At 39.9% G+C, this 144,179-nt stretch overlaps 2 protein-coding genes across 3 annotated transcripts; one reads left to right on the top strand and one right to left on the bottom strand.

Annotated features, from left to right (window-relative positions):
- Nucleotides 1-40,160: 40,160 nt before the first annotated feature.
- Nucleotides 40,161-79,147, top strand: LOC126334571 (mitochondrial chaperone BCS1). Its single transcript, XM_049996954.1, has 6 exons — nt 40,161-40,623; nt 40,981-41,120; nt 49,403-49,597; nt 63,256-63,489; nt 78,535-78,652; nt 78,798-79,147. The coding sequence occupies exons 1-6, from the start codon at nt 40,301-40,303 to the stop codon at nt 79,057-79,059; spliced, it is 1,272 nt and encodes a 423-aa protein (XP_049852911.1). The 5' UTR covers nt 40,161-40,300; the 3' UTR covers nt 79,060-79,147.
- A 3,549-nt stretch (nt 79,148-82,696) lies between these two features.
- Nucleotides 82,697-108,765, bottom strand: LOC126334569 (dynein regulatory complex protein 9). 2 transcript variants are annotated; one of them, XM_049996952.1, is made up of 6 exons: nt 108,329-108,765; nt 103,656-103,760; nt 94,895-95,135; nt 94,593-94,799; nt 93,289-93,420; nt 82,697-84,990 (listed from the first exon to the last, which is right to left on the bottom strand). In XM_049996952.1, exons 1-6 carry the CDS (start codon nt 108,637-108,639, stop codon nt 84,778-84,780), a joined length of 1,209 nt encoding a protein of 402 aa, XP_049852909.1. In that variant the 5' UTR covers nt 108,640-108,765; the 3' UTR covers nt 82,697-84,777. The 2 variants fall into 2 exon arrangements, with proteins under 2 accessions (XP_049852909.1, XP_049852910.1); XM_049996953.1 differs by lacking the exon at nt 108,329-108,765 and adding an exon at nt 107,146-107,535.
- Nucleotides 108,766-144,179: the final 35,414 nt, after the last annotated feature.

The raw sequence follows: 144,179 nt of genomic DNA, 5'->3' as shown, positions 1-144,179 counted from the left end.
AAGCTGGGCTACGGTCCCGCACACCGTTAGGCCGTCTTCCGCTCACGCCCCAACATCGTGCAGCCCGCCTCCAGTGGTGTCGCGACAGGCGTGAATAGAGGGACGAATGGAGACGTGTCGTCTTCAGCGATGAGAGTCGCTTCTGCCTTGGTGCCAATGATGGTCGTATGCGTGTTTGGCGCCGTGCAGGTGAGCGCCACAATTAGGACTGCATACGACCGAGGCTCACAGGGCCAACACCCGGCATCATGGTGTGGGGAGCGATCTCCTACACTGGCCGTACTCCTCTGGTGATCGTCGAGAGGACACTGAATAGTGCACGGTACATCCAAACCGTCATCGAACCCATCGTTCTACCATTCCTAGACCGGTAAGGGAACTTGCTGTTCCAACAGGACAATGCACGTCCGCATGTATCCCGTGCCACCCAACGTGCTCTAGAAGGTGTAAGTCAACTACCCTGGCCAGCAAGATCTCCGGATCTGTCCCCCATTCAGCATGTTTGGGACTGGATGAAGCGTCGTCTCACGCGGTCTGCACGTCCAGTACGAACGCTGGTCCAACTGAGGCGCCAGGTGGAAATGGCATGGCAAGCCGTTCCACAGGACTACATCCAGCATCTCTACGATCGTCTCCATGGGAGAATAGCAGCCTGCATTGCTGCGAAAGGTGGATATACACTGTACTAGTGCCGACATTGTGCATGCTCTGTTGCCTGTGTCTACGTGCCTGTGGTTCTGTCAGTGTGATCATGTGATGTATCTGACCCCAGGAATGTGTCAATAAAGTTTCCCCTTCCTGGGACAATGAATTCACGGTGTTCTTATTTCAATTACCAGTAGTGTAGATGCTCAAATCGTTATAGGTACTGAAAGCTGGCTATAGCGGGAGATCACGTTAAGCCGAAATTTTTGCGAAGAATCTAACGGTGTTCCGAAAGGATAGGCTAAACACGGTTGGCGGTGCCGTGTTTGTTACTGTTAGAAGTAGTTCATCTTCTCGCGAAATTGAAGTAGACAGTTCCCTGAGAGTTAGTATGAACAGAGGTCGTTCTTGGCAACCGGAATAAAATAATAATTAGATCCTTTTACTGAACTCCCAATTCAGATGATTCAGTTGCTGGAAGGTTCAAAGAAAACTTGAGTTTCATTTCAAACAAGTACCCGACAAACACACTTATAGTTGGTGGTGACTTTAATTTACCCTCGATATGTTGGCGAAAATACCTGTTTCATTCCGGAGGTTCGCATAAAACATTATCTGAAATTATCCTTAACGCATTCTCTGAAAATTATTTCGAGCAGTTAGTTCATGAGCCCACGCGAATAGTAAACGTTGGAGAAAACACACTTAACCTCTTAGCAACAAACAATCCTGAGTTAATAACGAGCATCAAAACGGATACAGGGATTAGTGAACAAAGGGTTGTTGTTGCGAGATTGAATATTGTAACCCCCAAATCATCCAGAAATAAACGAAAAATATATCTATTCAAAACAGCGGATAAAAATTCACTTGACGCCTTCCTGAGAGACAATCTCCACTCCTTCCAAATTAATAAGTGTAGACCGGATGTGCTTGAATTCAAAGAAATAGTATCGGCAGCAACTGAGAGATTTATACCACATAAATTAACAAACGATGAAGCTCGTCCCCCATGTGACGCAAAACGAGTCAGAACACGGTTATAGAAACAACGAAAACAACATACCAAATTTAAACCGCCGCAAAATTCCCAAGATTAGACATCTTTTACAGAAGCTCGAAATTTAGTGCGAACTTCAATGCGAGATGCTTATAATAGTTTCCACAACGAAACTTTGTCTCGAAATCTGTCAGCAAATGCAGAGAGATTCTGGTCGTATGTGAAGTATGCTTTCGGAAAGACACAATCAATGCCTTTTCTGCGCGATAGCAGTGGAGATACCATCGAAGACTGTGCTGCCAAAGCAGCGTTACTAAACACAGCCTTCCGAAATTTCCACACCAATGAAGACGAAGTAAATTTTCCAGAATTTGAATCAAGAACAGCTGCCAACATGAGTGACATAGAAGCAGATAACCTCGGAGTAGTGAAGCAACTTAAATCACTTAATAAAAGCAAGTCTTCTGGTCCAGACTGTATACCAGTTGGGTTCCTTTCAGAGTATGCTGATGGAATAGCTCCATACTTAACAATCATGTACAACCGTTCGCTCGACGAAAGATCCGTACGCAAAGACTGGGAAGTTGCTCGGATCACACCAATATTCAAGAAAGGTAGTAGGTGTAAGCCACTATGTTACAGGCCCATATCATTAACGTCTATAGGTTTCCAACTAGCTGCAGGATATTCAGCCAGCTATATTCCAGCGATCTTCACATTCTTTTCATGAATGATAGTATTACTTTTATCTAACACCAACTTTCACTGTAGGTATGTCTTGGTGTGATGGAAATGCGATATCGATGGTAGACAAAAGACTAAACGCCAGCCATCCTTCCTATAACTCCAACCATTTTTCCTATAAACAGAATGTGATCTAGTGTCTGATCTAATGTCTGGGCTACATTTTCAAGTGATTCTTCACAAAAATTTTAAGTGTTTCACGTTGTATGTAGGGTGTCTAACATTTCCAGCAGATTCCTATCCGCCTCTCATCCGTAGCGTTCAGGTCTACTAGCCATCAAGAATGTATTGGTCAACTCCACTGCTCTGGTGGAGTTCATAGGATTCCTACTAGCACTGTGCAGTTTGGATGCGGTAGTGAGAGCGCTGAGGGTACTGATGATGGTGACGATGATGGAAGTCGTAGTTAGGGAATTATTTTGATACAGTTGTCATGTATTTAGTTGGACATTCTGATGCGGTCTGGAAACATTTTGGTATAATGTTTTCTGCGGAAGTATCTACGCCGCCCGGTGTGGCCGAGCGGTTCTAGGCGCTTAAGTCTGGAACCGCACGACCACTACGGTCGCAGGTTCGAATCCTGCCTCGGGCATGGATGTGGTGATGTCCTTAGGTTGGTTAGGTTTAAGTAGTTCTAAGTTCTAGGGGACTGATGACCTCACATGTTAAGTCTCATAGTGCTCAGAGCCATTTGAACCGTCTACCAGTTGAAGCGTTATGTAGTCTCCCAGATCAGTTTCCTGTTTCTTATAAATTTCTCAAAATTCAAACTTCATCTGAAATATTTCATATTTTCAGAACACTGCAGAATAAGAAATCTCTGCCAGCAACCTCTAGTATGTTGCTCACATGTGACATTCCAATACAGTAAACCACTGAGCAGGATAACGGAACGAGGTCTGTCCAAAAAATTCCGAAACTTTGTCCACGAAACTTTTATACACTTACCTTTTAATTATCGTGCATGGTCTCCTTCGAAATACTCTCCTCCACAACTGATACACAGCTCCCAACGCCATTTCCACTCCCGGAAGCTGTCTTGGTACGCCTCTTGCTGGATCGCGCGAAGCACTGACTGCGAATTTTCCTTTGTCTCGTCTATTGCTGCAAATCCTCATCCTTACAACAGTGTTTTCAAGCATGGAAATAAAGAAAGTCCACAGGGATCGGGTCTGGAGAGTACGGAGGATGAGCCAACACCGTGATTTCGTTTTCTTGCAACAGTCACGCGCCAACAGGGATGAACCGTGCAGGTATGTGATCGCGATGCAAGAGCCACGAACTGTCTCACCACATATCAGGCCGTTTCCTTCTCACATTTTCTCTCGTGTTTCGTAACACTGCCGACAGTACGATCGATTAACAGTTTTTCCCTGTGGCACGAATTCATGATGAACTAATCCCTCAAATCCAAAGAACACTATCAGCGTCACTTTGACATTTCACCTGACATGACCAGTTGATCTTTCAAGAGCCATTGTGAAGACTGAACCTTGGTCTCAACGTCACAATCGTAGACCCACGTCTCATCACGAGTTATGGTTCTCTTAAGGAACATCTCGTTTTCATTTGCGCATATTGTGAGGCGCAGATTTCCAAGATGCTGTGTCAGGGTTTCATAACACGATCCACCTGACGTGTCACATTCTTCTGCTCTCTCGGACAGTCAGTTTTCGATTGGCATGTGCAATTTCGTTCACGTTCCTGACAAGAGCATCGCTGTTAGAGGTCTAAGGGCGTCCTGAACGAGGGTCATCTTTAACTTCCGTCCGGCCATTTTTAAACTGTATCACCCATTTAAAACACCGAGTGGGGCTGAAGCACGTATCGTCGTAGGCTCCCTGCATCATTTGGTGTGTCTCTGTATAGGTTTACTTGAGTTTCACACAAAATTCAATGCAGACGTGTTGCTCCTCTGTCTCTGCCATCGCGAAATTTGCAGACTGTGCAACACCTTACACTCAGTAGGCCACTGAACAATAACTAACAGACATACAACAAGGATCTTCCGGCATTTACACGTTAAACACAAGCATGTGCAGGGATGCCAACTGCATTTCGGTCCAAGACACCATTGACGCGAAATTACGAATGTTCTACATCTACATTCACACTCCGCAAGCCACCCAACGGTGTGTGGCGGAGGGCACTTTATGTGCCACTGTCATTACCTCCCTTTTCTGTTCCAGTCGCGTATGGTTCGCGGGAAGAACGACTGTCTGAAAGCCTCCGTACGCGCTCGAATCTCTCTAATTTTACATTCGTGATCTCCTCGAGAGGTATAAGTAGGGGGAGGCAATATATTCGATACCTCATCCAGAAACGCACCCTCTCGAAACCTGGCGAGCAAGCTACACCGCGATGCAGAGCGCCTCTCTTGCACAGTCTGCCACTTGAGTTTGCTAAACATCTCCGTAACGCTATCACGGTTACCAAATAACCCTGTGACGAAACGCGCCGCTCTTCTTTGGATCTTCTCTATCTCCTCCGCCAACCCGATCTGGTACGGATCCCACACTGATAGCAGTACTCAAGTATAGGTCGAACGAGTGTTTTGTAAGCCACCTCCTTTGTTGTTGGACTACATTTTCTAAGGACTCTCCCAATGAATCTCAACGTGATACCCGCCTTACCAACAATTAATTTTATATGATCATTCCACTTCAAATCGTTCCGCACGCATACTCCCAGATATTTTACAGAAGTAACTGCTACCAGTGTTTGGTCCGCTATCATATAATCATACAACAAAGGATCCTTCTTTCTATGTATTCGCAATACATCACATTTGTGTATGTTAAGGGTCAGTTGCCACTCCCTGCACCAAGTGCTTATCCGCTGCAGATCTTCCTGCATTTCGCTACAATTTTCTAATGCTGCAACTTCTCTATATACTACAGCATCATCCGCTAAAAGCCGCATGGAACTTCCGACACTGTCTACTAGGTCATTTATATATATTGTGGAAAGCAATGGTCCCATAACAGTCCCCTGTGGCACGCCAGAGGTTACTTTAACGTCTGTAGACTTCTCTCCATTGAAAACAACATGCTGTGTTCTGTTTGCTAAAAACTCTTCAATCCAGCCACACAGCTGGTCTGCTATTCCGTAGGCTCTTACTTTGTTTATCAGGCGACAGTGCGGAACTGTATCGAACGCCTTCCGGAAGTCAAGGAAAATGGCATCTACCTGGGAGCCTGTATCTAATATTTTCTGGGTCTCATGAACAAATAAAGCGTGTTGGGTCTCACACATGTTGATTCCTACAGAGTAGATTCTGGGTTTCCAAAAACGACATGATACTCGAGCAAAAAACATGTTCTAAAATTCTACAACAGATCGACGTCAGAGATATAGGTTCCGGAGTTTTTTGAACAGAACTCGTATTTCTGTGAGATCGCTCTACAGGTACTAATCTACATTGTTCTAAGTTAAGAATTCATGACATCTTTGATGTCTTCAGAATCCAAGATGGCTGACCTGGGAACGAGTTGGTTGAACTACATAAGCAGCTGGAAATCGCCCCGAGTACTGTCAAACGATTGGCAACTGCTCCAAATTGGTGCATTGGAAGAACTCCCGAGAGTCGTCTACCTGTGATACTGGTACCAGAGGTACTTCAAGCACCATCCTCTCCTGTGGATTCTGTCTCCTCTGCAGGGAGTACAGGATCTGTCATTACTCATCCACTTGAAACTTGAATGCGACTGGCATGTCAAAGGTAGTTCTATGTGTCCTGTAGTACAGGGTGTATGCTGACCAAGGAGGACATAGGGTTTTGTACCAATCCCCCTATGTTTGACTAGAACTGAAACTGAGCCAGTAGGACTCACTTCACCAGTTTTGGGGAAACCTGTTTTGTTTGATGTCAAGAAGAGGCAGGCGCAAAAGCGTAGGGGTCTGTTAATAATCTGAAGTTCAAATGCGTGGCAAATGATGGTAACCGTTAGGGAAATGGCAGCAAGGGGCAGGAAAGGACACCAGGTGCACTCACTGTGTATGCCTGGGGGCCTCATTCAACATGTTGAAGAAGCTATTCCAGCCACCACTGTGTGGACAGGGTGCAAGCTACTGCAGATAGTGGGGCACATTGGAACAAAGATGCGTTTTATCTGGGTTCTGAGATCATACTTGGGTCATTCCAGCGACTGACAGAGAAGGTTTAGAAGACCACCCTTGTGCATGGAGTTTCAACGAAGATCGGAATTTGCCCCATAAGTGATCTTAGCCCTTTGGTTCTGAGTCGAGTGAAGGAGTGGACCAGAGACTTCAAATGTCCTGTGACAAGCTTCGCTGCAACTTCCTGGACTTGCACCATAGGTATGAGACAGGTGTGCACTACAAATCAGCGGCTGCTAATGGGGTAGCTGGCTGTGCGTGGGGTGTACACAACGGTTCTTTAGATTAGGTAACTCTCCATCCAATCCACATAACGATAGCTGTAGGAAACCAGGAAGTATCAGTGTACGATCGAAAGAAATACCTCCCAAGGTAAGATTATTTAAATCCAAACCCAAAAAACTGCCGCAGCATTTGCGACAAAGTTCCAGAATCTGAAGCGCTCATGAAAATCAAGGAAGCTCACATAATACTAGGACAGAAAGTTGGTCGCAATCTCAAATTGATAGCAGTGAGATTTTTGTGGAAAATTTGACTGTATGTCGAAAGGATAGGCAAATTCGAAATGGAGGTGGTGTATTTGTCGCAGTAGACTGTTTGGGCAAGACTCAGTATCAAGAGTGGGCATAAAATGATAATTGGATCGTTCTATAGCCCACCAGACTCATCTCCTGATGTAACCAAAAACTTCAGAGAAGATCTCATTTCAGTTGTATGTAAGGTCCTCAGTCAAAATTAAATCATAGGTGTAGACTTTAATTATCAAATAATTAACTGGGAAAATTACAGTTTTGTTAGCGGTGGATTTGATAAGACGTCCTGTGAAGCTATACTAAATGCCTTCTCTGAAAACTGCCTAGAACAGATAGTTAGGAACCCCACTCATGGTGGAAATATGTTGGATCTAATGACAACAAATGGACCTGACCTCTTTGAGGATGTCCCCATAGAAACTGCTATCAGTGACCATGACACGGTTGTAGCAACAATGATTACCAAAGTACAAAGGACAAATAAAGGAAGCGGAACGATATATATGTTCAGTGAACTAGATAAAAGATCACAAGTGTCATTCTCAATGAGGAACTCGAAACTTTCAGCACAGGACAGGAGCACGTAGAGGAACTATGGCTCAAGTTTAAAAAAAATAGTTGACCATGCACTGGATAGATATGTATCAAATAGAACAGTTCATAATGGGCTGAAACCTCTACAGTCACTGTAGAGAAATTTCTGAAGAAACAGAGATTGCTGCATAATAGGTGTGCGGCTATGCATAGAGAGATGCTGAATGAATCGCGTTTGGTTGTCAAGAGAACAATGCTTGATGCCTTCAATGACTACCCTAGCAGAATAATCTCAAATGACCTACCACAAAACCCAAAGAAATTCTGATCATATGTAAAAGTTGATAGTGGCACCAAAGTTAGTATCCAGTCCGTAGCGAATGACAGTAACAAAGCATAAGCTGAAATGCTTAACTCCGTTTTCAAATGTTCCATTACACAAAGAAATTCAGGACAATGCCCCAATTTAATCGTTGTACCATTGAAAAGATGAGTGATATAAGTATTAGCGTTAGTGGTTTTGAGAAACAGTTGACACTGTTAAAAGTGAACGAAGATCCAAGGCCTGTTGAATTTCTGGTCAGATTCTATACCGATTTACAGCTGTACACACGGTGTCCTCCTCCCGTGGTGGTGTGTGTGCATAGTACGAGATGACTCACTGTCCTCCCCTTATTTCCACTCACAATAATTCGACGAAACAAATTATATGGTACAAGCTTTTATTAAAATAAACTTTGCAATGTGCACAGGCAGTGCACCAACTGCGGCTCCTGGCTTAGGTGGGAGACCTACACGCTCGTTCGTTATAGGGTTTCGAAGCTACTCGTCCGTTACAATGGCGGGTAATCTTACGTGTGCGCTCAAAGTACCTGGGAGATCCACTTCCTTACATAGGTTTCAAGGTCTCCCTGCAGGGAGCATACTATACTGGAATACTGGACAGTATGACCTGCCCAGTTTGGAAGCTGCCACTAGATGACACTTGGAGTGTGTTGCAGAGTTCAAACGTACCTCCCTCTCTAAAATGAGTTTTCTTATTTTACAAATAACCATAATTTTAACAAACAACAAAACCAAAACAAGGAAAACAATAAAAATATAACTAGACACAACATCAATGCACATAAAACATGAATACACTAACATTTGGGATGCCCACACCACCAAACACCACTGTCACACTGCACATGAAACACAATCATGAAGGACACAAAGCAATAAAGTATTGATATCATACTGCATAAAAACATGAAAATCAGTACTAAGAGCAGTTAGTCCACAAGAAACATCCACAGCTTCCCAAGCTGATCTTATTGATTAAGAGGTTGTTCCAGTAAATGGTAATTTGGCAGTGGCCCTGTATCGTATACCACTACACAGATCTGAAGGAACACTTGACTAATTCACTGCATAAGCAGAGGACACAGTTTTGCAATAGGCCTCTTAATCTGCCCAATAGCAGTTTTTACCATCACCACACGCACACACTTATCAGGAGCGTGAAACAGCTAGTTAATGACACCCAGCCTCCACACCATGGGAGGCAAGTTATCCTCCTTGACCAGCACATGATCGCCGATCTGGAGTTGCCACGATACTTCCGATGTCCATTTTCTGCGTTGCTGCAGATCATGTAAGTATTCTGTGGACCACCTCTTCCAAAAGAACTGATGCAACCGCTGCACAAGTTGACATCTGTGCAACCTGTTGGCGGGAACCTCAAGGACAGAGGGTTCAGGATGAGGACAAAGGGCCTGTCAGATTAGGATATGGCCAGGAGTGAGAGTGGCAGGAGAATATAGGTCATCAGAGAGAAGACACAACAGCCTTGAATTCAAGCATGTTTCTATCTGAATTAACACAGTAGTCAGTCCTTCAAATGTCAGTACCGCATTGCCGATGACGCGTTTGAGATGCGACTTCATACATTTGATTCCTGCCTCCCAGAGTCCACTAAAGTAAGGGTCACGAGGTGGAGTGAACCTCCAACGAATTCCCTCTGAGGTCGAAAAATTCACCACACCTTCAACGGTAGCATGATTAGAGAAAAAACGTTTAAGCTCATTGTTTGGGCCTACAAACCTTGTGTCATTGTAACTGTACGTGTTAGAAGGTTTATCTCTTCTTGCAATGAATCTCCTGAGGGCGGCCAAAAATGAATTTGTTAGCAGGTCACTAACTAGTTCTAAGTGGATGGCCTTGGTTGCCATGCAAATGAGTAAAGCAATATAAACCTTGGTGTTAACCTTACTCTGTCTTCCACCATGCTTTACAGCAACAGGGGCTGCATAATCTACTCCACAGTGCTGGAATGGACGAGACTGGTTTACTCTAGCTGCAGGTAGCTGACCCATGAGTTGAACTGCTAAAAAAATGTGTGTGAAATCTTATGGGACTTAACTGCTAAGGTCATCAGTCCATAAGCTTACACACTACTTAACCTAAATTAGCCTAAGGACAAACACACACACCCATGCCCGAGGGAGGAGTCGAACCTCCGCTGGGACCAGCCGGACAGTCCATGACTGCAGCGCCCTAGAGCGCTCGGCTAATCTCAGTTGAACTGCTGTCTTGGACTTAAACATTTCCTGAGAACTCCTTTGACTGTGTTACGCCCATTGGGGATCCAAAACCTCCTACACGACATAGCCCACAAAAGTTGTGACCCAGCGTGCAACAGATTTTCATGTTCATCAAGTACGAGAATTTTTGTCAAATGATGCTTAGGCGGTACGATAATAGGATGGCACTCGTCATATGGTACATCAGCATTCATTAATCTCCCTCCCACTCGTAAAAAACCTTTGGCATCAACAAACAGGTGCAAATCCCTTAATTTGCTATTATGTGAAATAGGGGAACTAGCCTTCAACAAAGCCATCTCATTACCATTTCACTATGGTGAGCTGCGCCAAATGCGCTTTTGATAGCGTTTTGGCATTGCTGTGGAGTGAGTGGCCCTGTTATCCTGTCTGATTGCTGAAGCCTAGTATTATTAGCAAACCCCAGTGGATAGGCCAAAACTATGTAAGTTTTCTAGAATGATGAATATTTACACAGCAGTTCATCATCAACTTTAATGACTGACACCAAGGATACTTGGTTCAGATGGTTCAAATGGCTCTGAGCACTATGGGACTTAACTGCTGTGGTCATCAGTCCCCTAGAACTTAGAACTACTTAAACCTAACTAACCTAAGAACATCACACACATCCATGCCCGAGGCAGGATTCGAACCTGCGACCGTAGCAGTCGCACGGTTCCGGACTGCGCGCTTAGAACCGCGAGACCACCGCGGGCGGCAAGGATACTTGTGTACACTTTCTGTCGGGAGCATCTTCTGCACTATGTGGAGTGCATGTGTTGCAGTCGAGGTCGCAAGTGGATTTCCATGACGGGCCAGACCACCACTAAACAAGTGAACTCAAAGCAGCTGGATTAGTACCAAGTGATAAGTGGTCCGCAGGATTATCCTCTGATTTTACATGTCTCCAGTTGGCAACTGAACTCAGTTCCTGGATTTCAGAGACTCTGTTGGCCACAAAAGTTTTCCGGTGATCAGGACTATACTGCTGCCAACAGAGAACTATTGTGGAGTCCGTCTGCAAATGAATGTCACTGCTATCTATGATGTCTAAGACATTGGCCACCTCGTGAATGAGTCGAGCAAGAAGCACAGCACCACATAATTCTAGTCGGGGAAGAGACAGTTGTTTTACAGGGGCAACCCGAGATTTGGCTGCAGCCAATGAGACCAACACACTATTATTGGGAAGAACACATCTGACGTATACACCAATACCAACTGTGAAGCACCATAAAAACCATGAATTTCTAATTTAACATACTGGGGGCAAGGAATGATCTTCCTGTTAATCAAAATACCATTTAGGGAAGAACAGCATTCATCAGTGAGGTTGGATGAAAGAACTTCATCCAAATCAAGGCTTAGTTGTCACAAGCACTGCAAGAACAATTTACATCTTATGACTGCTCGACCTAGAAGTACCAGTGTGTCATAGATTGATGCTATTGCAGACAGTACATTGCGCTTGGTAACCTTTGAGAGCCGATGATTCTTCAGCTGTGCATGGCACTGTAATGTGTCAGAGCCAGGTTGCCATAATATCCATAACGTTTTTATGGCTTGTTCACCAGTAAGATGACAAAGCAAAGATGTTTCTCTGTCCTGCACAGGATTTCTTGTGACTAGTTGAGTCAGCTGGGTTTGAAGTTCCCGAACTTCAGCTACTGTAGCTGATCCACCTAAGAAGTCGCCCATATAACAGCTGACCATCAACGCTTGCGACACCACTGGAAACCTGTTTTGATTTTCCAAAGCCAACTGTTGAAGACGTCTGGTAAGAAGAAAAGGCAGCAAGAGCTGCTTCATAAGTGAGTGTACACAGTCTATATTCTTGCATCGGTTCAGACGGTGATTCCCGCCACAGAATTCTCTGGAGGTTCCAATCATCAGGATGGAGACACACTTGGCGAAACATTTTTGCTATGTCAGCTGACAAAGCACATTAAAGGAGCGAAAATTTATAATAATGAAAAATAAATATGGCTGGACAGTGGGATCAACCATCAAGATATCACTGAGAGATACTCCATTAGAAGCGGCAGCAGAGCCATCAAATACTACCCTCAACTTAGTAGTGGAGCTGCATTCTTTGAAGACAGCATGATGTGGAAGGTAGCAGCTTGGACCAATAATACATTGAGAATTAGAAACCTCCATGTGTCCCAGTTCAACATATTCATGCGTAAATGCAGCGTATTCCTTGTGCAGATTCAGTTGCCTTTTAAATCTCCTCTCAAGATGCGCCAGTCTGCGAGAGGCTTGTTGTCGTGATTCACCTAAGGGCTTACAGTCACGTTTCACTGGCAGCCGAACCAAAAATTCTGCCGTCTTCATCTCGTGCCGTTTGGTGCTGAAAGTGAGCCTCATATATTTTATCCTGCTTACTCGTCGTTTTTATAGACAGTTCCAAAACCTTTGCAGTTTGGCATCTAAATTATCACCTCTAACAAAGCATGAGGTCACTGTAGAACGAGGCATGTTGCATGCAGCTGAAGGCATCCTACCAGACAAAATCTAGCCAAATTTTGTTTCGATCGGTGAAGCATAACTTGGTTTCACCAGCCTTTCCTTACAAACAACATCAAAGAAAACCTCAGCACCAAGAATTAAATCTACTGTGACAGGTTTGTTGAATTCTGGATCAGAGAGCGGAAGATTACATGGTACACTCCAGGACCTTGTGTCTGTCTTGCTCATTGGTAGGTCACCGGTGACATGGTCTACGACAGCACAAATGGTTCTAACTAGACGACAGTTCAGCATTACAAGTGTAAGGCACTGGCGCTGCAAAGGCATTGTTTATGCCTTTCACAGGAAATGAATGTTTACTTCGTTTCAGTTTTAATTTCTCTGCCATGTCCTTAGATATAAAGGATAGCTGACTCGCACTAACTAGAAGAACTCTGCAAACCTGCTGTTTACCAATGCTGTCCTTAATGTTGACAACAGCTGTTGCCAACAAAACATTACAATGGATGTTTTTGTATTCCCGTTCGTAGCTTGATGGCCCAAGGAATGGTCACCAGATTCACTATTCTGCATTCCTTGGATCATCAGGCGTGTGGAGCAGTATGTTGTTCCTTCCCTTACAGGTCTTAAGAGGAGAAATGTTGAATTTAATCGAGAAATGACCAGAGCAGATGCACAAAAAACAAAGCTTATTTCTTGTCACATATGCCCGCCGCTCATCGACATTTAGTGATTGAAACCCCTTGCATTTAGTGATAGTCTCAAGTTCAGTACAAAAATTACATGACTTCTCAGTATCAGCATTACCCAGATGAGTGCTCCTCACATGTCTCGTTTGATTTGAATTATCGGCATTTCCTTGCGGGCCCCTTGAGGTGTAAATCCATGAATCTGAGCAACTCAAGGGTCTGACATTTTGTTTGCAAATAATCTATCAGTTGATTTAATGTGGTGAATGTCGACCCAGACATCTTTACCTCTCACTCATGACGATATGTGGGTCGCATACTAGACAGAATCTCTTCCGAAATAATAACTTCATGAAGTGGGACATCGGGTTTGATAGCCTCTGAGGCCTTCAAATGGCTCCATACGTGATTAATTAGTTCCCTATAATCGCTCGCTGCACCATGGTCAACTGTAGGTAAGGCCAACAAAGCCTTATGCAATTATTTTTGGGTTATTATACCTCAGCGTAATAAGTCCCCAGGCTACCGATAGGTTTCCTGCTGTAGCAGGTATATGTTTCAATAGGTCTTTAGCTTCACCTCACAAAGACGAATTAAGGTAATGAAGTTTTTGAACGTCATCAACTGAATTGTTATTCGTAATGAGACTCAAAAATGTGTTCCCGTATGATGACCACTTAAGGTAGTCGCCTTCAGAATGTGGCAGGTTAATAGCGGGTACTTTCAAAGAACTGACGCTGCCTGGCGGATTCGAGCCCAAAGGCTGCAAAAGCTGGCTGTATCTCTTCATTGATCCCTTGATAGTGGATTCAACGAAGTCCCACGAATCCTGGAATTCTGCCCTGTCCTTACTATGATCTGGTGATTCGTCTTCAGTTTCCAGCCGTGTTTGAGACGACTCAAAATCAGCCTGAATCCAGCCAATCGACTTAATTTTGATTCCAGTATTTCGATGCTGGCACTGTCCGCAGACTGCACAAAGCTCACTAAGCGCGCGAGAGCGGCCGTTGCTCTCTGTTTGGCTAATTTTCTTTTCTCTGAGGACTCCATTTTAGGACTGGGAAGATGACAGCTGCACTCACCAGCTTGCAGCGGCAGCACGAGGCAATACGGACTGGAACAGCAGCGGCGCCACGGGCACGAGCAGCTGGCGTGGCAGGCGCTGCAGTCTCCGACGGCGCCAAGTTTCGGCGGGAGCAGGACGTGAAGTCGCAGATGATGCTGGCACCGACACGCTTCCGTGCTCCTCACGTTTGAGTTCGACACACATTAAACGGCCACAAATAAGTCCCTGATCACCGGTGTTACGACTGTTATTGTCAAACTCCTGAACAGGCCTTGGGACACTCGATAGCGGTCACCAACGAAACTGATAACGTGCGCAGGTCACACGTGGCTTTTTAAAAGTTCACAAATACCGGAAAATAAATCCGCGCGAACGTAAATTCCCCGTAGTCACTGCATCCGGCCTGGAGAACCAAAAACTGTACGCACGGGCTCTTCCTCCCACGGTGGTACATTGGAGTGTGAGTGTATAGTGCTAGAGGACTCACTGACCTCCCCTTATTTCCACTCATAATAATTGGACGAAACAAATTATATGGTTTAAGTGTTTATTAGAATAAACTTTACAGCGTGCACAGGCAGCGCGCCAACTGCGGCTCCTGGCTAAGTTGGGAGACATACACACGTCCGTCCGCTACAGAGTCTTGAAGCTACCTATTCGGCCGTTACAATGGCGGCTAATCTTACCTGCTGGCACGAATGTCCAGGGAGATTCACATCAGCAAGCTCTCCCGACGGGGAACAGATTAAACTGGACAGTCTGACCTTCCCAGTTTAGTAGCTACCACTAGATGGCCCTTGGAGTGAGTTGCAGAGTCCAAACAGCACCTGAGTTAGCCCTACTTCTAATTATAATCTATTTCAGATTCCTCAAACAAAAAACCACGCCCAGTATTTGGAAGAAAGCACAATTCATGCCCGTCTACAAGAAGGGTGGTAGAAATGATGCACAAAACTACGGTCCAATATCCTTGACATCGATTTGTTATAGGATCATTGAACATATTCTGGGTTCAATCGTCATGAGGTACCTTGAACGGAGTGAGCTCCTCAACGCCTACTAGCATCGATTCCGAAAACATCGATCGAGTGAAACACAAGTCGCTCTTTTCTCACAGGATATACTGAAAGCAGTATTTATCAGCATTTGTCTCCATACGACATCTACAGTTATTATCAAAAGTTCAGTCGAATGGGGTGTCAATAGAAATTTGTCACTGGACTGAGGATTTTTTGGTGGGGAAGACACAGCAAGGTATCTTGGGTGGAGACTCAACAACATATGTTGATTTAACTACAGGTCTGACCCAGGGAAGTGTGTTGCGGTCCCTGCTGTTCATGTTGTATATTAACGACCTTGCGGACAAATTTAATAACAACCTCAGATTTTCCACAGTTGATGAAATTAACTATAATGCAGTACTGGCTGAAAAAACTGCATAAATATTCAGTCAGTTCTTAGAAAGATTTCAAAGTGGAGTAAAGACTGCCAACTCGCTTTAAATGTTCACAGATGTAAAATCCTTCAATTCACAAAACAAAAATACTTAAGTTTTGTGTAATAACACTGAGGCACTCCTGGAATCGGTCAACTCACTGAAATACCTGGGTGTAACCTTTTGTAGGGATATGAAATGGAATAATCACTTAAACACAATCGTGGGTAAAGCAGCTGACGGACATCAGTTTATTGGCAGAATACTGGGGAAATTCAATCAGTTTGCTAAGGGGATTGCTTACAAATCACTCTTGCAACACATTCCAGAATATTGCTCAAGTGTGTGACATCCATGTCAAATAGGGCCAACAGGAAATTCCGAACGTCTATAGAGAAGTACAGCGTGAATGGATACACATTTGTTTGACCCAAGCGAGAGTGTTATAGAGCTGCTGAAGAAACTAAACTGTAAGACTCTTGAAGATAGACGTAAACTGACTCATGAAAGCCTGCTGACAAAGTTTCAAATATCAGCTTTAAATGATGACAGTATGAACCTACTACAGTCCTCTACCGATCACTCTCATAACGACCATGAGGACAAGATTAGCAATTACAACGTGCACAAAGACATTTGAACAACCATTCCTCCCATGCTCCACATTTGAATGGATCTGGAAGAAGCTCTAATAACTGGTACAATGAGCCATACCCGCTGCCATGCACTTCATAGTAGTTTCCAGAGTATATATGTAAATTTAAATGCGTGCTAAGTTTGTAAATGTCTCGCTAAAGTGCACTAATACGTGTTAACGCTTGACAAAGTGCGTTGTTTAACATAAATTTTAATGCTACTATTTTTCCATTTTGAATAGAACTGTGGCAACAACGATCCGCGACTGTGTGTGAGCAGTATTAGAAGTACGCACTTTATTAATTTATCAAATCAACATATGAAACATACAGTGGAAGATACACTTACGCAAAACAAACACGAATGCAGCAGCCAGAAACAATCGAAAGAATTCGTCAGTTGGAAACAAAACAAAGATACTTCGCACTGCCTGTCTTGGTCTTAATGTTCCACTACTTGCGTTACAACGAACCGCCCGCCCCCCCCCCCCCCCCCCCGTCTCTCCCACCCCACCCCACCACCAAATAGAGCGGAGCTTAAGGTATAAAGGTATATTTTTACCAAAGAGATCTGTCAGTCCTCTTGCATATTGGAGAAATAGAATGAGAGTCCTGTGAGCTTCGGTCCGAGGACGACATAGCCTCATTGGTAACTGCATTTACTGACATAGGTGGTGACTGATTGGACTCATATAGTGAGGGTGTAAGCAGGTTGCTCACAGTCTGCTATAACGAAGGCATGAGGCAACAATACTGGAACTGACCCACAGAGTCAACTGTTTGGAGCAGATAGGTCGGCTTCGCGTGTTTAATGGAAACCTTGGTATGTACTGAATGGCATGTGCAATGAGGTCCAAAGCTGGATGTGGATCCATATAAGGGAGTTGCAAAGGGATCTTGCTGGAGTCTAAGCACAGCATAACATGAGAGCATGTAGTGAGGTCTTTCTGAATTAAAGTGGATGGGTCTGCATGGTGGTAAGCTATGGTCGGACGAAACCTGGAAATGCGGTTTTTGACTTTCTGTGTTATGAAGAGAGGCTCTTGAGGTTGGTAGTCCTGTTGCTTACTGAACAATTTCGATGGAATCCTGACGGTTTCACCATACATGAACACTGTGGTTGATGCCTCTGGGACAGGGACGATGATGAATCATAACACATTAGGGCCGACTTAAAGGCCCAGTGCCAACATGCCATCATACTGTTATGGATGGGTGGTAACAGGTGGTATGATGTATAAAACCACATAAATCCTCCAGTTCACGAAACAAGATGGACTCAGACTGGCGGCTCTGGTTCTTCGTTACACTAACAGGGCAGCCAGACTTCAAGATCCACGTAGCTAGAAATGTTATATGACCTACCAAATGTTGAAAAAATATACATGAAGCCTTCCACAGCGGCGAGAGATTCTACCAGGTCGATATGGACATTAGAAAAACGTTGTGTACGCTCCTTAAATGAACCAAATTAGTTAGTGGACATGGCGTCCTACTTTGGCTGATTGACAAGCAAACAAGTTTTCACCTACAGCCTGCAATCACGCCTTACACATGGCAACACAAATCTGTCCGATTTCTATAGTACCGCTGGCTCCAGACAGAGCGAGTTCATGGACTGCATTAAAAACCTGTTTCCTAAAGCACAATGGAACGAAAGGTCATGGACGGCTTTGAGAAATACCATATCAACTAGGAAACTGGCCAATGGCAACCTCTGCAGACATAGTCCTATGTTTATTTTCATGGTAAACTCCTTTAACTCTGCGTCAGTGTCTTGCGCCATAGCCAGTTGCGTGATCCTAATGCCTGCAGAAACCTCATTTATGCTAGAGAAATAGTCAGCCACAACACTATCAGTACCTCGTAATGACGAATATCAGTAGCAAACTGGTCGCTGAATTCCAGATGGCGGAATTGTTGTATTGATGAACAGTCACGAGGAGTGCTGAGAGCCAAGCAGACTGGTTTATGACCGGTATAAAAAGTAAAATGGCGTTCTTCTACTTTCAGTCTAAAATGCTTAATGGATTTGTAGATGACCAAAAGTTCCTCTGTTGCAGGCACTCCATTTTGATTGTGGCTCCAATGATGTGCGCAAAAAGAACCCAAGCAGCTGCCACGTACCACTTACTTGCTGTTGTAGGGCCACTCCTCCACAGTCTGGCTAGCATCAACAACGATAGCCAGGGGAGCAGAAGAAATAGGACGCGCTGGAAGCACTGCATCCCTTTAGCTGGATTTGATCTTGCTAAATGCTTATAACATTAATAGGACAGGGTGATGTCCTTATGAAGTTGGGCCAGAGAGTGAAACAGTGAGGGGTGCTTGTATGGTTGTGCATGTGGTAGGTGACACCTGTAGAAATTCACCACACCGAAAAAGCGGCATAACTGTTGAAAGTTCTCTGGGAGAGGCACAGAGCGAGTCAAGGCAACCTTAGTTTGCTAAGGTTGATAACTAGAGGAGGTCACACAATGTCTCAAGAGACCGCCTTGTCAATCTTAAATCTGTAATGGGAAGGTCTGTCAAAAATAGTCTGTAGATCTGTGTCGTGTGTTATGCGACACAGAAGGGAAGGCCCAAAAGCACTTTGTGCACGAAGCGTGGCCATGTTTGATCTAGATTCTGTAAGCCAAACAGCATTCTGACATATTCGAAAAGGCCTAGAGATTAAGCACTGCTGTCTTCTGAATATCTTAATTTTAATCGACATGGTATGGAGGTAACAGTGATCTGTTCTTCATGATCAGTTACTAAAAACAGCCAAGATCGAAGAATATTTTATTTTTTAAAATGACTTGTTTTACATGTTTAATCAGCCATCTTCAAATTCTGTGCATCATTTGTCTGGAGCTGGTGGCATGGTGAACAGCTGTATGTGGTCACAGCGCTAACAGTACCCTCCACCACACAAAGATGGCTGATGTTGGTGTAGATATCTTTGTCTGGAATAATACTTGGTTTCTTTTCCTCCAATGTTATCACTTTCCCAAGTAGTTCACTAACAGCATTCATTGTGGTAAGAAGTTATTTTAATAACGACCATTTGATGTTGGCAGCTGAAATGCGGCTGTCCCTGCTGGTGCCGCTGAGAGCAAAACCACCATGTATTTCAGTTCATGGCCGTGCGGGGTAGCCGATTGGCTTGAGGCGTCTTGTCACCATCCGCGCGGCTTCCCCTGTCAGAGGTTCGAATCCTCCCTCGGGCATGGGTGTGGGTGTCGTTCTTAGCTTAAGTTAGTTTCAGTTAGATTAAGTAGTGTGTAAGCTTAGGGTCCGATGACCTCAGCAGTTTGGTCACATAAGACCTTACCACAGATTTCCAATTTTTCCAATTTCAGTTCATGAGTATTGTGTAAACAGTTAGTATGTCCTAAACTGCTCATAATCTGTAGATGGCCAACTAAACGCGCCGAAGCTGGTCATTTTAATAAATGAGATATTCTGTGATCTTGGCTGTTTTTATTAATTGTTCTGTACATCTGTCGATTCCATTGGAAACTGATGAGATTCGGAGCTGCTGAGCCCCTGCCAACGTGGCTGTAACGTCCTGGAGATAACAGTCAATAGTCACCCATGCTTTTAAAGCGTGATAGTCCCCACAAGGACGCCAGGAACCATCTTTCTTCTTTACTAAATGGAGGAGAGATGGGCACGGTCTATCTGAACAGCAAATAATTCCTTCATCGATTAAAACTTTTATTTTTTTCCCGGGCCATACTTCTCATGTGCCACCCAGTTGTCTTTTGAAACAACTGGATGTCCCCAGGTATGTGATGGCTACTATTGTGCATTATTCTAGAGAGTGCCACACGCAGCTGATTCATGTCATCCAAGGTCACTTGGGGAGTGATGTCATCATGTAAAATACATAATTTAACCTGAGCCACCTAGAGGGCTGTGGTCCGTCGGTAATTCGAACAAATAATATACCACTAGAAAATTCAAGAAATTAAAGCTAATGCAGAGACTTACTGACAATCACTCCTCCCATGCATTATTCATGAGTAGAACAGGGAAGGGATGATAAGTTGGTGGGACCAAAACTGCCACTTGCCACACACTGTTAGGCGACTGATGCAGATGTAGATATCTTTGGCTGGCATAATCCTTATTGTCTCTGTCTCCAAGATCGTCACTTTTCCAAATAGTTCACTGACAGTCTTTGTTATGATAAAAAAATCTTTTAATTACCCCTCTTTGACATTGGCAAATGAACACGGCTATGCATTATGGTGCTGCCGAGAGCAGAACCACTATGTTTTTCAGTTTGAGAGTATTGCGTGAACAGTTAGTATATCCTTAAAGCGTTTCATCATTCATTCAGAGTTGAGTCCCCCATGAGGATACGTCAATATGAAAAGAACGGGTTCAGCAACATCAGCAGTCATAAGGCCCACTGCAAGTTCTTCATAAAACCCAAACTCACCACCTTGCCCGCTTTGCTGTGTTGTCTGAAAGTAGTTACCTATGAGTTAGTTCACAGCAGTGATCCAAGCGACAACAGTAGACTGATCTTCAAGTTTCACCTGTAGAGTACTGATGTCCGATTCCTAGTCAATCAAATAAATTCGTGCACCACATGTGTCTTGAACAGACAATTGGGGTGGTGTAGCAAAACAGTGAAGAATGGAATGTCAGTGAGACATGGCTGATAATACAAGGGAGAAACTCACCATCTTAGACTCAGGTGTTCAAAGCTGATGTCAGCCCATGTAAAGCAGAAATTCTTGTATGGGTGTTGTGTAGGCACTTTACATCAGAGCAATCACCTATACCTATTCCCAGCCACTGTTCTTGTTTGGTAGTTACACAGAGGGTGCATTTTCTAGCCATTTGTCCAAATCACGCTTGACACCAAGACTGTCTAAGGCACTTGCTGACGTCACGGAGAGTGCTGCGTCGTTTGGCAGACCAAAGACTGCTGGGAGCCGCTGGAGCTTGGCACAATTGCCATTGGACAGCACTAAAGTATAGCATGCTATTTCTGCTGGCAGAGTGCTGTTCTACAACAGTGTCGCCTGTAATTGTACTCATGACACCATGTCCAGTTTGTAGGATCCCGCTTCTGTTATTGTATTACAAAAATTATATAGGTGATTAGCAACGAGTAACTTTGAGTATAAATTTGAGGTGTTTGCTGGCAACCACAATGCTCTTGGCCGCAAAAGGCGACCGATTACTTCACACATTTCCAAGTATTGCCTCTGGAAACTAGTGGTCAGAGATGACGCCAGAATGCAGAATACGATTTGCTACCAATAAATTTATTTTGAAAGACTTGTTAGATGCGATGATCTGTTGTTTTGTGCATTCGATGAAGCACATTGTCCTTAAGGTGTGTGTATCTGCACACCTGTGCCATGTTATGCACTATGTTGGGCAATAACAATAAGGTTTGAGAGTCTAATGTTCCTAGTGTCAGAACGAATTGCAGGGTGTCATCAATGATACCGTAGCTGCTAAATGAAAGTTGTAGAAGCCGGAACCATAGACCTGGTTGTTACAATATGTACATCGGAACAATGAATTTTCCACATGGCATGGCAGACACGATGCACTTTGTTGGCGAAATGTTTGCGAACTGCATGTCATGCGAAGTGTCCAGCACTTGTACGAACGGTAATCATTCTCTCAGAGGCACATAACTATCCTGTGAGAGAGAGCATCCAGAGTGGCTGGGAGAATATCCTCACTTTTGATGTGAGTGTCATCTGTTATGGTGCTCGTCGGACACACCACTTGCAACGTCGATCCACAGTTAAGTGTGATCAGTATGAGCAGTACACACTTTCTTAACTTACCAAAAACACATATGTGACACACAATGGAGGATAAACGTTATGCAACATGAACACAAAGAGAAAGGTGGCAGAAGAAAGCAACTCAAAGAGCTGGTCAGTCAATAACTAAACAAAGATATTCCTCGCTTTCTGTCTTGATCTTAATGTTTGATCATTTGAGTCAACACAGTTATCAAAAACACGTATTTTGTGAGTTAACTGAAAGGGACAAAAAATTCTCGTGACTCTTGGGCAGTCGAGAATTTGATCACATCGGTAAGAGATTTACAGGTGTTCCTAGTATGGAAACCACATATCGTGCTTGTTTCTGGACATGTGAAAAATATCGGGTGGCACTGTATTTCAGATCCCACGTTATGGATCACTCTAATAACTTAACTGAACATTTAGCATTTGTATAGCACGGTTTTAATGTTTAACTGCACGTTTATTTAAGGAATTGTTGTTGCATGAAAAAGGAGGATTCTAGTCAGTACATGCTGTCATCATTGAATCATGATTAGGTGATTAACAGACGGTGTATGATACCTGTTACCTCTTGTGCCCAAGCATTTAAAAGGAATTTTCTTTTCAATGCTGTATAGTAGAGACAGTAAGAGCAAAGAGGTACAAGTATGGTATCTCAAGATATTTATGGAAACCAAAGAAACAAGTATTACAACTTCACTGAAATCTACTAAACTGTCCAGAACACTAGATGAAATCACATTTGAATCAGATGAAGCTTCCAACAAAGTGGATTTAAACAAGTCTGATCATGAAAGTGCTTTGACTGAAATTGCCAGCAATATTCTGGACAACATCTCTGAAGACAAATACGTACTATCCCAAGAATACTCAGCAGCTGAAATAACTGGAGAAATGAGTGACAAGAACCTTGGAAAAGCTCAATGTATCGTTCCAGATGGAATTCCACAACATGATACAGAACTCTCGACAGTCGTCAGATAGATTGGAGGAGTAGTTTTGCCTCGAAAATCAAGAACTTAAGCAATTTCAAAACCATGAAATCCCACTTCATTCAACAAATAATGACCAATGAGCAAACATTGGTTCAAAGGGACAAGGCAATGGTTTTGGTGATGAAGTGATGCACTGTAGGTTGGTGCACTTGACACCATAACATCAAAATTTTGTATGTTGCCTTTTCCTCTTCAAGATGGGTGCCTTGTCTTCTTTGAAAAAGGAGGACAGATATAGGCAACAGAAGACATCTGATATAATGGCCATTATGAAAATGCGAGAAGTCATTGTCAATGCTTTATACAGTGGAAGCCGTTTGATAGAAATTTCGTTGAAAATGAAGGACTGATTGGCAAAGAACTAAGTAAACAGATCAAAGACGCCAAGGAGAATGACACAACATCTTAAAAAGAGTTGTTCACTGCACACTATACTTGACAACACAAAATTTGGTGTGTGTGTACATAACGGAGTAGCTTCCCAGAGACAATAATCCCTCTAGTGCAAGGAACCTTCATGGTCTACTGAAGCTACTTACCAACTTTGACCATGTCATGGAAGAACAGTTCATCCATTTGGAAAATCAACCAGATAACGCATTTTACCTGTCTTCCACGTCATCCAAGTGGAAAAGCCAATCCGATAGCACAATTTTACCTATCTCCACTTACACAAAACTAGATCTTTCAGCTAATGGCGTCCGCTATTCGCCAGAGTGTATTTAGCCAACGATGAGTGCTGTCTTTTGGTCATGTACATTGTAAGTAGACGGCATAAGTTGTCAAGTATATGGACATACGTTATGAAGATAAATCACTTCAGAAGCCTTTCTTTAGCCTCACTGAGATAGCCAGAAGGACAGCAGTAGCCTTACAAATGACATGTTAGACCAAATGGAAGAGGATTTTAGGTCATAATGTTGTGACAATCCTGAAATAATGGCTGATCGCAAAAGCAGAGTTAGCTGATGGATTGAGAACAGAAATAATCTTACTGTCTTTGTGATATGTAATAGCCACTTTCTGAATTTAGCATGCGTGCTTTTGACCAACAAAGGCACAACGATGGTACTATTCTTTGAAAGTATTCCAGTGCTCTTCGTTTTCTTTTCTCAATGGACGCTGTACCAGGAAGAATTTAAAAAGCCATATCTATGGTCCAAATCTGGATCCCAGATCAGATGTTGTGCGAGAAAATAAGCTGTATACCCCATCAGGCCATATAGTAACAGTTTCCCAGCACATAATAAACAGTCAAGATTTGAAGCAAGCCAGTTGTATAACCACATGTTGTGTTAAAGATTTCCCAACTCTGATTCTGATTCTGGAGCGAAATTCTCGCCGCATACATAGAGATTAGAAAAGGCTCCACTTACCTTCTATGAAATTCCATGACTCTGCACTTCATCTGAAGGCTCTTCACTATTAGATCTGTGAATGAAGAGATGCGTTGCTGACCAAGCCACACATCTGGAGGGATCTAACCTATGCAAGGAGTGAAGTGTCAGTAATGTACTGAGGGATGGATAAAGAAAGCCAATGATTGACAAGAAGTTAAGAGATGCAGGACTGTTGGCTGAGAAAGAAATAGAAAGAGTGAAGATAGTAACATTGAACTGTCTTAATGTTGAAATGAGATAGACGAAAAGTTCTGATTTCCTTTTCACAGATGAGATCTGACAGGGAGGAGCTGAAGACTAAATGCGAAAGTTTTGCATAATTTACAGACATTAACAGCTATGTCCCGAAATTTTGGACAGACGGATTCTGTTTTTTCTGTATTTGCTTGTTTGGTTCCTGTGCACCTACATGTACAGTTTTTATTAATTCACAATTATAGAACCATAGAACGAAGTTCAGGTTCGTAAAATCTGAATGAGCTGAGTCAGCATCAGTGAACAGACTCGATGATGGAAGAATAATACCAGAAAGTTCATAATTCCTCCCACAGTAACTATCAGCACAGAAATCAATTTTCCATGTCGCAATCTGTACTCAAATCCAATAAACAGCAGCCAGATTCCAGCAGCACATCACAGGGATGATCTCAACAGTGAATGATTCTGTGCCTGTATTTCCTGTCTACTGCTAAGGCAATCTGGCTTCAAGGTGGTGAGACCAGGTGGGCTGCTGGGAGTGCTGCCTATCCTGTGCTGCCATACCCCGCAATCTGTTTGGCTCGGTAACGCTGATATCTTCCGTAGCGGAATCGATGTCGTTATCCAGCTAAGCTGCAAGCTGTCAGGCTGTGCTTCCATCAAAATAGAAGAAATTTTACAGGTCATTGTTAAATACAGTGACGAAAGTAGCTGTCTACATCATACTGATTGCCCCTGCCTCCATCGTTGTGAGAGATTCTATACTGAACTTAAGAGTACCAATGAAACAAAGTATGTTTAATCATTTCACTTAGTACTGCAAGGGAAGAGATAGATTAGGATAATTTTGATGGAGTGATTAAGCAGTTTGTAGCTACAAAAGCACAATAGTTGCTAGGTTAAGTCAATCATACAAGAGAATTTTAATAATTTTTATTTAGTTTTTGTTGAAACAAACATAATTCAGCCACTTGTTGCAGCAAAAGTGCAATCAGAGTTTCTTATGTCATTTTATGGTTTTTGTGAAAAGAGTGAAACGAAAGACTTTCAGATACAAAAATATGACTAATACTAGCTATTGGCTTCAAGTGCCATAAAACGAGAAACTACTTTTCTGTTGATTATAGTTTCAACTTTTTTCCTATACAGAGCAGAAACGTAGCTAAGAAATGAGATCCCATAATTAAGACACAGTTAAAATTTTTTTTTGAAAGAGTTGAGTTTTTACTGAATGTTCTTTGTGTTAAAACATAGTACATACAGATTATACAAACTAGATCCTACTATGTTCTCTTTTAATATCAACATAACTTCAAAGTTACCTGTTATCAAGAACACAATAACTAATAAAAGTTTGTAACATCCAAATTATGTAATTATTGCTCACATTTTACTATAACCCAATTCATTTAGAAGTTTAAACGATTTAGTTGGTCTGCAGTTTCAAATTGGAAATTTTTTGACAGTCTGCAAAATGGGTGATACAACAAAGAATTCTAGGTTTAAAATTTCTCTGGTCTAAAATACTCAATAATTAATGAGAAACATGTCATTTTCAATTTTACTTTATTTGTACACTCAAATGTAGAACATTAACAAGGATGTACATGATGAGAAGTGAGACAGGGCTTAAACAAAAATGGGTAGAGGTTGGCACCGAATAGGACTGGAAAGTTAAAAGTTCATCCAGTATGACTCCACCCTTTAGGGCAGGTTGGAGAATCCACATCCATGTTCATTATAGAACCAACAAAGTCTTTGAACCAGATCCTCTACTTGACTCCAGACCAGAGGATCATGGTCAACTGCAAATAGACAGCTATGCTTTTGAGTGAGGCTCCCACAAGTTTTTGGAAAAATTTAAGATTGGTCTCAGATCCCTGGTGCAGGTGTAGTTGGCGCTGACATGAGCAGTGGATGATATCTTCTACCCAGTATGATACTATTTTTGTAAGAGGAACCATCACTCACTTAACATTCGAGTGACCTCCAACTAACAGGCCCTTCTTTTACCTCTGTAGTTTCCCAGGTGTTGACAAAGGAGAGACTGCAGCTTGAGCAAGAGAGACAAGACTAACAGGACCATTTCCATTATTATTGAGAAACAATACCTTAAGTCTATTCATTAGCAGTATCAGGCTAGCTTTTTAGCCATTTGCCACATATAGCCTTCCCTGTGAAACAGCTACAAATCTGAACATGCGCCACACACCGCTTGATGGTTATTTCTTAGTGATGGATTCAAGTCCTCTGCAGACCATGTTTGCAATAGAAATAACTGCTAAGTTTTGCGGTGGATTCACAGGAACAGGAAACTACCCTGTTAAAGCCAATTTACACTTGTCTGATGACAAATCAGGTCACGTTGTGTCCAAACATTTCAAAATTTATTTCAAGTGGCGACATTCACACAGACCATCAACGGACTAATATGTCACTTCATGTCATGTTATGTCCCCATCAAGTTTTGCGGGAAGAATGTAGACGAGATATGGCTCAAATTCAAAGATATAGTAGCAACAGCAATTGAGAGATTCATACCTCATAAATTGGTAAGAGATGGAACTGATCAACCATGGTACACAAAACAGGTCCAAACGCTGTTGCAGAGGCAATGGAAGAAGAATGCGAAGTTCAGAAGAAAGCGAAATCCCGAAGATTGGCTAAAATTTACAGACGCTCGAAATTTGGAGCGGACTTCAATGCGACATGCCTTTAATAGGTTCCACACCGAAACATTGTCTCGAAATTTGGTAGAAAATCTGAAGAAATTCTAGTCGTATGAAAAGTACACAAGCGGCAAGACGCACTCAATACCTTCGCTGCACAGTGCTGATGGTACTGTTACTGACGACTGTGCCGCTAAAGTGGAGTTATTGAACGGAGTTTTCCGACATTCCTTCACCAGTGAAGACGAATAGAATATTCCAGAATTTGAAACACAAACAGCTGCTAGCATGAGTTTCTTAAAAGTAGATACCTTAGGGGTTGCGAAGCAACTCAAATCGATTGATACAAGCAAGTCTTCAGGTCTAGATTGTATACCGATTAGGTTCCTTTCAGATTACGCTGATACAATAGCTCCCTACTTAGCAATAATATACAACCGCTCGCTCACCGATAGATCTGTACCTACAGATTGGAAAATTGCGCAGGTCGCACCAGTGTTTAAGAAGAGTAGTAGGAGTAATCCATCGAACTACAGACCTATATCATTGAGATCGGTTTGCAGTAGGATTTTGGAGCATATGCTGTATTGAAACATTATGAATCACCTCGAAGGGAACGATCTATTGATACATAATCAGCATGGTTTCAGAAAAAATCGTTCTTTTGCAATGCAGCTAGCTCTTTATTTGCACGAAGTAATGGCCACTATCGACAGGGGATCTCAAGTTGATTCCATATTTCTGGATTTCCGATAAGCTTTCGACACCGTTCCTCACAAGCGACTTCTAATCAAGCTGCAGGCCTATGGGGTATCGTCTCAGTTGTGCGACTGTATTAGTGATTTCCTGTCAGGAAGGTCACAGTTCGTAGTAATAGACAGCAAATCAGCGAGTAAAATTGAAGTGATATCAGGTGTTCCCCAAGGAAGCGTCCTGGCGCCTCTACTGTTCCTGAACTACATAAATGACCTGGGTGACAATCTGAGCAGTTCTCTTACGTTGTTTGCAGATGATCCTGTAATTTACCGTCTAGTAAGGTCATCTGAAGACCAGTATCAGTTGCAAAGCAATTTAGATAAGATTGCTGTATGGTGTGGCAGGTGGCATTTGACACTAAATAACGAAAACTGTGAGGTGATCCACATGAGTTCCAAAAGAAATCCATTGGAATTCGACAACTCGATAAATAGTACAATACTCAAGGCTGTCAATTCAACTAAGTGCCTGGGTGCAAAAGGTACAAACAACTGCAGTTGGAAAGACCACATAGATAATATTGTGGGGAAGGCGAGCCAAAGATTGCGTTTCGTTGGCAGGACATTTAGAAGATGCAACAAGTCCACTAAAGAAACAGCTTACACTATACTCGTTCGTCCTTTGTTAGAATATTACTGTGTGGTGTGGGATCCTTACCAGGTGGGACTGACAGAGGACATTGAAAGGGTGCAAAAAAGGGCAGCTCGTTTTGTATTATCATGTAATAGGGGAGAGAGTGTGGCAGATATGATACGCGAGTCATTAAAGCAAATACGTTTTTCGTCTCGGCGAGATCTATTACGAAATCTCAGTCACCAACTCTCTCTTCCGAATGCGAAAAATATTTTGTTGGCCCCAACTTACATAGGTAGGAATGATCATCAAAATAAAACAAGAGAAATCAGAGCTAGACTAGAAAGGTTTAGCTGTTCGTTTTTCCCGCGCGCTGTTCATGAGTGGAATGATAGGGAGATAGTATGATTGTGGTTCGATGAACCCTCTTACAAGCACTTAAATGTTAATTGCAGAGTAATCATGTAGATGTAGATAAACATGTAGAAGAAAGTTTTGATGGGGGTGTCGTCTGCTAACATATAAAGTTAATTTATTTTCGCCACACACATTCAACTTATAGTACCATTTGTCTTGTTTTCGTGGCCAATTTCAAATGTTCCACGACGACTTCGATATTTTTTTCCATTGGGAGTTCTTCCATAAGCAAGATCAGATATCTACAAGAGAAAATTGATTTAGCTGTTAAAGTAACAGAACAGAGCTGATGCCGACTCTGCGTCTAAACAATAACTAAGTTGATGAAGCAGTTACCATAAAATACAGGGAGCGAAAGGCTATTTACAATTTGTACAGAAACCAGATGGCAGTTATATATGAGTTGAGGGACATGAAAGGGAAGCAGTGGTTGAGAAGGGAGTGAGAGAGGATGGTAGCCTCTCCCCAATGTTATTCAATCTGTATATTGAGCAAGCAGTAAAGGAAACAAAAGAAAAATTTGGAGTAGGCATTAAAATCTAGGGAGAAGAAATAAAAACTTTGAGGTTCGCCGATGACATTGTAATTCTGTCAGAGACAGTAAAGGACTTGCAAGACAGTGGCCTGAAAGGAGGATATAAGATGAACATCAACAAAAGTAAAACGAGGATAAAGGAATGTAGTCGAATTAAGTCGGGTGATGCTGAGGGAATTAGATTAGGAAATGAAACACTTAAAGTAGTAAAGGAGTTTTGCTATTTGGGGAGCAAAATAACTGATAATGGTCGAAGTAGAGAGGATATAAAATGTAGACTGGCAATGGCAAAGAAAGCGTTTCTGAAGAAGAGAAATCTGTTAACATCGAGTATAGAGTTAAGTGTCTGGAAGTTGTTTCAGAAAGTATTTGTATAGAGTGTGCCATGAATGGAAGTGAAACATCGTCAATAAATAGTTTAGACAAGAAGAGAATAGAAGCTTTTGAAATGTGGTGCTACAGAAGAATGTTGAAGATAAGGTGGGTAGATCATGTAACTAATGAGGTGGTGTTGAATAGGATTGGGGAGAGAGAAGTTTGTGGCACAACTTGACTAGAAGAAGGAATCGGTTGGTAGGACATGTCCTGAAACATCAAGGGATCACAAATTTAGCATTGGAGGGCAGTCTGGAGGGTAAAAATCGTAGAGGGAGACCAAGAGATGAATACACCAAGCAGATTCAGAAGGATGTAGGTTGCAGTAGGTACTGGGAGATGAAGGAGCTTGCACTGGATAGGTTAGCATGGAGAGCTGCATCAAACCAGTCTCAGGACTGAAGACAACAACAACAACAACATTTTTAATGAAGGAGAAAATTACATTTGTTCAATTTGGTATTAGTTACACAAGGAAAAAACGCAATACATAAGGTAAACAAGTTCTATTTATTCTATTATAAATATTGTTTGGTGTGTTTGTATGTATATATTTCCGCTATCTGATACATTTCGAAGTTTTCAAATGTTATTTCAGTTTTTAACACTTTACCACTCAAAATTGATCAAGAACATATGTTACTAAATTTGCTTTTAGCATTAATAAATTTTATCATTTCTAGTTCCTCAATTCTGACAGTATAATCCGATTTATTTTGCAATAGATTATATCTTGTAACTTCTCTTTGACCATTCAGTACTGGATATAAGCAAATTGATGTGAAATGATGTGACATCAAGTGTGAATACACCCTGACATGATGCTCACATGATGGCAAGATGACATGACATGACGTGGTGGTACATTGATGTCTAACGTGAATCAATCTTTACTCCACCACTGGCTCAATTCTCAATGGCCATATGAAGTTGGTCGATGGTTACCAACATACCTTTTAGTCATCTGTGAACAGCATGAAACACTTCAATCAAGTCCCTGAAATCAACCCAATCTTGAGCCATAACTACTCATGAAAGCTACATATGAACATATTGCTAGCAAAGATAATAACAAACAAAATAATTAAAAGCATTAAATTATAATAACAAACAAAATAATTAAAAGCATTAAATTCAAGTAAAAACAAGTTGTTGCTTCGTTCCAAACAAAAGTATATAAAAACTAAGGTGTTTGAAATGCACAGAGCTTGTGCTGCAACTGAAGCCGCTGGTAAATAATCACGATTCCCTGGGATGTGTAGAACTCAAAAGTATGTTAATTTAATCTCTTCTACAAGAGATCTTTGCAATATAGACAAAGGATTGAAACACATCAAAGAATGTGTGAGCAATAACGTGAGATGAGAAGCAAGTTCTAGCATTGATGGTTTCTGGGGAAACTCAACCATTCTCCTCCAATTAGCATGAAAATCAGTCTTTAAGACTCATTACAAACTAAGAGAGAGCCAAACCGAAAAGAAAAGGAGCTGAAATACTGTGAAGAAGGTGTATATTTCTTATTATTCTTATTTTTCGTCATCTTACCATTTTATCTCTGCTGTTGTTACTCATGGTGTTATTACTCCATTTCTGCTATCTGACTGGTATTGTTAGTCTCCCAAATCATGAGCAGATGTCTTCATTAAACGCAATACGACTTAGCTTCAGATGTCTGCAATCATTTATCTACGAAGTTTGCAGATTCGCAGTACTTACAATTTCCTTCAGCTCTCATAGATGTCACAGAAAAAGCGATGAGTGATGTGTGTCAACATCAGAGCATCATCACTTGTTATCTTTCAGGTAACACATTCATGATAAAGCAGTAAGATCTCTACCTGAGACATAGACGACTTAAGTGAATGAGATCGATCAACTATTTACAAATGCATCCGAACAAAGGACATATGTGTATATGTTGAATCTCATATTTCTAGACCAAACCCTACTTTTATTTTACGATTTTCGAAACTTGACTTACTTAGATTTATATACATTTGAGTAAATGAATTTCATATAATACTTCGCTTTGCAATAAATAGGAAGCTCAAATTCAATTTGGCTTTAATTTCAGATACTTTCATACATTGAAATGTTCTGTTATTCATCAGTTTAAGTTATTGATCACCATTACAATATTAATCCTGTTAAAAGCATGTGACAGAACAAATTGTTAAGAATTCAAAGAATTATTAAGTGGTTCTTTCAGAATGGACTCTCTCTTAATTAAAAAAACACCATATTCAGCTCTGTGCAACAAATATTATACACCAACAGTTAATGTAGCACATGAACAGGTGTCAGTAAGTGAGGTAGAATGTTACAAATTTTTGCATGTACATACTGATGATGAAACCTTCAGCTGGAAGAAACATATCACTAAGATGCTCAATCAACTACTAGGTTCAGAAAGTTTCGCTCTCCATTAAGTCACTACTTTTAGAAACAAGCAAACTAATATCCCCTTATTAATGCATTATGGTATACTTTTATGCATATCCTATCATTTCAAAAGATTGAACACAAGTGATAAGTAAGAATACTATGTTATGTTCGTTTACAATTAACATGGAGATGCTTTTTCAGAGAGATAGACATTTTAATTGCTCATACATAATATGTACATTTCTTGATGAAATTGATTGTACATAATTTGTAAGTACTTGATGAGAGTAGTGGTGTACACAGCTACCTGGCGAGAATGAAAAATTACCATTATTACAGTATTCATTATTAAATCTGACAGTAACTCGGGAAAGGATCCAATATGTGGACACAAAAATCATTTGTCAGTTTATAAAAAAAGGAATTTCAAATCTAGACTAAAATAATATATTTCTAGTAATTGCTATTCCATATTATAATTTCATGTGCAGGGTGATCAGAAACAGCCTGCAAAATTTGTGAGGATGTTGTTGGGGGGTTGTGCTGAGGAATAATTGTTAAGAACAAAAGTCGATATGTTGCACCATTTCAGTGTTGTTTAGCACTGAAGGTAGCCAATCAGGGCACCCTCAAATTCAGACACTTGAATGCTTTAAAATTCAATGATGTACAGGCATCTGTGGATCTGTGAGTTACCACTTGGTCAAATGCTCATTACCAGTTAAAATGTGCACTTTTAGTGGTAAATTTAAGTTAGATGAGCAAAGCTGCATTTGTTCAGTTTGAAAAAACCAAATGAAGAACAAATTTGGCAACACTTTCTCTGGAGGTCCACTTGAATTTGTCTGCACTACAACCTGATTGGCTAATTTCGATGCTAAATAACTCAGAAATGGCGAAACATACCTAATTTTTTCCTCAACATTTATTTCTCAATACAATCTCCCCTACAACAATCTTACAAGCTTTTCAGACTGTTTCTAACCACCCTGTAGTTAGAGAGTGGACCATTTTAATCATTAATAGAGAATAATTTGGGATATAGATGAGATACAGGAAAATGTTTTAGATAAAAGTTGTGGGTGGCAAAGAGGGTCACATATTGCTAGTTCTAACATTATTTTCAAGGTGTTGTGGAGGTTAAAGTGATTTTCTTGAATAGGAACCCTAATATTTGATTTAAGATTTGAAACTAGCAATAAATTTTATGTAAAACATCATACATTATTCAAGGCCATTGCAAGATTGAATGAAGGTCAAATAAGCAAATATGTTTTTAGTTCTAGTAGGGATTAACTTTGCATAGAGGAGATATACAGCAAGATACAGTGTTAGATACAAACTGGAAAGGGCATAAGGGGTCACATATCATTACCAATAACTATGATCTCAGAGACAATTAGTGAAGATCATACAAAAGTTTTGTTTCATGGGAACCCCTATTTGTCATGTCAGACTGGGAAAGAGCAAAGACAGATCTGAATTTTAAGTTTTAATTAAAATGTCTGTTGGCAAAAACGACTACACAACAATGTATAAATATGATTTTGACACTTGTGAGACAGAACAAACATTAATATATTGCAGAATATTGACTTAAAAGTCGTAAAGTGGATCCACTTGGCTCTCATTCCTCGAGATGCCCCCTTCGAATTTGTATGTAACACAGTATTTTGCTGTACCCCTCCTCTATTCCGAGTTAATTTCTACTAGGACTAAAAACATATCTTCTTATTTGACCTTCACTGAACCTTGCCATGGTCTTGATTAATGTATCATTTTATATGTCAAATTTATTGCTCTTTTCAAATCAGAAATCAAATGTTAAAGGTACAATTTAAAAAATCACTTAAACCTCCACATCATCTGGAAACTTACGTTCAAGGTCACTGCCATTAGTAACTGTGCATGATCCTCTATGCCACCCACAAATTTTATCTAAACCAATTTGCTGTATATATATATATATATATATATATATATATATATATATATATATATATGCAGTATTGTAATTATATGAGAAAGGAGCAAGTGTCATACTGGATGTGTCAGCGAAGTTTTTAATGGTGATTTAGTCTATATGTGTCCAGATTAAAAGCTGTAAAGGTTAATAAATAAATCAATGATTACTTAGCTGGACTCCAGGGTACAGGGTGACTCACTTATTAAGTATTCTACAGATAATTTGAGTGATATATATATATATATATATATATATATATATATATATATAATTATGATTAATATCAAACAAATGATTTATGGAATGTTTAACTAAGTGATTAACAGGGTAATGCCTGGTATCCAAATAAATAGTTATTGATTTATTTGTTAACCTTTACTGCTTTTAATCAAGACATATACAAGTTAAATCACCATTAAAACCTTCACTCACTCATCCAATGTGACACTTTATAGTATAATTACAATACTGCATAAAATGAATAGTAATGGTCCCATCACACTTCACTGGGGCATGTGAGCTACTGCCATGTAGTTGTAGTTGGCTTCATTATACATTCTGCATTCTGCCATCAAGAAATTTTCAACTCAATCACAATCCTGGTTAGATGTTCCTTAGGCCGGTATTACACTATCAAATTTCTTTGTCCAATATCTTTGTCAAAGATATTTGATGGTGTAATAGGGGCTTTGTCAAATGTCATACAATATTTGATCAAATCTAGGGCCTCGCTGTAGATTTGATCAAAGAAATTGCTTGTCTTCTGTTCACTGCAATGTGACATGTTTCCACATGGAGCGCTAGCATCGCTGCAGCGTTCTGTCATCTGTAGTGGTTTTATAAACATTGACGGTAAATACAATTGGTGTACGCCGACAACTATAAAATTAATAGAGATGTATGGAGCTGATGAGGAGTTTTACAATGGGAAGAACCCTGAATACAAAAATAGATTAAGACCTGACCTGACCTGACTTATGGAGCTGATGAGGAGTTTTACAATGGGAAGCACCCCGAATACAAAAATAGATTAAGACCTGACCTGACCTGACCTGACCTGACTTGACCTGACCTAACCTAACCTAAACCAAACCTCCTGTAGCAAGGAATCGAAGTGTTACACTGAGCATGTCTTCTGAAGATGTAGCAGCTCTTAAGTGAATATTGTGCTTTGTGATATGAGGATACACTTCACTGAGCACATACAGAAAGGTATGCTTATCCATACTCAAGTAACTGATGTACGACTTGATGTCTTCCACTGTAAGCTCACATAGCAAGTTTTGTTGAATGCTTTTATCGTGTCGTCGTAAAACCATGGCTTCACCCAGATTGGATTAGTTTTTCATTTCATAGATCCGTGCTGAGGAGATCCTCGTGGATGTGTAACATGTCAATTTTTTTAAACCTGAAATAACAATACTAATAGTATGAATAAATGCATCATTTGTTTCTATTAGAAATTTCGTCAATGGAGTAGAAGGAGTTGACCATTGGTAAGTTTTTCAGGCTCCTTCTAAAATGATCTTTATTTGTAACTAAATTTTTTATGTTTGCCAAATTATTGAAGTTGAGTGTTCCGCAGTATTGGACCCCTTTTTCAACTAAAGAAGTCCTTTTATGTCCTAGTGCAGATCATTTTTGTTCTGGTATTGTATGTATGAACTGAGTTGTTTGTTGGAAAAAGAGATATATTATTTAGGACAAATTTCATTCAGGAGTAAATATACTGAGAGGCAGTAGTTAGTATTCCCAGTTCTTTGAAGAGGTTTCTGCAGGACGTCCATGAATTTATTCCACAAATAGTACGTATTACACGCTTTTGGACTCTGAAAACTTTTGTTTGACTTGAGGATTTACTCGAAAATAGTATCCCATATGATGTTATGGAATGAAAGTAGGCAAAGTATGCAAGCTTTTTCATTTTTACATTGCCTATGTCTGCTAACACTTGAATTGCAAATACAGATTTGTTGAGGCGATTCTGCAGTTCTGTGGTGTGCTCCTCCCAACTGAATTTACTATCAAGTTGTAATCCCAGGAATTTTAAGACTGTCAACCTCGTATGTATGGTTCCTTTTTTTCCCCCACACTTCTTTTCCGTATGTGCACACAATGCAATTGCGGTACGTGCAACTGTTGTGGTTAATAACAAGTTGTTGTCAGCCATCTTGAACTTTGTCGAAAAATTTTATGACAGTGTAATACCCCTTCTAGCGCTATGTCAAAGATCTTTGTCAAATATATTTGATGGGATATTTGGTCACATCTTTGATCAAATCTCTGACAAAGAAATTTGACAGTGTAATACTGGGCACTTGTGATGTATTAAATTAAAAGCTTACCAAAGCCTAGGGAAACTACATTTACCTAGTTACCTATATCAATGTTGCTGAAGATATCATCTGCAAGAATCGTGACTTGGGTTCACATAATTAATTCTTGTTGTTGTTGCGGTCTTCAGTCCTGAGACTGGTTTGATGCAGCTCTCCATGCTACTCTATCCTGTGCAAGCTTCTTCATCTCCCAGTACCTACTGCAACCTACATCCTTCTGAATCTGCTTTGTGTATTCATCTCTTGGTCTCCCTCTACGATTTTTACCCTCCACACTGCCCTCCAATGCTAAATTTGTTATCCCTTGATGCCTCAGAACATGTCCTACCAACCGATCCCTTCTTCTAGTCAAGTTGTGCCACAAACTTCTCTTCTCCCCAATCCTATTCAACACCACCTCATTAGTTACGTGATCTACCCACCTTATCTTCAACATTCTTCTGTAGCACCACATCTCAAAAGTTTCTATTCTCTTCTTGTTCAAACTATTTATTGTCCATGTTTCACTTCGATACATGGCTACACTCCATACAAATACTTTCATAAATGACTTCCTGACACTTAAATCTATACTCGATGTTAACAACTTTCTCTTCTTCAGAAACGCTTTCTTTGCCATTGCTAGTCTACATTTTATATCCTCTCTACTTCGACCATCATCAGTTATTTTGCCCCCAAATAGCAAAACTCCTTTACTACTTTAAGTGTTTCATTTCCTAATCTAATTCCCTCAGCATCACCCGACTTAATTCGACTACATTCCATTATCCTCGTTTTGCTTTTGTTGGAGTTCTTCTTATACCCTCGTTTCAAGACATTGTCCATTCCATTCAACTGCTCTTCCAAGTCCTTTGCTGTCTCTGACTGAATTACAATGTCATCAGCGAACCTCAAAGTTTTTATTTCTTCTCCATGTATTTTAATACCTACTCCGAATTTTTCTTTTGTTTCCTTTACTGCTTGCCCAATATACAGATTGAATAACATCAGGGAGAGGCTACAACCATATCTTATTCCATTCCCAACCGTTGCTTCCCTTTCATGTCCCTCGACTCTCATAACTGCCATCTGGTTTCTGTACAAATTGTAAATAGCCTTTCGCTCCCTGTATTTTACCCCTGCCACTTTTAGAATTTGAAAGAGAATATTCCAGTCAGCATTGTCAAAAGCTTTCTCTAAGTCTACAAATGCTAGAAACGTAGGTTCGCCTTTCCTTAACCTTTCTTCTAAGATAAGTCGTAGGGTCAGTATTGCCTCACGTGTTCCAGTGTTTCTACAGAATCCAAACTGATCTTCCTCGAGGTCGGCTTCTACTAGTTTTTCCATTCGTCTGTAAAGAATGAACACTGTAAATAATTCTTACATAGTCCATTTTTGGTTGCCATGTAATAAGTTAGTTTCTTCCAGATGAAACTTAGAATATGTGCTAGAACTCTGCTTTAAACAGAGATGAGCAATATGGGGTAGTAAGTCGATAGATCTGCCACATTTTCTTTCCAGTCAGAAGAAATAAATTTCTCCTCAAGAGACATTTGATAAACTACACTCAAGAAAGGATTTTAATGACTAACAAATTACGTATAGAACCTGACAAGGATTATGAAGGGCACTGGGGACGAGTTGAACTTTCATAATTTCAGCTGTTTTTCAACACCATTAGTACTGAAATGAAATGATTTTATGGCATTTCTGGCCGGGAGGTCCGAAGTGGAGGATTTCGGCCGCCGTATTCCAAATCCTCTTTAGTTGACGCCACTTCGGAGACTTGCGGGTCAATGATGATGGAGGACACACAACACTCAGTCTAGTGCTGAGAATCTAACCCAGGCCCCTTGCGTGGTAGGCGGAAACGCTATGGCTACGCTACAGAGGCGGACACCTTTAGTACTGAATACTATGCTATTCATCTCAGCAATGTTTAAGAATTTAATAATGGAGCACTTCTTGATTTCAAAAAAGGAATTCAGTATTTCGTGTTATTTTCTGCAAGTATTTATATCGATCAGTGATTCCTCAACAAAAGTCCGGGCATTAATTTTTGTACCAGGTTAGGCGATGAAACTGTTACAGCACTGCACTTGCAAAAGGCAATCCAAATACCCATTGCACCAACCAGATTAAGGTTTTTTTGGTTTTCCTAAATCTGTAAAGGTGATTGCAAAGCTGTATGTTTTTCTAGGGTGAATTTCACGTATACACGTGATTGCTTTCCTTCTCTGTCCTTGTCCAGTTCGGGGCAATTTTGTGCCTCTGATGACCTAGTCGACGTTAAACCGTCATTTGCTTTACTTCAATTTCTAGGCTATCTATTTTTTCTCCACTGGCAGCTCTCACGTACAACCAATACCTCTTACGTGTTTTGAAAAGACCCCGCGACGTTTACTGCTTTATTATTTATTGAAGACTTCACACATGGTCCTTCCGGCAATGAAGAGTGTTTCAAATAACGTCCGTGGATGAGTGCTTTGTTGTGTACCAATTGTGCAGTGAGCGTTGTTCATTAAGAAACTCCTGATACTGTTTTTGTACTAACAGCTTCTCTACGGTCTTTAATTATTGTATTAGAATATATTTTGCGAGAGCATCATCAACTGTTGCCTTCAATATGACACATAGTTTCTCTATACGTTCTATGACCAAATTAAATGACTTCTCCATTTAACTGAGAGTATGTTTTAGTTTTTTGGTTGTTTTGTAGCTCTTTAATTATTGGTGACACCAAGTGAGCCAGCCTGCCACTTGAGAAGACGACGTTACAAATACAAGTATACCCAGCCAGGCTTACGTTTTCCGTGGGTTTCCTAAATTGCTTGAGGCAAAGGCGGGATGGTTCCACTGAAAAGGGCACGCATAGTTGACTCACTTCCCCGCTTCGAGTTCCACCCAAATGATCTCATCGTCGGCAGAACGTCAAATTTTCCTTTTATCTTGGCGATCATTGTTGCTGCAGCTACATTATGGCCACTGACTTAAATTTCTAAGAGAACATCCACAATATAATCCGTTCTTTTTCTGTCTGTTTCCACGACGGGTAGCTCTCGGAAGCATCAGTTGTAGATAATTTTTAGAGAAATGTTTTATTACACTTTGTATCGTCCGTGACTTATGAATTTGTATTTTCCCGTTCTGTGATGTTTAAAATCTGACGCTCAGTTTCTACTTGCATATAATAGTCTAAATGTCGAGCATATAGTACAAGCAATATATTAAGCCATGATTTATGGTACCAATAGTGAACAGAAATAAATTTTGATACTTTTTAACAAAGGGAGTTGTAAGAAATATCAGGAACTCCAGTGGACCGGTAAGGTTTCTAGTTGTCGACAATCGACATCGATAGCCGAAGCTTGTTTCTAGTGATGAGTGAGCCAGTGAGGTATAGGTTAAGATTTTGATGCGTGGTGTTTTACTTGTTGGGAACGTGTTTTTGTGAAATATTTGAATCTGAAGAAGTTCTGAACATGACTTTCACAGAGTTGTTGTCAGGGTTATCCGATAACCCATATTTTGGGGCTGGTTTCGGTTTGTTTGGGGTGGGAGCAGGTGCAGCGGTACTAAGAAAGGTGCTTCAGGGAGGTATGATTTTATTTCGGCGTCATTATATGATAACATTGGAAGTTCCGTGTCGCGATAAAAGTTACCAGTGGCTGCTCCAGTGGATAACAGAAAAAGGCGCTAGACAAACCCAACATTTAAGTGTGGAAACTAGTTTCGAACAAAAAGATACAGGTCAGGTTAGAACCAAGTACGATTTTATACCCAGCGTTGGAACACATTTATTCAGGTGAGTTCAGAAGCTTGCACCCTAAAGTGACACGTTTAACATCATTAGATGATCGATGGCACATGTAAGTGACTAAATATATCGTCCAAGATCTGCCAGTGGACAGGCAAGTTCAGTAAAGAAACAGGTTAACTTCAGATTCTTACTTTGTAGATACCTAATAAATCACCAACAACAGAGGCATTTCCTATGCAGAAATCAGAGCACTGAGATTTTTTTTTCATTTGTTGGCAATACCATTACTTATTATTCACATAATGCGAGTTTATTAGGCGTACTTTTGATTTTTGTTTTGTTTCGCTGATCTGATGGATACACACAATTCATTGCTTTATTTCCTTGCCTTGTTTCTGTTAGATACCAAGGAAACTGGATCAGAGTAGAAAGAACAAGAGAGCAACAAACTCTTGACCTGCATATGGGCGTACCTTGGGAAACAGTTACACTCACAGCATTTGGAAAAAATAAAGGAATGTTCTTCAGTATTCTGGAAGACGGTGAGTCTTAAGGATCCAGTAACATTTTTTATGTTCAAATTAGTCATATGGTTCAGGTAATACGTAGAATCTTTATGTACAAATATATACCTGCTCATGCCTTCATACACTAAGTTCATGTATCAAAGTTGTAAGTAAAATTAGAAAACAGATAATTTTTACAATTGTATTAAAGTGAATATTAACTTTTAAATAATAGATTGCAGCTATCAGTCATTGGAATATTTATTGGCAGATCTAGATTTCGGCTAGCAACTAGCCATTCTCAAGGCACTATCCTTCCCCCCCCCCCCCCCCCCCCCCCCAAATGCATGTAATGCCTGTTGGTTGGCTTTGTACACAGTTCATGGAATCGCAGTTGAGTATTCCATGAACTGTGTACAAAGCCAGACAGGCATTACATGCATTGAAAAAAAGATAGTGGATTGAGAATGGCTAGTTGCTAGTCGAAATTTAGATCTGCCAATAAAGATTCCAAAGGACGACTGATCGCTGAAATCTATATTTACTAATCAAAATAACGGTCACTGCATGCAACAACCTCTGAGTGGAGGGTAACCTGATGAATATTAACTGCATAAGTTTCATTATATAGACATAGGCCTATGCAATACATTTTCCAACATGTTAGTAAAAATGCATGTTTTCTTTCTTGGTCAATTTCTGTGTTAAAATTAGAAAAAACCTTGTCATTGTTATATTGTTTATAGCTCTGGTGATATTCTTTCTGTGGTTCCCTAATCCTAGTATTAGAGCAAAAGCATTCACTGATGTATCACCTAATGTAGGAACCCATATTAGTTTAACCTATCATATTGCGTAGCCTATATAAAGTTAGGTTCTTAATTTTTAAAAATATGTAGTTTGTTTTGCAGTAGTGAATTGTGATAATTACGGTACTAAAATCCTCCATGATTAGTTTATGCTTGCTAGTAAATCTCTCTCCAGCCCCACTATAGATTCACAGCGCATTGCCTGTAGCATTTGTCCTTAGTTGTTGTTCATGTCTTATTTCAAGCAATGGAAAATTCAGGATCGAGTGTAACAATATTGTGAAAATGAAAATGGATCGACAGAAGTGTCTGATACCCGTGACGTAAGGGTGTTGTGGTGTGTGATGTCATGACGGCACGGAGTTTGGTTTGTGAGTGTGCCGTGTTTGTAGATGTCGTCGTGTTGTGGTTTGTTGTTCCCTCTGGTGGTATGTTCAGGGTTTTCGTTTGTGTGGTGTAATGGGTTCAGTTTGCTGTTGCTCATTATCCAGTATTGTTAGAGTGTGTTTGTAGTGGAATTCGTTTCAGTGAGTTAACGATTTTGTGGTTTTGTGTGTTCACCGTACATTGTGTGGTATTTTTATTAAATTTAATCGGTTTGCGGCTTTTCGGTTTAATTGCCGAGGTTGTCAACTGCTATATTTGTGGCGAAGAAATGAAGTTGGCTAAAGTTCCGGCATCTCGGACCAGGGACAGTTATATGTGGCGCGGTACCTGGTTCGAGAAGTCTAGGTAGGGGCATGCGCGAGAGTGTACTGGTGACTTATTACTTTTGTTATAGATCCCCACACAGTTTTTGTGCGCATCAGACTGGTGTGAGTGAGAGGAGTGTGCTTGATTGGTTTTCTTTTTGCCATGAAGTGTGTTCAGAGTTCATTAAGTACAGGGGTAAGCTGGGGGGGGGGGGGGGGCATGGGGTTGTTGTGCAGGTGGATGAGTCACAGTTTGGAAAAAGGAAGTATGGGAGGAGTAAGTCTGTGGTTAGTCTCGGGGGGGGGGGGGGGCTGTTGTTCCAGGGGTGGGTGTTCTGAATGTTTTTTTAGGGTTGTGGAAGGGAGGTCTGAGGCCGAATTAGTAGGGTTGATTGAGGAGTACATAGAACTGGGGTCCACAGTAGTTTCAGGGGATGTGGGGGGCTGTTAAGTCAGTTCTTGGGAGGGGGAAGAGGCGCTCTTCCAGCCTTCAGTCTCATTTAGATGAGTACTGTTGGCGGAAGAGTGTCCCTGAGGGCTATTGTGTTTTTTGGGTTTTCTTAACAGCTGTCAGTAAAATGTATAGGCTGAAAGTGGTTGGTTAGGGTGGTCTGAGTAGGTGGGTGGCTGGCTTCGACTCGGGGTGGGGTGGGTGGTTTATTTCGTGTTTGTGAAGGGGGGGCTGTTGGTTTGTGTTTTAGTTGTGGACATATATTTTTTTGAAGTTTTTGTTGAGTTGTAGAGTGTGATTGCGATTTTTTAAATGTTGCATTTGGTTTTTGTTTGTGGGTTTTCTATTTTGGGGTGAGGGGGGAGGTTGGGTTGATTTGGGGGGGGTTGAGGTATGGGTGGGTCGGGTCGGGTCTTTCTTTTGGTTGAATATTTTGTGTCTAAATTTGTTTATATTTATATAATAGAGGGAAATATTCCACATGGGAAAAATATGTCTAAAAACGAAGATGATGTAACTTACCAAATGAAAGCATTGGTATGTTGATAGACACACAAACACACACACAAAATTCAAGCTTTCGCAACCCACAGTTGCTTCAACAGGAAAGAGGGACGGAGAGTGCCCGAGTGTATACCTGTCCTTTTGTTCCCCCTAAGGTTAGTCATTCCGCTCCCGGGATTAAAATGACTCCTTACCCTCCCCCTTAAAACTCACATCCTGTCGTCTTTCCCTCTCCTTCCCTCTTTCCTGATGAAGCAACTGTGGCTTGCGAAAGCCTGAGTTTTGTGTGTCTATCAACATGCCAAAGCTTTCGTTTGGTAAGTTACATCGTCTTTGTTTTTAGATATATTTGTTTATATTTAGTTTGTCTCCACCCAAACACCCCCCCCCCCCCCCCCCCCCCATTTCCCACACTTGTCCCGTTAGTGTCATTAGGCTTTTTGTGGAAAGTTGTGTGTGTGTGTGTGTGTGTGTGTGTGAGAGAGAGAGAGAGAGAGAGAGAGAGAGAGAGAGAGAGAGAGAGAGTGAGTTGTGTATACATGAGTGTGTATGTGTGTTTGTCATCTATGTTTGGCGAAGACATTACTGGCCGAAAGCTATATCTGTGACAATCTTTTTGTTGTGCCTTCTGTGACTCAGCATCTTCGCTATATGGTAAGTAACAAATTTCCTTTTCACAATAGTGTTACATGCCATGTTTCACTTCACTTATTCATTTTAGGTGTGTATAGCAAAATGTATTCCCAGTAGTCATCAGCCACAAAAACAATAATATCCTAAACATGAAAGCCTATTATGACATATGACTGGTATCATTATTTGCACTTGGTCTATATGTAGAAGAATAATTTCACAATGGCAACCAAACATGAATCAGCAACATTCAAAACACAGCAAGTGAATTGAGACATAAGACTGGTATCATTATATTTGCTTAACTCTATGTGTTTGAAATACATGCCACAGTACCCGCCAGCTATTGGAAGGGAAACTAGGGTCATTGGAAGCATTCCATTCCACTCCACCTGTCTGCTTTGACCTGTGATGTAATGGTGTTGTAGTGTGAGATGTCACTGTTGCACTTCTTGAATTTGTTCATGTTTATGAATCTCATGTTGTATTTGATGGCGCCCTCTGGTGGTAGATGTTGATGTGGTCTTGGGTTCATTTGCATCTTGGTTATCACTATGGTAACATGGGTTTATTGCATTTGTTGGCCAACCTAGGTGATTTTGTTGCAGGCTTTTGTTGGTAAGTAATTTTGGTTTTTATTTTATTCTATAGTAATTGTGATGCTTTGTCTGTTTTGTGTTTATGGTATTTGTTTTTGTTTTGATTAATCTAAAGAATATGGGGGTTTTGGATTTTTGAGTTGTTGGGGTTGTGGTTTTGGAGCTGTTTTGTGAGCTACATAGGTTTGCGACGTTTGTACTTTTTTTTTTTATAGTAGATTCTACTTTCTGGAATTACAAATGAAATGTTGGTTTTTTTGGTACCCTGGGCTGTAGTATCAATATTTGTTTTGGGATGGTGCAGTGTTTTGTATAGTTTAGTTTGTCCCTGCCATAAACACCGTTTCCTGTGGTTGTCCTGTTCGTTTCATTTTTATTCTTAGGGTGAGGCATTCTTTTGTCATTTTTATTTTTGTTGAGGTTTGGTGACATGTGTATGTAGTGACTACATCATTGCCATTTTGAATATGTTGAAAGTAGGCACTTCCGCCATGTGGATGACATTGTGGGTCAAAGCAGGTGGGTGGAAGCAGACACTTCCATAATGCCAGAAACAAACAATATTCTCAAAGAAACCAAATAACATGCCAATATGATTATATCTTTAATGTCAGTTTACCTATTTAATTGAAGTTAAATCCATTACATTCACTAAACATACATCAATATAGTTATAATAAAAATCCAAAACACATCCTTACAGGATACTTTTCTGTAAAAAAATGTGCCATAAATCTAGACTATTGGGAAAGACGGTTAATAAAAACACTATTCAGTATACAAAGTAAACAATAGCAAAAATGAATACAACCAAAAAATATATCTAACCATAACTTTCTTCCAAACAGCAACCCATACTAACACTGTTGTTGCCCCCCTCCCCCCCCCACACCACCACCACCACCACCACCACCACGACCATTCAGACCTGCATCCCGCCATCCTGATTTAGATTTTCCACAATTTCCCTAAATTGTTTCCGACAAATGCCGGTATGGTTCCTTTGAAAGATCATGCCCAACTTCCTTCCCCATCCTTCCCTAATCTGATGGGACCGATAACCTCGCTGTTTGATCTCCTCTCCTGAACCAACCAACCCACCACCACTAGAACCACCATTACCACTGCCGCCGCAGCCAAATAATAGCCCTTCCAACAGCCATACCTACCTTCCTACAACAAAAGAAATTAAAATTATGTTAAGAGATAAAAAATATTTATTTCTAAATAAACAGTTAAAAAAGGAAACAGGTAAAAATATAGCACTTCCCTTTCTCACCATCCCAATCGGTCGATAACTGGATCATCACTGACACCTGTTTTGTGGGTACAAAACCACATGAATGAGCAATACCAAAAATAACAAGCTAAATAAACATTATTGCCGATAGTCAGCCTACACGTTTTGGCCAGGTTCACAAATTTTCTTTGTAGTAGCACTACATAAAAACATTGCTGCTATGGGAAGGAGCCATTTTAATACTTTTGATAGGTTTTCCTCATCATTTGCTTCCAATATGTCCCACCAACACAGTCTAACACTGAAGTGAAGTTATGGTACTCAGCATGTCATCTCCTCCATCGACATATGACTGTTAACTGCAATGCCAGATACATCAAACAAACAACATACACAACCACCTTTTACAGATAACGCCACATCCAACAACTTTTCCTGATATAAAAATTTACAAGAGTGTGCTCCAAAATATCCTCTTCTCACATGTCAACTTTCAGGTACTTGTCACACACCAATATGTCTTTGTTAGTGGTATAAACCACTATATAACAAACACATAAGTTCACCCAAATACACACAAATGCTACAATTTCCAGTGGACTCTATGAGAACAGATAGTCTGGCAAGGAGATACCATAACTCCAAAGCTTTTATCAGAGAAAATTTTCAGGTTCTGAAACTGTGCAACCTAAAGGATATATCTTAATGCAACATTGCTGAACAACGTGCAATATGCTCATGGCAGTGTATTTGCTTGTAGTGCAGATAAATTTTACAGGAACTTAATAGAACAAATTTGAAAGTAGGGGCTTGAAAGTCAGTTAGGAAAAGACAAAAATAGTGTACTATGATCAAACAAAAAATAGTACAAATTAATAAAAAAATGTTTAACCAGTTACTGAGTTATTTCATTGAGACCAATAATTTGGATGTCAAAAGAAATAAAGCCTAGAGTTGTTGTGGTAAATTTAACAGGGGATTTAAAACTATGCTTCTGAGCTGAAATTAAATCGTGTAATCAGTGCATATTACCAGTTTTGACCTACTGCAGTGAGGTGTTGGGTATTAATGCACAAATCATTTTAAAGTGAGGATTTCTCAGTGAGCTTTATAAAGATTTCTGTTATGTCAAGGGAGACAGGAAAACAGTCAAATTTATCAGGGAGCAGACTGGATTGGAAGATACAGTTAAGACTAACGGAATTAATATTTGTTTCAGTGGAACACTTATCCAGGTGAATAAGTTGAAGATGTACCATGGAAATTAGTTGACAGATTCTTAGAATTTAGAAAAGGTGAAAATGATGTTCTTATGGAAGCTGGATTGACAGCATGCATGGGCAGCGCAGCATGTATGTAATGGCATGCAGAAATGAAGAGGGGCACATCATTCAGCAGTTTATTTCAATATCATGTTGATGATTGTCATATTTTTGTTACTAACCCTCCTCAAAATTTGATTGTTAAGATATTTTCACTTACAACAGAATACATACCATCCTTTTTTACATAAGGATGTACATCAAGAGTAAAGACACGTATACATTAATGCCACTTTTGGTACAGTATATTGTCACCGTATAGTAGAGCCAATGAGAAAAGACCTTTGACAGTTGCATTGCAGTGGGTTTGATGTGGCCACTTCCCTTGATTTTGATAGACAATCATGTAAAGTGGTTTTGTAGGTCTCTCTACTACCATGTCTCAGTGTCATCACAGTTCTGTAGATGACAACTGTTTTCCCCAGCAGCAGTTATGGTTCACAATTGAAAGCTGATACCCAGTATTGCTAGCTGGCCAGGTATCTACTCTCACCCAATGTAACTTAGCCATATTGCTCATGTTAAATTTTTACTTTATACCAAAAACATGCTTTCCATCAAACTTCAGAACATAAACTTTCTGTTTGTGAGTTAGATGGCATGTTATTCTTAGACTGCAAAACTTTGTAAAATGAAGAAATGGTTCTCAATCGTGTCCCCAAAGGTCACTAAATATGGAGAGCAGGTGCACCAGGACATTCTTTTTCTGTAAACAAGTGTTTTATCTGCTAGTGGCTTTTGCTAGATGTATAGACACTCCTATCTTCAAAATAATTTCTTTCATGTTTGGATGGCTTTTCCTTAGGAGTGAAAAACCTGTTGCATTGGTTCAAAAGTAGTTCCCAGAAAATTATTGAATAAGAATGGTGTCATTTAAATTATGTGGCTGACAGTGATAGATTTCCATGGTTTTTTGAATTATTGATTTGGGGTGGGGGGGGGGGGGGGGGGGGAGAGGAGGGGGCAGTGACATACATGCACAGGCAGAAAGCGAACACTGACAATATTTTTTTAATGTCTATATTAGATTTTGGAACAGACCAGGTTGTGGTGACTGACTAATCTGTAACGTAGCCTGAGGTCCAAGTTAGGTTGGAAGGTTGCAGTTTGATTGTGAGTTGTTGAAGAGTAATGAAATTCTGTAGTGATTCTCAGATGATACCCTGCCATTACTCCCAATAGTCATACATTTTTAAAATTACAAGTATTGATTAGATTATGTGCTGAACACACATGTCTTTATCAGAAATGTTGCTATGTGGCAGTTGTTGAAAATATTGTACAACCAATCAGCTTTGCCCTGTAATTGTATCAAGTCACCTAATCAATTATAAAACTTATACAGTTACTGGGACATGGTACAGTCATCCTTATTTTAGCAGAGTATCATGACTTCCGTGGAAATATGGAATAAGAGGTTTTTGGGCGGAGACGTTCTTGTCATCACTTTCAAAAATATTAATACTGTGAAATTATTGAGACCCACATCACACAGAGGGGAGGTGTGGCATTATTAGTGGGTGCATAGCCTGTGTTTTGTACATTACGTAGTTGTGCTTATGTACCCAATAATCACTCCCCCCCCCCCCCCCCCCCCCCCCACACACACACACACACACACACACACACACACACACACACACACTTTTTCTTTCTTTTCCCGTAGTGTGTCTAACAATTTCATATGTATGTGCCATAAATCACCCTGTCACCACAAGTTTAATTTCAAAAAGTTAACCAAAGGAGAATGACAGTATTTAAGACTTAAGTTTGACGGCTTCAGTGTAACCAAATTCAGTACACTAGATCGCGTGTTTTGAGTGGCTATTATAAATATACACCCTTTATTAAAAAAGCAAAAGGCAGGAGGAGGGCTGATATTAATAAGCTTATTGATAGCTGATAAATTATATATTACAGTAAATATACTGTACAGCCAGCATTATGTCTCTGAAAAAGTTTGTATACTATAGTCTGTTGTGTAGTCCACATCATGGAGTACGTATTTCTTGGTGAGATAACAAATGTTTCATTAATGTGCAATTTCCTTAATCCAGTTTTTGTCCAGCTAGGCAGATGGCTCTCAGACAGCATGAAGGGAAAACTATTATGTACACTGCTATGGGAGCTGAGTGGCGGCAGTTTGGGCATCCACGGAAAAAGAGACCGCTGAGTTCTGTAGTTCTAGATACTGGAATAGCAGAAAGAATACTCAACGATGTGAAAGATTTCATTGGAAATCCATCATGGTATGGAAGCCGAGGTGAGAAGTTGACTGGCATAATCTGTGTATGTGGTTAATTGTTCATAACTTACAGACTTTGCACATGTTCTTTTTGTTGGTGACTGAGATTTTTGTTCTTAATTATATTTACCACACCAGCAATACCAGAAAAGCAGCATTCTGCAGCCCTCCCTCCAAATATCTATGTCTCTCCCCCCTCTTTCTCCCGCCACCCCGTCTCTCCCCCCCCCCCCCCCCCCCCCCCCCCCCCCCCCCCTCCGGCATACAGAATTTAGTTGTGCCCGTATATACTTAAGTGATTAGTATGTAATTTTACTTTCTCGTATTTTTCTTCTTTACGCTATCCTATTTTCAATGTTCCACATGTGATGATTAGAAATCAAGCAATTTTTTCTTCTAACAGATGCCCTTCATGTTCTCCTGTTTCTATACTATCACTGTAACCATTTACAGAGAACTTATGACAATTAGCAGTGTAGACACTTCTTTACAGTACAGTGATCGGCCACGTGCATTCCAGCTGTTCAGGCTGTGTGCTAAAGACTGTTTCATGCATCAGTCCTCAGCATAAGCAGCCAAGGATGGTAAAAGCTGCTGCCTTGTTGCGTTCAGAGGCCCAAAGAGCTGATGTTTTTTAAGCTTGAAAAATTGCAAATATTGAAATCAAGATAACGTTTTCAAAAGTTTCTCTTTTGTTTTAAGAATTTACTAAGATTTTATGGTCACATAATATGAGTAGGTCGAAGCAGGGGAATGCAATCAGCCGTTCAGCAGTTATTCCTGATACGGTTTTAACAGTTCACCTTCAGAAATAGTTAGCAAATTATGATCCAGAAATATACAGAGTCCAGAAGGCACTGGAGTAGGAATGAAATCATCACAGCAGAAAGTTTCTAATCTGCTTTGACTCAGTGCCGTACAACAAATCTGCCCAGTAGAGAGAATGTTATTCAAACCATCCATACCATCCTACATGAGATGCAAAATGAAGGCTCGGTGGGGTTACTGGGTACTGGGACACCTGGGGATACAGGGAAATGATGCAACAAATGAAGTGGCCAAATAAAGATGTAGAAGTGGTGTAAATCAGTGTGCAGGCCCCCAGCACACTATCACCTCATTGTCTGATAGAAGAGACACACATTAGTGGGAGAAAAAATAGTTCAAAGTGGTAAACAAACAGTGGTCAATCAGATTAAAACTGTGTGCCGGACCGAGACTTGAACTCTGGACCTTTGCCTTTCACAGGCAAGTGCTCTACCAACTGAGCTACCCAAGCACGACTCGCACCCCGTCCTCACAGCCCTACTTCTGCCAGTAACTCGTCTCCTACCTTCCAAACTTTACAGAAGCTCTCATGCTAACCTTGCAGAAGTAGCACTCCTGGAAGAAAGGATATTGCGGAGACATGGCTTAGTCACAGCCTCGGGGGATGTTTCCAGAATGAGATTTTCACCCTGCAGCGGAGTGTGCGCTGATACGAAACTTCCTGGCAGATTAAAACTGTATGCTGGACCGTTGTGCTTGGGTAGCTCAAATGGTAGAGCACTTGCCTGCGAAAGGCAAAGGTCCCAAGTTCGAGTCTCGGTCCAGGACACAGTTTTAATCTGCCAGGAAGTTTCATATCAGTGCACACTCTGCTGCAGAGTGAAAATCTCATTCAGTGGTCAATCAAATTGATCACCCAGGCATGGCAGACCTAATGCCAACCAGACTGATGGAAGTGATGCTCACCATGCAAATAATGGGACACTTGTCCATTGATATAGTTCCCTCCTTCAGCAGGAAGATCTGTCATTATGTGGTGCTTGTAGTATACCACTTTTGATGCAGTATGTTTTAACTAAATGTGTATATGTGGACATAAGAGGGACCTCGGTTTGGCTGGAGCTCTGTCCCCCATCCACACTGATGAAGACCATGTAAAAAATTTTAGGATACTATTAAATGTCAGACCTTGTCCCTAAAGTTTTGGGAAGAGTAAATCAATGAGCTCTGAGTGGAAAGCTTCACTAGCAGTTTAGCATTTTTATTCATTGATTTTAAGTGTTGTAAGTTCGTGCATCATAAATTCAGTTCTTACTACTGATAGGTGGATTTTGATATACTTGTATTACAAGCCCCAGAGCTTTGTTCAGTTTTAACTGTTTCAGCTGTCTCTCAGCACCACTGATTCTAACACTCATCATTTTAGTGGTACAGCAATTCTAAGGCAGATTTGAAAACAGAGTTAAGCATTTCAGCTTTTGCTTTGCTACCATATATTTCAATTCCTGTCTCACTTGCTAGCGACTGGTCACTAACTTTGGTGCCACTAACAGTCTTTATGTACAACCAGAATTTCTTTGGGTTTTATGAAAGATCATTTGACAGTATTGTGCTATGTAGTCATTCAAGGTTTCACTCACTGCTTCCTTGACACCCAAATGTGTTTCATTCTGTCTAGAGTTATATGGTTTATTTTTCATCTATTATGTAGTAGGCTATCTTTCTTTAGAAGTTTGTTTACAGTGACTGTCTACCTTATAAGGTCCCTTCCATTATGAACTGTTCTTTTAAACTTGAGCCACAGTTCCTGTACATGCCTCTGTCTTCTGCTGAAAGTTTTAAGTTCCTCGTTGAGATATGACACTAATGACTTTTTATCTAGTTTACTGAACATATATATCTTTTTGCTTGTTTTATTTACCTAAGCACTTCAGTAATCATTGCTTCCACAGTCACATCAGGGTCGCTGATACCAGTTTCTATGTGAACATCCTCAAAGAGGTCAGGTCTATTTGTTGCCATTAGATCAAATATATTTACATCATGAGTGGGGTTCCAAACTGCATGTTCTAGGTAGTTTTCATTGAAGTCACTTAGTTATGTTTCACAGGATACCTTATCACATCCACCACTAATGAAACAATAATTTTCCCAGTTCATTGATGGATGATTAAAATCTCCACACTGATAACTTTGAATTTAATCTCCAAAGTCTCCACCTATGATAACAGTATGATTAGGAACTTCCATACAAGTAAACTGAGGTTATCTCTAAAGTTTCCAGTAACATCAGGAGATGAGTCTGGTGAGTGATAGGAGGAGCCAGTTACCATTTTATGCCCGTCCCTGACACTGAGTCTTGCCCAGTCAAACTCGCATGCAGCTTCAGTTTCTATCTCGTGTGTAATTGAGTGACAGATTAAGGTTCTGTTCTTAAGTCGAGGCCTGATGCTCAACTTAAGTGGAATCTTTCTAAAGTTTTACCCAACTACTGCACCACAGGCGACGTGCATGCTTATAACATCCCCAGTCATACATGAAGGCAGTGCTCAGTAACAGTGACAGTTTCTCTTTCAGATTCCTCAGAACAAAGTGACCCTTTGTATTAACACATTTTCTGGTGACAGCCCTTTCCAGTTGTCTGTTTGTATGACTACTACTTGTAACTCCAATACTGCCTGCCAGCAGTTCCTGTTGGTGTGGCTGCTCTAATAATTATTGATTTCTTACCTGAAGAGCTTCCACGGGTGGTGCTGGACAGTTGCGTATGGTGACTTCCCCTGTCTCGGTCGCTTTGTATAGTCCCATCATTCTACCAATGTAAACTCAGTTTATTAGGCAGCATATGCTATCATTGTAGGACAGTTATTTTACTTTCAATTCCCTTTCAATAATGAAATGATAATCTGTCATCACATAAGATAATGTCGTTTGTTTTATATGTAAGAGTGACTACTACTTTTTGCAACTGGATTAAAATGAACCCTGTTTCACCTAAATATTCATTACATACAGTATTCACTGTACAGATAGGTTTACAAATTGTGTGTGTGTGGTTTTTTTATGAGACAGAGTTGAAATGGGTGTTGGAAACTGCCTTAAAACTGCTCCCAGACTGGCCAGTGTATTAAGTTAAAGATGTTAATCTGACATTTGAATTGGTTTAATATGGGAATAGTCACACTTCTGTCAAAACCTACTGTGTGTGTGTGTGTGTGTGTGTGTGTGTGTGTGTGTGTGTGTGTGTGTGTGTGTGTGTGTGTCCATCCCATTCCTAGCTAGTTAACATCAGTTGAAACCCATATGTTAAATTTCAGCCACCAACATGAACTATTGAAACTGCTTGATGTACAACCCTGAATTGTACCACTGTGCGAAGTGGCCCTCTTTTGGCACAGTCTCCATCTGCTTGTCGGCAAACACTGAATCACTGATAGAAAGAAATCGTAGAATAATTAAATATTCATAGAGTAATACAACCTACATTTTCTCCATAATGTTTCTTCCACAGTTGTATGGAAAATACGCAGATAAGTGCAAGGTTTCCAAAATGTCACTCTTAATTTTGTTTCTTGTAACTATTGCAAAAAAACTGGAATATTGATGTAATGATCCAAACATATATTTTTGCGTGCCATGAACATACAATTAAGATCATTTGACAGGCCTATGAATTGCAAGCGGACTTAAATGTTTCCATAAAAAATTGGGCCAGAGTTAGGAATGAATCAGGTCTGATATTGATATGTTGTGAGGAATTCCATACACATTTAGTCAGATCTGAAAACAAAGGATAGGTAAACTAATTGTGCATGTGATTGCTACTTGAGAATTGTCTTACAGTGGTAGACTGGGAACCTCAGTAATTTTCCGATTGTAATGTTTTCCCTGTTGATATTATGTATAATACCTTCCACTGATGGAACAATTCTCTAACAGTTGAAGTTCACTCATCATTACCTGTGGACTCTGCAGTCTCTCTTCTATAAATGTAAGCTCAAAATTCTACTGATACTAATTCAGAATTTTAATGACCACACCAAGAACTCAGAGAGACTAGATTTGTTTACACAAAATGGAAGAAGATTGGAACACACAAAAAATATCTACCTTTCCCATTTTTCCAATTTACCACAGGTGTGGATCATGGTTTCCACACTGTAGAAGCCAGTGACATTTACCAGTAAAAGTCATGGTGCACAGCTCTCTTAAAATTTTATTGACAGTATCTCCTTTCCTTTTCAATATCAGCTAGTCATCATCTTCATCATCATAAGTCATTGTGCTCATTGCTAAGTGTCGTGACCCCATGAACCAAGTATCTCCATCCCGGACGGTTGCCAGCTTCTCTTAGTGCCTGCTGAAGAGGTAGACTGGAGATCATCTTGATTTGATCTGTCCATCTGCTCACTGCTCTTCCTCTTGGTCTCATGCCCTTGATCTTTCCTTGCAAGACTATTTTCTCTAGATTTTCTCCATCTCTTCTCACAATATGGCTAAAGAACTGGAGAATTTTTTTGGTGACTTGAAAAGAAAGGCATCTGGGGATATTGAGTTGTTCAATAATGGACACATTTGTTATTCTTTCGGTCCATTTTGTGCGTAGCATCCTGTGCCAGGACAAAAGCTCAAACGCATCAATGGGCTGTTTGTATCTGGCCTTGAGTGTCCATGTTTTGCAACCATAAAAGAAGCAGAAAACACAAGTGTTGCAACTAGCCGGACCTTTGTGCTATTTGTTATTGCTCTGCTCTGCCAGATCTTGATGAACTGCTTCATAACCACTCGCCCTAGTGTGATCCGTCTTCTTATATCGTCTTCACAGCTTCCGGTGCTGCAGGTGGTTGACCCAAGACAGATGAAGGAATGCACGACTTCCAATTCCTTTCATCGACCTGTGAGCTGGATCTGTTCTTCTCAATCAGTTATCATGAGTTTGGACTTGCTGAGTTTGATGTCTGATCTATATGCTAGACTAAATAGCATACTTGTTAGTAGCTCAGCAAGTTCATCTTCGCTTTTACCTAAAAGCTAATATGTAGCATGAAATGCCAACCCCAAGTATGATCTAATAAGATAGCATATATAGTTCCCAATGTCATGTTTTCTGACACTTTATTGCATCAAACCTTACTAAAAATGACACCTGTGGAAATATATTTAACACAGTGTATATTCGCGCAGGCTTAATGTTTTTATGTTTTTGCATCCGAACTTGAGACTTTCAGTGTTTTATTTATGTGTTCAGTTTGCAGCTTTAATGAGTTTCCACCACTGAACACTGATGTTTAGTGATGTCACAGATCATATGCTGTGATCATTTGACACAAGTGAACCAAGCAGCCCCCATGCTAATCCAAGAATTTGCAAAGCTAACATGCAATATATGTTGTTTTTACATTTATGCATGTATTATGAAAACATGCATTTTAAGCAATACACTACATTAAAGTTCTCTCCAAAGACGTCATTCTTAGTATGGTGTGTTGTGCTAAACTCTCAAGAAATCTGATATCGTTTGCTAAATATTGCTACACAGAAATTATGTATATAACCTTGTCTGGATTTGCACTGTTTTTGTTCGTGATTAATGTTTAGACTGGGTCTGGGCACACACAGTTCCTCACTTTCACCGTAATCTCATATTCCATGTGCTACAGTTGTTCATATGAAGATAAAACTCACTAGAAATTGGACACAATACACTCATAATAAGGACACAATACACTCACAATAACGAACTTCCTAATAACAAACATTTATTATGCAAATGTTGCATCAAGCAAGTAAATTCTTTGCAACTAATTAAATTAAGTGGACATGTTTTCCACACTTATGTCCTCCAATCATCCGTGAAACTCTCACCAGGCGGTATGCACTTCCTACAATGGATAGACTTGCCAATGCCTTAAACAGTTTTCTTAGACTATCAAAACATTAATAGTAAATATCAATTAATGATGCACAACTGCTGAATAGAGATATACAGACTGGGTTCTGCTAGGGAAGATTTAGACACTCTGTTCATTCCATTTCATTGTAAGCAGTGGAATGAGAAAATCATGAGGCTGTTGGTAGGACATCTTTAGGCTGAATGAACACAGTTTTCAGGAGGCCCAAAACAGCTGTACTCCACAGACACAATTCCCCCAAACCTCTGCTACACAAGAGCTACGAGGCATTTGAAGGCACTGTGTTAAGCCTAGCTTCTGCCTGTTCAAAAAACATCACTCAGTGTGAGCACTTCCAAAAATACTGGCCATCAGTGTAAAAATTCTTGTGGGAAGTTTTTGAAATGTGTTCTGATAAATATCAATTTCTATTTGATTAGTAATAAGTACATTGCAATATAGGACCATTCGGTGCCAAGTGGTGTAATTTTGGAAAAAGTTCCTGCATGAACATCATGGATTTTGCTGAAATTTTGTGTGAATGTTCACTTTTGCATATTTAATACTTGCATAGATATAGTCATTTGTTTGACTCCATAGTGCAGCTATTAACAGTGTTCCTGTGTGTTTTCGGTAGCTTAGAGATATAAGACATCCAGCAATATTTTCTGGAAAGAAACGAAAGTAGGTCATCTTATAAACTTTTTATGCTCTCTTTAACAAAATAATGAAGACTTTCTGAACAATTTTCCTATGAATAATTTGAAACATCAGACAAAAAAATAGATGCCAGGAATAAATGTGACATTTAACTTTTTATATCTTCGGAAGTAATCCTGGGATAAACCTGAAACATTGCATGTTGTAACTTAACAATACAAGGTCTTGGAATACAAAATTTGGTTCCCCTACTGCTTTTTTCCAGTAGTTTACAAACTAAGGGCAAAATTGACAGTTTTTCTCAAAGTGCCAAAAATAGCTATTTTTGTCCACTTTTACAGAAAAGAGTCTTCTGCAAACTCTTTTAACACTTTGAGGACTGAGAGTGAGTGTGGATGCTCAACCGGCTGGTACTGAGCGATTTCACAGTTTTTCTGAATTTTCTACAGCAGATTCTATACCACAGAAAATAGATTGCCCTTTTGCATGTGAAAACTATGTCCATTCCCTTCAGAGTACTGCAAAGAAATAAACATTTATGTTAGTGACAAGGGTTGTATATTAATTTGAGAGTATGCTGTTTTCACAGTGAAAAAGTTTTCACAGTGAAAAAAAATTTTTTTCTTTTAGGTCCTCCAAGGGGCATAGGATTAAAGTTGTTAGTTTTAAATGAATAACTGTTGAAATATGAACTTTTATTTTATTAATAATCACACACTTACATTGGCTTTTGTATGAAATATTTCAAAACATTTTGGAAAACAAAACCCCACGTCACAGGTTTCACAATAATATCACGTGTCTTTCCCTGAAACTTTACCATATCTGGCCTTGTTTGTTTCTGCGCATAATTTGCACCTTCTCTGAGGCCACTTAGACAATTTTGTGGGTGGAATTAATTTTGGAAAATGTCTTCTGCTTAGTCTGTTGATGGGTGAACTAATCCGAGAAGTGCATGAGTCTAAGAGGCCACCTTTGTGAACCAAGTTCTCTGCTAACTCTGTAATGTATTCAACCAGATGTTTGCTTGTATTTCACGACATTTTGTACAAAATGTATGAATTTACAGTCATGAGCATGAAAATGTGAAATAAAACTTTTTTCCACTACTTTATTTGTTTTCATTCAAAAAGATAGTACGCCATTAGCTGGTTGCTGTGATACACACCAGCTTTTTTACTATTGTAGTCCAAAACACAGGCTGGCTTCATTTTTCCACCATTCCAGATTTAGTTTTTACACAGACATTTGTTGCCGTCATTTTATGCTTTATTGTCAAAAGAAAAACGTCTCTGTTGTCCTTCCATTTTACAAACAGTAAGTGATCTCGCCTTCGAAACGAAAGTTCATTTTTTTCCATTTCTGGCCAACAAGATCCCTTGGTAGTCCTTTTCTATTTTTCTGCACAGTACCAACTGCCTTAATTCTTTTCCCCCACAAATAATCCAGTAAATCAAGGCTAGTGTAAAATCGGTCCATGTATAATGTGTGACCTTTATTATAAAACGAATGACACAATCTGTCTACAATGTGTAAAATGCTGTTATCAGCATTAGACTGTTTCCCAGAATAAATTTCACAGTTCAGAACATACCCACTTTCACATAGCATAAAAAATTTTACGCCGTATTTATTAGGCTTATTTTTCATATATACTCTAAAACTCAGTCTACCACAAAAAGCGCAAATTCCTTCATCTATAGTAATATTTTCGCCTGGCTTATAAGCCTTTCCACTTTGGGTCACGCATCTGTTGAATATAGGTCTTACCCTATGAATAGGATCGTAACCTGCCTGGTTTTTAGGAATATATGTTGCATTATCTAGGAGATGTAACATTTGTAGAATTGACAAAAATCTATCTCTTGGCAGACACTTTGCCACAAATTAGGACTGCAACACGGGATTTGTTGATCAGTAGTCAGACAGTTTTGGTCTCTTGACTAGGCACATATGCAAAATAATACCAAAAATGTATACAGTTCACCGAGTTTCACTGTTGTCCACTTACGCCACACTGACTGAGGCTTCAGTTTTCCTGTAGCACTTAGTGTCTCTATTGTCATTCTAGCATAGCGGTTTGTCTCTCATTTGATCAGTGTCCCCAGTTCTTCATCGAAAAAGTACGTGAAACTATCAAACACTGAAGAATGTTGGTCAATCCCATCTTGAATTCCACAGGATTCAGAAAAAAAACTGAAAGCTGGGGAGTGATTGTATCGTCATCTGCCCACTGGCCAGAAGAATATGGCAAATTGCAATGACCAGTTGTGTTTGTTGTGACAGCGATGTCAACAGCCTCATCTTCAGGTCTTGCTGACGGTTCACCGTCCGAGCGATCGTGTTCATCTATAAGCAAATTCATAAAAATTATCTTTTTTCCGACCAGGAATCAAACCACAGAGTTACGGAAAATTTGGACAAAAAATAGCTTACCATCACTAATGTCATAATCTGCAATTTATTCATCTAATTCTGAAGCACTATTTTTCAATAAAAACTCTATTTCTTCATCTCGCAAGGACATGACGAAAATAAAGCACAAAGCTATCAGCCGACAACAATCTAAAGTTTCGAACTGCCGCGTGCCTGTTGTAAGTCGAAAGCAAATTACTTAAAATATACTTCTGTTTCACCTTCAACAGTGACATATGCTGCCATCTATAATTTTTTCTTGGTACTAGGATAACCAGAGAGTACTTTTAAACCTACAGAATATGAAAGTCGTGCGCTGGGAGTCGTTAACATCGCTGATAATTGGCTGACGTAGTAGCTATGTCAATCGTCTTTTTGGGGTACTGTTGGACCGATGTAGGAGCTACGTCGCTCGTCTCGAAAGTGTTAAACTGTTTTCACTACAAATATGTTCTAAACCACCTAAAGAATATATTTTATTTTGCAATGGGAGCGTATAAGTCCCCTCTCCCCCCCCTCCCCCCCTCCCCCCCTCCCCCCCTCTCCCCCCTCTCCCCCCTCTCCCCCCCTCTCCCCCTCTCCACCCTCTCCCCCCCTCTCCCCCCTCTCCGCCCTCTCCCCCCCTCTCCCCCCCAATAGATTGAGGCCATTATATTTGTAAATTGTAATTTTTTTGGTTCTGTCTCATCAAAATTTAATCCTAGATGATCCCATCAGTGACGTCATCTGGCTGGTAGTATAGTTTATCTCATGTCATTCTACAGCAAATTAATGAAACCTGTAGCTTGAAGTAAACATAAGCTTAGGATACTATAAGAGACCTCTTGTAGCTTGGCTTCTGATGCATATAGAACTGCATCATTAAGCTTGGGATTCTATGTACTGAAAGACTTATCAGGCTTGGGAACTAGGGGTTAAGAATCTCACCCATGGCTGCTCTTCCATAGCTATCAGGCATGGCCCCTATGGCAGTGGGGATGCTGGTTATCTCACCCAGTCATCAAAACTTTTGATATTGCCTCCCCAGAGAGTACTTAACAATTGTAGAACACAATAAAAGATCTCAGATTTGAATACCAGTGGAATATGGATGCATTTTCAATGCACCTACACCATGTCATTTTTAGGGCTTTATATGCTCACATTGCAAAACCACGTGGTTTTTAGGTGGTTTAGAACAAGTCCTTTCTAATGAAAATGATTGAAAAGAATTTGCAGGACCTTTTTTCTGCTGCCAAAAATAACCATTTTTGACATTTCCAGAAAAATTGCCAGCTTTACCCTCAATTTCTAAACTATTTGAAAGCAGTAGGAGAATGAAAATTTATATTCTAAGACCTTAGGTGCCAAGTTCCAGGCTTATCCTGTTATTTACTTCGAGATATAAAAAAAGTTGTTTTTTTAGGATGACGTTACTTCTTATTATCTATAAGAAAATGGCTCAGAAAATCTTTTTTGTCATTGTTTTGCTTAAGAGAGCCTAATACATTGTACCAGATGGTCTAGTTTTGTTTCTTCCAAGAAAATATTACCGGAGATATTCTGTCTCAAAGTTGCCGAAAATTCACAGGTTGCACTATGGGGTCAAACAAATTACTATATCTCTGGAAGTATTCAATTTGTGGTCATGAAGCTGTACCAATGTCTATTGGGAATGTGAGTGAATGTTCAAAATCCATGATGGCCAAGCAAGAACTTCTAGACCACTTGGCATGGAATTGATCCTCTGCCTTCAGGTGGCCCTACCTCATACAAAAAAATAGATGTGTGGAATAACTACAACCTGTTCATTGTGCACCATAAGAGTGTCTGTGTAAGGCATTGATCTTTTCATACTTGCTCCAGAGTTCCCAGTTGATTCCTGAAAACACACATATAGCATAGGTAACAATTGACTATCCATACTGATTATGGGTCCTGTTGTGTGTCAATGTGTGGGTGCAGGCACAAATTAAAGTGGTTGCCTCTGTTTTCCCCCCTTTGAGTGAAAGTATCCTTTCAATACACAGTTCTTTTTTAAAATTGGACTGCTCTGCATTGTAAGTGCAAGCTTCACTAAAATTAACAAACTTATGCTTTGTGTCCACAGTATAATTTTAGCTCCTGGCATTTATTTCAGGATAATTAATAACTGAATATGGCAATGTCACTTAAAGATTCTTCATACGTATAGTTTTTGTCAGTGAACAGTGTATCCAACATTCCATACATCACATAATCTTTGCCCATATTTTTCGAATGATTGCTTCAGTTGGCGTCATCTGTTTAATCTCCGTAGCAATCGGTAAAACATTCACACAGAGTTCCGTGTTACCTATGAGGTGAGACTAAATGTACAGAATATTCTTGAAACTCGAACTAGTGTTGGAAAGATCTGTCACTTTGCAGGAAAAAAAAGAGAGAGTGAGCTCCGAAAAATGAATATTAGCTTCCTATTTCAACAAAACCGTGATGTGGTATTCTTCAGTGAACACCGTGGCAATAACACTTATCTCAATCATGTGCAAATAATCGCTGTAACTCCAGCTATTGATATCCAGGGGTAGTTGCAAGTACCAAGCAAGAAACTATCCTTTTAGTGATAGTGCAGCCATTTGACAAGAAACAACTGAAAATTGATAGTGTGAATTCACCGATGCAGAATACACTGACAAAAATTATACATATGAGGAATCTTTGAGTGACATTGCCACACTCAGTTATTAATTATCCTGAGATACATGCCGGGAACTAAAATTATATTATAAAGACAAAGTATAAAGTCGTTAATTTTAGACAAGTATTAGAGAAGACTGAGCACAAGTTGTGATTGGAACTGCAACACTCTTTTTGATGGAGCCTCTGCAATGCTCAGCACATCTTACATTCTCTCCCATCTTTACATATATTCAATTTGTGCCTTTTTCTTTTCTGTGGAAAACAGTCTATAAATATATGCCATTGGTTGATGAAATGTACATCATATGAATTATTCAGTTGGTGCCATTGTTTTATTATTACTACATTCAGAACAAAAGCACTTGCAGATTACCATTCAGCACCTATTGCAGTGTATGTTATGAGAGAAAGTGGGTACATTTGTCAATTTCGGATGTAGTTGCATTAGGTTACACAACCTGGAGGGTCTCAAAGTATACTGATCTAGTATTGACCCATATACACACAGTACTCATGAAAATATATGCTGACACAATTTTTTGAAATATCACATTGTAAAGCAACTGACATTGAGTGACAATAGAAAGTCTCCCTTACACACCTATCTAAGCAGGTGTACTCACACATTTCTTATTATTGTTGAAGGCTGATGTCAGCAACTTACTGGTAGACCGATAACACAATACCAAAACAATTATTATTAAGTACATATAAGTGAGAGTATAGTTACTTGCATTGGCCACAAATGGGGCAATTAAAACAAAGCAGGCACAAATTGGGGAAAACATTGAGTTTCTTTAGCAAAATAAGAGAAAACTAGAATTGGTTCAAGAAAAAGTAGCTATATCTGAGAGGAACTATGAGTTCCTGAAGTTTGGTAATTCATTTCAACTGTTTCAGCTGTTCCACTCGTGGCAGTGCTCAAGTAGGTGCTTTGCTTTTGTTAAAGTTCCCTTTAAGTAAATTACTACTTCCGGTTTTCCTACATTCTAGGATTTTCAAACTTTCTAGCTTTATAAATAAATAAATTACGAAACAAAACTACCGCCAAGTTATAACTTTCAGGTGACAGAATGTGTAGTACTGCCAATCGATCTATACAACAGTAAAAGTGGCACACTACCTATTTTAGGAAATAATAGTTCTTCTGTTGGGGATGGAGAGATGGATAGATTGGAAAGTTTAAAAAGGAAAGAGGAGAGAGACCCACCTGCTATATAAACAGTAAGTTTGTCAAACCTTATAATTTGTGATAAAGATTGTGATTCAAATTGTATTTTTTAGGAATTCCTTACCGTAGAGGATACCTTCTTTATGGCCCACCCGGCTGTGGGAAATCCTCATTCATTACGGCACTTGCTGGTGAGTTGGAGCACAGCATCTGTGTACTTAACCTAAGTGATAGAGGACTCACTGATGACCGACTCAACCATTTATTGAGCCTTGCTCCTCAACAGAGTATAATATTACTGGAGGATGTGGATGCAGCATTTATCAGCCGTGAAGAATCTTCACAAGGTTAGTTATTTTGTGACGTAACTTTTGTGTTCATTCTTTATCACCTGTATAATTCAGTATTTAACCAATTGTGTTATCTGTTGTAGTAATAATACAGCTTTAACCCTTTTGCACTAGACACGTTCTCATACAATAAATTTTGGATAACCAACATAGTAGAATAGTCTGCTACAACCTGACATTAACTAGTTTATTACAAAGTCCAGCACAAAAGAAACAAGACTTACATTAAAAATTCATATATTTACCAAATGTGTTCAATTAGTGATGGTCACCTTCGGCGTAAGATCCACATAATACAGGCCTTATGGTACAATACCTAAAAGTGTGAGTAGCAAATTGCTCATACACTGCCCACTAAGTTAAATGATCCTGATGAAACTCATCATATCATAATGAAATATTTCAAGACCAAAATACAGTTTCTTTTTTATTCAAGTGGTGTGCAATTAAGAAGTGATTTACTCCAGAGAGAGAGGGAGAGGGAGAGAGAGAGAGAGATAGAGAGAGAGAGAGAGAGAGAGAGAGAGAGAGAGACTGACTGACTTTGAAGTGTCGATAATGTTCTTTGTATATGTGTTCCAAACAATTTGTGCTTCATGCTCAGTTCCTTGGCCCAATGTGCCTTCCCATGCACACACCACTTTGGACATCTTCTAGAAGGTTACTGGTGCTCTTGTCCTGCCAACATGACAGTGGGTAGATTTACTTCCGAGGATGGTGGCAGGCACATCTGTGGAAAGCTTGAGAATTTCATTTGAAATTACACTCCTTTGAATGCCAAGAAAAATTTTCTTCGGGAAAGCTGCCATGAAAGGTTCAAATAAACACAGGATTCTCAACATTATTGGAATCCATATTGTGATTTTTGATAATGTTACTAGTAATCGTATGGTTCAGAAGCCACCTATGTAGTTTTTTGTTGTGGTCTTCTGTCTAAAGACTGGTTTGATGCAGCTCTCAATGCTACTCTACCCTGTGTAAACCACCACCTCTCCCACTAATTAGTGCCACCTATTCCCTCTGAATCTTTTTAGTTTATTCATCTTTTTCCCACCCTCTACAATTTTTACCCTCCACTCTTCCCTCCAATACTAAACTGGTGATCCCTTGATGCCTTAGAATATGTCCTACCAACTGATTCCTTCTTCTAGTCCAGGTGTGCCACAAACTCCTCTTCTCCCCAATTCTGTTCAGTATCTCCTCATTAGTTATGTGATCTACCCATCTATTTTTCAGCATTATTCTGTAGCACCACATTTCAAAAGCTTCTATTCTCTTCTTGTCTAAATTGTTTATCGTCCTCATTTCACCTCCATACATGACTACACTCAATACAAATACTTTCAGAAAAAGACTTCCTGACACTTTAATCTATACTAGAAATTAACAAATTTCTCTTCTTCAGAAACACTTTCCTTGCCATTGCCAGTCTCTATTTTATATCCTCCCTACTTCGACCATCATCGGTTATTTTGCTGCACAAATAGCAAAACTCATCTACTACTTTCTCATTTCCTATCTAACTCCCTCAGCATCACCAGATTTAATTCGACTACATTCCATTGATCTTGTTTTGCTTTTGTTCATGTTAATCTTCTATCCTCCCTTCAAGTTACCGCCCATTCTGTTAAACTGTTCCTAAGTCCTTTCCTGTCTCTAATAGAATTACAGTGTCATCGGCAAACCTCAGTGCTTTTATTTCTTCTCCCTGGATTTTAATTCTTATTCCAAATTTTTCTTTGGTTTCCGTTACTGCTAGCTCAGTATCCAGAATGAATAACATCAGGGATAGGCTACAGGCCTCTCTTACTCCTTTCGCAACCACTGCTTCTCTTTCGTGCCCCTGGAATCTTATAACTGCCATCTGGTTACTGTACAAATTGTAAATAGCCTTTCGCTCCCTGTATTTTATCCCTGCCACCTTCAGACTTTGAAAGAGAATATTCCAGTCAACATTGTCAAAAGCTTTCTTAAGTCTACAAATGCTATAAACGTATGTTTGTCTTTCTTTAACTTATTGTGTTCCTGCGTTTCTACAGAATCCAAACTTATCTTCCCCAAGGTTGGCTTCTACCAGTTTCTCCATTCTACCATAAAGGATTTGTGTTAGTATTTGCAGCCGTAACTTGCTAACCTGTAGATCAGTAATTTTCACACCTGTCAGTGCCTGCTTTCTTTGGAATTGAAGTTATATTCTCCTTGAAGTCTGAGAGTATTTCGCCTGTCTCACACATCTTCTCACTAGATGGAAGAGTTTTGTCAGGACTGGCTCTCCCAAGGCTATCAATAATTCTAACAGAACATTGTCTGCTCCGGAGGCCTTGTTTTGACTTAGGTCTTTCAGTGCTCTGTCGAATTCTTCTTGCAGTATCTTATCTCCCATCTCATCTTCATCTATGTCCTCTTCCATTTCCATAATTTGCCCTCAAGTACATCGCCCTTGTATAGACCCTCTATATACTCCATCCACCTTTCTGCTCTTTTCCTTCTTTGCTTAGAACTAGTTTTCCACCTGCTCTTGATATTGATACAAGTGGTTCTCTTGTTTCCAAAGGTCTCTCTAATTTTCCTGTAGGCAAAAAGGTCTCTCCAATTTTGCTGTAGGCAGTATCTATCTCACCCCTAGTGATATGTCTGTACATCCTTACATTTGCCCTCTATTCATTCCCGCTTAGCAATTTTGCACTTCTTGTTGATCTCGTTTTTGAGACGTTCGTATTTCTTTTCACCTGCGTCATTTACTGCATTTATAATTTCTCCTTTCATCAGTTAAATTTAATATCTCTTGCGTTACCCAAGGATTTCCACCAGCTCTCTTATTTTTACCTATTTGATCCTCTGCTGCCTTCACTATTTCATCTCTCACAGTTACCCACTTTTCTTCTACTGTATTCCTTTCCACTGTTCTTGTCAAATGTACACTAATGCTCTCTGAAACTCTCTACAACTTCTCATTATTTCAGTTTATCCAGGTCCCATCTCCCTGAATTCCTACCTTTTTGCAGTTTCTTCAGTTTTAATCTACAGTTCATAACCAATAAATTGTGACCTGAGTCCACATCTGCCCCTGGAAATGTCTTATAATTTAAAACCTGATTCCTAAATCTCTGTCTTGCCAGTATATAATCTATCTGAAATATATAATCTGTTTTCCAGTGTCTCCAGGCCACTTCCATGTATTACAACCTTCTTTAATGATTCTGGAACCAAGTGTTAGTGACAAGTGAGTTGTGCGCTGTGCAAAATTCTATGAGGCAGCTTCCTCTTGCATTCCTTACTCCCAGTCCATATTCACCTACTAATTTTCCTTCTCTCCCTTTCCCTACTACTGAATGCCAATCCCCCATGACTATTAAATTTTCGGATCCCTTAACTGTTTGAATAGTTTCTTTTATCTCATCATATGTTTCTTCAGTCTCTTTAGCATTTGCAGAGCTAGTTGACACATAAACTGGGGCCATTTTGGTAGGCGTGGGCTTAGTGTATATCTTGGCTATAATAATACGTTCATTATACTGTTTGTAGGCAACAGCCTTGCCACAGTGGATACACCGGTTCCTGTGAGATCACGGAAGTTAAGCGCTGTCGGGTGTGGTCGGCACTTGGATGGGTGACAATCCAGACCGCAGTTGCCATTTTTGTGGTGCACTCAGCCTCTTGATGCCAATAGAGGAGCTACTTGACCAAATAGTGGCGGCTTCGGTCAAGAATACCATCATAATGACCGGCAGAGCGGTATGCTGACCCCCACGCCCCTCCTATCCGCGTCCTCCAGTGAGGATGACATCGCTCGGAAGGTCCCGGTAGGCCATTCGTGGCATGACGACAGAGTGCTATACTGTTTGAAGGAGCTTATCTGCATTGGTATTTTTATTCATTATTAGACCTACACTTGCATTACCCCAATCTGATTTTGTGTTTATAGTCCTGTATTCACCTGACCAGAAGTCCTGCTCTTCTTCCACCAAACTTCACTAATTCCCTATATATCTAGCTTTAACCTATCCATTTCTATTTTTATATTTTCTAACATACCTGCCCGATTAAGGGATCTAACATTCCATGCTCCAGTTCGTAGAATGCCAGTTTTGTTTCTGCTGCTAACAACGTCGTCCTGAGTGGTCCCCACCCGGAGATCCGATTGGGGGACTATTTTACCTCCGGAATATTTTACGCCATCTTCATTTAACCATACAGTGAAGCTCCATGTCCTTGGGAAAAATTGTGGATGTAGTTTTCCGTTGCTTTTGGCCATTCGTGGTACCAGCGCAGTGATGTTGTTTTGGTTGATGTTACAAGGCCAGTTCAGTCGAATCATCCAGACTGTTGCCCCTACAACTACTGAAGAGGCTGCTGCACCTCTTCAGCAACCGCATGTTTGTCTGGCCTCTCAATAGATACCCCTCTGTTCTTGTTGCACCTATGGTTTGGCTATTGGTATCACTGAGGCAGGCAAATCTCCCCACCAATGGCAAGGTCCATGGGTCACGGTTAATTTAGTTAAAGTTTGAAGGAAGTCAGTAAAAGAGAGTTGAATGGTACTTTTTATGGCATATCTAGTTGGACTAGAAAGTATGTGCATACTGGTGTCAAAGGAGCAATGGTAAATATTCAGCGATACAAAGGAACAATAATTCACACAAAAAAGTCTAGCCAACATGGACTCTAAACTGCGTACCTTGAGCTGTGGGCACAATTTCAGTAGAAGAGATGTTTCACAGTAGCAAAGATGCAATGCTCATAGCTCTTAAGTAAGCATTTTAGAGCCCAAGTTTACTAGACTTTTTTGCTTCAAATGATCATACCTGTCATATCCCTGAATACTGACCGTTTCGTCTGGGACACTCTCTAGGAAGAAGTGTAAGGCTTGAATATAGTGCAATTGTTATTGCACAATGTCAGAAGCACTTAATAGCACTAAGATTGTCTTCTGCCAAATGTGAGCTTCATGCAAGCATCATATTTCTGTATGTTCAGAAGCAGAGTGAAACAGAATGAGATTTTCACTCTGCAGCGGAGTGTGCGCTGATATGAAACTTCCTGGCAGATTAAAACTGTGTGACTGACAGAGACTCGAACTCGGGACCTTTGCCTTTCGCGGGCAAGTGCTCTACCAACTGAGCTACCGAAGCACGACTCACGTTCGGTACTCACAGCTTTACTTCTGCCAGTATCCGTCTCCTACCTTCCAAACTTTACAGAAGCTCTTCTGTGAACCTTGCAGAACTAGCCCTCCTGAAAGAAAGGATATTGCGGAGACATGGCTTAGCCACAGCCTGGGGGATGTTTCCAGAATGAGATTTTCACTCTGCAGCGGAGTGTGCGCTGAAATGAAACTTCCTGGCAGATTAAAACTGTGTGACCGACCGAGACTCGAACTCGGGACCTTTGCCTTTCGCGGGCAAGTGCTCTACCATTTGAGCTACCCAAGCACAACGGTCCGGCATACAGTTTTAATCTGCCAGGAAGTTTCGTATCAGCGCACACATAAACCATGGACCTTGCCGTTGGTGGGGAGGTGCAAAATGGCTAAGCAGGGATGGCTAGAGGACAAATGTAAGGATGTAGAGGCTTATCTCACTAGGGGTAAGGTAGATATTGCCTACAGGAAAATTAGAGACCTTTGGAGAGAAGAGAACCACGTGTATGAATATCAAGAGCTCAAATGGAAACCCAGTTCTAAGCAAAGAAGGGAAAGCAGAAAGGTGGAAGGAGTATATAGATGGTCTACACAAGGGCGATGTACTTGAGGACAATATTATGGAAATGGAAGAGGATGTAGATGAAGATGAAATGGGAGATACGATACTGCGTGAAGACTTTGACAGAGCACTGAAAGACCTGAGTCCATTGGAACTAATGACGGCCTTGGGAGAGCCAGTCCTGACAAAACTCTACCATCTGGCGAGCAAGATGTATGTGACAGGCGAAATACCCTCAGACTTCAAGAAGAATATAATAATTCCAATCCCAAAAAAACAGGTGTTGAGAGATGTGAAAATTACCGAACTATCAGTTTAATAAGTCACAGCTGCAAAATACTAACGTGAACTCTTTACAGACGAATAGAAAAACTTGTAGAAGCCGACCTTGGGGAAGATCAGTTTGGATTCCGTAGAAATGTTGGAACACGTGAGGCAATAATGTCCCTACGACTTATCTTAGAAGCTAGATTAAGGAAGGGCAAACCTACGTTTCTAGCATTTGTAGACTTAGAGAGAGCTTTTGACAATGTTGATTGGAATACTCTCTTTCAAATTCTGAAGGTAGCAGGGGTAAAATACAGGGAGCGAAAGGCTATTTACAATTTGTACAGAAACCAGATGGCAGTTATAAAAGTCGAGGGGGCATGAAAGGGAAGCAACGGTTGGGAAGGGAGTGAGACAGGGTTGTAGCCTCTCCCCGATGTTATTCAATCTGTATATTGAGCAAGCAGTGAAGGAAACAAAAGAAAAATTCGGAGTAGGTATAAAAATCCATGGAGAAGAAATAAAAATGTTGAGGTTCGGCGATGACATCGTAATTCTGTCAGAGACAGCAAAGGACTTGGAAAAGCAGTTGAACGGAATGGATAGTGTCTTGAAAGGAGGATATAAGATGATCATCAGCAAAAGCAAAATGAGGATAATGGAATGTAGTCGAATTAAGTCGGGTGATGCTGAGGGAATCAGATTAGGAAATGAGACACTTAAAGTGGTAAAGGAGTTTTGCTATTTGGGGAGCAAAGTAACTGATGATGGTCGAAGTAGAGAGGATATAAAATGGAGACTGGCAATGGCAAGGAAAGCGTTTCTGAAGAAGATAAATTTGTTAACATTGAGTATAGATTTAAGTGTCAGGAAGCCATTTCTGAAAGTATTTGTATGGAGTGTAGCCATGTATGGAAGTGAAACATGGACGATAACTAGTGTGGACAAGAAGAGAATAGAAGCTTTTGAAATGTGGTGCTTCAGATGAATGCTGAAAATTAGATGGGTAGATCACATAACTAATGAGGAAGTATTGAATAGGATTGGGGAGAAGAGAAGTTTGTGGCACAGCTTGACCAGAAGAAGGGATTGGTTGGTAGGACATGTTCTGAGACATCAAGGGATCACCAATTTAGTACTGGAGGGCAGCGTGGAGGGTAAAAATCATAGAGGGAGACCAAGAGATGACTACACTAAGCAGATTCAGAAGGATGTAGGTTGCAGTAGGTACTGGGAGATGAAGAAGCTGGCACAGGATAGAGTAGCATGGAGAGCTGCATCAAACCAGTCTCAGGACTGAAGACCACAACAACAACAACAACAACAACAAGGTGCATTGAGATTTTTAGCCCCCCTTTCTCATCATTGCAGTCCTGCCCATTCTCCATCTCTTGGGCAAGAACACTTTCCTAGGTGCGTTTTCCACCATGCACTATGCAGTGTCGATTTCTGCGTCAGCGATAACCATGGACTTCTTTGTGCCTGATATCGAGCATGGTAGCCAGTCTGTTGTGGTGGGGTCACCATGTACCCTGTTGGCTGTAGCCCCTTGACCACATAGGGATCGTTCTGCTGATGCCTGCACTGTTAACTCGCCACGTATCTCAAGGGATACATGCCCATCGCCCAGGGGCACTGGGACTCCCGGCAATGGCCATCCTGCCAGGTGACCTTTGCTGCGACTGGGTGGCACCCGTGGGGAGGACCCCTGGTTGGAGTGGGTGGCATCAGGGCAGATTAAGCATAGTCCATCATCTCATGCTGGTGATGAAACACCAGCAGTCTCTAAATGATCATGAGCTCAATTCAACGCACAGAAGTACAACCCCAAATCATTCCCCTCCCTGGCCACACCATGGGAGGAACATCAGGCTAAGGATGGCAGCGGATCTTATTCGCCCTGGTACCTTGTATGCTTAAGAAGTGATGGGGAATCTTTCATGACAATGAAGCCTCATTTTTTTGTTGAGCATTTAGAGGACACATTTGGGGAGGTGGAGGGCTTGTCCAAAATCAGATCTGGGTCAGTCTTGACCAAACCAGCATCCTTTGCCCAGGCACGGGAGTTACTCGATTGTGACAGGCTGGGGGATGTTTCTGTAACCATCACGCCCCATAAGAGCTTAAGTAAGGTCCAGGGTATCATATTTCACAGAGACCTGCTTCTGCAGTCTGACAATGAACTGTGCGCCAATTTTGAGCGATGAGGTGTACATTTCATTTGGCATGTCCACCGGGGTCTGAAGGATAATCACGTTGCCACGGGTTCCTTCATCTTGGCCTTTGAGGGTGATAAATTGCCCGAGAAGGTCAAGGTGATAGTCTACTGGTGTGATGTAAAGCCCTATATCCATCCCCCCATTCCGGTGCTTTAAGTACTGGAAGTTCAGCCATATGTCTTCTCGGTGTACTTCCGTCGTCACATGCCGAGATTGCGGACGCTTATCTCATCCCAATACTCCATGTGCCCTGCCTCCCATCTGTGTAAACTGCAGAGAGCACCATTCGTCTTGCTCACCTGACTGCAGGGTTCTCCAGAAAGAAAGGAAAAACATGAAGTACAAGATCCTGGACCGACTGACCTACACTGAGGCTAAGAGAAAATTTGAATGCCTGCATCCTGGGCGTATGACATCATCTTACACCACTGCTACAACAGTTCTGGCACCATCAGCTCTGCCAATCCAGTTCACCCCTTGATGGGAGGGGGGGTCGCATTTCCCTCCCTGTTGCTCCTGCACACCCACCCCCTCCCAACCATTAGGGACGTCCATCCCCACTTCTAAGCCGGACAAGCATAAGTCTTCTTCGGCTTCTCTTGCTAGGAAGGGGTCCCTTGCATCACTCCCTTCCCAGGTTTCTTCTAGTGGGAAAGATGACACCATCCAATTGCTGAAGAGCCCAAAAGCAGCTGGTCGTACGGCTTCACGCTCATCCCCAGTCCCAGAGACTGAGCCAGTGAAGTCCTCCCAGCCAGGGAAACCCAAGGAGCAGTGAGAGAAATCCGAAAAGAAAACCACTAAGACCAAGTAATTGTGGTGGCACCCACACCATCGCTACCTAAAAGCTCTGCGGCTGGGGATGGGGTGGAAATTTTGGTGTCCGCTGAGGACCTAGATCTCGCCAGACCCTCAGACACAATGGATATAGATGCTCAGGCAATAAATCGGTGGCAGCAGGTGAGTCTGAGGTGTAAACTGCCTCATTGAATGTTCCATGCCTTCCCAGTCTCACGATGTCATCCTCCAATGGACTTGCGGCAGTTTTTTCCACCACCTGGTTGAGCTATGGCAACTGTTTACCTTTACATCTGCTATCTGCATTGCCCTCCAGGAAACCTGGTACCCAGCAATGGAGATCTCTACCCTCCGTGGCTATAAGGGATATTGCAGGAACCATGGCACCTATAATCGAGTGTCAGGTGAAGTTTGCGTTTATGTCCTAAGCTCGATCTGTAGTGAACATGTGCCCCTTCAAACCCCTCTTGAAGCTGTGGATGTCAGAATAAGGATGACACAGCTAAATAACTGTCTGCAATGTATATCTTCCTCCAGATGGTGCAGTACCCCTGTATCTATTAGCTGCACTGCTTGATCAACTCCCTAAACCTTTCCTACTTCTGGGAGATTTTAATGCCCATAACCCCTTGTGGGGTGGTACCATGCTTACTGGGTGAGGCAGAGATGTCGAAACTTTACTGTCGCAATTCAACCTATGCCTCTTAAATACTGAGGCAGCCACACATTTCAGTGTGGCTCATAGTAGTTACTCGGCCATTGATTTATCAATTTGCAGCCCAGTACTTCTCCCATCTATCCACTGGAGAGTACATGACGACCTGTGTGGTAGTGACCATTTCCCCATCTTTGTGTCACTGCCCCAGCGTCAGGCACACGGAAGCCTGCCCAGATGGGCTTTGAACCAAGGCAGACTGGGGAACTTTCACCTCTGCTGTCACCGCTGAATCTCCACTACTCGGTAACATCAATGTGATGGTTGAGCAGGTTGCCAGAGACATAAGGCAGACCCTTGGTCGTCGCCGGAAGTCGCTGAAGCAATTAAGGAGCGTCTGTGAGCTCTACAGTGGCTCCCTTCCCTGGAGCACCTCATAGCCTTTGAACGGCTCTGTGTCTGTGTTCGCTACCTTATCAAACAACAGAAGGAGGAGTTTTGGGGGAGATATGTCTCCACCATTGGGTGCCACACGTCACCTTCCCAAGTGTGGGCAAAGATCAAACATCTTTTCAGGTACCAGACCCCAACAGCTGTCCCCCGTGTTACCATAAATAGTGAGTTATGTACTGACGCAAACGTGATTGCCGAGCACTTTGCTCGAGCCTCTGCATCGGACAATTACCCCCCAGCCTTTCGCACACTCAAATGGCAGCTGGAAGGGAACATCCTCTCATTCACTACACACTAGTGAATCCTATAATGCCCCATTTACAGAGTGGGAGCTCCTCAATGCCCTCGCACATTGCCCCGACAAAGCTCCTGGGCCTGATTGCATCCACAGCCAGATGATTAAACATCTCTCATCTGACTACAAGCGATATCTTCACGTCATCTTCAACCTTCTGGTGGGATGACATCTTCCCATCGCAATGGCGGGAGAGCACCATCATTCTGGTGCTCAAACCCGGCAAAAACCTGCTTGATGTGGATAGCTATTGGCCCATCAGCCTCACCAACGTTCTTTGTAAGCTGCTTGAACGCATGGTATGTTGGCGGTTGGGTTGGGTCCTGGGGTCACTTGCCTTGCTGGCTCCATGTCAAGGCAGCTTCCGCCAGGGTCGCTCTACCACTGATAATCTTGTGTCCAAGTCTGCCATCCGAACAGCCTTTTCCAGATGGCAACACCTGATTGCCGTCTTTTTTTACTTTAGTAAAGCATACAACACGACTTGGCGACATTATATCCTTGCCACATTGTATGAGTGGTGTCTCCGGGGACCAGTCTAGATTTTTATCCAAAACTTCCTGTCACTCCGTACTTTCAATGTTCAAGTTGGTGACTCCCATAGTTCCATCCATATCCAGGAGAATGGAGTCCTGCAGGGCACTGTATTGAGTGCCTCTATTTTTAGTGACCATTAACGGTCTAGCAGCTTCTATTTGGCCCTCCGTCTCACCTTCTCTGTATGCAGACAACTTCTGCATTTCGTAGTGCTGCTCCAGTACTGTTGTTGCTGAACGGCACCTCCACGGAGCCATCCACAAGGCACAGTCATGGACTCTAGACCATGGCTTCCAGTTTTCAGCCGCTGAGTCGTGTGTCATGCACTTATGTCGGTGTCGTATCGTTCATCTGGAACCCGCGCTTTACCTTAATGATGATCCACTTGCTGTAGTGGAGACGTGTCAATTCCTAGGACTGGTTTTTGATGCTTGGTTGACTTGGCTCCCTTATCTTCATCAGCTTAAGCAGAAGTGCTGGCATCATCTCAATGTCCTCCGTTGCCTGAGCAACACTAATTGGGGTGCAGATCACTGTACGCTGCAGCAGCTCTTCAGAGCCCTTGTCTAATCCCGAATTGACTATGAGAATGTGGTTTATGGTTCGGCAGCGCCTTCAGCATTGCATTTACTTGACCCTGTGTACCACTGTGGGGTTCGATTAGTGACAGGAGCTTTTAGGACGAATCCAGTGACCAGCGTACTGCTGGAGGCTGGTGTCCCTCCACTGCAGATCAGATGTGCGCAACTGCTCGCCAGTTACGCAGCACACATTCATAGTTCCCCTGAGCATCCAAATTAGTCTCCTTTTCCCAGCAGTTACATCTCCCGCATCGGCGGCCCAGATCGGGGCTAACTATTGCGGTTCGCGTGCGGTCCCTTCTCTCCAAACTGGAGTCCTTCCCTTTACCACCTCTACTTGCGGTCCGTTCATGTGTGCCTCCTTGGTATACGCCTCGGCTGCAGCTTCATCTGGATCTTTTGCATAGCCCTAAGGACTCAATTAACCCCACCGCTCTCCGCTGTCACTTCCTCTCGATTCTTGACATGTTCCGGGGCTCTGAAGCAGTTTGGCTCAATGACTGATGGTCATGTAGGCTTCACATATGTTCATGGAGGACATATTGAACAGCATTCTTGCCAGGTAGCTGCAGCGTTTTCACTGTAGAGCTGGCAGCCATATCTCGTGCTCTTGAGTACATCCGCTCATGCCCTGGCGAATCACTTCTCCTGTGTACTGACTCATTGAGCATCCTGCAAGCTATCGACCAGTGCTACCCTCACCACCTTCATGTAGCATCCATTCAGGAGTTCATCTATGCCCTGGAACAGTCCCGCCGTTCCATAGTGTTTGTGTGGACCTCATGAGACGTCGGAATCCCCAGCAATGAACTTCCCAACAGGCTGGCCAAACAGGCATCTCCGAAGCTGACTTGCGTTCTGTCTTACACCGCAGGGTTTTCCGGCATTGGGAGACAGAATGGCATAACAGCATGCACAACAAACTGCATGTCATTAAGGAGACTATGAATGTGTGGAAGTCTTCTATGCATGCAGGCCTTTCGCAGGGAATCAGTTGTCCACCACCGGCTCCACATTGGCCATACGTGGCTAACGTGTGGTTACCCACTCTGTCGTGAGGACCCACCTCAGTGTCGCTGTGGCTCCCAAATGACAGTCGTCTACCTCTTGCTGAACTTTGACTGCCCCACTTTTAGCCGTTCTGTGGCAGACTTTTAACTTTTCCAGCACCCTGCCTTCGGTGTTGGGTGACAAAGCCTCCGCAGCAGCTTTAGTTTTACGTTTTATCTGTGAGAGTGGGTTTTATATTTCTATGTTGGTTTTAGTGCATGTCCTTTCTCCCTCTGTGTCCTCCACCCTAGTGCTTTTAGGGTGGAGGTTTTAATTTGTTGCAGAGGGGCTGGCTTTCCCTTTATATTCTCACTGTAATCTGCTTTCATGTTTTACTCTCTCCTGTTTCTAGTGCCTCTCTTGTTTTCTTGTCCTCTTTTGTCCCTTTTAGTGTTTGTTGCCTTCCCTTTATTCTTGTGGCTTTTCGTTTCGTTTTGTGTTATGTTTTGTCCGTTTTATTTTCGCACTTGTGCCATTGTTTTATTAGGAACAAGGGAACAATGACCTCGTAGTTAAGGCCCTTCTCCCACCTGTAAACCAACCGTTAGGTTCATATAACTGGTTTCCGCAAGACTGTGTTGCCACCTTTGAATCTGCAGTAAGGTAGAACCGAAGTTGACAGGAAAAACAGTTAACTAGCATGATATAGCACTGTACACAAGAATTTCCAGTTACCACAATATGTGGAACAACAACATATCTTGTGCCTTATAACATTAGATCATCTCTTTCATCTGTACTGTAAATGGCACTACATCACATATATGTGTGTCAGTGTTATGAAATTCCCTGGAAATCAGCATGTCAGACAGAAAAGAAATACTATGTGCAAGCATGATACTAATGCACTGACTATGAGTGCCCACATTCTGTTACGTAAGCCCACCAGATGCCACTGTGGTGGTGTGACTCAATAATATTGTCTTCCATTGGACAAAAGCATATTACAGATAACTGTTTTACATTAAACAAAATCCAGTGTTATTACAACCTATATAAGCCATTGCAAGCCATTGGCATTTGAAGCTGACTGCACTACTTTCCTACTGTCACCAACATACATTCCGTATAAGGAACACGAAGATGAAAGAAAGGGGGGGGGGGGCTCACATACAGAGGCATACAGATAGTCATTTTTCCCATGCTTTTTTTGTGGGTGGAACAAGAAAGAAAATAATTAGTAGGGGTACAGGGTACCTTCTGCCACACTCCGTACAGTGACTGGTGGAGCATGTATGTAGGTATCTTATAAAGATTTAGTATGAAATTCTACTTCTACTGCATATGCTTCCAGATGCTCGACTGAGCAAAATTTAATAACATTACTGGTCTGAAACATATTGCAGTTTTTGATGACTATGGTGATTCTTCATTTGTTCATGTCAGAAAGTAAGAATGTTACTTAAATCACAGCTGATGAGGAATTTTAACACCTGGACATATTTCAACTGATCTATAACTCTCAGAATCACATAGAGTTCAACTTAAAATACATTGAAGTCACTGGAGATACAGATTCTGAAACGTGTTTAGGGAAAATGATAGAACAAGCAGTTATACTACTTTCAGGTCCAGTGTATACTCTACGTTAAAATCATGGCATTCATAAAAAAAAATTTTAAAAAAATATCTTGGAAATGTAGCCTGTTCATTGCAGTCTGCTGAGTCTAAAATTAATTATCCTGGGTATCATTATCAATCAGTGTGGTGCTTTACAAATAATCTCCCTCTGCATGTTAATTTGAGGCACACACACATTCATTTAATACTGCTTTACTTGTACACCAAACAGTTTTCTCATTCGTAGGTGATTCCCGTAAAGCCATTCTAAGGCTGCACAGACATTGTTACAGAAGAGGCCAGTTCTGTTGGAAACAACTGGAGCTTGAATGCTTGTTTGGCCACAAGGGCCATTCATCAGTCATTAGCTCACCTGTCACTGGGTGAAAGCAGTGTGAAGAGTGGCTATTCTGCTACCACATGGTGTAATGAGTCCAGTATTTTTAATATGTTGATCCTGCTCAGCCTGTGAGCATTCAATCATAATGTATACAAAAGATAGTGAAACTTTTATAAAATAGCAGGAGACAAGTTATGCCTGTTTTTAGCATACTGCAATCATGCTATTAAGTTAGTGAATATGTTTTTCAATTCTAACACACCAAAGTATGCTTTCTTTGCTCGCTATAAACGGTACTGCTCAGACAACTTTAACCACTGGTAAATTAACAACCATGTTTGCATTTCAACTTTAACCACCGGTAAATTAACAACCATGTTTGCATTTGCTAAGTCCAGCTGTATACACACACACACACACACACACACACACACACACACTCTCTCTCTCTCTCTCTCTCTCTCTCTCTCTCTCTCTCTCTCTTTATCAATGAAACAAATAAAAATTCAAAGGCTACATTGTACACTACTGGAGGATCATAATTTTAAAAGAATAATAGATGTTTCTTTCCTGGTATCTTTGCAGTAAAAACAGCATTTGAAGGCCTAAATCGTGTAACATTTAGTGGGCTTCTTAACTGCTTGGATGGGGTTGCTTCAACAGAAGCTCGTATTCTTTTCATGACGACAAATTATCTGGAAAGGTAAGGCATGTTGTCACGGCCTTTTTTGTTCTGTTATGATCAGTTACAAAATAGCAAACTCTTGTCAATATTTGAGCATGTATAAGTATTCAACTGGTTTTTGTGTACCTTCTTACAACCAGGATTCAACCCTGCTTCTTCACAGGTTAGATCCTGCACTAATTCGACCTGGGCGTGTGGACCTTAAGGAATACATTGGATACTGCAGTTATCAGCAGGTTGAACAAATGTTTAGGAGATTCTATTCTGATCAGGCTGTTGGTGAAAGAGCTGCACAGTTTGCAGATGCAGTGATGAAGACCAAGAAACCAGTGAGCCCTGCACAGATACAGGGATATTTCATGTTTTATAAACAGAGTCCCGAAGATGCTATGAAAAATGTTGAACAGATCTGGACTTTAGGCTAGCAGTGTCCATGTAGAATGAATTCTGTAATATAGTATGCCATTTTGTTACGTCAACTGTATTGTAAATAATATAGAGTTTTATTTTTCACTGGTCTTTTATTTCTGTCAATATTTACCATTTGTGGCATTTGATACTGTGGTATGTTTAATTATCAGCAAGGCAGAGTTTCTAAAACAATTATACAGTTAAGTTGCACTAATTATTAAGGAACTTCTATTAGCAGAATAAGTAGAAAATAGAGATCACTACTACCCAACAGAAGAGTGCTGCAGAAGTCGTCCTTAAGTGCAAACATATGTACACACACACACACAGCCACTGTTCTCCCCCCCCCCCCCCCCTTCTCTCTCTCTCTCTCTCTCTCTCTCTCTCTCTCTCTCTCTCTCTCTCTCTCTCTCTCTCTCTCTAACACTGCCAGCCCATATAGGGTGAATAGTGATCTTTGCTGTGGTGGAAACAGAGCAGTGGTCTGAGGTGAGAAGCAACAAGTGAAACAGTTAAGAGATATTGTGCCAATGTGGAACATGCTGAGTACAGGAAGAATGACTGTCACCCAAATGCTCGATAGGAGGTTGCCAAGAGAAAGTGTGAGAAAATTTGAGGGATGTCTGGAAAATATCCTGTTAAGCTACAAGTAGAATAGTGGAATAGAAACAAATTGAGATTTGGCGAGGGGTAGAAAATAGAATGTTGTACAGCAGTTGCAGCAACACTGGCTGCTGATGTGGCCTCTTTCACCGTTATGAGATTTGACAGCACTCAAACAGGAGGTGAAGGGCAGATGTACAGCACAAGTCTTGCACATATCTTTACCACAAGGATATGACACTTCATAACAGTGGCATGAGGACAAAAACAGTATCATGTTAGTCAAGTGGATAACAGATATTACAATGAGGATAAGGAAAGACAGTAGGCAGGATATTCCTCATTTTAGGGTTCAATGGAAGGTAATGGAGAATGTGTTCCAGTAGTGGGCACTATTTGTCTAATGGGGTGAGTGCTTCTTTGTAGCTTATCATTAGGTGTTGAGATAACAACACAAGAAAACTGTTCCTTAAAGAGATTGAGGGGAACAAAGTTCCTCTCATTACTGTGCAATATTAATAACTCCCAGTTCACATCCTTCTGGCATGGATTCACTGATGAATTCTTTTAGAAATGTAGTGAGATGATTTTAATTGTTTTATTTCAAAAATCTTGCTTCTACGAGAGTGAAGTCATCCAACTTACTTCAACAGGAGAAACATAAAACTGATTCATATATTTTGGATTCTAAGAGCGCATTATTGTCACTAATTGTATGTGACTTCTTTTGGATCACATTTGGTGATAAAATATAATGCCTGCTTTAGATATGTAACTTATAACAGGATCCGGTTCTTACATATATAATCTTATTACAGTTGCCGTTGTTCTTGATATACACTGTAAATCAAACACAGTATAGAAGCCTATGTTCACCATGAATGTTTCCAGGATTTCCTGTATTGTTAGAAAGTTCCAATTTTTTAAAGTGGTATTTGAAACTAGATTCCTCATTTGTTTTGATGCCACTAAAGCTAAATTGAATATGTGATGTAACACTATTAGGAACTGCGGTATAGAAGAAAGATTGGAGGGATACTATAGTATTTGTGGGACCACACAAATCCACATTTAATTTGATCATACTGTTGTATCTGTATTACCATTACTCTATTGAAATATGTTCCAAGTAGCTGCAGGTTATATCCACTGCCAATGGCAATACAATTGAAAAGGAGTGAGCAATTGATGAATGTCTAAAATTTATTGTGTACTGTTTTAACTTCCATTTTCATTTTGATGGCTGACTTCTCTGCATCTCCTACTGTTGGCTTCTGCTGAATATTTTCAATGGGGGAAGTCTACAGTCTTGTTATTGTGTCAAGTGACTACCATCTTCTGATAGTTGATTTTGTTCTGTGGCACACACTTTGACCATAAGAGATGGAAACATGCAATTAGAGCATGGATTCCCATTGTAGTAATGGAAATTTCTGAGAAAGGACTATAAAACTCTTTTTGCATAATGGTAATCTACATCAAGAATTTTTAGATCCAGTGTCCATTTAATCTTGCAAAAATGAAACTTTTTGAGTATATGTAATGTCCAGTTCAGAACTCTTAAAACCTTAGTTAAGATTATACTTTAACATACCCTGTTTCTGTTCTTCCAATCCACTGGAAAGTCGTAGAGAAAGTAGCTGCGAACCAGTTCCAAAATTTTATTGTAAAAAATATTAGTATAAGTAATCAGTTTGCATTCCAACATGGAACAAACACTCTGGATGCAGTGTATAACTTTATTAAAGACATATGCAAAGCATTTGATTAGAGGAGTAAAGTTGCAGGTATCTTGTGTGATCTTCAAAAGCCTTTGAGTCTATAGACCATGCCTTGTGTATCTACATATTAGATTACTACGGAATAAAGTGAGATGCTCTGAAATGGCTTAAATTGTACTTTCAGAACAGAAAGCAAAGGTAACTATCACCTCAAATGCAGTGAATTATTATTCTAAATGTAGTCTAGTATTACAAGGTGTGCCATAAGGTTCCATTTTAGGGCCAATCCTATTCCTATTCTACATAAATGACTTATCGGTGAATATAAATTCCCTATTAGCTCTGGTTGTAGGTGATACTGTTTTAATTGAAAGTGACGACACACAAAAAATTCTGAGCTCTATCTTGAGCCCATATGATACTCTAGAAAACTGGTTTCAGTTAAATTGGTTGAAACTGAATACTGCAAAAAGTCTATGTGATACATTTCTAAACCAAATGTATGAAACTTAAAATACAAAATAACAATCAACTTGTGGAATACACTTCCTGATTTTCTACCAAATAAACAAAGCATTTTGCATTTTCAATGCATACTTGTAAATTCTGACATTAGTACATGAAATATAGTATATTGTAGTTATTTTGAATCTGTAATTAGATACGGTATAATTTTCTGGGGAAGTTCACATAGTGTATTTTGTATACTGAATCTGCAGAGGGAAATTATCTGATGCATGTGTACTGCACAGCAAGGAGAATAATGTCACCCATTATTTTGGAAACTGCAAATCCTAACTGCCCCCTTTATATAAATTTACAAAATTACAATGTTACTACACAGCAGACAAAAATTGAGGAGAATAATTTTAACCATACATACAACACAAGAAATAAAAAGCATATTTTACTCCCATACCACTTGATGTTGCACAGACTCCAAAGTATATGGAAATGACAATGTATAACAAATTAATGGGCAATAACATATTTAATATGTTGCCAGAGATTCTAAAAATAAGGCTATGGCAAAATCATGTGGGACAGATTCGACTATTTGGTAAAGTAATTCATAGAGGATGAAATTATAATTTGAGCAAGGGGCAATTTATTGCTAGATTTTTTTAATATATCGTATATAACAGATTATTATTATTATTATTATTATAAGATGTTGTTATTAACAGCTGTTCTATGTGTACGATGAAATATTACCGCAATTTTGATGTGTCGCCTGTATCTGAATCAAATGATTTAGATAATGTTTGTTATGAGACTAATAAACCACATTTTACAAAGCTTCTCAAATGAAAAGTCTTTCTGAAGATAACTTTCACAGATATTATTATTTCAAAAGTAAGATTTCCAAGCCAAAGGAAAACACCAGCTGTCAACACATGACACAACATAAGGCAAGCATGAAATCAAATTCCAGTGACACAAACAACTTTCTGGGGATGGTGATCACAGCTCTGAAACCTTATAAATAACAATAACCATTCAAATTATCATAAGAATTATACCAATCAAAAAGTCAAGAATGATGAATGTTTCCATAAGCCGCATAGCTGTGTGAAGGCGCTTTATTCATAACTACTGGTTTCACATCAGTATAGGCACATCTTCAGGTTTATAATGGTTATATTTCCATAATGTAGATGGCCAACTATGGAGTCTCAGCTTTTGGGAAGAACTCTGTATCACAGTGTTGCTACTGTGAACAGTGAATCATTCAGTTTACAAAAATCTACCATCAAGAATCAATGAACAACGGCAAAAATAAGAAAGAAGAACAGAGTCAAATGTGACAAGTGGGCACTAGTAACGGCACAGTGGTCTTCCACCTTCCAGTGTATTGCTGGTCTCCACGGGCTGCTTACACCACATCAGTCTGCTAACAATACAGCGAAAATATGCACATTATATGGAATTTTAAGTTTCACTTGACTGGTTTTTTATACAGCCCGTGTCCATCAGATGTTAGAATAAATTCTATGGGGTGTTGTGCAGCCTGGTGCATTCAGCATTCATGCTTCATAGATTTTGACAAGCATCTTTGTGTGTACTCAATTTTATTAAGATGACCCATGATTGAGATTTGACTCTTAACGTGGGTAACTTTCTGAAAACTGGGACTCTGTAATTGTCCATCTACCTTATGAAAACATAACAATACGAGAGAAGGAAAGTTGCTACTCACCATATAGTGGAGATGCTGAGTCGCGATATACACAATAAAAAGACTCACAATCATAACTTTCGGCCATTAAGGCCTTTGTCAGCAGTAGACACACAGAGTGTGTGTGTGTGTGTGTGTGTGTGTGTGTGTGTGTGTGTGTGTGTGTGTGTGTGCGCGCGTGTGTGTGTGTGTACTGCTAACAAAAGCCTTAATGGCCGAAAGCTACGATTGTGTGAATCATTTTATTGTGTCTATTGCGACTCAGCATCTCTGCTACATGGTGAGTAGCAACTTTCCTTCTCTCGTATTGTTACATTCCATCCTGGATTTTCCATTGTTTGATTTATGAAAACATAATGATTATAAAACTGAAGATGCATCTATACTGACATGAAACCAGTAGTTGCGAGTAAATCTCCTTCATAGCTATGCAGCTTTTGGAAACACCTCATTATTCTTGACTTTTTAATTGTTATAATTTTTATGAGTATTTGAACAGTTACTGACTGTCGTTACTGAAATAATTCATTTTCAACTTAAATATGTTCTAAGTGGTTTGCAACAGATGCTTAATGCTTTTTTTAAATCAATTTGTTGTCTGGATGATTCAATGGAAAAGTCAGAGGAAGGATAGACCATACCATGCCCAGTATAGCACTGTTGTGTTCAAACCAATCTTTGAGTTGAGTGTATCATAATGTTAAGATTCCTTCAGTCAGATAGAAGTATAGTTATCCATTTTTATTTGATTATTGTTAAAGTTTTGTTGAAAGATAATTTTTCCTGTTCAGTAATATGATTACGCAGTTACTGTGTGTGATCCAAACAAAATAAGAATCTAGCACTACCATTTGTTATAGGACTCTTCACTATCATTTCACTTTGCAAAAAATTGTCATCATTATAAATGTGTATTCTTGAAAACTATACGAATGTTTTGTAGTCTTAACACAACGGTTGGCACTGGTACTTTTCCGAAAATTCCAAGGAAAGAACAGGGTTAATTTTGCATGTAATTTTCAAAACAGCATAGCATCTTATTTTGGCATCTCCCCCACCCTCCATCTCCCTCTCTGTACTGACAGTTTCATTCTCTATATGACTGAAGTAGAAGTGGAAACATATCTATAACTACACTGAGTGGAATCTGAATAATCACATTTATAAACTTGTAGAGATTTTTACTATGAAAGTCATTTGTGAGGCTTCTGACTAGTGGGGCACAATTATTACTTTTTCCCCTTCTTTCCTTTAGCATCCTTCTCCTTTCCTTTGCCCTTTTTCTTTCTATATGGACCTAAACCCCTGCGAACCATCGTGCCTCTCCACCAGGCTTGTATTCTTGTAGCTGTCATATTTATAAAAATTTCTTCAGCTGCCTTTCGTTCTCTTTCAGCTACAAATTCTAGGTAGTCTCTTATTTCTTCTTGGTGTTTCTGATACTGAAATGACAAAAAAGTTACTTTAAATACAAAGCTCAGAATTACAGTGCAGAATTTTAAAACTGCTGTTACATGTGCACACTATCCATAGTAGCACAGTTTTTCAGCAACAGATACAGTACTTACTTAGTAAAAAGAAAAGATTTTGAAGAAAATATAGTTGCTATTTGCTTCTCATTTTTGTGGACAAAATGCAAGGAGGTTGATAACATCTGGTGTCTAGTTCACCAAATGTTAAGGTCAATTTACGTAGGAGACCATTCTTAGAATAATGGACAAGAGACTGGTATGTATAGTGCAATTAATGTGGTCTGTTGACAGATACTTTAACTAGTAGTGCTGTAAGAATTATTTGTAAGTATACAAGGACAAAACTTTTTGTCATCTGAACAAAGAAGTAGAAACAAAGAACTGATTTGCATGTAAACTTTGCACAAGTGTCCAGCAAGGTTGTCTTTTTTGGCATATGACTTGCCAATTTTTTAAAAAAAAATTATGGTTTGAATCCATCAAAGGTACACATATGATCTAAATCATATCTATACTTTATCAGAATTGACCAAAATGCTTAAGGAAGCATTTCATTCATAAGCAAGAGGAAAATCTCTAGTAAAACGAGTCGTATCATTGCTGGTATTGGAACATTGCTCAGCTTTGACAGTGTTACGGCTATTACAAAAAACTTATTTAAAATTATGAGATCTGTTTATGCACATTCAGTAATACTTGATAATGGAAAATTCTTTGAGCTGCAGCACAATGACAAGTTGCATATCACACAAGTCAGTAGGATACACACTCAGGTACCATTCACAAGTGTTTTAAGATAATATTTGCCATTCCTACCCCACTTATTTCATATTTTCTTAATTAATCCTAAACACCATCTTTACAATGACTTGTATCAAACTACATCCTCATTTATCTACTATTGTTTCGATGCTACATTCATTTTTGTCATCTGCATTTATGCTTTTCTTTTTCACAACTGCTTATACGTCACACTATATGTTATTAAAATAGAAAAAAACTTCCACATGGGAAAAATATATTAAAAACAAAGATTCCAAGACTTACCAAGCGGGAAAGCGCCGGTAGACAGGCACAATAAATAAAACACACACACAGAATTTCTAGCTTTCGCAACCGATGGTTGCTTTTCAGAAAAGAGGGAAGGAGAGGGAAAGACGAAAGGATGTGGGTTTTAAGGGAGAGGGTAAGGAGTCATTCCAATCCCGGGAGCGGAAAGACTTACCTTAGGGGGAAAAAAGGACAGGTGTACACTCACTCACGCACACACACACATATCCATCCGCACATACACAGACACAAGCAGACATTTGTAAAGGCAAAGAATATGTTATAATTAACAAGAAAGAAAGGATGAAGATACTAACTATGCTGCAAGTTGCAGCTGATGGAAACAGTCAAATATGTTTTTTATGCTATTCTCCATGAAAAACTGGTTCGTATGTTTATAGTTTCTGAAGAGGAAGTTAGTATGTTCAGTATTGCATTTTCTTGGCAGAAAATTTATGAGGACAGATTGCATACTGAAATTAATATTTGTCAAAAGTGACATCCTTACATTGTTCATGAAAATTCCTATTATTGCAGAACAAAAGGTTGAGAGAATGACCTTGATTCCTGCTACTTAATTGGTCAATTAGAGAAACTGCAGGTGACACACTGACAGAATGAAAGTTGTGCAACAGTCATTCCAAAGAGATATTTTGTTGACTAGCAAAGAGAGAGTCTGTCAATGATAATATGACCAAGGAAAATGTGTACCTATAAGGTGAGGACAGGGGCGTGTGCATTTTGGACCTACTTGAAATTCTCTATTCCCAAATGACATTGTTCCCTATTCTCTTTTATTTCTTCTACAGTGAGGAGAATAACATGGAGCAAAGTTATGTTTTTTGTTTGCCCAGAATATTGGAACAGCTCCATCTCTTCCTCCAAAAGTATATTTTCTTCCAACACCAGTAACAGCCAAATGGAAAAAAATGACAGCTTACTCACCATAGTAGAAGGTATTATTAGTTTAATTTTACATTCACGGTTGCTACAGGAGCAGAAGGTATAGAAGTTGAAAAATGTTCAAAGGTTCCATTCTGAAAATTATTTAGTTGATTGTCTGAGTCGATTTTCTGCATATTTAACAGTTCAACAACATGGAAAGGACAGTTTATTACCATAGAATGGAGTGATGTGGGACAGATTTTCAATAAATTTCCCCATAATTTTACTTCCATGCTTCATGAAACTTTATATAGAGAATCATTCAACAATGTGTTATAATGTCTTTGAACTCATATTTTAAGCATATTTTGCTAAGACCAGTTCTGTGAGTTTAAAAACATTTATTTGTGCTAATCTCCCTGTAGTGCACTACAAAGGTGAAGTACGATGGAGATTTTGCCCCTCCCCCTGTGCCCGGCCCCAGAGGGAAATAACACTACAAACAACAGTAAGTAGAGAACTGTCTGTTTCAGGCTATTACATACAAAGTTTTACTGGTTTATGTTAACAACAGGACAATTTTTGAAAAAAAAAAATGCAAACATCTGCTTATCAAACTTCCATTATATCAACATGCTTGAACAATGACGGGAAGAGAGCTCTTCCTCTCCTGACATCTTTACAGACATTAGTTCTCCATATAATATCATTGTAAACATCATCTTGGTTGTCAGAAGCTTTAGGAAAATGGAACATAATTTTTTCCCTTCCTTTTGTCTTAGAAAATCTGCTGCAATCATCTTATCCTTTGCTGTGGCAATTATCCCTCTTACATTAGGTTTTGTCTGAGTCGCAGATAGGCACAACAAAAGGACTGTCACAAATAAAGCTTTTGGCCCGTAAGGCTTTCAAAAATAAATGATGTGCACATGCGTACACACACACACACACACACACACACACACACACACACACACGTGTGAGGGGGGGGGGGGGCGGTGGCACACGTGCACATCATCTATTTTAGACGAAGGTCTTACTGGCCAAAAGCTTTGTTTATGGCAGTCTTTTTGTTGTGCCTATCTGCGACAGCATCTCCGCTGTATTGTGAGTAGCAACTTTTCTTCTCATAATATTGTAATACTTTTACATTCCAGCTTGGATTTTCCATTGTTTGATAAAGTTTTGTCTTGTGGTCTTCATCTGTGAGGAACTTCACCATAATGAAGTCCGTAGCTTATTCCCTAGTTCTAAGCGGAAATTGACATTTTATTTTACAACTGCTGTTCTTGTCTGCAGGAGCCTGTATTTTTTTCTTCAGTGCCTCCTTCCTTATCCATCAATGTTCAGCTGATCAGACATTAGTGGAAGACTGATGTTTGGATATACTGGTGTGAGTGTGGGAAGTTGTAGCAACACCGAGGCCAAAATTGGCTGGAGAAATGTTCGTACCTGGTTGAACAGTCAGCTTTCTGCCTCTACTTCTTGGTGAACCATTAGATCTAGCTATGACAAGCTCTTGAGATAGAATATCAGCCCATATATTCTCTGACACTTAGTGCTGAACTTTCCTTGGCAATTACTACAGCATTTTTTCATGTTCTAATGGTATTATACCACATGTGCTAGAGCACGAGGCGACATTCCTCAGCATTCTTTCAACTTTCTCCAATGCTTCCTTCAGTTTTCTTGGAAACTGGACACTTGGTAGGTAGCCCTTGTACAATTTTTCCAGTTCATCAGAACAGCCTGCCTTGTTGCTTTAAGTGAGTGTGAATACCGCAACGTCCAAGGGCTGAGTAAGATACGTAGAATTTGGAGGCAGCATTATAAAAGCAATACAGTGATCATGACACAGCTTCACCAGTTCCTGGGAGAGATGGTTTGGAAGATTGTCCCCCATAACAGCTTTTCTTCCATCAAATCATCTCAAGTATGGAAGACCTCTTTTCACAAACTATTCGTTGAATAATGGCATATCAAAGCAGCCAATTTTGCTTACTGTGCAGTGTGAGCCCTCAACACCACCTTCTGGCCAAGTTGAGTAGAGACTTGTGACCCCACCCTAACAGACGGCTAAAGGTGGAAACATCTCTTCACTTCCAGATACAGCAAACATTTACTGCTTGGCTGTTTGCTGAGATCAATAACTCTTTCTCTATGTCAAAACCCTCTTCTCACAATGATCGCGAAAGACCCTGGATCACCTGTCAAATTTGTCTCATCGTAATTTAGTATCTTCTCTGGAGGAATACCTTTAAATTAGCTTCCAGATCTTTAAAGCAGGCGATGAGATATTCTTCATCTGCAGCAGCCCTTGATTTCTTCACATTTTCAGATAAATGAAATTGTGAAACTGGGATGTTGATGGAAGAGATTCTCAATCCCATCTCTCGCAGGTCTTTTTAAGCCTTTATTTTGTTCACATGATGTCCACACTAAGCAAGAAAATTTTTACCATATCACTAAAATCACCATTTTGGGGAGGGGGGGGGGGGGACCCCAAGTGCGCAAAGATTTAAATATCTTCTACTATTAATTTTTCACATTCTTCACTTAAAATTTGCTGACCTCCAGGTTTCGTCCTAAACTTTTCATTTACCTTCTTTCCCAGTGTTGTTTTTGGAACATCATATTCCCCAGCCATTTTCCTTAAGGTTCTGCACTCTGCAACAGCCTTTTTCTGTGCATTTTCATTATATTTAAAGAGTGCAGAACTCCCAGGAATCTTTTTATACTTTCTGACCATGTCCCCACTTCACCCCTGAAAACAGGAATTATTTTAACAAATTAGCTCCATTGATAAATTAATGGCAATAATTTTATGAAAATTCATGTACAACATAACCTGTATACTAGGTCTGGGATTATTTGTTAGTTTGAGAATTGCATTAATGTCCTTCAAAGCTATGAAAGAGGTTTGTGAAGATTTGGCATAGTTTCCATTTTCCTAAATGAAAGAAAAAAATATTCTGTGAATCACTTACTGACAAAATTAACTTAAAATACAATGTATCAGCTTTATTAAACCTCGACAGATAAAACTAAGTGCCAAGACTAATTTGAGAAAGAGTCTCTAAATGTCAACACCAACAAAACAGCAAAGGTAATATGACAACTCACCCTACATGTTCTGTTTCACCCCACTCTATTGTATTCTCCATGTTGTTACTATTCCATCTTGTACTTTCCATTGTTTTATTTAATAGGTCAGTTTTTTCAACATTTCTGTGAAACTTTCTTGTTACCATTCAGGTTGTTTTGTCTTTTAAAAACTTAACACCCCCTTGTTACAAATAAATATGGTTATCACATATTTGATCAGTATTTCAGTATGGGCACAAAAGTATTTTGTAAGCACACACCATGTTTAATGATGTTTCTTGAAAAATGTAACTATTACAAAAGAAAAATTAAACCATAAGAATCCTTGAACATATCATAATGAATCTGAGCACAGCTACTATAGATGACAAATCAATATGTCAAATTTTAGTGCAAAAGCTGGTAGAATCAGTGAGGTGTGCAATAGCTAACATATGAGATAAAATGCCTAACCAGTATAATTGTGCAGCACAAGTGGACAATACTGAAGTCATTCTTAAGGCTAATTCACATGCAACAATCTTTCTGTGCACATCACATCTGTACAGATAGATTGTAGTGTGTTGACAGGTGAGTAGTGCAGGTAGGACATGCTCACAAACCTGGAAGTTGGAGCAGGAGGCTTGAGAAAAATTGCTGAAATCTGTGGATAGAAGATCTCCACAAATCTGGTACATGAAACAGTTTTAGTCAGCTGTTTGTTAAGTCTAGTGTTTCTCATCTTTGCATACACAGTGAACTCTAGTATAGTTTATATGCGTCAGTTCTTTATGGAATTCATTGCTGAATTAACTGAAATATATAGGAGTCACACATGTTTGTGGAAAGTTGAGACCCAAAAAATTGTACAAAATTATCACTTCTTCCTGCTATATGATTAGAAACCATTCTTACTTTGACCAGAATAAGGGAAGCAGAGTTTTTCTAGGTATTATCCTATGCCGTAATACTGTTCTATACCACAATCTTTTGTGGCGGTGCAGCTAAAATAAAATATTTATTTGACTGAAGATTGGAATCAGAATGTTGTGTTACATTGATAAAGGAATGTTTTGCAGCAGTGTCTTCAGGGACATAGGAATACATATTCTTGTGTGTAAATACATTTACTCACAAATGGAATATGGTTCATAACAAGAGTGAATTAAAGGTAAACTGTCAGTTCACTACTACTACAACATTAAAAATGAAAGTTCTCATATAAACTATGAATCCCTATTTACAGTTCAGAATTCTGGTGAAAAGGTGAACAGGTTGTTGATAGACTTTAGGCAGCATATTAAAAATATCCGTATGCTTAGAACCAAAGTCAAAGATGGTGTGGCCATTCCTGCAATTTGTTAGAACACATGGATTACAAAACACATGTCCCTGTAACTTGTCACAATTTAAATTGAGATACTTTGATTTTCTTAATGAAATCTTTCTTCAAGACAATTACATAGGTTGCATGTATCATGTACCGTTTCACTCAATGTTTGCTTGGACATTGATTTCAAAAATTCTAAATCTTTGTAATTTCTTCTTGTCGCCAGGAATCAATGTGTTGTGCTATCAGCCATTCATGTGACGAATTTACTCTCCACATAAAAATATTTTGTTGTGTTGTATGTCTCCATGCTCATTTGCAAATAATTTGTCAATCACTGGATTTGCAAAGTAACTCACAAAATAAAACTGTGAAAGCTGCTGTACATTAAGGAGCCACTACCTTGACTATTTAGATCATTATTTCTGCCACTGAATCTTTATTAACAATCTTTAAGGCTAGTTGCAAACACAGATCTCACCAGAATTTCCTGTGCCCTGAACTGAAATATTCTTCAAAAGACGGTGAGTGTTTGCCACTAAAAGTTCTTTCCTAGACTAATACATAGTGGTCAGCAGCATATTGGAGTTATGTCTGTAAACTCAAGGCAACTTATTGCATGCACATACATTCATGCAGACAGATTGTTGCATGTGCAGTGGCCTTCACATCAGATAAGTAATAGGATGAACTACAAAATTAGTTGTTTCATGCTAATTTTCGTCTTGAATGTATTACAAACACCAGCACCATGAAACTTGTTTATTTTGGACCACTCATTCATTCTCTATACGATGTTTTAACTGGGCAAGGCTGGATCCACTGACACACTGGCAGCTGATGATGGTTCATATGGTAAACTGGAGATCATTTACACCCCTTCATTTTGTTTTCATACCCCCAGAAAGGAGATTTTTAGCCAGGATAACCGCTTTACTGTACAGTAAAGTACACCTAGACCTGGAGTAATGGACATTCTAGAGAAAGCAACACTGACCAAGCCATGCATTAAAAAAATTAACATAATAAAACATTTATAATTTAGTAAAAACAAAGATTCCAAGACTTACCAAGCGGGAAAGCCCCGGTAGACAGGCACAATAAAATAACACACAAACACACACACACAAAATTTCGAGCTTTCGCAACCGGCGGCTGCTTCGTCAGGAAAGAGGGAAGGAAAAGGAAAGATGAAAGGATGTGGGTTTTAAGGGAGAGGGTAAGAAGTCATTCCAATCCCGGGAGCGGAAAGACTTACCTTAGGGGGAAAAAAGGATAGGTATATACTCGCGTGCACCCACACACACACATATATCCATCCATACATAGGTGTATGTACGGATGGATACGTGTGTGTGTGTGTGTGTGTGTGTGTGTGTGTGTGTGTGTGTGTGTGTGTGCGTGTGCGTGTGCGTGTGCGTGTGCGTGTGTGTGCGCGAGTATATATCTATCCTTTTTTCCCCCTAAGGTAAGTCTTTCCGCTCCCGGGATTGGAATGACTCCTTACCCTCTCCCTTAAAACCCACATGCTTTCATCTTTCCTTTTCCTTCCCTCTTTCCTGATGAAGCAGCCGCCGGTTGCGAAAGCTCGAAATTCTGTGTGTGTGTGTGTTTGTGTGTTATTTTATTGTGCCTGTCTACCGGGGCTTTCCCGCTTGGTAAGTCTTTGAATCTTTGTTTTCAATATATTTTTCCCATGTGGAAGTTTCTTTCTATTTTATTTACATCATTTATAATTTAGGATGGAGATGATATACACACTGTACCTCAGTTGGGAGCTACAGAGTCATGGCTCAACATTAATTCATAACTCTCTCATTCACCTGCTGACTGAATGGTACGCAAAGATACTGAAGTGTATTCAGCAATTAGAAGTTCTGCCTTGGTCTTGGGTGTTTTTAATTTGTTAAAAATCTTACCAGAACCGCAAGGTCCTCCAGTTCCTGGAAGTGCTGCTCACGCTGTTCTGTCAGTTTTGAGATATGGAGCTGCCTCTCTTCAAGTTCAGTGATGTATCTATGTTGCCAATCGTCTATTTCTTGCAGAAGTTTCTGAAACATAAACAGGAAAAGAAGCCCTACTTCATTTATCAAATAGCTGAATGCATACAATTGTTTAGTTTTATGTTTTTTTCTGTTACAAATTATGCTTCATTATGCAACCAGTTTAGTATGCCTCTAGCTAATCCTTGAATCCGTTCTCTTGTATAATTTGACTATTATAATTACTTGTCTCAGTGCAACTGCTTCTAGCCTGTCTGTGAGATATTCACATTGACATAATGAAATTTTTATAACACAGGGTGGAAAGGACAAGTCCACTGTACTTCACCTGCTGACTGAATGGCATACAAAGACAATAAGAGAAAATTCCTGAAATGTGCCTACTGTTATTATTTTGTAAATGTATGACTATATTTATGGATTCAGCTAATGTACGTGCATGTCTCCTTCCATCTGAATTTTTTAAGCAAATTGAAAGGAGAAACATTAAATAAAATAGGAAGAAGTAGATTTTAGCACTTGTGATTAGTTTTATAGTGCAAAGCATTTTGTGACACAGGATTCAGGCTGTAACCTCACGAATATACACCCTTCTTTAACTGCATAATATTGAAAACAGGTGCACCATTAGCAACACTAAACAAGTGCACTTGAGAACACTAAATGACAAAATATCATGAATCTGCACACACTGAACAGAACATTGTTTTGTTGGAGCCAGACAACTAAAACATTTACATATGGAAAGGGCGTGTAACCAAAGAACTTGATTTTTGTCTTTGGGCTACCACGATATTGTGGACTGCTGGTGTCAGTTGAAATCAGCATAAGTAGTCTCACAAAAATTCATATGAGTCAGAATGCTGAGATTTTCCAATATTACTTTTCTTCTGATTTCCCTTTGCCTTTCTCCACCTCCACCCATCCCCCTCCCCAACGAGAAAAAGAAGAAAAATCTAGTAGATTATAACACAACAATATCAGTACCATTCTCTCTATATCACATTAGGAGTATAACCACTGGCCATTTCATACTCCAATTTTCATCTATAATTACTGTGTTACACTATGTTTATTATTTTTCAGTGCATTCTGTCACTTAAATAAGACTACAGAACATTTTTCCATGTGTATGGCACATTATGTTTTAATGCTTACAATCTGTTCTTTGTATAGTGTTTTATTTTACAGAAATGAAATAATGTTCAAAATTTACTTACATTTTGCGATTCATTTATGTATCGTTCAACAGCCTCACCAACTTTGACCTCAGTACTGCTTTGTCCCTCAAGTTCCTCGATAGCTTCAGTAAGATGTCTCTCTTGTAGATTATATTTGAGAAGATTCTGACTTTGCCTTGCCCTTTCCCAGTGATCGACATATCTGAGCTGCATTTCGCTGTCAAACATCACATCTTGCATTTGATCCTAATCAAATTTAAACATCTGCATGAGAATGATGTTCAAATAAATCACAAAGAAAGTGCTTTGTTATTCAGATTATGTGTGAACTTTATGAAAACCTTTAGTTTTGCAATAATTTCATCCCTCTGGTAAAGCTTGTCGTGAATTTCTTTTGCTTCTTCAACAATCTTTGCCTGCAGATATTTTACTTCCTCTGAATTTCGCTCTTCTTGTTCTATAAGGTCTTTCTCTTCCATTTGGACCAATATCTCTTGGAGAACAGTTCTGCTTAACACGTGGAATGATCCAGTGGCCTTTATTTCTTCCACTGTTGCCTGCAATGTCTTTTCTAAAAATGCACTGAAGTAATAAAAACTAAATTAGAATTTAAACTTTGACAAATAAACAGATTTAAACCAACATTTTTCCCCTTTGAGAACAACTGATTTCTTTATTGTATTTAGCACTGAAATTGGAAGAACTGACTACATGAAATCAACATTAAAGTTTCACATGTTATATTGCATATAGATCACACCAGTTAGATCTTTGTAACTAATTTAGTAAAGGAACTGAATTTGTATATTATATCTAGCTGAATTCATTGCTAGCTCATAATTTAGAGAGACAGAAAATCAAAAATTATCTTGAAAGAAAGCCACAAGTAAGGGTGGTTGTGCTTTAGGATAGTGTTTAAAATGTCAGACATCACACTGAGGTGATAAAAAGCATGGGATAGTGATAAGCACATACACAGATAGTAGTAGTATAACATACACAAGGCATAAAAGGGCAGTGCATTGGCACAGCTGTCATTTGTACGCAGGTGATTCAAGTGAAAAGGTTTCCGACCTGACTATGGCTGCATGACAGGAATTAACAGACTTTGAACGAGCAATGGTAGTTGGAGCTAGATGCATGGAACATTCCATTTTGGAACTGGTAAGAAAATTCATTATTCCAAGGGTGACAGTGTCAAGAGTGTGTTGAGAATACCAAATTTCAGACATTACCTGTCACCACAGAGCTGCAGCGTTTACGTAGAGTTGTTAGTGCAAACAGACAAGCAACACTGGGTGAAATAACTACATATATCAATGTGGGATGTACAACAAATGTATCAATTAGGACAATGCAAAAAAAATTGGCTTTAATGGGCTATGGCAGCAGATGACCAACTCTAGTGCCTTTGTTAACAGCACAATGTCACCTGTAGTGCCTCTCCTGGGATTGTGACCATATCAGTTGGGCCCTAGATGACTGGAAAACCGTGGCCTGGTCAGAAGAGTCCTGATTTCAGTTGGTAAGAACTTATGGTATCGACGTAGACTCTATAAAGCTATGGAACCAAGCTGTCAACAAGCAGCAGCACTCCATCTTCAGGCCACAAGTGCCCCATCGGGACCATCCAATCGCCGTGTCATCCTCAGCTGAGGACGCAGATAGTAGGGGTGCGTGGTCAGCACACCGCTGTCCCAGTCGTTATGATGGTTTTCTGTGACCCGAGCTGCTAATATTCGGTCAAGTTGCTCCTCAATTAGCATCATCACTGAGTGCACCCCGAAAAATGGCAACAGCATATGGCGACCCGGATGGCCACCCATCCGAGTGCTGGCCACACCTGACAGCGCTTAACTTCAGTGATCTGATAGGAACCGATGTATCCACTGCGGCAGGGCTGTTGCCCCTAAGCTGTCAACAAGGCACTGTGCAAACTGATAGTGGCTCCATAATGATGTGGGCCGTGTTTGATGGAATGGACTGGGTCCTCTGGTCCTATTGAACTGATCATTAACTGGTGATGGTTATGTCTGGCTACTTGCAGACCATTTGCACCTATTCATGGACATCACGTTCTCAAGAAATCATGTTCCCTCAATTGTTCGCTATTGGTTTGAAGAACATTCTGCACAACTTCAGCGAATGATTTGACCACCCAGATCACCCAACTCAAATCCCATTGAACATTAATGGGGCATAATTAAGAGGCCAAATCCTGTAGTGGCAACACTTTGGCAATTATGGCAGGCTAAGGAGGCAGCATGGCTCAATATTTTTGCAGGGACTTCCAACAACTTGTTGAGTACATGCAACATTGAGATGCTGCACTACACTGGACGAAAAGACGTCTGACATTGTATTAGGAGGTAATCATGATTTTTGTCACCTCAGTGTATACTGCAAGAATTAGATAAAGCACTGAAAACCTACGTCAAAATAAGGCCCCTGGAGTAGACGAAATTCCCACAGAATTATTTAGATGCCCTGTTATTCAAGACATGTGAGACAAGCAAAATACCCTCAGACTTCAAGGAGAGTAGATTAGTCCCAATTCCAGAGAAGACAGACACTGACAGTTGTTAATATTATTGAATCACCAGTTTAATAAATTATGTTTGCATACTGCTGACACAAATTATTTAGAAAAAATAGAGAATGTGGTGAAAACGAACATCTGGGAAGTTCAGAGTCTGGGTTCTGGAGAAATGTAGGAACACGTGAGGCAATAATGACCCTTAGAAGATAGTTTGAAGACTCCTCTAAATTGTGAAGGTAGTAGGGATGAAATACAGTTGGCAAAAAGTTATCAACAGTTATACAGAAACCAGACTGCAGTTATAAGAATCAAAGTACATGAAAGGAAAGCAGTAGTTGGGAAGAGAATAAGACAGAGTTGTAGTCTATGTCCAATTTTATTTAGTCTATATGTTGAGAAAAAAGAAAAGGAAACCAAAGAAAAATTTGGAAGGATATTGAAGTTCAAGGTGAAGAAATAAAACTTTTGAAGTTTGCTTATAAGACTATCATTGTGACAGAGATAGCAAAGGACTTGAAAGAGCACTTCAACAGAAGGCACAGTGGATTAAAAAGAAGTTATAAGATGAACAGCAACAACAAAAGTAAAACAAGGGTAATGGAGTGTAGCTGAATAACATTTGATGCTGCAGGAATTAAATTAGTAAATAAGACACTAAAAACTGTAGATGAGTTTTGTTACTTGGACAGCGGCGAAAGTGATGTTAGCTGAAATAGAGAGGGCATAAATGCAAACTGGCATTTCTGAAAAAGAGAGATTTGTTAACATCTAATATTGTATAAACTTAAATGTTTGGTAGTCTTTTCTGAAAGTACTACGAGGGTAAGCCAATTATTATCTGCAAAGTCATTATAAAATTTTATTGTACTCAAATAGGAAACTCACAAGAACATCATTTTTTGACATAGTCTCCTTGCATTTCAATGCACTTGGCCCATTGTTGTACAAGCTTCCTGATGCCCTAATAAAAGAAGGTTCTAAGTTGAGCTGCGAGCCAGGAATGCACTGCTTCATCCGAGGCAAATCCACTGCCCCTTAATGCCTGTTTGAGTGAACCAAACAAGTGATAGTCAGAAGGGGCAAGATCGGGACTATATGGAGGATGATCCAGTACTTCAAATTTGAGTTTCGGAGTGTTTCAGTAGTGTGGGCAGCAGTATGTGGATGGGCATTGTTGTGCAACAACACAACACCTTTTGACAGCAATCGTTGGTGTTTGCTTCGAATTGCAGGCTTTAGCCTGGCAGTAATCATCTCACTGTAACATACACTGTTTATTGTTGTAGCCCTTACCCCATAATGTTCCATTACTGGACCTTGTGCATCCCAAAAAACTGTAAGCATCAGTTTTCCTGCAGACAGATGGGCCTTGAACTTTTTCTTGCACAGCGAATTTGGATGTTTCTATTCCATATTCTGCCATTTACTCTCCAGCTCATAATGATGGATCCATGTTTCATCACCAGTAATGATCCTGCCTAATAAGTTGTCCCCCCTGTTATCATAGCGATCCAAATGCTTTTTGCAGATGTCCAAGTGCATTTGTTTATGCAACTGTGTGAGTTGTTTTGGGACCCATCTTGCACAAACTTTATGAAAACCAAGTCTGTTGGGGATGATTTCATAGGCAGAACCGTGACTAAATTGCAGACGATGTGCCACTTCATGTCTGTTTAAGATAATCATTTCACATGAATGCTCAATAGTTTCTTTATTTGTGGTGGTAAACAGACGTCTGGCTCCTTCATCGTGCGTAACACTTGTGCGGCGACTATTTCAGAGTTTTTTAATCCATTCATAGACACCCCGCTGTGGCAAAACACTGTTTCAGTACTGTACCAAAAGTCTTCGATGAATTTTGGCCCCTGATACACCTTCCGACCACAAAAACAGATCACTGAATGTTGCTCTTCTTTGGTGCAAATAGACACTGGAGGAGACATTATTAACAGCACAGCAGTGACAACAAAACTAACCTATCAGCTTGAAAATTGCAAAGATATAACAACAAATAAACAAAGCATGCATTATCAACGTAAAATGACAGTACTACCAAAATAAACAAAAATATAGCTAAATTGCAGATAATAATTGACATACCCTCATGTCTGAGTATCCAGTATTGCTCGGGTATGTGTTTATTCCAGTTCTATTAGTCCACCTTCTTCTTCCCCATCTCTGTCCATCTCCTCTGCACTCCTCTCTGGTCATCTCCTACACCCCTTCTCTCCGTCCACCCTTCCACTTTCCGTCCATCTCCTACTGCCCCTCTCTGTCAATCTGCTCTCTCCCACTCTCTGTCCATTTGCTCTTTCTCCTCTGTCTTCTCGTCCCCTATGTATCTATCTTCTCTTGCACCCCTATTTCCACCTCACCCACTCTACTTCCTCCTCGACCCCTCTCTCTATCCTCCTCTTCCTCCTCCTCTCTCTGCCATTGCTTCCCCCTCTCTATGTCCATCTCCTCCTCTCTCTGACCATCTCTTCTTCTTCCATTTCTCTGTCCATTTCTCCCTCCCCTCTCCTTATCCAACTACTCCTCCCATATAACTGTGTCCATGTCCTCCTTTCCCCTCTCTGTCTGTCCACCTCTTCCTCCTCACTTCTCTCTCTCCATTATCACCCACACCCCAGCAGGAGGTTGCTGGTTCTTACCTCCATGGCATTTCTTACAAGACCTTAAGTAATATGTGTACCAAGTTTGTTTGAAATCAGTCCTGGCACTTAGGAGGAATCTTTTAACCATGGCTTTGGCTACATGAGCACATGTCACATATATTTAATATATTGTGCACATATTTCACCTGTATCTCTAGTGAATTTCATCCTGCAGGTTCATTTTCATGCAGCTCAATGTTTATGACACCATGTCTCCTAAACTTTGTGTCATACAACAACATAATTTTGTAGGTATGTTCCAAGTGGCATATGCGAATACTGTCAGCAAAATAAATTGCAAATAGAGTAAATAGTAAACACGTAATAAATTAAAACATGATGCCTGATGTGGCAGTTTTATTGCAAGAACAAAAAAGATGTAAGTAAATGATATTTGTTTTTTCCTTTCGCTTTTATTCTTTCATCATTTTGTGGTGGTTGTCAGCAAAAAAAAGTTTCTTAAACATTTAAAATTATATGTAATGTTTGTTGCAAGTCACTAAATGCTCTCATTCTCAAAAACTGGATGAATAAAGTCTTCGTATTCGTGCATTGTGGGTTACATTACTTTTTCAGCTCCATCCCTTCGATGGGTTGGTGATTCTTACCCCACAATGATTATTTATAGACAGTAAGTGATATGTGTAACTAATGAGGAGGTACTCACCTGAATACAGAGATTTATGGGATTACTTGACTAGAAGACGGGATTAATTGAGAGGACACATCCTGTGGCATCCAAAACTTATCAGTTTGATAATGGAAGGGAGAGTGGAGGGTAAAGACTGTAGAGTAAAACTAAGGCTCGTCTACAGTAAGAAGGTTCCAATGATTGCACGAGGTGGAATCCAAAATTTTCAGGACCGGTGCTGTCATCTGGAAAGTAGGAGTCAGTGTGCACAGTAGCATTCAGCTAGGAGGACTTGTTGCATGTTCACAGTGGCTTCTGTAATACTCTGTGTTTGGTCTGTAGTGATTTTACAATGGATCTGTGAACAGAACAGCACGTGTGTATCAAATTCTGTTTGACTCTCGGGAAAAGTGCTATGGAGACCCTTGCAATAATTCAACAAGTGTTGGGGGACACAGCATGAGCCGTATGCGTGTGTTTGAGTGGCATGCTTGGTTCAGGGCTGGTCGTACAGATGTCGATGATGCTCACACTGGAAAGCCCATTAACTGCACAACACCATACATTGTTGCCAAACTTCAACAATTGGTTCGTCCAGATCGACATCAAACCATTCAATACCTTGCGGATGAAGTGTGTATTGGTTAAGGGATATGTCAAAGAATGTTGACTGATGAATTGGGCAAGCATCATATCACTGCAAAATTTGTGCCAAGGATCTTGACTGCTGATCAGAAAGCACAGCATGTTGAAGTAAGCACGGACCTTCGTCAGACCACATCTAATGATCCAACCTTCTTGTCACGGGTTATCACCAGCAATGAGAGCTGGATTTATGGTTATGACCCAGAGACAAAGCAACAATCATCCCAGTGGAAGAGCCTGGGCTCTCCAAGACCCAAAAAAGCAAGACAGGTGAAGAGCAAAGTCAAGAGCATGATCATCATTTTCTTTGATATCAAGGGAATTGTGCACAAAGAATTCGTCCCACCCAACCAAACAGTGAATTCTGCGTATTACCGTAAATGTAACTCTGTGAAAACGTGCACTGACAACGGACCGAACTTAGGCGTCAAGGGAACTGGCTGCTGCATCACGACAATGCGCCCTGTCTCACATCCTTTCTCACCAGAACCTTTTTGGCAAAAAACAACATGGCAGTTGTACACCACCCACCATACTCACCAGATTTGGCACCTTGCGACTTCACACTAATCCCAAAACTGAAACTCAAGTTGAAAGGCCATCGGTTTGACACTCTAGAGAGGATTCAAGAAGCATCACTGGTAGTGATAAACACCCTCAAAGATCAAGGATAGCACCTCGTAGGTTGTGGTATGCAGAGATGAGGAGGCTTGCATGACAATAGACAACCAATTAAAGCGGCAGAAAACCAGTGTTCAGAATGAAGACCACAACAAGCACAACATATTGTAGTAATATACCAGGGAGACAGAATGGCTGACCTTCAGGACACACACGTGTGAAAGTGGAAAAGCTCTATACGTATTATCAATATCAATAGATGGCATTAACCAGATTCTCAGAGAATTTGTAAATCCTTCTGGGTGGATGAAGAGGTCTGGAATTCCTTCAATAGCCAGTTGTTGCTTGGTATGTGTGTCAAATAAAAACTCAACATCAGAGGTATATCACAGCCCTGATGGTGCCTAACACAATACTAGGTGAAACATCAGGATGATATGTTCTGCTAGACCACAGTCCATCAGCTCATTAAGCTTTTTGTACTGTGTATCTCCTACGAGTCATCAGCCACATATTTTCCAGTGTTTTGGAAGAGATTTGCAATTTTGATTTTGAAATGTGTAGATAGAGTCAGCCAAAAATACTTCTCATCACATTTCATGTGACAGTGGAAAATACTGGTTTGGTTCTTGCAAAAATAAATAAATGAGTAGAATTTTGTGTGTCCATTTGAGAGGGTGAGCCAAACTTAGTCTAGTGATATACAACATTATGCCTTTACAGTGCTTCAACAGCAACTGAACATTACTGTGTCATGATAGTAGCTGGCACACAAGTCAGACCAAAAATGGAAAGGAAGCCATGGTGAATAAATGTCTACAGAGGTCATGTGTTCTAGAGGACATTGAAGCCCATTGTTTGTTTCTAATCCCAAAGCACAGTAAAATACATCAAATATTATTGTGTTAGTGTTAAGTAAAATAACGCACCAGGCTGTTCCGCTAAAATGTCTTAAAAATTATACTATCCAGGTCATGAGCTGTGCACCACTGTGGCTACATAGCTTTTTCTCAATCTGTCTCTTATGCACTCAGTAAGACCAAAGATATAAAAACATTAGTAAACTGTTGTTCACCATGTCTTCTGTGCTCCACTTGTCCAGTCTCATATGCTGGCCTCTGCCACACCGTTAGTCTGCTACCATCATAAAGCACCATTACTAGAGTACTGGTTATTTTTCATGTTTTGTTATCCCAGCTAATACATTTTGTTACATCAAATATTGTGCTAGATTAATTTGGAATTAAGATTGAATGACCACATAAAATTCCACTTCAAAAAATATTTTGTTTGGAACAAGAAACAAACAAGCATTTGTCTGCAACATTGGTTGCATTTGTCTACAACATTGGGTTTGCATTAAGCATGTGATCAGCGGTATTTGCTGCAAGTGATTACACATTCCAAGAATAAAATTTCAAATATCTGCCAAAACTCTAGAGCAAATGTTCCTGACAACTCTCAAGAGAGGTTTGTGGTTCAACAAAAATAATGTTTACAACACAACAGTTGATGTAGGACTTGTTCTGTCACTTATTTCTATTTTCAGATCTGGCAATGATTTGATAATGTGAAAATAGAAATAAGTGACAGAACAAGTCCTACATCAACTGTTGTGTTGTAAACATTTGATGTAGGACTTGTTCTGTCACTTATTTGTAATTTCAAATCTGGCAATGATTTGATAATGTGAAAAATGTTAAATAGTACAATGTTTTGGATTCATTCTTAAACTGTAGGTCTCCCCATAAAGTGGATGAGTTAGTCAATTCAAATATTAAGGAAGGCAAGGGCATCCTACCTCTGATAAAACTATGCCCAGTACAACAACAAAGTGCTCAAACTGACCTTCAAGTTGAGAATGGAGCATTTTGCTTAACACGTCAACGTAATATTTATTACACATCAAATTCCATCTGTTGTGGGTAAACCACCCATAGCACTTCTCAATTTTGTAGGACTAACCATTATACAGATACCAATTACATCCCCATGAAGCAGTTACATACCGATCCCTCTGCAATTTCTTCAGTTTCATTGAGGCTATAGCCACTTCTCTTAACAGATCAGTTTCTACATCAATGACTCTGTCCTTCTCATCGGGTACACCAAGTCTGTAATGAAATTGTTTCATTGTAAGCAAAAAACAAAAGTGTATATCATATTTGTGTATTAACTTTTAAAGATCAGTTGCTTCATTTTTCTCTTGTTTTTACAGTCAATGACAATCAGAAAGAATTTTCTATGAATTGTTCTTAAGGAAAAATTAGTGTTAAGAATGAAGCTACTCCTTTTGTTTAAATACTATTTAGAAAATATTCCAAAAATTAAGACACATTTTTGTGAACAAGACTAAATATAAAACTTGTCTAGTACACAAGGTGGAAACCATGGTAAGTAATAAATTTGTTACAATCCTGAGAAAAGAAAATGTTAACATTCGAGGACTGTCTCTTTGAAGATCAACAGGATAGCCAAATGTATACATTCCATTTCACTTCTTTCATATTTACAGCAGCAATAACATGGACACTATTAAATGTCTGAGTCTCCGGTCCAACAGCTTTGAGGATTTAGAGGGTTATACTTCCACTCTGTGCAACCTAAACTGCAATGTTGTGGCTTGCTGCAAAAATTTAACAAATATTCCTGTTAGAAAGTATGAAATCATGTAGTACATACCTATGTAGATAATATCTAGTGTGTTTTATTTACCAATCTGTATTGTTGAGTTTTACCAAAAAGCAACTCTACAGGAAAACTCGTTAACTGCATCTCATTTCAGATTATCCACAGAAAGAGACACAGAGGGAGTTTCAAAGAGTTTTTATTATTATGATACAAATTTTTCAGTGTTATGTAATTGGATGGATAAAAAAATTCACTTATCAAACAGTGATAGGAGAACACGCATATAAAGATATCGAAAATTGCAAGGTTATGGAGCCAGTGGCCCCTTCCTCTGGCACAAGAGTTGAAGGGGAAGGAAGAGAGTGGAGGAAAATGACTGGTGTGGTTTAGGAAATGGGGAGAGTTTGAAAAAGTCACTCAGAAGAGTCGTGTCCTTCTCATTCCACCTGGTAAATTCCTTGACCCAGGGTTCTGAGAAACTATTCCAAACTCTCCCATTTCCTAACCTCACTGGTCCTTTTCCTTCACCTCTCTTCCTTCACTTTCAACGCTACTGCCAGAAGGAGCCACTGCCTCCAAAAGCTTATGGGAATTTCAATGTCTTTATATGTGTGTTCTCCTGTTGACATTCAGTGAGCAGATTTTTTATCTACCCAATTACATTATACTTTCAAAAAGTATTATTTTTGTTGATAAATAATCAGTGTTGACAGATTAGGGTGCATGTATCACATTGAAATAGAGATCCTGGTTTAGAAATGCTAAAGGCAAAAGTGAGAAGACGTGCAAGAAGACATATTTTTGTGATAATTTTATTAACCTGCATAACTTCACAAGGTGCTACACTCAGAACAATTGTACCAAGTGGCATACCATACTCCTACACAGACAAGATTCTGTTGTACCCCTTCAAGTAACTACACCATTGTTCATACAGAATCACATGCAGTGAGACTTCTAGTCACAAGATAATCTTCAGTCTCAACACAAGACTTTTCACATGATTCAACCAGGAGGAATCAAGTGAGGTAGATCAAGCAAATGGTGCGCCATGAAGCAAGGCCTCCTATTCAGGCAACATCTATCACAGATGTCACGAGCAAGATGTGCCAAAGAGAGTTGCGATTCATCATGTTAAACCACATATGCCCATGAAGAAAAGGGGAAAACCTTCTGACAATATGGGACTGTCTCTGAAACACAATATAACAGGTGCATTTATTTAAGCAGCAAGCAGATGCTGGTTTATTAACCAGTTACTGATTATACCTGCCCACAAGTTCTCCGTAACTCTATATTGATGGCTGTTCACAATGTTTCATGGAAGTTCTAAATGACCAACACTTGACTACTACACTACTGAGTATTCTGTATCTTGTGAATCATGTTTAATCTGAGGAAAATACACACACAGGAAATCGAGAACTAACATACAGCTCCAAAGTACCTACTAACTAAACACAACATACAGTCTGCAGAAAGTATCAACTGACTCAAAATAACCCTAGGTTTGGAGTCAATATGAATTAAAGTTTGCATCTTCGGTTAGAGGTGGAGGTGTTGTTTCTGTACATGTATTACTTTCCAGACAGTACTGAATGCGACACCCTTTTCACACGCTAAGGATCAAGGGCTGTCTGAAGGTCCTTATCCATGAAAGCAAGCACTTCTTCTTTCAATTTGGTAGCCCCTATAGTTTGTTATTCTCTTTGGACACTTTATTGTTATAACATGTGCCCTGTTTTTTTTTTTTTATTTACCTATTCTTTGTCTTAAAAACATGGCATGTATCAGATGTCTCTTATGTGGGTATTTGCCCAGCACAACCCATCAGCTTTCCTTCATTTTCAGTTTGCTTGTCAACAGTGTCTCAGTGGTTAAATGCTGGACTACAGACCCACAGGTTTGGTTCCTGGTCATTCTTAGGATTGGATGGGTACAATCTACAGTGGACACCACAAGGTCCTGAAGAAGATCCCAACACTGGGGTCAAAACATTGATTATTTGAAGAAAATATGACACAGCCTAACAACCCAGAAGATTTTAATTTTAGAGACAATGGCCACGAAAGCCTTCAGACTTACATGTATAGCTGATTCCTGCTACTTGCAAAATAACAAATGTACTTTATGCTCTGTGGCAGCATGAGTCAATAATTCACCATACTGTATGTAGAGACTTGCTACTAATTACTCACTTTCTTTCATATTAGCTAAGGGCTGAGTATTATAAACACCATTTTCCCAACTTTACATGGGACAGTAAAAACTGAATAATATTTCTCCAGATCATCAAACAAGAGCCGATATGTGTTTACAATATGCATATTGGCATATATGAAATACCTGTGAACAAACCTTTTGATACAATAGTTTTAACTGGGTAAAAGAGTAGTAAAATGGTGTTTACAATTTTATTAGAGAACTATGGAATTAATAGCAATATATGCTTCAGATATTCTGGAGTTTATGACATTTTATGATATCCATGGAGATTATTATCTAGTGCAAAAATATTTTAAATGTCAATTTAATTCAACCATTCAATTAATAATAACAACATTATTAAACCTCATAATAGTGACTCTGCAGTGAAACAAAAGTACTTAAATACAACTAAAGAACACAAATTTTTGATTATATCTAGCTATAATAATATTATTACTCTGAACCAAGGAACAATATAGTTGGTTTGTTAAGTTACAATACAGAGTTGTCTTTTTTTCTCCTTTCTCCTACACACGTGATAATGACAAAGAATTACACAACAAAACCTGTCTCACCAATATAATAATTAAAAACAATTCAATATATCAAGTAAAACATATAAGAATTAAATTATTTTAACCCTAGAAACGAAATTTATACCTTATCCTGCATTTCTGAAACATCATCCTCTCATCTGTTTCTTGTAGAGTAATTTTACTTCACTCTAATATGTTTTCCAACCTCCAAAAACAAATTCACTTGACTGAGCATTTACATAACTGTATTTCACTAAACAATGATTTAGAGATTGTTTGCTCATTGAGGTTGCGCTAATCATTGAAATACACAAAAATGTCCCTGAACGTTCAAATTTCTTCCTTCGCTTGGGCAATAACTTGCCTTTCACGGTTTGAACTACAGCAGTTTATTCATTAACAGATGTAGCTTCTTCGACAGGCAGAGGTACTGGGTTGATTGGTGTGCCTTTAGATTCTGCGAATCTGCTTCAGATGAAGCCCTGTCATTAAGATCAGAGGCAGCTGGCCTTATATGGTCTAGGTTCGTGTGTGTGTGTGTGTGTGAGAGAGATAGAGAGAGAGAGAGAGAGAGAGAGAGAGAGAGAGAGAGAGAGAGAGAGGGAGGATGGGTGGGGTGGGGGGCATTTACCATTGAGAAGATGCATAAATCATCTACTTAAGAGTTAAATCGATCAATGGTAGAGTGAATAAAATCTGCAAGTATATGTATGCTGAACAACGGCATAATTTAGAGTCATTTATTTTATGTCTTGACTTTCACGTCATACATTTGGGGCATCTTTAAGCATAAGACATGTTGACTCAGATTGTTAGCCAATCGGAAGAAGGGGCAAATTTAGATTTGGTGGAAATACAGTAACAGGTTTGCCACCTCAACTCAGACGGCAGTGCGCTTACAGTGCGTGCATTTGTAGTGGTTACGATGCAATAGTTCTGTCGATTGCCATATTCTGCGCCATCCTTTAGATGCATACGACATTTTTATTGGGCAGTTACGATTCTTATCCGACATAATGGTAGATACGATAGTATGAGTTCATACCAGTAGTAATGGAAAAAATCAAGGTCTAAGCTAATGCAACACTTAACTATCGACGCGCAGCCCCATACTGAGTTTCACACAAAAATTTCACTTGTGACACCTTGCCTATCCGCGGACGAATTAATGTTTTGTGTTACTTGGCAATGAAGACAACAAGAAACGAAGGTATTCGTGTATATTCGATGATAGTAGCTGTTGACTCATGTACTGGTATACTTTTTCTTTCTTCTTTCAAGGATTACGATTCTACGGAACAAATTACCTCTCTTCCAGCGATTTGTAGTCCATATTCGGTTCAATGGGTGGCTTGTCGTTGGTGTAACTCAGTATATTAATTTGATCAATACATGTTTCTAGAACAGATATAATTCCAATCGCTTCAAGTGGAGAAAGTACAATGTGAGTTGTGCTGACAGTTGTCTCTTCTGAAATAGAAATGCTCTCCGTAGACTGCTGTGGTGAGCTCGAATCCGACTCATCTTTGAGCTCCTCACTTTCGGGGCTAGCTGTTCCGGAATCAACACGCGAGTTTTCCGAAACTGGTAAACTATTTGGTTCGCTCTGGATACTCATATTGTTCCGAAGCTTCAGCACAATAAATGGTATTTATACACCTTTTAATGTTCACATAGTAGCTGAATATGTGTCAGCGCAACTAAAAAATAAGACCTGATAAACTCCGAGTTGCTAGGCAATGATGTAAATAAAGCCAGACGCCCGTTGTCATGTGCTACCTTCGGTGTAAATTTGTTTATTGTGGTACTGTAATTTACATAAATATGGTCATACAGGTACAGCATGCTTGACAAGTACACGACTGTGCGACCAAACATGCATGATGTAGTGTACGATAAATCTACGCTAGCATCAGGTGTGTACGAGGAGCTTGCTTCATCAAATTTCGATTACACATGCGTATGCATGCATTCAGGCATGAGCGTGTGTACCAAGAATACGGATGCTTGAGTAAGCATTCGTCAGTGAGTTAATGTTTATTTGGTCCTGTTAAATTACATTCTGTACAGAGTTTGCACTCAAATGTAGGATAAGGCAAAGAATACACTATTACAAGAAGAACGAAAAGAAAAATAACCATACTGTGAGACAGCTCCCATAGCGTATCTACCGCGAATAGTAAATATGGGATTTATAGTTTCGTTTCTGTAAACACTCTTTACTCCACGTGTTCTCTTTCGTGTTTTTTCGTAATACAAACAAAAAGGGCACCAAATCCAGCCCAAGGATGTCTGGGATTTAATTGGCTGGTAAACAAACATTCTCGTACAAGCATGCTTCAGTTGTGTGTAGGTGCGAAGAATTTGTGTGTCTTGTGCAAGTATACTTGCACATGCTTGCTTGTCAACATGCAGTTAACGTGTGTGAACCTTCGACCATAAATATATAAACTAGTATCTATGGTCGAAGGTGTGAACACCATAAAAGATAAAATACATGACGAGAAATTTGCCATTGAGAGGTAAATGCTTTCTGCAACACGGGATGGAAATAAGAACTCAACAAACGTTGGTCAAACAATTGAACCTTGAACGAATAGTATTCTTAGAAAGAAGAAAACCGTTAAATATGTGTTAGACAGCCTATTGAGGCAACCTATGTTAGAAAACAGGAGGTACTAAGTATCTTAAAACGAATAATGAAACCAAGCCTTTAGTAAGCATGGGCCATAGTATGAAAAAGAAAGATACCCTAAACACTTCCAATTTTGCAGTAATTCCCGTATGTGACATGAAATTGGCCTAAATAACGATTTACGATTCCTATGCTTACCCTATATCTCTCTGCATGATGTGACTACTTTCGAAAGGTGATCAAATATTTGTTTTCTATTGTTTATCAGATTTCAGTAATCCCGCCACTCCTAGTGAGCTCACTATTGTAGAAGAGTTTTGTGTCGCCTCTATTAAGCCCCCTTTACGCCTAAGCGATCGCTGGTGAACATGAGCGAAAGAGCATTTGTGTGGGCAATGCACAAGGATTTGTCAGCGTGTACTATCCACACTTGTACCTACGTATAGACATTTACACTGGAGTGAATGGAAGAGAACAACAACATAACCAAACAGCCAATTTCAGTGTTCGCATAGCTAACACACCATATTTGGTGGTTTTCGTATTCACATTTGCTTACTATGAAAACACTGTACGCAGTTTTCGTCATACACTACTCTCCGAAAGACCCGACTTTTAGTACGATTTGTTCTGTTAAAGTATCGGGAAATGCACATAAACGTGTGGAGGTAATACACATAACATTGAATTTCAGCTCCAGTTTTTTTATCACTAACCCAATGCCTTGCACATGTGAAGGTTGGTTATAGCACTATTTACCGACAATCAACATAACCTGAAGAAAGGCTAGCATTAACACTCTGGTTATGGACAACTGGGGATCTTTCCATAACTAGCAGCGATTGTTTCGCATTTCAGTGGCTTTCAAGACATCAGACAGTTTCTGACGTCTGTGGTGGCATATTTGAAAATGATTTTATTAAAGTACATTTAAGTAAGGTAATGTCAATATGATACTATTACTGAAATGTGAAATATAGGCCATATATGACTTGTCACATAGGCTACTTGATAAAATATGCTATATAATTTGTTAGAGGGAAAATAGCATAATCTCACATAAACCATATTTATTTATCATAAAAAAACACTAACAGTGATATATCATCTACTTAATTACAGATACCATTAATGTAAGCAAAAAAAGATTAGGTCTTTCGCATATTTAATTTTTATCAGCATAATAGATACAATTTCGCTCTTATTTACTTTCACAGAAGTTTATTGTGCATTTCCTTTTTTATAAAAATAATTATGAAGCTTATGCTTATTCAGTCCATTTCCGCATCATACTAGAATGTAATGAATTTATCGTCTTTCTCACGTCCCCAGTTAGACCTTAGAGTGGTTCAGCAATTATCTACTGATCATACTTCTTTGCCTTCGGCATTTGCACTGTGTATCTCTTCAGTCATATTATTATCTGTGTTCATCTGTCAGCAGCAATAGATTCTCTTCAGCTTGTGACTGTGATTTTTATTGGTCCTGTAAATTGCCTTTTGTACAGATATGTACTTGTAACACAGGAAAGGTCATTAGGCTTAATAAAATTTAATAAAATAGCTAACTCATTAAATACACATAGGAGCTTTCACAGTGTATATATATATAGGGTGAGTCACCTAACGTTACCGCTGGATATATTTCGTAAACCACATCAAATACTGACGAATCGATTCCACAGACCGAACATGAGGAGAGGGGCTAGTGTAACTGGTTACTATAAACCTTAAAAAAATGCACGGAAGTATGTTTTTTTAACACAGACCTACGGTTTTTTAAATGGAACCCCATTAGTTTTGTTAGCACATCTGAACATATAAACAAATACGTAATCAGTCCCGTTTGTTGCATTGTAAAATGTTAATTACATTCGGAGATATTGTAACCTAAAGTTGACGCTTGAGTACCACTCCTTCACTGTTCCATCATGTGTATCGGTGAAAATGAAATCAAAATACTTTACACAGATGATATGACTGCGCTAAATGTTTCCAACAATTTGGATGCACTTGAGCAAAATACATTCATATCAGTCAGTAGCAAAGCACAATGGCTCTCTGAAAATGAGTTAATTATTAATCTGAAAAAAATCTGTGTACATGGTGTTCAAAAATAAAAGAAGAAGAGCATATGGATGTTTTCTTAGATGAAAAAGGACTGGAAGAAGTAGCTTCAGTTAAGTTTTTGGGCATTACAATAGACAATGAGCTAAATTGGAAACAGCAGATAAATGCTGTTTCCAGTAAGCTAAGCTCAGTGGTATTTATAATGAAACAACTGGCTCAGTATACTCACTGTGATCTCTTGTGCACTGTCTATCATGAACTTTTTGAACCTTACATTCAATATGAAATCACAGTAGGGGGGAACTCAACTATCACAGGAATGAAGAGAATATTCACATTACAGAAGCAAGCCATTTGAATTATATTGAAAAAGAAGCAAAAACAATCGTACAAAAGTTGTTTCAAAGAACTAAACATTCTAATATTTCCATCATTGTATATATTCATAACTGGAGACTGCTGAAACTGTTCATACACACAACACAAGGAACAGAAAACAACTGTGGTGCATTCCACATAGACTTAAGAGTTTTGAGAAAGGACTCAAATACTCTGGCATCAAGTTAATCAAAGCAATTCCAAGGGAATTACACGAACTCAAAACAGAGAAAACGTTCTCCACAACTCTAAAAAAGTTTCTGATAGAAGGAGAATTTTATATTGTAGCTGACTACATTGGCAAAAAGTGATCAGAAGTTTATCCTATGAGTGATACACACACACATATATATATACAGGATGAGTCACCTAACATTGCCGCTGGATATATTTCGTAAACCACATCAAATACTGACGAATCGATTCCACAGACCGAACATGAGGAGAGGGGCTAGTGTAACTGGTTAATACAAACCATAAAAAAATGCAGAGAAGTATGTTTTTTAACACAAACCTACGTTTTTTTAAACTGGAACCTCGTTAGGTTTGTTAGCACATCTGAAAATATAAACAAATACGTAATCAGTGCCATTTGTTGCATTGTAAAATGTTAATTACATCCGGAGATATTGTAACCTAAAGTTGACGCATGAGTACCATTCCTCCGCTGTTCGATTGTGTGTACCGGAGAGCACCGAATTACGTAGGGATCCAGAGGGAACGGTGTTGGTTCTTAGGTTCAGAAGAGACTGGAACAGTACATTATGTCCACATGCTAACACCTTTTTATTGGTCTTTTTCACTGACGCACATGTACATTACCATGAGGGGTGAGGTACACGTACACACGTGGTTTCTGTTTTCAATTATGGAGCGGAATAGAGTGCACCTCGACATGTCAGGCCAATAGATGTTTAATGTGGTGGCCATCACTTGCTGCACACAATTGAAATCTCTGGCGTAATGAATGTCGTACACGCTGCAGTACATCTGGTGTAATGTCACCACAGGCTGCCACAATATGTTGTTTCATATCTTCTAGGGTTGTAGGCACATCACAGTACACATTCTTATTTAACGTACCCCACAGAAAGAAGTGCAGAGGTGTAAGATCAGGAGAACGGGCTGTCAAATTTATGCGTCCTCCACGTCCTATGAAACGCCTGTCGAACATCCTGTCAAGGGTCAGCCTAGTGTTAATTGCGGAATGTGCAGGTGCACCATCATGCTGATACCACATACATCAAAGCGTTTCCAGTGGGACCCACTCTATCCCACTTCGTAACTGAAAACAGAAACCACGCGTGTACGTTTACCTCACCCCTCATGGTAATGTACAGGTGCGTCAGTGAAAAAGACCAAAAAAAGGTGTTAGCTTGTGGACAAAATATACTGTTCCAGTCTCTTCTGTACCTAAGGTCCATCACAGTTCTCTTTGGATCCCTACGTAATTCGGTGCTCTCCGATTTTTTTTTCAGACTATTAATTAACTCATTTTCAGAAAGCCACTGTGCTCTGCTACTGACTGATATGAATGTATTTTGCGCAAGTGCATCCAAATTGTTGGAAACATTTAGCATAGTCATATCATCTGTGTAAAGTATTTTGATTTCATTTTCACCGATACACACGATCGAACAGTGGAGGAGTGGTACTCAAGCGTCAACTTTAGGTTACAATATCTCCGGATGTAATTAACATTTTACAATGCAACAAACGGCACTGATTACGTATTTGTTTATATCTTCAGACGTGCTAACAAAACTAACGGGGTTCCATTTAGAAAAACGTAGGTCTGTGTTAAGTAACATACTTCTGTGCATTTTTTATGGTTTGTATTAACCAATTACAATAGCCCCTCTCCTCACTTTCGGTCTGTGGAACCGATTCGTCACTATTTGATGTGGTTTACGAAATATATCCAGCAGTAACGTTAGGTGACTCACCCTATATATAATAGTGATAGCTCCTATGTGTATTTAATGAGTTAGCTATTTTATATACTTTTATATTTCATATTATCTAGATTGTAAGCCTAATGACCTGTCCTGTGTTACAAGTACATATCTGTACAAAAGGTAATTTACGGGACCAATAAAAATCACAATCACAAGCTGAAGAGAATCTATTGCTGCTGACAGATGGACACAGATAATAATATGACTGAAGAGATACACGGTGCAAATGTCGAAGGCAAAGATGTATGATCAGTAGATGATTGTGCATCCAAGTTGTTGGAAACATTTAGCACAGTCATAGCATCTGTGTAAAGTATTTTGATTTCATTTTCACATGTTTGTTTATTATTCACAAATAAATTGAAGAGAACAGGTCCCATTACAGATGCTTGAGGTACACCGTACTTAATACTTGTAACTTCTGATCTGTATAAGTTATTAATGGCTACATATTGGCTATTGTTACTTAGATATGATGTTATGCAGTTTGCTGTATGTCCACAAATACCAGTATTCTCTAGTTTCTTCACTGGGACTGTATGATCAACTGTGTCAAACACCTTGGATAGGTCAAGAATAACTCCAGATGCTACCATTTTGGTGTCCAAGACCTGTACGATTGATTCTGTTAATGATTCATTTGCTGTTCCCGTTGATTTCCCTTTCTGATATCCGTCCTGTGCTGGAGTTATTACATTATGTTTTTCCAAATAAGCGGTTAGTCTGATTAACATGAGCATTTCTAGTATTTTGGAGAGGCCTGATACTAAATATACTGGCCTGTCGTTGTTAGAGTCGTCATACTTTCCCTTATTGTATACAGGTACTACTTTAAGTAATTTGAGTTTATCTGGAAATACTCCATCTTGGAAAGAGCAGTTGGCAAAATTCAGTAGTGGCATAATTATTTCTGCTACCACCTGCTTGATTACGTAGTTTGACACTTCATCATGTCCAGCAAACATTTTTGCTTATAGCTCTTTCATAACATTTGTCAGTTCCTTTTCAGACACTGGTTTCAGGAACATTGAGTGGCTATTATATCCATGCTTTAGGTTTTCTATTGCATCTTTGTAGTTATTATTCAGGAGGTCGGCAATTTTTGTTTTATCTGTGATGATTTTGTTGTACCTTCTATTTCATTTGTTTCCTGTGAGTATTTTTTCTTGTCCCTCTCAGAGTTAATTATATTCCTAGCTGCTCTCATTTTATTTGTTGATTTTGAAATAGTCTCATTAATTGATTTTAATTTTTCTTGTCTTATCAACTGCTGGTATTTCTTCTGCTGCTGCCTGTAGGTTTCAACATTTTCTTTCTGCTTCATTTCTCTTAAAGTAGGTCTCTGTTCTAAAATTTCCTTCACGATCCACTGCTTATTTTCGAGATTTATCTTTTCCTCTTGGTTTTTGGAAATGCTAAATTGAAGTAATGTGTTATGGTGTCTTTGAAAGCATTGTATTTTCAGTCTGTTCCCTGGGCTTGAAATGTGTCTGTCCACAGTTCTTTTCTTAACATCACTTTGAAGATGTTGATATTTTGTTGGCTGGTAAGCCTAACATCTCTTTCTACACTTTTGTCTTCCTTTTGTGAGTTTAGATTTCCATATACTTCACAAAGCTGTCAAAAATGATTAGAAATTCCTGTTTGTAGAACCTTTGTTGTATATGCTTTGCTATCTATATTAGTGATAATATTCTCAGTAATTGACTCAGTTTCCAAAGTCACTCTTGTTCATTCCATAACAGTTGTCTTCATGTTGTATTCTTGTAGCAGCTCCTCAAATATTTGCTTTCTCTGTGTCTCTCTTCCCATATCTATTTTAAAATCACCACATATTACACAATCTTAATTAACATTTTTTCTAGTAGAATGGACATAGTTTTGAAGAAAGGATCTATTTTGCCACTTGGTGATTGGTACACACAGAATACTCTTAACTCACTGTAGACCATACCTGTCATTTCAAAATCTTTTAATTTGCATTTTCGTAAGGTTTTGTATGTATCATTCATACTACTATCATAATTCTCTGTTGTTTGGACAAATACTGCTACTTCATCACCTCTATATTATGATCTGCAGAAATAGTTTACAAGAACATAATTTTTTATGGTAAGATTGCAAATTTCATTTTCTTTTAAGCCATGTTCGCTTATACACACTATCTTTGGGCATATTTAATTTGCCAGTAGTTCTACTTTTAGTTTCTTTTATTACTCATGAATTGCAGATTTTGATGCAGAATTCTGAGCTCATGCAACTCATGTCAATAACAACAAAAGTAGACAAGATAGCAAACAAAAGCTTTCAGTATTGCTAGTGCTGAAGTGGAGAGCACATGAACATGCTTTGATTGTTCCTTCTAAAACCAACAACCACTGGATCACAAACAAACACCTATGAATGCGACCCACTCACAGCCAAATGCCATTTGTGCATGGTTGCCTACTGTTTACATCAGAGAGATTCTCGTTCACTGTTGCACATTCGCTAATGATCGCTTTCATGTGGGCTTTGTAGAGAGCTTGAGAGTCCAGATTCATCAAATACACCATGTGTTAGCTTGTGACATCAGTGTGCCAGCTAGGCTGAGATAACACTTAACACTTTGCTGGGTGCAGACAGTGTAACAGCTACTCTAAATTTGTAATCAGTTTCTTTTTGTAGATGTGGTTCCAACAAATAATACAGAAACTTCAAAAAGCTAATTTCTCTCAGCAATATACAGACTTCGAGATGCCACTGCGCTGAAGAGATTATGCAAGGTAAGACAAGTGTGAGCCAAACACAAAATGTATAATCCATATCATATAATCTCTGACATGCATTTATTCCTTGTCTTTCATTAGTATTCTGTTGTTTTTTGTATATAGTTGGTTGAAATGAAAAATGTCAAGTTAAAGTTACCATGTTTAATGTTGTGAATAAAGTAAATCTGTTTAAACGGCTCCTTGGGTCGGGTGCTGAGTCACATATTGGTTTGGTTCCTGTTGATTCTCTCAGTAGGTGGGATTATACTAGACATGGCCTACACCTCAACAGGAAAGGAAAGGGTAAACTGGCTGGGCTAGTAGCAGGAAATGTAAGGGGGGAGGCATTGCCATTTGTGGTAATATACCAGTGGTCATAGGTGTTGGAGTAGCACTTTTTTTAGGATAGGTAGGACAGAACGAAGTCAAGTTCTGAGAGAAGTAAAGATTGAAACAAACCTTCCATTTGATAAAGTAATCAAACAGCATAATCCTGACACATTGGATCAGCGAACACAGCTGTTAGTTAAAAATTTATAGCAATCAGCAGAAATTTTATTTCCACGCAGTTTCATCTCGATAAATGTGAAATGCCAACTACCTTTAGTGCATCAAAATATTCGAGGGCTTAGAAGTAAAATTAATGAACTACTTATGTGCATTGATGAATTAGAATCATTGAACCCAGTTGATATAATCTGCCTCTCTGAACATCATGTGACCACTGGTTCGATAAGTTAAACCTTACAGATTTTAAGTTAGCCTCCTACTTCTGTAGACAAAAGATGGAGAAAGGAGTAGTTGCTACATTTGTTAAAAACAGTTTTAAATTTATGAATATTGACATTAATAAATTTTGCTTAGAGCAGCACTTAGGTCCATGTGCAACAGAGATATAATTTCATGATAGGTCCTTTATAATGGTAGCAATATACAGAGCAACTTCAGAAAATTTCAACCTGTTTATAAACAGTCTTGAAGATTTGCTATCTCATCTAAAATTAAAAAAAAACGAAGAACTAGTGGTTGCTGGTGATTTTAATAATGATGTCCTGAAAAACATTGTCAGTGAACAGTTACTGAAATCAGTTACATTGTCATTCAATTTAATTTCTACTGGAAATTTCCCAACTAGTGTATGCAAAGGTTCTAAGACTGCCATTGATAATATATTCACAGGAAATTCTCGGCAACTAAGCCACATTACAAAACCAGAAGTAAATGGGCTATCTGACCATGACATGCAACACTTAACATTAAATTTTGAAAATTGTCAGTGTAAAACATCTATCACAACTGAATACAGAAGGCCAATAAAACAGTCAAAAACTGAGAAATTTAGGAGATTGCTCAAAGTATTTAATTGGATGGATGTTTACAACATCCAAGACGCAAATGGAAAATACAAGACATTCATTAATAAAGTTAGCATCTTATTTGAAAATTGTTTTCCCCTGTAGGTAACTCAAATTAAGCAGAAGTCTAATAAGAAACCATGGATCACACAAGGGATAGAGATATCACGTGATACAAAAATGAAACTCTATCTGATACCTAGAGACCCCTTTGATACTAGCATTATAGCTCATTCCGAAAACTACTGCAAAATATTAAAGAAGGTTATCCAGAAATCTATACACCTGCATTATCAGAAGGAGATAAATACATCCAGCAATAAAATAAAAACAATATTCGATATAGTTAAGTCAGAAACAGGTAGGACCAGAAATTAGGAGGAACAAAACAAATGAAACCCTGGTAAGAAACGTATGTTGTGCTGAAAACCATATAAACAAGTATCTTGTCTCTGTTACATAGCATAGGGTTGTCAGGTTCAGTAAATAATGCAATGGAATATCTGAGACCGGTGCACGCAAGCAATATCAGTAAAATGGAATTGACACTTACTTCACCCAAAGAAACAGAACCCATCATAAAGTCCTTGAAGTCAAAGAATTCTAGTGGTTATGATAACATATCAACAAAGTTTATAAAAGAGTGTCCATGTGAACTTAGTTATATCTTAAGTTATTTGTGACAGGAACATATCCGGACTGGCTTAAATGTGCTGAAGTTATACCTTTCCACAAGAAAGGGGACAAAGAAATACCCATCAAATTACCAAACGATCTCACTTTTGCCAGCTTTTTCAAAAATCTTTCAAAAGGTTATTTTCAAGGATCTACTTAAGCACCTTAGTGAAAATAACAAACTGTCAAAGTCACAGTTTGGGATTCTTAAGGGTTCTGATATTGAGAAAGCTATTTACACTTACTGCGAAAATGTCCTTAATTCATTGGAAAACAAATGAGAAGCAACTGGCATATTCTGTATCCTGTCAAAGGCGTTTGACTGTGTGAATCACAGCATTCTTTTAAGTAAATTAAAATATTATGGCGTCACTGGTAGTGTTGCAAAGTGGTTTCAGTCATATCTTACTGATAGAAAACAAAGATTGTCATTGTGTAACACTTCAGCGGTAGGCAATCAAACATCATCTGACTGGTGGTGGTGGTGGTGGTGGTGGTGGTGGTGGTGGTGGTGGTGGTGGTGGTGGTGGTGGTGGTGTTCCTCAAGGTTCCATACTAGGTCCACAAATGTTTCTTGTGTATATTAATGACCTGACATCTGTTACATTACCAGATGCCAAGTTTGTCTTATTTGCATATGACACAAACATTTCAATAAATAGTAAATCAAATATAAATTTAGAAAGGTCAGGTAATCAAATTTTCACTGTCATTAATAAGTGGATCATAGCCAATTCACTGTCAATAAACTTTGAAAAAACCCACTATATGCAGTTCAGAACTTCCAAGAGATTTCCTTCTGGTGTGTGTATAAAATATGATGACATGGAAATAGAAGAAGTTGAGAGTGTGAAATTCTTGGGATTACAACTTGATAATAAATTCAGTTGGGAGCAACACACTAACGAACTGCTAAAGCGTCTAAACAAGTCTGTGTTTGCAATGCGATTTGTGTCAGACATGAGAGATATAAATATAAAAAACTGGCATATTTTGCTTATTTTCACTCCATTTTGTCATATTGTATCATATTTTGGGGTAACTCCACAAACAGAGAAAAAAGTTTTAGAGTACAGAAGCGTATAATAATAGTAACGAGTCGTGTAAATCCAAGAACATCATGTCGAAACCTATTCAAAGAATTGGCCATACTAACCGCAGCTCCTCGGTATATTTATTCCTTCATGACGTTTGTTGTAAATAATACATCTCTTTTTCCAACAAATTGCTTAGTATGCAGTATCAATACTAGGAATAAGATCAGTGTACATAAAGATTTAAAATCACTTACTCTTGTCCAGAAAGGAGTCCAGTATTCAGCAACGCATATTTTCAATAAGTTACCAGTAACCATTAAGAGTTTAGTTTCAGACAAGGCACAATTTAAACAGAATTTAAAAGAATTTTTGGTTGCCAACTCCTTCCATTTATGAATGAGTTTCTCAACAAGTGCAGTAGACAATTTTAATGAAAATTTATTATACTTTAATTTTTGACAATACTTGGTTTTAACAGCGAAGTAACTACCTACTGTGAGAATGATGGATGTATGGAAAGCAGATGTAAGTCTTAAGTCTGTAAATAGTGGAAGTTTAATTTTAAATCTTGTAGATGATCTGACTGTTCTTAACTGAGGATTACTGAAATGAATAATTTACTTTAATTTTTGACAATACTTGGTTGTAATAGACAAGAAAATAGCAAATGTCTGAATTATGGATTTAATGAAAGCAGATGTAAGTATTAAACCTGTAAATATTAGAACGTTAAATTTAGTTCATGTACATAATTTTACTGTTTATTGACTGAGGATCATTAAAATTAATGAAACTCAAGTTTTTCTAATTACCTTTTTGTAATGTGTTTATCTGATATGTTCCACACCCAGGAGGATTCCCTCTTTTATGCCTCTATGTAATGAATAATTAATCTAATCTAAACCTGCAACATTCTGGCGACCATTATATGATATGTGTCATTAGCCAATGCCTCATACTTACCTTGTCACACTCTAAGTATACAACATCCACTCAAGGTGCCATGCATCTTCTGCATATTTCCCTCTATAACTAACAATACGAGACCCATCATCGACTGCAGACCTGCCTCCAACCACCGGTATCAAGTTATGGTTAAGCTGCCACCATCATGGCAACAGAATTCAGTTTTATGGTTTGAACAACTGGAGAGTTAGTTCACGCTTGCTCATGTAACTAGTGATGACACAAAGTACAGCTACATTGTCACTGCATGAAATGAGGACATGGTTACAGAGGTGCAGGACATTATAGCACCAACACTCAGCGTGGTTCGACGCACAACTTCAAGAACGCTTTGTTCACCCACCTGTCGCAGTCTGGGACAAAAAGTTAGCGATATTACTCCATACTGAGGAGCTATGTAATCTCATTCCTTTGCAATTACTGCACTGCCTATGGATGTGGGCGCTTATGCTGCCACCTCACTGCTTGTTGGTCACCATCATGGGCCGGCAATGATGAATCAAATCCAATGTTTCCCACCAGTTCATTTCACCTGCACCATCGCTGCTCGCCCTGCTTCTCGGTACAATCATCACTGGGCGATGATATCAAGCTGTTTGTTTCACGCTGTGTTTATTGTTGTATATCATAAAACTTGAGCTATGATTTATTGCTTCAAGGTCACTCCATCAGTGCCATGTGTGACGCTTCTAATACTCTGTGCGAAATGTGAACAGCTGCAGGCTAATCACTCCTGGTGGGCTACAGAGTAAATACAACAATGCTACTGGCTACCAGTGATGTGCCATGTGCCAGCTGCAAGGCATCAGCAGCGAGGAAGCAGCGTAAACATAACCCTAACTTCATTAAGGTGGACATATTATGCATTATCTGGTTGTTGCACTTTCCACCTGATGCACAGAAGATACTGACGATATGTGCTGTCGATCTCGACACGCTTGCACGATCTGCAGATAGCACTGCAGAAATTTACCCATTCACATGTGCTGCAGCTGTTTCTTCACATTCTCAAGAAGATAATTTGCTGCACTGCAAGCACAGATAGGCAAACTTACTCTAGAAGTCGTAGCTTTACAGGCACAGTGCTCAAGTCAACACTCTGCTCATCAAGGAAGAGGAGCCACTCATCTTTCAATGCAGGAGTATGTTGGTCCTGCATAATGATCAGTTCAGAGGCACTGAAACGCAGTCCCCAGTGTGAGGCGGAAGATGCATCCAGGAGTCAGTGATGATGGAGACTGGCTCCGCAAATGACAGCTATCAACTGTCCATTACAGAACAGAACACTATATGAAGCTGCAGTTCTTAGTGGGCACAGGTGCTGATGTGTCAGTATACCCATTTGCCTGGCTACCTCACTGCAAAAGTGATAAGTACTGTTTTTTCGCTGTCAACGGTTTTACCACTCTGATGTTTGGTTGTGTCATACTAGTATTGAATCTACGTCTCTATCGTAAGTTCGAGTGGCAATTTATTGTGGCAGATGTGGAACACCCTATTACCAGGGCAGACATTCTGTGGTGCCCTCTGTCATGGTCACCTTTTTGACATTACTACCAACTTAGTTACGGATGTGTACACTGTGTAGATGATACTACAGTGTGGATGATTGCAGATGATTCATAGCTTATAGAACTATTGAAGTAGTACCAAAGCGTCACTCAACAATCCTACACTTGCACCGATTTAGCATTCGATGGTACATTGTATACTGACCACACAAGGACCGCCAGTTCACGTTTGAACTAGTCGTTTAATACCAGAGAAGTTGAAAGTAGCAAAGTAGGAGTTCTCTACCTTCACACAAGGAATCTGTCATCTTTCGAGCACTAGTTGTGCATCTCCACTCCATGTAATCCCAAAGAAAAATAACAGATGGAACCCATGCGGGGATTATAGACAGCTCAACGTTAGGACTATTCCTGATCGTTATCCAGTACTGAAAATCAAAGACTTTGGGTTCAACATCCATGACAAATGCATCTTCTTCACATTGGACTTGCTTTTTATGAGGTAACTGTTGCTCCAGACGATATAGCTAAGACTGCTGTCTGCACCTTTGGACTCCTTGAATTACCATAATGCCTTTCCGACTATACAACACTGCACACACCTTACAATGCTTCATGGACAAAGTCTTGCACAACCTTGATTTCTGCATTGGTAATGTCATGTTCAGAGACGGAACTCCAAAGTTTTTACTCACCTCTATTCACATGGATCACTTATCAATCCATCACAGTGCATATCTGGAGCAGCAGAGGTCCAGTTTCTGGGTTACACCACCAACGCTCAACGAATATGGCCACCACAGGAAAAAGTAAAGGCCAAAACCAACTTTCCTCAGACTTTGGCTGTTCGAAAATTGCCACAATTTCTCGGCACCACCAACTTTTATCGCCATTTTGGGGTTCACTATGCTCTCTTAGCCACTCTACTGACTGCTACAACGTTCATCGAAACATCGAAACCTAATGATAAACTGCAATGGACTAGCGAGGCCGACTTGGCATTTACCAAAGTGAAGACTACCATCACAGAGGCCACTCTGGTAGCGCACCCAGTTATGCAGGTGGCTTTCGCTCTAATGGTCGATGTGTCTGCCACTGGAATTGGTGCCATACTGCAACAACGAGGAGATAAACACTGGCAGTTCTTGTCTTTTTTCAGACAGAAGTTATCACCACCACAATAGAGTTGGCTAACCTACGATCATGAATTGTATGCACCATACGCCACCATCAAGCAGTTCCACCACATTCTTGAGCGACAACAGTCATGGACAACAAACCACTGATGTATGCTTTCTGTCAACGACCAAACAAAACATGACCACCCCAGCTGCGCCACCTTGACTTCATAGGACAGATCATGTCCCGCATTGTACTCTCTCTTGGATAGAAGTGTTCATAGTCAGGATAGATTTTGAAGCACTCGCTTTGGCACAGCTGTCTGACGCCAAGCTGCAAGATTTTCTGACACAGCCATCAGGTCTGCTGCTCCATGGTGTCCAAGTACTGCCATCAAGTGCATCACCAGCGAATGATGTTGGTATGGCGAAACCATCACTGAAACTTCCTGGCAGATTAAAACTGTGTGCCCGACCGAGACTCGAACTCGGGACCTTTGCCTTTCGCGGGCAAGTGCTCTACCATCTGAGCTACCGAAGCACGACTCACGCCCGGTACTCACAGCTTTACTTCTGCCAGTATCCGTCTCCTACCTTCCAAGATACTGGCAGAAGTAAAGCTGTGAGTATCGGGCGTGAGTCGTGCTTCGGTAGCTCAGATGGTAGAGCACTTGCCCGCGAAAGGCAAAGGTCCCGAGTTCGAGTCTCGGTCGGGCACACAGTTTTAATCTGCCAGGAAGTTTCATATCAGCGCACACTCCGCTGCAGAGTGAAAATCTCATTCTGGAAACCATCACTGTTTGTAACCAGTGACTTTCATCAACAGACAACAACATAATTACACAATTTCTGTCATCTCGGGATACATGGTGTGATGAACCTAGTGAAACGAGCTATTGTGTGACCAATCATGGACGAAGAATGCAAGAGATTCTTGGGACAGTGTGTGTTGCACTGTAATGGAATAAAATCAGCCACTATGTTAATTCATGCATTGCCACATTTGTCCTACCAAACTGATGAATCAACCATGTACATCTGGACATCGTCAGCCCTCTCCCACCTTCTGAAGGAGATACATACTGCCTAACAGTCACTGATGGCTTCACTCACTGGCCTGAAGTGTTCCCCATGATCGAAATTACTGCTGAAACAGTTGCAACCATATTATTCCATTGATGGATCGCCTATTTTGGAGTACCATTATGTATTATAGCCAACCAGGAGAGACAATTTAAGTCATACCTATTCAAAGCATTCGCCGTCCTAGTGGGCTTGAAAAGTGTTACATACACTGACAATTAAAAGTATCTCTTTGATGTCATAACTCTTAACAGTGGAGAGACTCACTCCCAGTCGTCCTCCTGGGCCTCTACACGTCTGTCAAGGGAGATCTAAAAGCCGTGGCTGCAGAACTGGTCTATAGTAAACCGATCTAGCTGCCCAACGGGTTCCTCAGCAACATGCTGAACGACCATGTTGAGGCATCAGACTTCGTCCATAAGCTGCATCCACAAATTTTGCAGCTATGTCCAATTGCCCTAAGAGATTTCCATACTCACTGACCTTTTTTTTCAATGGTATGTGGAATTGTAATCAAGTTTTTGTTTGACATGATGGGGAATGCAAGCCATTGCAGCCACCATATGATGCACCATGTCCAATTATCAGCACGGAGCAGAAGATGTCTGAGGTGGATGTTATGAGAAAGCAAACAATCATCTCTGTTGACCGATACCATTAGCAGTTAGGGGGGGGGGGGGAGTGGTGATCGTGTAATGTAATGACAAGAGTGAGCCGAACATGAAGTGTGTACTTCACATCATATAATCTCTGATACATTTATTTTTTGCTTTTCATTGGTATTTTGTTGTTGTTCATATCCATTTGCTTGGACTGAAAAATGTCAAGTTTCCATTGTGATGTTTAATGTCATGAATAAAATTAATCTGTTTAAACCCACAAAAAACATTGTATTCTTGTTCCTTTGTAATGGTTGCACTTTTGTAATAAAGTTTTTAGTAACTCTTAGCTCCTTCATAACAGCATATTATGACATTTATAATCGGGAATTTACCATTATAAGTCAGGAATCACACAGTCATGTGAGATGTCTATGTACAATATTTTCCACACTTGCAATTATTCCAATCTACTGCTGTTTGAAATGTATAACTACTTTCACTCCTATAAAAATTGCATTAAGGGGAGTTAGAAAGGATTTTTTTCACATTTTCGGATTTTTACCTTATTGTAAAGTTTACAATTTCCCGAGTAAAATAATACATATATCACCCACAAACTCTCATTGGAAGTATTTTATTTTATTTTTTAAAATATAATCTGCACCAGTTGAAAAATGTTAAAATTTTTACGTGCATTACTTCAAGATGTAATAAAATCAGCAATTTTTATATAGAAGGCTTTGGATTGCTATGTTATAAAGATTAAATTACGTGTTTGTAGCACTGTCAAAAACAGTATTGTACCGTTTCGCAGTATAAACATACGTTTTATGTCGAAGTGCTAACGTTTTTCTGAGGAAAAGTGACGAATAGATTGGTAAATCTCTCAATAAGTAAAGTATGACAACAAAAAGAAGTGTTTCTAGGTAACATAGGTTTCATAGTGATAGACTTTTGAATAAAGGCATGTGGCATATGAAGTTACACACAGTGAAGTACAGGCAAACTTGTCAGTATCTAGAGAAACACTCATTAGTGCTTCGAAGATTTAAAAAAACGTTATGATACACAGTTTCCTCAAAACGAAAGTGATGTAAATGGTAGGTTAGGTTATATGTTGATAGATTTACACATGCTAACAAGGCTATTAGGCGAATTTGTGTGTTGTAAAATACGTGGAGGGCCAGTTAGTTTACATGAAGATAGTAAGTTATCAAATGGACTAGCCAAGAAACGTTTCATTAATTGTGCCAGTTGTAAAATATATACTCATTCATTCTGGAATTACGTAAAGACAACTATTTTGAAGTAAATGTTATGTGGTTTTATGGATTGAGAACTGTTGGCAAAGGATGCGCTGCAGCAGAAACAATGTGTGCCATGGTGAATATGCCACGCCCACCTTATAAAATCGACAGGTATGCAGGATTTATTGAAGCTCTTGTGACTCTGTTGCATGTAAGTTAATGAAGGATGCTGCAAACGAATCTGTTGAAATAAATGATGGTATGACTGACATACCAGTAGCTTTTGATGGCACTTTGCAGAAGCATGGCTACAGTTCTAAGAATTCTGTTGCGATGGTGACCAATGTGGATACTGCAAAGGTAATAGATTTCCTGATCTGAATCAAAGATTGTTATAAGTTTAAATTAGGAAATATCTGTGAGAGAAATTATGAAGGAACACGGTGGTGGTATTGAGGCCTCTGCAGTTATTGAAATTTTTAGTCGATCTGTAAACGAAATGGGAGTGTTACACTAGGTTCTTAGGTGATGGAACCTCAAAAGCATAAAGCAATGTAGTAGCCACTCAGCCTTATGGTGAGAAGATTATCACAGAACTGGAATGTGTTGGTCATGTCCAGAAGAGGATGGGCACCAGGTTGAGGAAGTTGAAACAAAGTTTGAGAGACAACAAACTTTCTGACAATAAAACCACAAGAGGCAGGCTGACACACAAGATGATTGATGAACTACAGTAGTATTATGTGATAGCCATTAGAAATAATACTGAGGAATTGTTGAAAATGAAGCAGGCAGTATGGGCTACCTTCTTCCACAGACTATCAACTGATGAAAAACCAGTACACCACTTTTGCCCTCCTGGACCTGATTTGTGGTGCAATTACCACAATGACCAGTACTCAAACAGTTCATACAGCCATAAACATTCCATCCCAGCAGCAGTCATGGATATCATAAAACCTATTTACAGAGACCTGACAAATCCTGAATTACAAATGTTTTTGTTGGAATGAAGACAGCAAAATGGGGGATCAGTGATGCTCTTATTGCTTTTAATGATGGCAATATTGGTGGGTTGAATGTGCTACAGGCAACCAGCATCATAGAACTTGAATGGATGGACAAGGTCCGCGTTGATAAAGCAGAGTATGCAGCATAGAAGGCCACTATGGAGTCCAGAAAGAAGAAAGACCTAGGAAGAAGATCAAGGGGACGAGTGACTAAAAATAAAAGGATTGAGCATATATTAAGTGAGTTACAGTCTTTTGAAACTTCAGACGTCGTTCCTGAAAATTTACATTTTCTGCTGCACTTTTCCCTAAATCCCAGAAACCACTCTGAGTAGAGTATTCAAATTTTCAAGGAGTAATAAGATACATATCCTGAGTCTATTGAACTAAAAGTAGAACATAATGTTATATATAATTAAAATTATTTAGGATAACGTACAAAAAAGTACACAAAATTTAATTGTGTAATTTAAAAAATGTAATTCCAAAAGCAGTGGCTGAAATGCAATTATTGTAGTTCAGTAGACTCAGAACATACAGTTTAATGTCTTGTAAAGTTTCATATCGATGGCTACAGTGGTTCCTGAAATACAGGGAAGCCAAGTCACTAAATTTAACGTTGTCAGGATAGGGCGTTACAGCTCCCCTTAAACTAGCATTATAGTCTCTGGGAACCCCAACTTTATATTTCTGCAACTTTGTACATGACTGTGGTAAAATAATTGTTTTGCCGAATTTCTTAGATACTGTTCCTCAATATGTTGAATGTGATTTTTTCATCATAAATCATACATATCTTTTTAAATACTTTTATGCAGCTTTCTGAGATAAATTGATCTGGAGACTTTGGTGTGAGATTTGTATGAGAAGCATGACTAATCTATTATTTTTTAAACTGAAATTTACCCATATTTTATAGATCTCAGAGTTGTCATCTCTAACTTTTATTGATCATAACATGAATGGTTTAGATGACAGATACAAAAAGAAAGTCTCGTCATGGTCTCCAGCAAAAAGGCCTACATGAAGAATGACACAAATTGTTTCTTTATACTGTGGTCACTATATAGAACCATTGATTTTACTCTATAAAACAATATCAAACTGTAGAACATGTTGCAAGCACTACAAAGATTTGTCTGTGGAATATTGTGAAACTAATTACATTTGACATCTGTGGCATAATTAGGGATACTGCTTCGTTGTTGTTGTTGTGGTTTTCAATCCAGAGACTGATTTGATGCAGCTCTCCATGCTACTCTATCATGTGCAAGATTCTTCATCTCCAAGTGCCTACTGCAACCTACATCCTTCTGAATCTGTTTAGTGTACTCATCCCTTGGACTCCCTCTACGATTTTTACCCTCCACACTGCCCTACAATACTAAATTGGTGATCCCTTGATGCCTCAGAATTCGACTACATTCCGTTATCCTCGTTTTGCTTCTGTTAATGTTCATCTTATATCCTCCATTACTTTCAACTGCTCTTCCAGGTTTTTGCTGTCTCTGACAGAATTACAATGCATCACCGAACCTCAAAGTTTTTATTCCTTCTCCATGGATTTTAATACCTACTCCGAATTTTTCTTTTGTTTCCTTTACTGCTTGCTCAATATACAGATTGAATAACATTGGGGATAGGCTACAACCCTGTCTCACTCCCTTCCCAATCAATGCTTCCCTTTCACGCCCCTCAACTCTTATAACTGCCATCTGCTTTCTGTACAAATTGTAAATTGCCTTTCGCTCTCTGTATTTTACCCCTGCCACCTACAGAATTTGAAAGAGAGTATTCCAGTCAACATTGTCAAAAGCTTTCTCTAAGTCTACAAATGCTAGAAACGTAGGTTTGCCTTTCCTTACTCTATTTTCTAAGATAAATCATAGGGTCAGTATTGCCTCACGTGTTCCAACATTTCTGTGGAATCCAAACTGATCTTCCACAAGGTCGGCTTCTACCAGTTTTTCCATTTGTCTGTAAAGAATTCGTGTTAGTATTTTGCAGCCATGGCTTATTAAACTGATAGCTTGGTAATTTTCACATCAGTCAACACCTGATTTCTTTGAGATTGGAATTATTATATTCTTCTTGAAGTCTGAGGGTATTTCGCCTGTCTCATACATCTTGCTCACTAAATGGTAGAGTTTTGCTCTACCAAGGCTATCATTAGTTCTAATGGGATGTTTTCTATTCCCGGGGCCTTGTTTCGACTTAGATCTTTCAGTGCTCTGTCAAACTCTTCACGCAGTATCATATCTCCCATTTCATCTTCATCTACATCCTCTTCCATTTCCATGATATTGTCCTCAAGTACATCACCCTTGTAGAGACCCTTTATATACTCCTTCCACCTTTCTGCTTTCCCTTCTTTGCTTAGTACTGGATTTCCATCTGAGCTCTTGATATTCATACAAGTGGATCTCCTTTCTCCAAAGGTCTCTTTAATTTTCCTGTAGGCAGTATCTACCTTACCCTACGTGATATGTGCCTCTACATCCTTACATTTGCTCTCTAGCCATCCCTGCCATTTTGCACTTCCTGTCGATCTCATTTTTGAGACGTTTGTATTCCTTTTTGCCTGCTTCATTTACTGCATTTTTATATTTTCTCCTTTCATCTAATAATTCAACATCTCTTCTGTTAACCAAGGATTTCTATTTGCCCTCGTCTTTTTACCTACTTGATCCTCTGCTGTCTTCACTGTTTCATCTCCAAAGCTATCCATTCTTCTTCTGCTGTATTTCTTTCCCCCATTCTTGTCAGTCGCTCCCTAATGCTCTTCCTGAAGCTCTCTACAACCTCTGGTTCTTTCACTTTATCCAGGACCCATCTCTCCAATTTCACACCATTTTGCAATTTCTGCAGTTTTAATCTACAGTTCATAACAAATAGATTGTGGTCAGAGTCCACATCTGCCGCTGGAAATATCTTACAATTTAAAACCTGGTTCCTAAATCTCTCTCTTGGCAATATATAATCTATCTTCCAGTGTCTCCAGGCCTCTTCCAGGTATACAACCTTCGTTCATGATTCTGGAATTAAGTGTTAGCGACGAGTGAGTTATGCTCTGCGTAAAATTCTGAGGCAGCTTCCTCTTTTATTCCTTACTCCAAGTCCATATTCACCTACTACTTTTCCTTCTCTTCCTTTACCTACCACTGAATTCCAGTCGCCATGACTATTGAATTTTCGTCTCCCTTAACTGTCTGAATAGTTTCTTTTATCTCATGATACATTTCATCAATCTCTTCATCATCTGCGGAGCTAGTTGTTATATAAGCTTGCACTATTGTGGTAGGTGTGGGCTTCGTATCTATGTTGGCGACAATAATGTGTTCACTGTGCTGTCTGTAGTAGCTTACCCGCATTCCTATTTTCTTATTCATTATTAAACCTACTCCAGCATTATCCCTATTTGATTTTGTATTTATAACCCTGTACTCACCTGACCAGATATCTTGCTCCTCCTGCCACCGAACTTCACTAATTCTCACTATATCTAACTTTAACCTATCCATTTCCCTTTTTTAATTTTCTTACCTACCTGCCCAATTAAAGGATCTGACTTTCCACGCTCTGATCAGTAGAATGCCAGTTTTCTTTCTCCTGATAACGAAAGAGATCCGACTGTAGGACTATTTTACCTCCAGAATATTTTACCCAAGAGGACACCATCATCATTTAACCATACAGTAAAGCTGCATGCCCTCGAGAAAAATTAGTACTGTAGTTCCCCCTTGGTTTCAGCTGTTCGCAGTACCAGCACAGCAAGGCCATTTTGATTAGTGGTACAAGGCCAGATTAGTCAATCATGGAGACCGCTGCCTCTGCAACTACTGAAAAGGCTGCTGCCCCTCTTCAGGAATCACAAGTTTGTCTGGCCTCCCAATAGATACTCCTCCGTTGTGGTTGCACCTACGGTGCTACTATCTGTATCGCTGAGACACAGAAGCCTCCCCACCAACAGAAAGGTCCATGTTTCATGGGGGGGGGGGGGAATACTGCTTCAATGAAATCGATTTGTCAACTGGGTTAGATGTCCTTTTGCCTTAAAAAAGTTGGAACAATAATAGACCAAAACCATATTTCATTCCGTTTTATGCATGCAGCATTATCATATGGAGGTTCAAACAGTGCACAGCAAATGTAAGCCAGCTGTTGTGTGTTGTGGGCATTCTAGTCTCAGTGGACTAAGTTTGATAGTCCAGCACAAAACTGCATTTTGAACTAGCATATTTCTGTTAATCTTCGCTACAGACAGAAGATACTATATACAGAGTGGTACAGTTAAAATTTCTTGTGGAAATATCTAGTACACCTCATCCCGAATGAAAAAAGGGTTCTAATAAAAGTTGTTCATCTCGAAAGGGGACTTCCAATGACACTAAACTCGTAGCCCTTGCGCCATCCCGAGGGAATGGGAGGAAGGTCAACTTTGAAAACGTCAATAGAAGCTCCTTATTTTTATTACAGATTCGGATTCTCTGAAAAAAGTAACTTTTACATGGAACAACTTTATCGTTGCGTGATGGATGGCGCTGTAATGACACAAATCAAAATATGATACAAACCGATCAAAAGTTATAGGGGAGTTCGATACGTTAACCATTGTCTGTGATACATTTTGTAACATTCAAATAGCTCTCTATGGTGCACGGATGGTCAACATGCGTTGCAGTCCGTGTTGACACTTTCCCTGTAGCTGCATCACCTCTAGATGCAAGGATGTAGTTCCCATGTGTCGAACACGACTGTGACTGCACTGTGAACAATGGACAAGGAAACAGTGACACAAAGCGGTCGCGATTCACTTTACTGCAAACATTCGAGCCACAATCATCTCTTCCTACATGTGCAACGATGTTGACGACTGCAGAGAGGGTAGATATCATTGCTTCATACTTTGCACCAAAGGGGCACGCAGGAGAAGCTCGTCGACGGTTTGTGAACCTGTTCCTCGAGAGGAATGTTCCTTCTGCAAAGACGTTTCTTAGTATTATCCAACTGTTTACTGCAGCTGGTAGGGTTGAACCCACATAAAGAATCCGAGCACGGTCTGTGACGAACGAAAATGCCACAGTGGATATTTTATCTGTAACTGCTGCATGTCCTGACATTAGTTTGCTGTAGATAGAGGAAGGTGCAGGAATTTTGTGATGAAGTGTTCTGCACATACTGCCTGAACGCAAATACCACCCATACCACTTGTCATTACGTCAAACCCTGTATGGGGGCGACTTTTATAGCGGCTTGAACTTACGCACTTGGGTACACTAACAACTAGCAGTCATTTATGATTTTCATTCACAGGTACTTTTCTGTGATAACGTAACGTTTATGAATCGTGGTCACGTTAACGTCATAATTGCATTATGGGACGTTGGAGAATCACTGCTGGTTAAGATAAGTCGAGCTTCAGTGCCCCTGGAGAGTCAATGTTTGGTATGATGTGTTAGATGCCTGGATAATTGGCCCATACTTCATAGACGATAATGTGACGCTCGAATGTATAATGATTTTTTTTAGATAATATTTTGGCAATATTACTGGAAGATGTCCCACTTCAAACAAGAATGGATATGTGGTTTCAACACAATGGCTATCTAGTGCATTATTCATGGATATCTCGAGAAGTTTTGAATCGACACTATCCTGTTCGATGAATTGGATGAGGAGGTCCTGATGAGTGGCTTGTGCATACACCCCATTTGCTGCCTCCCAAGTTTTTACTGTGCAGAGCGCAAAACTATAAATGTTACATGGAGATACCAACAATACCAGCAAATATGCAGCAGCGAATTATCACTGAATGTGCAAACATTAGTGAAGATTCACTTAGCGATGTAGGAATGTCTTTCAGAAATAGAGTTGCAATGTATACTGTAGCAAATGGGCACCATTAAGAACATTTGTGTCAGTAAAACATGAAGATTTGTGAGACGGAAGGAGACACACTTAAGGCAAGCACCCCGATGGTGAGAGGCAAGGGACTCACCTAAAACAAGCACCCCAATGGTGAGAGGCATTGGGGGCTCACCTAAAAGAAGCACCCTAATTGTGAAAGGAGGGTGAATCGTCTAAAGCAAGCACCTCAATGGTAAGAGGCAAGGGGACTCACAATAAAAGGCAGCCTAAAAGGAACAAAACACTACTAGGTCCACATCATTGTTCCTAGATAACGATAAATGTATTTGTTAATGCACTGATAAACAAACCAATGATCTGTTCCAACTACTTTCCGCTTTCGCGCCATCTATGAAGATAATTACACCAACAATGTGGACACTGTAATGTGTTATGGTCTGGAGAATCAGTTTGGTTTGCTATAAAACTATGGTGTCATATTACAGAATTTAAAAATACCACCCTTCTATACTCCTGGGACCCTAATCTGTTGTGTAATAATGACAAAATCGTATGATACAAAAGTTACGTGGTTTTTCCTGCAAAATTCGAATCCTCAATAAAAATGTGGTGTTCCTATTCAAGAGTTCAAAGTTGACCCCCATCCCACCTCCTGAAAGTGGGGCAGTGAGGTCGAGTGTAGTCGCACTGGATGTCCCCCTTTGAAATGAACAACGGTTATTGCAATTCTTTTTTAATACAATGTGTTGTTTCCTACATATTTCCCAAAACAGTTATAACTGCCCCACACTGTGTATACACACACTGCTGCAATAATGGTGTTACCACAATTTTCTTATCTCCTGACACTGAACAAAATTAACGAGAGTTTTGTGACATAAGTAAGGAGAAATACGAATACACTTCTCTAATAATCGATTAATACTGAAGCAAACACTTACTTGGTGACAATACATTTGAAATGAGTTTGTTGTTGATTCGAATATTCACTGTGATCTGAGATACATCTTCAGAAAAATTACAATATAACAGAATGTTTTACTGTATTTAATGTTAACACTAATTGTTACAGCACTGTTCATTCTTCTACTGTACTAACCACACAAACATTGGAAATTTGGTATAATCACCTCCTTTAATGAGGTCTAATTCTTCTCTTTCTTCTCTTTGCACGCATGTTTCCTTCTTATTTCTGGAACACATCTAGTTGAAGGCTGTATCTTGCTTGAATGTGATGGTAACCAAAAACTAATCTTGGCACAATTTCCAGTGAAAGTACTGGCACCAGACTATGGAACTCACGAAGATTCCCATCCGAGTCCTTATGAACTTACACTCTAGACAAATCAGGTTCCCAATGTTCAATATGAATAACACTTCTTTTGGGTGGATTCTAGTTACTTCTGGGAATGTTTTTTTATTCAGAGTTTTCTGTTTTCCTTTCCAGTAGGGAATCTAAATACTAATACATTACTCTCTTCCTTGCCGGATTTGTAATTACTCTTGCAATCAGGAACACAACATTTTCTAGAATCTGCAAATAAAATAATTTATTAATTGTTCATATTTTAAATCAAATTATCATTATGTTTGAAGAAAAGCTGAGAATTTTAATAGACTGGTCTGTCGTACTACTTGAACATTACAAAATGAAGTCTGTGAATTGAGGCGAATGTATGTAGGTATTCATAATTTTAACACCTAATCACTTATGAAAAGTCAGAACTAAATTGATGAATCAAAAACATTATTTTGCACTTTTGTATAGAATTTTTTTACAATTTGGTTGAATAAAGTAGTTTAGGTAGCACAGCTGCAAATGTATATATAAAAACACTATGATGTTTACAGAATTCTACACTTACACTAGTGCTTCATATTTGACTGTAGTCACGAGAATCGTTACAATTTTATCAGAGTACAGCATACCAAAATGACATTATATAGTGGGATTAAACAGAAGATTCAAAAGTACACAAACAAACTCTTCAATTCACTGCAAGTACTATGCGATAGGCTTTTATGCAACGTTGTCACATATCAGCCCTCTGGCCTCCAATACAAACAGCACAGCTGTGGTTAACACGCAGCTTGTAATGCGAAGAAGTGAGTCTGATCCTGTTGGAATCCATATGGTGGATAACAGACTCTTTGCACCTGAACAGCCTAATGGCCGATTCACCCTTGATGGAACGAAACATCATCTCACGTCACCGTCGAGGTTTCTCAGTAAAAAAGTTTTGACGTTGACGTAGGAGGGGGCAATAGCGTCATCGTCCGATAACATCGGAAGTTATCTAATTTCGCTGTACTCACTCATGCTAGAGTAGTGGATTTTGTGCTTTTGTTTCTTATCTTTATTTTATTATTTTGCTTTGTATTCGTGACAAATTTCAAATGTTACATCATATCCTGGATATTTTTTCCATTGTTTGTTTTTCCACAAGCAAGGCCAGATATCTGAAACCAAAAAATGATTTAGGTTTTCCAGTAACAGAACAGAGCTGATACTAGGGCTATAAATACACAGTCCAGTCACTTTTATGTGACCCCCCCCCCATGGTCAACGTCAACGTGCAATAGCTACTCACAGACGATATGTGGCAGCATTAAAAATGCACGTTGGTGTCGAACATAGGTGTGCACCAGCACATTGAATATCTCTCGAAAATGTGTCATTGTTGCTATGATTTGTTGTAATAAAATTACAGGAACGCCATATCGGTAGTCCAAGAATTTTCGAATTGTAACTTTTGTGATCTGAAAGTATCAGCACACTAAAGAGCCATCAAAAGTATGTTCTTCTTGGTATGACTTGTATTACTTAAATGTAAATTAATAACACAATGACGATTAAAGGATTCAGGAGTTGGTAAGAGACAAGAATGGTCACATGTTATGGAAGTTCAGTGTAGTGTAATGAATAGAGATGCTGAGATATGAGGCAGTATATGCTTTAATCGTCATTGTGTTCGTGTCTCGCAAAAGCAAAAAAATTACTCCCTTTCACATTTTCTAGAAAGTTCTGGGACTTCCTTATTAATTTAAAGTACTGAAACAAATTTAAGACCACTGAATAAAAACATTTTTTTCATTTCACAATGACTGTGTTATTTATCAAATGTTGAAAAGTGTTAAATACTAAATCAACATTTTTAGTGCTTTGTGGGTCTATCTTGGGCCTTGTACCAAGCCAAAGCCCTGTCAGATGAAGACTGATTCAATTTCCGCTCTTTTCCTTAGAAATTTCATCTCACAGCCTATGAACCGCAATCTCAAATTGTTCAAGTTCTTGAGTTTGCATTTTACAAGATGGTAACCCATGGGACTCTAGAAGTTTCCAATTAGATTGTGGTCAAGCCTATATGGTGCTCATGGAAGCAGCTAATTGTCTTCCTTCCAAAATCATTCCTTTGCCACTAGAGATCTGTCACATGGTGCTCTGTCTTGCTGTACAATGAAGTTTTCACCTAGCAGACGCTCAGCAGAGGGCACCATAACCTCCTCCATGAATTCACAATACGTGTCACTGTTCATTGCATTATCTACGTACCTGCAACGTCCTAACACTTCAGATGTTTTATGCTCCCCAAACGTGACGGCTCCACCACGCTGCCACACAGCAGGAACAACACAAGATGGAGGAAAGAACTTTGTTATCATCCTTCTAACTCGAACCTTGCATCGAGAAAAGATTTCAAAGTAGCATTCATCAGAAAACATGAGTCTTTCCTATGGTTCTGCAGTTCATCCAACCATGTTTTCTTGTTAATATCATTCATTGATGGCTTACATACTGCACAGAAGGATTTTAGACCAGTTTCTTTTAAGATGCTCCCAACATTGCGAACAACACCACAGGATGGTTTAAATTCTCCCGATATATCAGTAGCACTAGCATTTCTGTCACATTTGCCACTTTGAAGCAATTTACGATCCTGTCTGTGTTTTGTCTTCCTCGGGCAGCCTGAACGAATCTTGTAAGACATGGATGTGAACTCATTGTATGGTTGTACTGTTAAATGGACACAAGTTTTTGACATTCCCAATCTCATAGTGACCTCTCTGTTTTCTTTGCCTTCACGAGCCTGATAATTTACCACTTTAACTCCTCTTAAACTCGTTTTTTTTTTTTTTAGTTTTCATTGAAATAACATAAAAATCATCGTCTCAAAAAATTCCAGTTCAAAGCAGGAAACTCATGAATAATACAGTAGTGCGCAAAACGTAAGGACCAAACGAAATTTCACATGACGTGTCACTACCAAGTAGTAGAGCATTACGAAACTTGGACCATACATAGAAAGAACTGCTACAGCAACAGAAGGCAACCAAAAGAAATACACTCCTGGAAATTGAAATAAGAACAGCGTGAATTCATTGTCCCAGGAAGGGGAAACTTTATTGACACATTCCTGGGGTCAGATACATCACATGATCACACTGACAGAACCACAGGCACATAGACACAGGCAACAGAGCAAGCATAATGTCGGCACTAGTACAGTGTATATCCACCTTTCGCAGCAATGCAGGCTGCTATTCTCCCATGGAGACCATCGTAGAGATGCTGGATGTAGTCCTGTGGAACGGCTTGCCATGCCATTTCCACCTGGCGCCTCAGTTGGACCAGCATTCGTGTTGGACGTGCAGACCGCGTGAGACGACGCTTCATCCAGTCCCAAACATGCTCAATGGGGGACAGATCCGGAGATCTTGCTGGCCAGGGTAGTTGACTTACACCTTCTAGAGCACGTTGGGTGGCACGGGATACATGCGGACGTGCATTGTCCTGTTGGAACAGCAAGTTCCCTTGCCGGTCTAGGAATGGTAGAACGATGGGTTCGATGACGGTTTGGATGTACCGTGCACTATTCAGTGTCCCCTCGACGATCACCAGAGGTGTACGGCCAGTGTAGGAGATCGCTCCCCACACCATGATGCCGGGTGTTGGCCCTGTGTGCCTCGGTCGTATGCAGTCCTGATTGTGGCGCTCACCTGCACGGCGCCAAACACGCATACGACCATCATTGGCACCAAGGCAGAAGCGCCTCTCATCGCTGAAGACGACACGTCTTCATTCGTCCCTCCATTCACGCCTGTCGCGACACCACTGGAGGCGGGCTGCACGATGTTGGGGCGTGAGCGGAAGACGGCCTAACGGTGTGCGGGACCGTAGCCCAGCTTCATGGAGACGGTTGCGAATGATCCTCGCCGATACCCCAGGAGCAACAGTGTCCCTAATTTGCTGGGAAGTGGCGGTGCGGTCCCCTACGGCACTGCGTAGGATCCTACGGTCTTGGCGTGCATCCGTGCGTCGCTGCGGTCCGGTCCCAGGTCGACGGGCACGTGCACCTTCCGCCGACCACTGGCGACAACATCGATGTACTGTGGAGACCTCACGCCCCACGTGTTGAGCAATTCGGCGGTACGTCCACCCGGCCTCCCGCATGCCCACTATACGCCCTCGCTCAAAGGCCGTCAACTGCACATACAGTTCACGTCCACGCTGTCGCGGCATGCTACCAGTGTTAAAGACTGCGATGGAGCTCCGTATGCCACGGCAAACTGGCTGACACTGACGGCGGCGGTGCACAAATGCTGCGCAGCTAGCGCCATTCGATGGCCAACACCGCGGTTCCTGGTGTGTCCGCTGTGCCGTGCGTGTGATCATTGCTTGTACAGCCCTCTCGCAGTGTCCGGAGCAAGTATGGTGGGTCTGACACACCGGTGTCAATTTGTTCTTTTTTCCATTTCCAGGAGTGTATTTAATGACAAGAACAGAAGATACATTTTTATTCAAAGAGAATAATTACACTGAAGTCGCCACGATTTATCCTGGACATTTCTGAAAGCAAAACGTCATTCTTAACAGTGTATGTGTTGATCATGGGTGGCAGTGCATTTGTGCATTGTCGTAATGTGCACGTATGCTGGCACAAGGTTGGTGAGAAGTTCTGGTGGTAGGGAACTCCATTCCTCCACCAGCATGGTTGACAACTAATAGATGACCGTTGATGCATGTGGACACTCTGCAATACGTTTTCCCTGCACAACCCACATGTCCTCAATGGGATTTATGTCAGGGGATTGGACATGCTGATGCATTCGCCAAATATCTTTTATTCCAAGAACTCCTCCACCTACACAGTTCAATGTGATCACGGATTGTCACCCATAAAAAGAAGTTATTTCCACATATACCCCTGAAAAGATGCACATGGGTAAGAGGTACAGACTCACAGCAATGATGAATGGCAACTGTACTGTGTTCAAGGATTTGAAGGTCATTGCGCCCATCCACTTGCATCACCAGACTGATCAGGTTCGACAGTGTTTCTGGGTACATTAAATGTTCCCACACCTCGCCATATCAGAACACTTAATACCTGTGAGTAACACCTGATACATATCCAAGGTTGGTTCTTGCCATCAACCCCACTTTTAATGAGCCATAGATGGTTATGATTAAATAATAATAAAAAACATATAAAACACTTTAATATAATCATAATAATAGTAATAACAATGATAATATTTTTTTATGTTAATGCTTAGTGTCTTGCTTCAGCATAACAACCAAGAAATCGATATTTAGAAAAATGTGTGAGTTATAAAGCATTCATCCAAAACCTTGCAAAGTGTTAGTGTTATGCTCTGATTTAAGAATTATACTAGCAAAAAGTTTATCAATTTTGACAACTTCATAGTTCTCATGGTATAAAGTAGAAGTGCACACTCACCATAATAATGTTCCATTTAGCAACAAGATTGTGAACTCTGTTCTGTAGGCTACAGCGATGTGAACATGTAAATGGGGAGAATGTTGTTTCTTTCAGTGATTCCAGCTATGTTCGAGAAGTATTTTTGTCATTTTTTTCCTCTGTGTTACCTTACTCAACTTTTTGAAGTGTGCTGATGTTGGCAGCAGATATCGTCAACGAATAGGCGCCTCTCCCCTAGCTGTAGTGTTTTCTACAGCTAGTCAGATCGCAAGTGAGTCCTCATGTGACAATCCTCAGGAAAGCAACTGAGAAGTATCCTGTGTTAACCAAAGCTCATGATTTTTTTTTATAATTTCTTGCCATTTTCGAGATTCTTTGTTTTAATGCTGCTTTATTCTCCAAAATTTCCCTGGAAAATTTTGATATTAATATGTACCCTATATATAAAATTAACAGCTTGTGGTTAAATGTTATTTGGGGAGGTCATGACACCAACCTTCCTCTCCTTCTCTACTCCATTGGCTCCATTATTGAGCAGCACCACAAGCTAATAAATGCAGCCACAACAATCACTGGTGTGAAAGTTGTTACTGTTTGACAGCAGGAGCGACACTAGCTCTTCAAACGGTGAGAAAGCAAACATTCACATGCGTCTTAAATTAATTTTTGTTTTTAGTTATTTTCTATTTATTAAACGAAATAATTGTTATATTTTTGTGTTCCATGTGTTAGTAAGTTATCAAGAGACATGAAGTACCATTAAATGGACGTGGAAACAGCTAACCAACACTGATTGAGTGACATAAGCTACAGCTTATTCTTTTGAATATGTGTATTCGCAGCTTACTCTACTGAAAGCAAGAAAAGGTAAACACCCATTTCATGCATGAGAAGCACGAATTTCTGTTGTTACTATCATAGGCACTTTCCATTGCATTCGCCGTTTCTTATACTTCACTCCACTTTCAAATTCACAAATGGTTTTAGAAAAGTAATTACTTTCGCTTCAAAAGTGAATATATCGAAGATTCTTGCTGTTCGTGGCGCAGATTTAAGAATAACTGTTGAATTGTATGAACGCAGAGTTTCGCAGCGATAACACTGAATAAAATGTTCTCGGGTTTCCAGCCGCGTCAATTGGTTAAAACTATACGAGCTTTCGGCCAAGCACTCCTTGGCCATTGTCAAGTGTTATGACTGCCAGTGGGTTGTTGGTGCGCCCTTATATACGCTAACTGCCGGCTGTGACGTTACTGGTGCCCGTGATATTGCCATAGATTGGTATGTTTTGAGTTAGCGTTCGATGTGCCCTCTTCAACCGCGAGATCGCTGGATCCCATGCACCGCTGAGCTGTAAGCCACCGTCTCTATTCAGGGTGTTTGTGGTAATTTTTATTTCAATAACTTCCTTCATTAAACTGTCCCAGAAGACGTTAGTGGGAGCCACGACAGAGGTATCGCCAAATTTTATGTGGTGACCGTTTTCTAACGCATGCTCAGCTAACACAGATTTCTCTGGATAGCGTAGGCGATGATACCTCTCATGTTCTTTCTTGCGTTGTTCCACAGTGCGTACTGTTTGTCCGATGTACTTCTGGCCACACTCACAAGGTATTTCGTAGACTCCAGGTGTTCTGATACCTACGTCGTCTTTAACTGGTCTCAGTAATTGACGGATTTTCGTTGGAGGCCTGAAGATTGATTTGATTTGGTGTCTTTTGAACAGGCGGTTTCTCTTGCCCGACACAGAGCCACAGAATGGCAGCAAAGCAAGTTTCTTTTCCTGCTCTTCGTCGCTGCTCTTATTCTGATATTTCCCAGAAATCACTTCTTTCACTTGATGGGTGCTGTAGCCATTATTCCTGAAAAACTTGCGTAGGTGGCTCAGTTCGTGGGGCAGCTTGTCGTCGTCTGATATTACTCTTGCACGATGCACCAATGTTTGCAATACTGTGCGCTTCTGTGCTGGATGATGATGGCCGCTGGCGAGCAGGTACAGGTCTGCGTGGCTGGCTTTTCTGAAGACGCTGTGGCCGAGGCACCCATTTCGTTTACGGCGGACAAGGACGTCGAGGAAGTTCAATGCCTTTTCTTTTTTCACCTCCATGGTGAACTGGATATTACTGTTGATGCCATTGAGGTGTTCCAAAAACTCGTCTAATTTCTCGCGTCCGTGTGGCCAAATGACGAACGTGTCGACAACGTATCGAAAGAAACACTTCGGCTTCAATGCCGCAGTATCTATGGCAATATCCTCAAAATTCTGCATGAAGAGGTTTGCAACAGTTGGAGCCAACGGGCTACCCATTGCTCCGTCGTCTGTCTGTAATACTGGCGTTGTACACGAAGTAGGAGGCCGTGAGAGTGTGCCTAAATATCTCGACCACGTCACTTACAAAGTACTGGGAAATTAGATCCAAAGAATTTTTGATAGGCACATTCGTAAACAGCGCTACTACATAAAAACTGACCATAATATCGTCCTCACTAAGGCGTAGACGGTTGATTCTGCTGATAAATTCTGCTGAGTTATTATGTTCGCAGTGTCCCACATTTAGAGCGAGGAGCTTGGCCAAGTACTTCACCAGCTTGTATGTTGGAGATCCTATTGTGGACACAATAAGGCGAAATGGCGTCCCGTCTTCGATAAACCATGAGCAGTAGGTGGTCTAGGCGCCTGTGGGAGAAGATTCTTAACCATACTGTCTTCCACTGAAGATCGCTTAAGAAGTTCTGATGTTTTTATTACTATTGTTGATGCCGGGTCGCGTGGGAGCTTCCGATAAGCATCTTCGTTCAGTAGCGCACAGATCTTCGTATCATAGTCCTCGAACTCCATAATAACGGCGGCATTGCCCTTGTCAGCGGTAAGTACCACAATGCTTTCACCATTACGTAGTGCTCGAAGGCCGTTGCGCTCAGCCCTGGTCATGTTGGATGCTGGTAACTTACTTTTGTCACTATACGGCTGGTTTCTCGTCGTATTTCGTCCGCTGTTTCATGTGGGAGCTTGTGGACTGCCTGTTCAACACCGCTTGTTATTTCACAGACAGGAAGGTCCCGCGGTGAAGGTGCCAAATTAAGTCCCTTCTTAAGTGCCGACATTGCACCCGCGTCTATATCTCTCGCCGTCAAGTTGATGACGGTGCGTTCTTAAGATCTGTGGTCCGCAACATGTTTTGTTGCGAACCACAGATCTTCAGAACGCACCGTCATCAAAGTACTGGTGTGCGTAAAGGATTCTTACCAGATAGGAAAGCCGGCCGCGGTGGTCTCGCGGTTCTAGGCGCGCAGTCCGGAACCGTGCGACTGCTACGGTCGCAGGTTCGAATCCTGCCTCGGGCATGGATGTGTGTGATGTCCTTAGGTTAGTTAGGTTTAAGTAGTTCTACGTTCTAGGGGACTAATGACCACAGCAGTTGAGTCCCATAGTGCTCAGAGCCATTTGAACCATTTGAATCAGATAGGAAAGACAGAGAACATCGAAAAAGTTTAAAAAAGGGCAGCTCGTTTTGTGTTGTCTCGAAATAAGGGAGAAAGTGTCACAGATATGACATGCGAATTGGATTGGCAATCATTAAAACAAAGGTGATTTTCGTTATGGCGAGAACTTTTCAGAAAATTTCGATCTCCAGCTTTCTCCTCCGACTGCGAAAATACTTTGTTGATGCCCATCTACATTGGGATAAATGATAATCTTAGAAATCAGAGCTCGCACGGAAGATTTAAGTGTTAATTTTTCCCGTGCGCTATTCGTGAGTGGAACGGTAGAGAAGTAGTCTGAAGGTGGCTCGATAGATCCTCTGCCAGGCACTTAAGTGTGAATTGCAAAGTATTCATGTAGTTGTAGATTAGTTGCTCTTATTTCCTAAGAATTGCAGAGTACTGATGAAGATTAGTTGCTCTTATTTCCTAACTTTCGTGTGCCGATTGGTGTAATAGACTGTAAACAAGAATAGAACTATTGCATTATTATGCTTATGTAGTTTGAGAGGATATCTTGGCGTATTTATGGAACTGTGTTAGTTTAATTAATCATATTACTGGCATTGAAAGAAACTTGCTTTGCACTTTCATGATCGTAGCCAGTAAAATACGAGTGGAAAGTTTCACCATTTGTGAATGGTTTCATCGTCCCTAATGTCCATTTTCTACTTATTTTTGCTGTCAC

The sequence above is a fragment of the Schistocerca gregaria genome, chromosome 2, assembly GCF_023897955.1.
Source record: "Schistocerca gregaria isolate iqSchGreg1 chromosome 2, iqSchGreg1.2, whole genome shotgun sequence".
Taxonomy (NCBI): Eukaryota; Metazoa; Arthropoda; class Insecta; order Orthoptera; family Acrididae; genus Schistocerca; species Schistocerca gregaria.
This window is presented reverse-complemented; position numbering and strand designations above follow the sequence as displayed.

Bases quoted from the DNA above. Each gene is read 5' to 3' on its own strand.
- LOC126334571 (XM_049996954.1), top strand. From the start codon at position 40,301: ATGACTTTCACAGAGTTGTTGTCAGGGTTATCCGATAACCCATATTTT. The intron at 40,624-40,980 runs GTGAGTTCAGAA...TGTTTCTGTTAG, and splicing joins GTTGGAACACATTTATTCAG to ATACCAAGGAAACTGGATCA. The intron at 78,653-78,797 runs GTAAGGCATGTT...GCTTCTTCACAG, and splicing joins ACGACAAATTATCTGGAAAG to GTTAGATCCTGCACTAATTC.
- LOC126334569 (XM_049996952.1), bottom strand. From the start codon at position 108,639: ATGAGTATCCAGAGCGAACCAAATAGTTTACCAGTTTCGGAAAACTCG. The intron at 95,136-103,655 runs GTATGTAACTGC...TTATTACTTCAG, and splicing joins AAGAAATTGCAGAGGGATCG to TGCATTTTTAGAAAAGACAT. The intron at 94,800-94,894 runs GTTTTCATAAAG...AAATTTGATTAG, and splicing joins AAATTATTGCAAAACTAAAG to GATCAAATGCAAGATGTGAT.